General features: G+C 36.7%; 1 protein-coding gene across 2 annotated transcripts; it reads left to right on the top strand.

Annotated features, from left to right (window-relative positions):
• Positions 1–34,182: 34,182 nt before the first annotated feature.
• On the top strand, positions 34,183–140,699 carry NETO1 (neuropilin and tolloid like 1). 2 transcript variants are annotated; one of them, XM_058556616.1, is made up of 10 exons: positions 34,183–34,267; positions 36,359–36,412; positions 36,645–36,782; positions 42,652–42,900; positions 100,676–100,717; positions 100,835–100,962; positions 111,123–111,351; positions 133,332–133,445; positions 139,117–139,675; positions 140,639–140,699. In XM_058556616.1, the coding sequence occupies exons 1-10, from the start codon at positions 34,240–34,242 to the stop codon at positions 140,697–140,699; spliced, it is 1,602 nt and encodes a 533-aa protein (XP_058412599.1). In that variant the 5' UTR covers positions 34,183–34,239. The 2 variants fall into 2 exon arrangements, with proteins under 2 accessions (XP_058412599.1, XP_058412597.1); XM_058556614.1 differs by lacking the exon at positions 34,183–34,267 and adding an exon at positions 34,553–34,604.
• The last annotated feature ends 3,480 nt before the right edge of the window (positions 140,700–144,179 follow it).

The following is a 144,179-nucleotide window of genomic DNA, read 5'->3' as shown; positions in this document are numbered from 1 at the left end:
TTCTTGATTATTTCCACGTTAGTATCCACTGAAAAGGACTTGCAATGTAGACAGCTTTCAAGAACAGAAAAGTCTATAATAGGGTATGGTTATGTGGTGATGGTGGCAGGGAAGATTAGGAGAATGTGAGCATAATTCATTGTGAGAATAATCCATAAAATGATGAATGATTCTTTCTCCTAAGGGTTTTAGAGTAGAGTACTTTTTTTTTTTTTTTTTTTTTTTTGTGAGGACGATCAGCCCTGAGCTAACATCTGATGCCAATATTCCTCTTTTTGGCTGAGGAAGACTGGCCCAGGGCTAACGTCAGTGCCCATCTTCCTCTACTTCATATGGGACGCCGCCACCAGCATGACTTGACAAGCAGTGTGTCGATGCGCGCCCGGGATCTGAACCTGAAAACCCTGGGCCGCCAAAGCGGAGCGCACTCACTTAACCGCTATGGCGCCAGGCTGGCCCCTAGAGTGGAGTACTTTTGCACCTGAAACCTAGGAAAAATATCCACTGAATCTCACAGTCCGTGACATTATTACAGGTGATTGTCACAGTATAATTTGTCAATAGCCAGCACTCTCAGGATCATGTCTAGCACATGAACTCTTTAGGGACAAGGTGAGTCAATTATATTGTCAGATTATTTTGTCATTAGCATAAGTATCTACACGTATTCCAGTCCATTTTTATTTTATTTATTTATTTATTTTTATATTCTAAGACTTATTAATCAACACTTGTTTTTGCTTCTGAAAGCTAGGCGTTAAACATAAAACTTGATGAAAGAAAGACTGTCACAGAAGTCATATTTTTAGTTTGATTAATATTTGATTTGATCCCATTCGCTCTTCTGTTTGAACGCAGTTGTCACAGGGTCAAGCCCATCACAATAAGTTAAAATTTATTTTGGTTTTATGTTTCCAATATTACCTAAAATAAGTTTGACTCAATTTCTACTTTTTGGGATCAAATATTTCATCAGAAAGTATTATAAATCCAAATTCCATTTCAGACTTAAAACTATGTGATCTATGACAAATGCATTAATTCATCATATTAATAGTCTCTTAAATGACACAAGGTTATAATTGCTGATACAAGATAGTTAAGTGGCAAATTTCAGCAGAATATAAATGGTTACATCCAAAGACTGATAAAGGTTTAGAATATTTGAACATGTTCAATGAGTTTTACTGATTGCTTTGTTTGGGAGACTAATGCATAAAATAAACAAGTAAAGTCAGCTTCTGCCTTACAGTTAAGGTATGTCAAGAATTTTTACCACGTCACTACTGTGTGATTACTGTGTGACTACTGCATGTGATTGATCCCTCCTCTTCAAAGTTCAAGTCAGGAGAAAATAATTTCCCCTAAATAACTTATTATGATTCTCTTTCCCATAACTACATCATAAAGTATCTCCTTCTTTGCCCTGGTTACCAGAAAACTTAAATCCACTATATACATATAATTTTGCTAATGTATTATATGAATTATACAAAATTTTATGACGTTCATTTACATATTTGTGATACAGATTATTCACCTGTGTTTATATTTAATTGATTATTTTATATGCTATTTCTTGTCACATGTGTTCACTACAAATTATTTAATATATATATATTTTTAAGGCAAAAAGAATGTTTATTATAAATAAACTTTATAATCTGAAACTTCTGTCTGCCTGTTCTCCAAATAAAATTGGTGGGATCCGTGAATGCAAGCCCCATTGGCTATCAGAGCCAAATGATCCCGGGACCCATCCCTCCAGTGCAAAGGCTGTGGCCCAGATGTGTGTACCAGCTCCTTCTAGGAAGATACTGGCAACTTGCAAGGGCTAGAGGGAGATGATGAGGGAAATCTCCCACGGCTTCCCAGCTCGGCCCCTAGAAGTGTGCTCAACGACAAGCCTGACCGTCAGGCAGCAGCTTTAAAGTATACAGGTGGACCCCATTCAGGGAAAGACGGGGATGTGACTGTTTTTGCCAGATCCCCTTGTGCTGACTCTAGGTAGATAGCTGTGGAGAGTGCTCATGCTCAAGTTAACAACTTCTTCTTTATCTGCTAGAGTCTTATGGATCTCATGGATGCAAGACCCACTGGTTTTGAGAGCTAAATGTTTTGGGGACCTGTCCCTTGGGCAGAAGTCTTAAAAGTTGTGGTGGTAAATGTGGGGTCCAAACCCTTCACTCCTCAGGGAGAAGCTGGGTGTTGGGGTTTCCCAACCCATCGTATGTCGCTGTGCTAGGGGTGGAGTTGATGGCAAAAGTGTGTCTCAGCCTTTCCTGCCTGTTTCAATTTCATTTTTCCCTCAATTGCCTGACGTGTAGGAGCCACTAGGTTGGTTTCTGGATCTCTTTCAGAGGTAAGCACTCTGTGGGTAGCTGTACATTTGGTGGGTCCATGGTGGGAAGGGAGACCAGGAGCCTCTTACGTTTCCATCTTGGTCAGTCCCCTCTTAGTCGTTCTTTAAGTCAGAGACTAGCTCAGACTTGTTGTTCTCCATTACCTCTGCATATCCTAGGTTTTATTACTGAAGTTTTGTCTTATGGTGGACACATCTTTCTTAGATTGACGAGCTTTTTCATTTGAGAATAGTTACTACTCATTAAATTCCCTCCAGTTTCCTTATCAAAGAAGACCCTCTGTTGTCCTTATAAAAAAAAATAGGCACCGTTGATTTCTACATTGAACAGAGTTTGCTATAGCCTTTGGGAATGTCTCCTGATCGTATTGATTGTCCCTCTATACCGATCTCAGACCCTCTTTCAATTACTACAAACCTCACTTCTGGTCCACTCCCAGCTTTCCTATAACCTCTTGCTAAATCCAAATTCTCTGAATTTTCCTGCCTCTTCTCTGCAGTAGATCTAAATCTCAAGATGGCTAAGTCTTCAACTTCAAATATAATAAATATATGAACTGAATAATAGCAGATAGTAGGGTTTACTAGAGGGACAAGCATTCCATACGGTTGTTTCTTAATACGTGTGGGCATCAGCCAGACGGCTTCTGTCCTTGACTGTTTATTGTAATATTTTATCATTTACTTGCTAGGATGTAAAATGCCAGCTAAACAAATATATCAGCAGCACAAAGCTAGGAAGCTGTCATGAAGAATGGCAACAGCAGCGTTTACAATAGACTTTGAAAAAATGTAGTGAAATATCAAAGCAAGAAATACAAAATGCAATAGAGGAAAAGTGCAAAAGAGGAAAAATGCAATAGAGCAAAAGTGCAAAAGAGGAAAAAATAGAGAAAACTTTTTGTGTGCGTTATGTGTGTGTTTAGGGAAGAAGTATTTACAGGATTTAAGAAAGTGTACTCCGAAGTTAGATAGAACGGGGATCAAATCAATGAAATACCACTACTTCTTTTGTGACTTTGGTCAATTATATGTTTCCTAAAACTCAGTTTCCTCTTTCTTAAACGGAAATGTGGAAAGATTAAAGGGATAATACACATGAAGTGCTTAGCATGGTACATAACACTAGGTAAACATTGCAGAAATATTAGTAACTATCATCATCATCATTATTATTGTTTGGGAGAGACTAAAATTAAAAGCAGTTTGTTTGAAAAAAAAAAAGCCTAAGATTAATAGTTAATTACAAGCACAATATGAGCTATAATGTGATTCAGCCGCTAAAAAAGGTAAATCAATTTTATACCACATTAAGGTAAACAACCAGTGTTAGCTCATGGCCCAGTGTGTCTCAGATTTAAAGGTCCGCATGAATCACCTGGGAATCTTATTACAGCAGATGATTCCATAGGTTTGGGTGAAGAGAGAGTCTACATTTCCGGCTCCCAATTGATGCTGATGCTGCTGGATATGGACCTGAGCAAAGCTTTAGAACTAATCTGGAGTATTTTTCATGCTAGGCACCCAATTTGAGGAATACTGAGAAATTAAACATTATTCTAAAGGAAAGTGATGAAGAAGTTGAAAGATCAGAAACTGGTCTATATGACAGGAGAAATAATAGAAGGAATTGGGTATAATAGCATAGAAATTAACTTTCTTCAAGTTATATGAAAAGAATTACAAATAGTTTATTAAATCTTAAGAAAAATGGTGCTTTTTCCCTGTCTTTCACATTTTTGAGGAGTAGGAAACTTATAGGGACTTAAAAATACTAATTTGGGATACTTAGCAAGTGTCACGTGTTAAAGTGCCACAAATGATTATTATATGCTTGGTTTTGCTGATGTCATCTTGTTAAAAGTCTAAAATATTTAGACACATAGAAGTAGGTGAGACCAATATATGAACATCTACTTATCATATAATAAATAAAACATAAGCAAATACAAACCAATTTACAAAACAGCTACCATAATAGATAAACTGAATGTTCTAGAAAACCAAAGATACAAAATGTATTAAATCTTGTATCAGCACACTAAATTGAAAAGTCTATAAGATTCTAAGAGTCAGACACATAGCCAAATTCTTGGTCATACTGAATTCATTGTTCAGAATAATACGTCACACTTTATTGCTAAAACAACCTTAGTTATTTATATTATTATAATTTATTGTGGATATGCATCAATGGAATATGACTGTAACAGGAAGTAGCGGTTTATAAACAAATGACCATCTGATAACCCCTAGTTCTTTTAAATTATTCTAAATGGAATAACACCACACTACAGGATAGTTGGCTTATTCTGATGTTGCCTCATTTTCACATTGGTTTCTGCTTCTCTGCCAGAGTCACTATTAAATAGATTACAAGTGGCACTAATAATAGTACTTTCCTTTAGAGACCGCTTCATCAAACGTACAGAATGTATGGATTAATTTCAAAAAATTGGGACCGGCGTGTGTGTATACATATACACATGTATATATATATATATATATACACATTGAGTTAGATTTTCTTAAAATGTTTCTATATTACCAACATTATTCAGGTTTCAAATGTGGGCAGGTGGCAGGGAACAGTCAGAATCTTCACCGAGGATCAGCATTCTCTCTTTACAAAAACTGTGGCCAAAATAAAGCCACAGGAGGAAAGCTGAAGGGAAAAGCGTTTGAAGAGCTTGAAATGTGTAGGCATCATACAGAGAATGATACATTAGAAATAAAATATTTAGATCAATTATGTTAAAATTTGCATTTTAAATGAGATATTAAATTAAGTAGTGATGCTCTAGTTATCTAAGGAAACAATTCCAAAGTAGCCCCGCAAGTCCAAGAGCTCTGGCCATGATTGGGCGTCCACGTCCAGGCGCTGTTATCTACCAGCTCAGCTGCATCCTAGTTATTGTCGCTGCCTGAGACAAGGTGGTAGCACCATAAAAATGGTGGACACTGGGAAAGCAAAAATTGTAGATGTCCTCTGTAAAATGGAATCTTTCAATTCTGGATTGAGGATGTAAGAAAATATGGCATTTAAGGAGAATAACCACACGTGAAATATGACCTTCATAACTTCCTACAGACCAAAGGAGATTGGTATTCTGTTTTGTTTATTTTGTTTTCTAATTTGATACAAGGCTGTAGACACATTCGTATTCTCTTCTTGGCCTTCATAGCTCATTATTCTGGAGTCGAGTGAATCACTGCAGTTAGTCTCAGCTTTATTTAGTGGCTTGAAGCCTGGAATGATAGTTGTGTCAAAGAAACGGTGGCTGGAGAACTTCGAGGTGCATGTGGGTTTATTACAGAATACATCCTAGGACTCTACGCAGGTGGGAATGCACACTTTAAGGATATGTCAGCACTCCTCGAATCCAGATGGTGGTGGCATTAATGTAGGAGGACTAATAGCTAGTTTAAAAGAAGCACATAAAAAGGAAATATTGGAGCCCTCCAGGATCAGTGAAAAGTGAAAATAGAAAGTCTCTTGACCTACCTGTTCCAGAGCGTCTTTTGAAATATAAAGACAACCTAAGTAAGCTGTCATTTCAAACCAAGTAAGCCTTCATTTGCCCAAGTAAGCCTCTTGGGCAAATCTAGAGGGACCAGATAAATGAAGTGGGAGTGCCTAACAATGGAAATAATGTTAACTTTTCCCATTTTTCATATTTTAAAGGAAGAAATGAATAGTAGCAATTGTCTGATTGAAATTTACTGTATATTATTTGAAGAGAATAAGTCCAATAGCTTTAGGATTAATATAACTCACTTTTAAATAGTGCTGTTATATGCAGAGTGAAGTCCCTAAATATATCTTTAAAAAGTATCTATATATACAACTGCCTTTCTTATTTTGTTACAGTTTGAAATTATCACATTTTGAAATGATGTTCACTCTATTCTAAGAAATTAGTTTGTCTTTGGCTCTTCCTCAGTTAACTTTTGGATATGGACTTGAAGCAAGAAAGATGAATGCAAGGCCCCTAGGTGCCTAAATGCTTGGTCAAGGTCTTGAGAAAGGTCACAGTGCGTCTACACTTACAAATAGATGTCATGTTTCTGTCAATACACTTAGTTACCTTTTCCAGCATACAAAGCGGATAAACTTTCAGCTGCTATCTTTGATGAGCAATTGATCCTTCCCATGTAACCCTAACAGAAGAAATCTCCCAGTTCTTAATTTAGATGGGATTCTGTAGTCAGATTGCAGGATGAAGACACAATTTCTCCTTTTGTATAATATTTTAAAGTCCAATTTATTGAAATACAGTCTTCCCACCAGCTTTTTAAAGGTAGAGACAGAGTTTTTAGTAAGGTTTTTCAAAAGTAAAAAGTCTTGGTTTCAAATACACACCATTTTTGGAACGTGTGACATGAATGTGTGATTTTTGGTTAACTGTCGGCTCTCTTTGAATATTACAGAAGTGAGGATTACTTTTCTGCAATAGGAAATGCTGTATAGTCAAATTGTTTTATTTTTTAGTATAGTTGTTGTTATGTAGGTTAAACAACTGAACTTTCCCCCGCCTTTCAGAGATTTTCCAAAAATCACTTCTTAAATTTTATACCTAAATATCTAAATACAATTAGGAAGAAAAAATTATTAAAAGGGAAATGTCAAACACATAATAAGGAAGATGATAAAAATAAAATCTATTAAAGAAAGAGATTTAAAAAATTATGAGAAATTATTCGAAGAATCTTATTCTTTAACATTTAAATTTAAACAGTCTCATATTTCCCTTTCTCTTTTGTTTTATTTAAATGTCTATATAATGTTATCACGTTTGTAGTCATTTTTATGAATATATACACATTTTAACGGTTGTGAGAATTTATTTACCAAAAATCAAAGTGTTCTAAATGCAATGTGGTGTCCTGGATTGAATCCTGAAAGCAAAAATAAAAGGCATTAATGGAGGGAAAAACCTGAAATACAAATAAATTGTGGACTGAAGTTAACGGCAGTCGACCAGTATTGGTTTCTTAGTTGTGACAGATGTACGTTGGTGATGAAAGATGTTAACATGAGGGGATGCGGGGTGAGAGATATACTATGACTTTCTGTATTATCTTTGCCACTTTTCTGTAAATCTAAAGTCATTTCAAAATAACAATTTTATTTTACAAATCATAACACCTCAATCATATGTTTCTATACCTCTATAGTGGAAATTACAGTTACCTGTGTTGATATCCTGCCCTTGTTTTTTATACTTTGTGGGGGACAAAGTATTAATTACAATTAAAATCAGTTTGTAACATTTCCTCCAAAAAAAGTGGTAAAAGTTACAGTTTATTTTCTTGTCCCAGTAAATTGTACCATTCTGGTGATGGAAATGAAGATGAGTTTATTAATTATGATGAGTCATTTTCATACTCTCATTTGTTTAGCAAATTGTATTTTCTATTTAATGCGTTTCAGAATATTTTTGAATCCATAAGGCAGTGATCCATTACAAGCCAATAAGGGAAAAAATATGAAAATAAGACTATCTTGCGTCAGATTCTAGAGTTACTATCATCAATGTTGATACTTCACATCTATAAGAAGTGTCGCAAAGCGTTTCCTCAGATCAAATATTGCTACCACAGGACACTGTACATACTACTTCCCTCTCCCAGACAAACAAAAGATTAACGATATTTGTCACAGGTAATACACCCTATTTACCGGATGTTAAAGAGATAAATCCACTATGTAGATTCTGAATCGATAATAGCCGCCATACATTAAACTCACTGTCTGGCAGGAAATACATAAACATTTCAAGTTCAGTGACTCTACAGCCAAAACACTTACAGGACACATCTACTTTTACTGACAATATTGTCTAAATTCAAAGGATAACTGCCAGATATTTACTTAAGATCAGGACTAAGGGTAATCAGACATGAGCTGAAAGCTTGAGGACCTAGGATATTCATTATTATGAATGTTTAAATTGCCATCAGCCAACGAATAGTGATGTGACTAACAAACAGAGAAACAGGTTTGAGATGGGGAGAAAAATGAAATTCAATTCAACTTGAAATTTTCAGACAGTACAAAGCAGAGGAGATACAAAGACTATAGTCTCTGTCTTCATTGTTTAATGGAAAACAGGCCGATAAAAAATTATTATAATATGTATATTATACTACAGTGTAGCTGGGAAATGAATGAAGATGTGTCCATGGCACCAAGTGAGCTCAGTGAAGGTGAGCTTGAGAGAGGAGAGTCTGTGAAAGATTCTGCTGTGTGATTCACAACACCAAGTTATGGACACAACCTAAGTGCCCATTGACAGATGAAGGGATAATGTGGTATATAAATACAATGAAATATTATTTAGCCTTAAAAAAGAAAGCCATTCTGCTATTTGTGACATCATGGATGAACCTGGAGGACATTATGCTAAGTAAAATAAGCCAGATGCAGAAAGACAAATACTGTATGATCTCACTGATATATGGAACCTTAAAAAAAAAATCCAACTCATAGAAACAGAGAATAGAATGGTGGTCCCCCGGGGCTGGAGGGTGGGGGAAATGGGGAGATGTTGGTCAAAGGTTACAAAGTTTCAATTATTAGATGAATAAGTTCCGGGGATCTAATGTACAGCATGGTGACTATAGTTAATCATACTGTATTGTATACTTAAAATTTGATAAGAGGGTGGGTCTTAAGTGTTCTCACCACACATACCTGAAAAGAAAAGTAACTATGTGAGGTGATGGATATGTTAATTAGCTTGATTGTTATCAATCAACAGTTCAATATGCATTTCTTACTGAGTGATAAATCTTGGTAGCTTCTTTGGTTCCTTTAATACTTTCCTACACTTCTTTCATAATCCTCCTTTGATGAGTGTTATTTATCCTCTATGTTTATTAAGTAAATTAATTTAAAACAATAATATGCTTTTTTAAAATGACTTTCTCATGACCAAGGGAACTCTTGTAAGTGCATACTAGTGAATAGCAATCCATTAGTATTTATAATTGTTTTAATTAAAACAGCACTTTATTCTGAATCTCAGAAGTAATTTGTTGTATTGCTTCTCAATTTTATTAGCATCACATTTGGTCCATAGGAAAAGAATAGATAAAACTAAATGCTACTTATTTTAGATAACTTATGCAGAATATATTGAATAAATTGAATTGTAATTTTTATGTACAAGAGCATATTGTGCACTTAAATATAAAAGTCTGAACTGTCCGGATTTGTATACTTGAGTCTAGAATAAAGATGGCATAGAAAGTATGGGTAGAAAGATATCTGACATCACTTTAACATTGACAGTTTATTCTGACCGGGACTTGAAATCTCATGGATTCTCTATTGCAAGTCTGCTTCTCTGAAGTTAAGAGCATTTCATCTGTGAACAAGTATCTCCCATATTACAATGGATTTACAGAATTTACAGTTTCATGAACTCACATTAGAGCCAAATGAATGTTTTCTATTTTATCTTAAGGAAAATGTCAATTTCTCCTCTTTTGCAAGTCAATGTCATAAAAATTATATAAATATTTTGTGTTTCATTTTATTGACTTGGGTGAAATAAAGTCTATGGTAACTAAACATTCTGAATGTTTTCATTGACAATCTATTCTTTTAAATGTTCCATCCAATCATAACAATGTAGACATAAATAATTTAATTAGAAGCCTGTCATGTAGGCTATTTAAAGTCTTCTCAACAGACAGAATACACATATTTAGAACTAAACCTCTCTTAAAGGAAGCAGTTATTACATATACTTGATATATTTAAAAATAACTGTCAATTTCAATAATTTTTTCTTCCTGTCAAAATTTACATTATAATCTTCATGAGTGCATGTCAGTGTCCTATGTGCTACGTGATGTAATGCCATAAACCCAAGGAGATTATTCAATTTAATTATCAATGTTTATATAGCAGTGTTTTTGAAAAATGCTCAGAGAGTTGTAAAGTGGCTATTATGGTAGAGATAGATATAAGATAGATTCACTTCACATTCTGATAATGTTCGCTATTGTTTTCAAGACTGTACTGTTTCCATAGTTACAGCATGAAGCTCAAAACCCCTCTTTTCTTTGTAATATTCTAAAAGATAACTTTATAACATCTGATAGAGTATAACGTTCACAACATCTGATAGAGTATAACGTTCACTGAATATACTGTCATATAAATAAACTTTTTATTTCCCTGTCAGACCCCATTATATCAAATATGAAATTGTGAGCAGGAATTTTGGATATTGAATCTGAATAATAATACTTAATATTTTAGGGGTTCTTATCAAAACAAACTAAAAGAAGGGAAGAGAAATAAAATAAATTTTAGCCTCGTTGATTTTGTTATATTATTACAGTTACATATATTCATGGCACTCTAAGGCACCCATTTATTTGTTTATTCAAATCAGTGCTTGAAAACGGGAATACAATTTGTAGTTTCTTACGTCAGTTGAGACCTATTGTGACTTTGAAATGGAGAACATATGACGAAAGCTCTTTGCATGGTGACCTGTTCTTCTCCCCACACTCCTGTAAAATATCTCAAATCTTTGGGTAGAGATTAAATGTTTCCACTCTCCCCTCATCATCTGTTCTATTTATTGTGATTAAGTCACTTATCTTTTCAGTCCTTACTTTCTGCGTTGAGAACGCAAGGAGAACAGAGAAGAATGTTTGACCTATCCCTCGCAAAGATGCAAAAATGAGTAAGATAGGATGTTGCGAGAATGAATGAAACAGAATCTACAGAGAAAATTTTGAGCTTTTCGAAAGAATGATTCAAGCACATTGCAGGTTATCTGTTTATTTTAATTAATTCTTCAATTAGAGAGGCAAGTATAAAAAATAGCAAACAAACATAAAGAAACACCTTAGCTGAAATGCCAATTGCTAAGAATTTTTTATCTCGAATTTGTTGATTTCCATTTTGCATGTGCAGTTTCAGAACAAGAATACATTTGCAGCAATTAGATTTTGTTGAATAACTGAATCAGCCAACGCTTCAAAAAACATCTACTACCTATGGCTGCCTGAAATTGCCTCCCTGCTTTAGAGTCAATTGCTTAAATTACACCCATCATCTGTTGCACTGCAGAGTCCTATGAACAGATTCAACACGATTGTTCTTTAGTGAAAAAGAAATATGGTCTTTATTTACTACTTTCATTCTCTTGAGGTAAGGAGATTTTGCTCTCGATTTAAAACCAAATGCTATCATCAGTGTCCCTTGGAAATTCTACCTCATTAAAATGTTCTAGTCATAAAATCTGCCAAATAAAAACTTGGTTAAGTTTTGAATTAATGGCATTTAATTAGAATTATATAATATGAAGTAGATCTGTTTGTGTAGCTTATCCTAATCAAACAGGTTTTGATTTGATCAAAATAAAGAGAACATTAAAAAAGTAAGGGATATCAATAGGATAAAGTGCTCTTCTTTCCAAATTAAGTCTTCATCTGGCTGACACAACCAAGGGAAAAAGTCTCACATTCTTGCCTAGTCTGTTGTCAGGAATGCATTCCCAGGACTCCAGTTGGCTGCAGTCTGGTGCCTGTGGGGATGGCTCAGACCACAGGGAAGCTTTGCTTTCACACCCAACTTGAACCCAAGTTACCAAGGTGTTGTCATGGCATGAAAAGGGAAAAAGTAAAAAAAAAAAAAAAAATTAGCATATATGTCATATGATTTATGAATTTTTTCTTCAGTTGAAAAATACAAAAATAATCTCCACCAGCATTCAATCACAAGGTAACAAGACCCTACTCCAGTCTTTAAAAAGAAAGAGAAAACAAAAGTGTGGCATTTGGAAAATTACCTGATCAAGGTCTGTCACGTGTACTTCTCTTTGAGGTAATGGTAATTATTTTCAAGGGTGTTATGTGTGAACATCATGTTTCTTTCCATGCAAATCACATCTACAACAAAACATATGGAAATGGAACGTCCTGAAGTCAGCTTGGACATTCCACATTTATATCCATAGATTAACATTTATCAATTAGCATTAGAAAACTTTTCCCTCTTGTAACATCTTGAGCTTTAGGATAAAAAGATTTGTTTGTTGTTGTTCAAACTATAATGGGAAGAATAGAATCATGTATTTTAGATTTGGAGGCTTCAAGTCAGGGCTTCGTCTTACCGCAGGCAATCCTGTGAAGCAGGACATTGTACAGGAAAGGGAAACGCAGCTCAGCGAGGCTTGTGGTTTGACGTAGATGAAAGAGAGGGTAAGAAACGTAGACACCGGCAGCCTAAAGGAGTGAGGAGTGTTTGCTACTTTGACTTAACTGGTCAGACATTTTTTATTTGCTTGCTTTTACTTTATTTCTATTATTGATGCAATGGAATTAATATATTTAAGCCTTTCTATTAAGGTAATGCTAACTGCTATATCACAAAACCAGAGCAGAAGTTTAATCATTGCTCTTGTAGAGTCCAATTGATGACAGTTTTAAGTTGCCTTTTCTGGAAGCAGCTGAGACGCCGTGTGGTCTGAGGGATATTTATTAAGAATCAATAACTGTGGGTACCAGAGAGGAAATAGTCAGCAAGATCGGTTAGATGGAAAAGGCAAAGCACAGTGCAGATGCAAGCAAGCCTCAGCCAACCTCGTGGGACAGTCTGGAGCACAACCAGCCAGAGTTCTCCCGCAGAGGTCTGAAATGGCCTGGCCTTTATCACCTGGCTTTGATTTTATTGGATGCAGGCTACCCCAGGAGAGCTGCTGAGGCAAACCAAAGGAGCCGACATCTGGATATCATGTGCTGACAGCATCCTCTTTCCCGATGGAACAGAAAATAATATATTTGATAAGTCAATGGTCATGGTCACAAGGCATGTAACACGGCAGGTAATTGAGGCCGTGTCTGTCTGCCCTAGCGTTTGTGGTCACTATTGCAGTACTGTACTCACATCCTCCAGGACTCACCCTTTTTCTACAGGGGCCAGAATGATCAATAGTCATTAAACAGAAATATATTGGGGCCTTGAATCATTTAGATCAGGGTGCCAGAGTTTTTCTGTAAAGGATTAGATAGTAAATAATTTAGGCTTTGTGAACCACCTATGATCTCTGTGACATCTCCTTTGTTTGTTTTTAGGATCCTTAGAAAATATAAAAACCATTCCTAGCTTATGGGCCACACAATAACAGGTCCCAGTCTGGATTCAGCCCACAGGCTGTAGCTTTGCTGATCCCTGATTTAGATTCTTAGAGGTGGCTCTAATTTCTGTCATCCCTACCACCCCAAAGCAGTATTGTTTTGGTTCACTACCTTGGCTGAGGGTGGAGGGGCAGTTTCACAGGTGTCTGGGTCACCCTCCCACAGTGAAAGACATTTGTTACCTGGCTCTGTGTGCCCGCATTCTAACGGGGGCCGTGATTCTGCTTGGGATCTTCAGACACTAATGTCAGCGTGGACCCTGTGTCCAGCAGTCCTCCATATATTTTGATGTCTCTCTTTCTTCAGTTGGGTTGAATTGTGTATTCTCAGAATTGATATGTTGACATCCTAACCCCTGATACCTCGAACGTGACCTTATTTGGAAATCAGGTTATTGCAGATGTAATTAGGATGAGGTCATACTGGAAAGGGAGAGCCATAATCTGATGTGACTAGTGTCCTTATAAAATGGGAAGATTTGGACACAGACACATGCGCAGAATGAACGTCACGTCAAGGTGAAGGCAGAGGTTGGGGTGATGCCTCCACAAGCCCAGGAATGCCACAGATTGCCAGCAAGCCACCAGCAACTGGGGAGAGGCATGGAACCGATTTTCCCTCACAGCCCTCAGAAGGAACAAACCCCGCTGACACATTGATCTTAGACTTACGGCCTCCGGACTGCGTTTGTTTAAGCCACCCAGTCTGTGGTCCTTTGTAATAACAGCCCAGCAAACTAACACACCTGGTACACATTCACCCAAGGAAATGACTGTGGGGCCCTTGGCGGAAGGACGGGAGAATCATTGCCAAGTACACTGGCTGTGGTGGCCTTGTTGAGCCCTTCTTCCTGGGGACATGTCTTCCTCTTCAGTCAATGGATTCCAGTTCAGAAAACTGGCTTAGGGCCAGAAATAGAGCAAAAGATGTTGAGATTTTGGAGATGACTGCCTTCAGCGTCCAAGTCATATCCCCTTGATTTCTTCTGCTAGTATAAACTCAGCAGTCCCCCGATGGCTCCCATCTATGTTGTCCTGTGGGTTGCTGTGTTGTATTAACTAACCTGCAGTGGATCAGCCTTCTTTGCTGGGTGCCATTCCAACCCTTTATGATAATTGTGACCCTCTAACCACCTGGTCTCTATTGTTTTAGGGTCCTATTGTCCTCATTGCTATCAGTATGCCTAATTCTGGAAAGACCTCTTTACCATAAATCCTGTCTTAAAGAGGAGGGTCACCACTAAACATTTAGAGATGCTGGTGCTTCTGTCACCAGTTCATTCCTTATGATGACAGTTAATGGTGTATCGTTTGGGCTTCCATTTGCATGTCTTCCAGCTTTACACAGTGCATCCACTCCAGCATATTCGTTTACTTGAGCCTTTCCACCTCTTCTTCCAGCATTTGCTATGCAATTCTGGCATTTCAACTTCACTTAGTGCTGGAGATGCAAGGTACAAAGGAAGGCGGACATTCATAAGGGCTGATATCTATATACACAATTGTGGGCTCTCATATCCCATCTTCATGCACAGAATTTTGCATGCCTGGCCTCTGTCCCCCCTCCCACTCCCCAAGGCAGAAGATCTAAGATTTCATCCCTCAGGAAGTTACACTGTCTTATTAGAAGAGCAACCCATAGTCTGGAATTTGGTTCTCTCTCAGCATAATTACATCTAGCTTGCTTCCAATCATTCTAAAGCAAATCTGACAAGTCTTATAAATGTACCCAATTTTCCACCATCTTTAATCACATTATTCTTAAAAATATAAAACAAACTATGGACAAATGTACATGAGGAAACCTCCAACTTGAAGTGCACAAGGGTTCCTAGCAAGGTGAATGAAAACTAAACCAACTAAACAAACCAAGGTGCAATCTCATAAAATTTCAGATAATCAGGAATAATGAGAATATTCTGAATGCTTCCAGACATTAAAATGCAGTTAAATTACACGAGAAAGAGTTTTAGATTTTTTTTTTTTTTTACTTTTTATTTTCAGTACCAGACTGTAAATGCTTTCAAAATATAGAGGAAAAAATATTTTCAATCTAAAATTTTATGCCTCACAAAACTATCAATTAAGTGAAAGAAAAATTCCTTCCCCTGGCAAGTTTTTTTCAGGAAATTACATGAGAATGTGTTCCAGCTAAACAGAGAATTAAACCAAATGAGTGTTAGATCTGATGTATCAATTACGTCACTTTTAACTCTAAATAACTAAAAACTAATAAAAACTAGCATAAGCAAATAATAATAATATGAATAACATTGGAGTGAGTGTTCTTTACTCATTTGTGTAAAAGTTTAGAGTCATGGTTGATTTCAGTCTCAATGACATCCACAATTGATTCTTTTCATCTTTTAGGTCCCTCATCCACTTGTTGATGCGATGCTCTCTTCTTTTGACTGCTAGTGAATGCACAGGTCCAGACGCAATATCTTCTTAGCCTTATGTTCCTGAGAGAAGTGAGAGCTTCTTTCTCACAAAAAATAAACAATAGTAATAGTCCTGACTATTCTTCTCGGCTGAAACTGGTTACCCAAGCAAAACTGGAACAAGAGGCGTTAGCTAGAGTAAATAGTTTAAACTATTCAGAATCCACCTCTTGTTTTGAAGGTGGGGTCAATTCCAATGAAATCACATTATCTGAGAGTGGGATAAAGTGATTCCTCCAGAAGAAATCATGGATAGAGCCAGGGAGGAGAATAGCTGCTGAGAGAGCAACAGATGCCAAATATCCACTACACTTAAACAAGACAGAGTGGATCCCCTTGAAAAACAAATGGATGAATGAATATCTCAGGATTTATAATCTGAAGAGTAGCTGGGTCACTCTGAAACTGGAGGAGAGATTATTCAGGTTAGAGATCGTTCAGAGAAATAGGTCATTCCCCCAGAACACTTACTAGATCAGATTTTTTAAAATACAGTTTTATTATAGAGGGGATACCACAGTAAGAAAAAAACAGTGAAAAACAGAATTTCTAAGTGAAAGAAATATAGTCATGGTACACTATGTTGACATCACATGTCTGTGATATCAGTGAACACTATTGACATGATCATATTGCTGTCAACACTAAATATTCATTTTTTATTTAACTAAATATACTACAAATTTCACCAAAGGATGCAGCAGAGGAGGTAGTGTGTGGTGAAAGGCAGCTAAATCGTTAGCTCTCAGAAGAAGTAGATGTTGTCTAACTTTGAGAAATCAAGACACAGCAGTCTAAGTAACTTTAGAGATATGGCGTAACTACCCAAATAAAAACCTGAAGGATGAAAAGCCTATTGCTTTGGAGGGAAAGAGGCAAATAAGGAAATAAAGTGGTTGTTTTCCATTAAAACTCTCTCAGGATTATTTTATTTTTATCTGTGCTCATGTATTGTTTGGGTAAAATTAACTTTATTTTTTAAGCATAAACTCAAGGAGTCTCTGTTGGTCCAAGGTCAGCTCTAGAACCAGTCTTTCAATTAAGAAATGTCCAATGCTATGTCAAGTTTTTAATACTGAATAAATTTTTGTTTTTCCTTAGATTTGCTTTTCTGAACTAAATAAGGCCAAGAAATAATTTGGAAACAAAAATATCCATTTTCCTTCTTGCCTTCCACTGATGCTGAGTTCTTACAATTGGCTTGTATCGTCCAATGATAATACGAAAGTTTGTACAGTCCAAGTTTGGATAGCATGGGTCAACAACTGAACATGGAAAATGGGATGGATAGATAGAGGTCTGAGCCATCGTATCTATGCAGTCCATGCATGGCTTCTTCTATCATCTATGAAGCAAAATACTCAGTCCTATCATTCGCCTTCTCACTGGATATTAGAAATTGTCTTTAGGTAACAGTGACAGAGAAAGAAAACAATAGATCAAAATTAGTTTATTCGCTCCTGCTCATTTTTCTACACTGTAAATATGTCTTAAATGAACAAAATCAGAAACCTTGAATGAGAAAATAGGAAAGTATTATGTCACAACAAGGAGCATGCAGCTTGAGAGTGGATATAGAAGAAAGGAGAGAGGTGCGAAATGTCTTGCGGCTTGCTTCGATCCCACCTGTGTTTCTCATGAGCATATACATGTGATACCGCAAGACCATTTTAATCCTGACTGGTGGGTACCACCTCCCGCTCCTCCACCTGGCTCATTTCTCGAGGCACCTGGTTCCTCCCGCAGCAAGCCTCTGCAACACGTAAGTGGAGACAATGATTTTATTCAAAGCGATTTTTTGCTATTTGATGATTTTTGAATCTGATTGAGGAAAAAGAGGATGGGATAAAGGATGATGTGACTTCTGGCATTACTAGTTGCAAATCATGTATTTGATGCTTTGTTTTTCTAATATCCAATCCCTTTTTTCTGTACATGTCATGGGGTACTTCAAGACACCAATATTCCTGAAATGGGTTTTCATCATTAATGTTGAATTCCAATACAAATGTGATTTTAAAAGCTGTATAATCAGAATCTAAATTTAAATGTGTATTGGAAAAAAATTATTGTGTATTTTATTGAAAAGTAGAACTTGATTTAAACAATAATAGCATATATTATTCACTTACTAAAAATTCTGGAGGTAATTTCAACAGTTCAATGATTTCATCAACAAACAGTTTCTTTCAATCTTTACATATTGCCATCTTCATTCTACTGATTTAGCCTTAAGCTTTTTCCCTCATGCTCGAGGTGGCCCTGGAATCATCTCTTTTTATATCCCCAAGAAATATGTTTTTATAAAGATTTATATAAGAATGCTTATAATTGTTGTGAGTTTGCCTCTGGGCTGAAATCATAATAAAAAACAATGGATTATATCATCTTATGGCTTAATATTGGGTTTTCCTATAAAAGAAAGCAATTATTTATAAATAACCAACTAAGACATAGAGATGATGTTTTATTTTTTAAAGTAAGCAAACAATAGAATTTCTTTAATATTTATCTAAGGAATATTTTAGTTAATCCAATTTTCCAAAGTTAGGACTTACTCTTAGAATATTTCTAAATGGCAATTCTAGTAACTGATTATTTTAAGAGGTAAACATCATTTCTAAGTCTTATTTTTTATTATCATGTCAATACTCTGTTCATTCATTTAACCATTAATTCCTTCACACATTAGTGTAGTTTTTTATTTATTCAATGAGACAAAATATAACATAATGGAAAGGCAACATGGTCTAATGTTTAAATATATGGGTTGTGCAGCAAAACCGCTTATGTTGAATCCACTTCTTGTTATGTCATTCAATCTCACTGTGCCAAAGTTTTTCTATCTGGAAAAGGGTGATAAAATGCACACACCTCATAGGGTTATCATTTTTATATAAGTTAACATGTGTAAATTGCTTAGAAGAGTGCATGGCTCCTACTAATTACTAAATAATCATTAAACAGAAACAAGTAAATAGATACTATTGAAGGAAAAGATACACTGCTTTCGTAAGTGCCACATTTTGCTGTTTCTGTATGATTAAAAAGCACAAGCATCAAAGCAAAAATGGACACGTAGGACCACATCATGCTAAAAAGCCTCTGCAGAGCAAAGGAAACCATCAACAGAGTGAAAAGGCAACCTACAGGATAGGGGGAAGTATTTTCAAACCAGGCGTCTGATAAGAGATGAGCATCCAAAATATATAAAGAATTCCTACAACTTAATAACAAACAAATTATCCAATTTAAAAACGGGCAAAGGACTTGAATAGACATTTCTCTAAAGAAGACATACAAATGGCCAGTAGATACGTGAAAAGATGCTCGACATCACTAATCATCAGGGAAATGTAAATCAAAACCACAATGAGATATCACCTCACACCTGTTAGGATGGCTACTATCAAAAAACCCCCAGAAAATAACAAGTGTTGGTGAGGATGTAGAGAAATTGGAACCCTTATACTCTGTTGGTAGGAAAGTAAAATGGTACAGCCTCTATGGAAAACAGTATGAAGGTTCCTCAAAAAATTAAAAATTGAACTACCATATCATCCAGCTATCCCACTTCCAGGTATTTATTCAAAAGAACTGAAATCAAGATCTGGAAGAGATACTTGCACTCCCACCTTCGTTGCAGCGTTATTCGCAATAGCTAAGTGGTGGAAACAAACTAAATGTCCATCGATGGATGAATGGATAAAGACAATGTGGTTTATATGTACAATGGAATATTAGTTAGCCTTAAAAATAAGTAAATCCTGCCATGTATGACAATATAGATGAATCCTGAAGGCATTATGCTAAATGAAATAAACCAGTCAGAGAGGGATAAATACCACATACTTCCATTTATATGAGGTATCTACAGTAGTCAGTCTCATAGAAGAGAGAGTAGAATTGTGGTTGCCAGCGGCTGGGGGAGGGGGAAACAAGGAGTTGCTCTTCAGTGGGAATAAAGTTTTAGTCAGGCAAGACGAAATGTGTGAGAGATTTGCTCTACAACAATGTGCCTATACATAACAATACTGTACTGCACACTTAAAAGTTTGTTAAGAGGGTAGATTTCATGTTATGTGTTTTTTGCCACAATTTAAAAATATCAGTTCAATCAACTCAAAGCCCAAAAAACCGGGTTTGTTTTGGGTGCATATACCACAAAATTCAACAATCAGCTGACGAAATGTGGTTTCCATTTTCAATTTCTACTCCTGATACAAGATCTAAAGAGTTTAGGCTATGTACTTCTATACCTGCTGTCCAACCTGCCTGGAACAAGATTTCATCAGACGAAATTACTTTAAATCATGTTATATCCATTAGGACTCCTTTCCTGTGCAAATGACAATAAATCAATGCAAACTGACTTTTGCAAAACTGGACTTACTGACTCATAAAACTGAAAAACCCAGGAGTAGTGCTGTAGGCACAGTTTAATCCAGAAGCTCCAATTATTTGGAATAATTTGTTTCTGTTCTGCTTTTCTCTCTACTAGGTTTTTTTCTGAGGCTCCTTGTCATCCCAGGCTCCCTTCTTCCTCTCTGGCAGCTGTCCCACCCTGAAAGCATGCACGCTTCTTTCCTAGCACATCTGTATTATCCTATATATTATAATATAATACAGATACATACAGTATGTTAGTATAAAATTATAATTATAAAGTAGTCTGGTAGGTTCAATAGTACTCGACAGACCATTTAGCCATATTTGTAAAGCCCATCCATTTGGTTCCTATTATATGCAGATACCTGGACCAATGGACTCTATCTGAATATTTGACAGAAATAGTGTCATTATATCTCATTTGCTTGATTTGGTCACTTGTTCATCCTTGACCAGTCACTTTGGCCATAGAATTTAATGTGTTAGTTGGCTGACCCTAAATCACCCTGTAACCCTGAAGGCAGGAGTGGAGTGATATATTTTTGTATTGTTTAAGCAAAGTGCAAACTTGTTAGATTTTAATAATCTCTTTAAAAACTGTGTTCCATCTTACATTTCTTTTCTCCAAATTCTGCTTATAGTGATGGGCTTTAATTTTACATTCAGTATTCCAGAAGAGCAGATTTTCTTTTCAGGCACCTCTATCCATATGTACGTAGTTATGAATCCTGCGTTGCATGCCTAAAATAAAAGAGTATGAGACAAAGGTATACACTAAGAATAAATTATAGAAATCCTATTGCTAAGGGTAACAAGAACAATTGTTCCATCTTTAAAATAATATATAGATTTTCTAAGGAGAGGCAAATACTTCATTTCAAAAAGATGAATAGAATGGTACTTGAAAGTAAATTCTAGATAGATACAAATAAGGTATTACATTCCAACAGATGAATATTCATTTTCTCCTTTATCTATCATCTATGTATGTATATATGTATGTACGTATGTATGTATGTATGTATCTATCTATCTATCTATCGAATCCATTTTCATTTACTGAATGCTTTTTTCCTGTTTTGGGGATCAAAATTATAACTCTTTTATTCTTTTTTCAAAGTAATCTATACTAGTAGTATTATTGCCTAGTTAAGTTGGCCTTGGTTGTGCAAAACATATTCTCTGGGTGTGTAAGATGTCTTATTTTACTACAGCATATTGACTCTTCATGAATCAATCTGACCTTCTCTCACTCTCTTGCAGATCTACTCTTTGTTTATTCAATACAGAATTTTCTTGACTAGAAAACCAAAAACTCGAAGAGAAGATGCTTTTGTAAGAGCTTTGTTCTTCCCTGAAGGTCTTTGTCATTTGAAAAATAATTTGGGAGAAACTCCAAAAACAAAGCAAAACAAAAGATAAAAATCTGTTCACTAAGATGATTGTCATGACCACAATTTTGCACAATTAATATATTTGACATTAATTTGAAACTCCAAAAACAAAACAAAACAAAAGATAAAAATCTGTTCACTAAGATGATTGTCATGACCACGAATTTGCACAATTAATATATTTAGCATTAATTTGACTATCCCCCTGAATTCTCTGAAATCATCTCTAACGTGTTGTAGGCTTCCACAACTGTAACATCTATTACAAATATTTTTCTCATTCTTAGAGTTGAGAAAAATTTTCAGGTGCTGGCAATTGGATTGTAGGCTAGTATGCACTGACATGGTAAGGCCCAAGAGAATAATGCTGGACATGCAGCACCAAGGTTCAGTATATCTGGTTTTAATGCCAAGGTTCTACTAGCTTCATTAAATGAGATTTATAGCTTTTCCTCGCTCTCTCTCGTTTTTTTTAATTTTCTGGAACATCTTGTATAAAATGTGGATTATCACATCATTTGAGGTAAAACTTGTTATACAGTAAAATTTAGATGCAATATCATCTTGCCCAGGAATTCATTTATTTGTTATCTAATCCATTCATTCATACATTCATTCATTCATTTTGCGTGTCTGTGTTGCTGGGGTAAGGGATGATGAGCAGGATCAGCAATTCAATTTAATTACTGTTATTGATGTATTCAAATTTTTATATTTTCCTTCAGAAATGTTTACATTTTACATTTTTCTATAAATTTATCCATTTCATCCTGGTTTTCAAATTTGTTTATATGTAGCTGTTCATAATATTCTCTGCTTTGTTTTTATCTCTATTTTGTCTTCTTTTCATTATTTATTATGTTTGTAAGCCTCTTATTTCCTTTTTTGCTCTTCATCAATCTTGATCAATCTAATAGTTTTTGGAAGAACTAGAATTTGGTTTTAATAATCATCCTGATTCTTTTGTTCTATTTCATTGATTTCTAGCAGTTTCTTTATTTCTTTTTTTCTTTTCTTTCTTCAAGCTTACAATGTTGTTCTATATCTAGTTTTTTGTATTAAAAACTGAGTTTTCTTCTAAATATTGCTGTCTAGCAGCTCATAAATTTAGACATTTGTTGCTATACTTGCTATTAAGTTCTAGATTTTGAACTTTCTCTCATAATTTCATCTTTGATCTAAGAACCATATATTAAATACAAATAATTTTATTATTGTTGTAAATGTTATTATTGTTTTAGTTTACAGACATGTGTCATTAAGCTATACTATGGATATTAGTTTCTAATATTATTGTTTTGTGATATTAGGTCTATATGCTTATTCCCTGAATTTACCAGGTTTGTTTTTTGCACAGGATTTATTTATTTATTTATTTATTTATTTATTTATTGGTGAGGAAGATTAGCCCTGAGGTAACATCTGTTTCCAATCTTCCTCTTTTTGCTTGAGGAAGATTGTCCCTGAACTAACATCTGTGCCTGTCTTCCTCTACTTTATATGTGGGATGCCACCACAGCATGGCTTGATGAGTGGTGTGTGGCCCCGCACCTGGGAACCAAACCCAAGAACCCCGGACCACCAAAGCAGAACACGTGAACTTAACCATTACGCCACCAGGCCGACCCCAGGATGTATTTATTTTTAATAAATGTTTAATAAGAATTTAAAATGTGTTTATTTTTGTAAAATTTAAATTTCCACATGTATCAACTAAATTGACCTTATATTCATATGTTCTCAATCTTTACTAATATTAAATATGTTTAATCAGTCAGTTTCTGAGAGGATTGTGTTAAAAATCTTTCACTATAATTATTATTTAATATAATTCTCTCCGTATTTTTTCGTTCGTCCTTTTTCTAAAAAATGTTAATCTGAGGTTAAATTTTAGCTGCCTATAGGTTCGGGAATGTTGTATCAACTTGCCATATCCTTTTCTTTTTATAAGTATATAACAGCATTTTTTCTCATCATTTTATTTTGCTTTGATTCTATTTGCTTAATATTAAAATTGTCATCTCAGTATACGTAGTTGACTGGGATATCTTTTGCCAGTCGTTTATTCTACATCTGTAAATATGTTGATGGATTTCACTTAGTTGATATCGTTTGACATCTAATCAGAAACACTCTTTTCACTAATATTTAACCCATGTATGTTTATCATAGTAAATTAAATTTTAAAATATATGTACTATAATAAATTATTTTCTTTTGCTTTCTTGCTTTATTTATTTATTTATCTGTCTGTTTTTACCTGTATCTTCCATTGGATGGGTTGAATATTTCTAGTTGGCATGAACATTTACGTTGTCTTATTCATATGGTGATTACTTCTAACTTATTTATGTACAGTTATGTTTACATTCCCTACCAGTGTCTAGTGATAGTCAATATCTATATTTTTTTATCCAAACAAAACAAGAAACTTAGAACACACTTACCTCTCTCTGTTCTTTCCATTCTGCCCCATACACATATATCAATTGCTCATTTAAAGAATAATAACTTTTCCTAAGACTTGACTCACCTTTACTTCCATATTGCAATACATCCTCCTGAAGTCATTATTCTTCTTGTTATAATACATCATCTAAACATTCTTTAAAATTGGGTATGCTTGGGGCCAGCCTGGTGGCGTAGTGGTTAAATGCACATGCTCTGCTGCGGCAGCCCAGAGTTCGCAGGTTTGGATCCCGGGTGCACACTGACGTACCAATGCACGGCTTGTCAAGCCATGCTGTAGCGGAGTCCCATACAAAGTAGAGGAAGATGGGCATGGATGTTAGCCCAGGTCCAATCTTCCTCAGCAAAAAAGAGGAGGATTGGCATTGGATGTTAGCTCAGGGCTGATCTTCCTCACACACACAAAAAATAAATAAAATAGAATTGGGTGTACTAAAAATAGCTTTCTTTTCACTCTTGAATTTAAGTAATAGTTTACACGTTTGACTTTTAGTTTCAAAATATTTTTCTTTAAAACTGATAATTTAGCTCTATTGACTTTTTTGTGCCCAGAGTTACTTTTCAGAAAACTATCAATATAATTCTTCATTTCTGAGGTGATCTGTATTTGTCTCTGTTGATCTGTGTTTGTTATTGTTTCCTTTTTTCATAATCTTGTAGAATTTTCTCTCGAATTTTGTTAAATTTCATTGTGTTATTATTTTATTAAATGTTTATTAAATGATTTTATTAAATGTTATAATTGTGATTCTAGTTGTTTGTTTTTTCTCCAAAATACTCTGTTCAGTATTCACACGTGTTTTTGGTTTGAGGTCGTATAACATTCTTTAATTATGTTATTGTTAACTTGAAATAGTTCTTCCTATTTTTTGTTATTATTTTACCCTTCTTTCATTCTGAGATGTGTGCATAACCTTATATATCTATCCTCCATATCTACTAATATTTTTCCTGATGGTTTCTGGGAAAGTACTTCAACTTTGATCATTTCAAACAACTCATTTTTTTTAACATTTCAACAATGATCATCGTTATACCCAATATTTCTAATGTATTCTCCTTCTGCGTCAGTTATCTATTAGTATAAAATAAACCAACTCAAAACTTAGTGGCTTAAAACAATAATCAATTTATTTGCTCATGATTTTGTGGGTAAGCGATTTGTACTGGGTTCAGTTGGGTGGTTTTTCTCCTGGTCTTACCCGAGGTCATTCATTCAACAGTAGTTCATTTGGTGGCTCAACTCATGGTGGATGGTCTAAGATTATCTCACATGGATGCCTTGAAGATGGTGATGGCAGTTGGGTGGGGGGTTTGTTGTTCTAAGAGCCTCCACTGCGATGGCTCATTTATGCTCCAGGTGGTATCTTCCTCTAAAAGGCTGTCAGATTTCTCCAACAATGATGGAAGACTTATCAGCAAGAATTCGACTCCCAATTGTGCCAAGTCCCTGTTTGCATCACATTTGCTAACGTCTCATTGGCCAAAGTAAGTCACCAGATTTAAGTGGTAGGGAAATAAACTCCAACACCTTTACGGGAGGAGAATTGATGTCATTGTGTAAAGGAGTATGCAGAGAGGGAGGAAGAAATTGTTGTAGCCGTGTATGAGAACAATCCACTGCACTTTTATAACTTTGTAAAGTTTTCAACAACCTCTCCTTATGGTGAGTATTTTTTCTCATGCTCGTACAAGTATTATGTATGATCTTCCTTTCAGAGTGCTTGCACAATAACTGTTAAATCATTCATTAGTCCCTTAGGACTAGCAGCTGTCTTGATATGATGCTCATGCAAAGAAGGAGCAAAAAATCAAGTCCTAGCTTGTTCTTCTCCACCTGAGTTTAGGGGATGGGAGTTTGGAGTGTGTTTCAGGATAGACAGACTCTAACATTTTCATCTTGAGTTAGCCAGTCCCTATACCTTGCCCCCACCTCAGAATACCCCTGTCCCAATACTACACTTATTCCTTGTCATCCAACTTTGTGATTGCCCAAACCAAGGATTGGAGCTGGAGTAAACTGATGGATGACTGGTAACTCTGCACTATTTCAATAGCTCCCCACAACAGCCACACCCCTGGTCTCCCTTGATATTGCACTCAGCCTCACACTCATCGTGATGCTTTCCAGCCCAGCGGTAGCAATGGAGCAGGTATGGCAGATATATATTTCAAAGATGGCCTCCATAATATCTCCAATCCCACATGCTCTTCTGCAGTGTGACCATGTCACTCCCCTATCAAGAGGTAGATTCCATTTCTTTCTCCCCCGGAATCTGAGTGGGCCTTGTGACCACTTTGATCAGTAGAATATGAGAGAAATGATAACGTGCCAGTTGAGTGTACACTTTCACTGGCCTTGCAGCTTCCCTTCCCTATTACTTGTAAGTTAGAAACCCCAGTAGGAAGTGCAGATACTCTGTGAGCACCACACTGTGGGAAGCCCAAACCATAGGAAAAACACTGGAGGATGAGACACCATTGTGAAAGAGCGGGGGAGTGAGAGACAGAACACCAAGAGCACCAAGGCATCAGGCTTATGAGTAAGGAAGTTATCCTGGAAGTTGATTCTCAGTTCTGGCCCCATCAGCTGATACCACATGGAGAAGTAACAGGCCACCACCATTCCACACTTTTCTCAAGGGTTTGTTTTAAGACAAAGTCTTGGAGCAGTGTGTCACATAGCAATATGTAACTAGAACAGAAATAGTACCTGGAAGTGAGAAGGTACTGCTGTAAGAAAAAAATAAAACAAGTGGCATTGGCTTTGGGACAGAGTAGAAGTTGGAGGCCTTAAGAAAATTGAGGACACTGTTACCGGGAGCTGAAAAGACAATGCAGAAATTGTTATCAGAGGCATGAAAGAAGTTGACGTGTCATACAGTGGTGGCAAGTTTAACAAAACTATCACATGAATTAATGTAGAAAATATATCTAATGATGTGATGGATTTGGCTAAGGAGATTTACAGAGAAAATGCCAACAGGTTTCTTTTAGCTGTGTTTGATAACATATAACTAGAGAGAAAACAGCTAAAGATGAAATTGTTCATCTTTCAAGGAGAATTTAGAGAAAACATAAAGAAGCCAGAACTTGCTAAGTTTAAAAAATAAAACTTTTTGTCATTTTGAGCCTTTCCATATGGCAAAATATTCTCAAAGTTAAGAAATGGCCTCAAAATAAAAGTCAAATCTGGGTCAAGGCCAGTGGCACAGGGTTTCAGGGTAAGTGCAAATCCAAGTTGCAGCTATAAGAACCTTGATTAAAAATTCAGCTAGAAGAAAAGGCCTCAAGAACATTATGTGTACTTTGTAGATCCTCTCGAATAGACAGTAGGGCAGCCAATGGTCTTGAAGGCATTGTTCCACAGCTCCTAATTCTTAGCCCAAGACAGAGAGGGAAATCTCTCAAAGAGACTTTTTTAATGTAATTTTTATCTGATGGAGGACACCTCAATAAGATCTATAGGAAATCCACAAAGTTTATAATACAAGTGTATTGGAAGAAGCATCCAGAGCAATGCAAGGGAGAGTTATGACATTATTACATAGCTCTCCCTCTGCAAACCCCCACTCATAGCCCCTAGCCTTCTCTGTCTCTGCTACAAGCTTCAGTTTTCTCAACCCAGGACATGGCTATCTTCTATTTCCTGAAGAGTTTCTCACATTATTTATTGAGCTTGACTATGATATATGCCAATATTTTTCAGCTTAGATATCTATCAGTATTGTCATATTAAGCCATAAATACATATGGCTTGATGATATAGCTATACTATAGCTATTGATATAGATATAGATATAGATATAGATATAGATATAGATATAGATATAGATATAGACACAGGTCCATATATAGACATAGGTATAGGTATAGATATTATCCAGGTACCTAGATTTTCATGAAATTGCTTCCATCTGCAAGACACAAAAATAGGTAGTTCTGACCATTGTGTTAATAAAAAATAACAATATTTATTTATACATGCCTATCACTGTGCTCAGTGCTTTATATGTCAATCAACTTAATTATTAAATAACTCTATGTGTTATTATTCCTGTTTTACAGATGAAAGCACATAGGTTAAGAAAGTTTAAGTAATTTTTATATATTTACTAATTGAGACCTGGTATTCTAACAAGATATTCCTGATTCCAATGTTCTTAACTTCTACACATAACATTTGAACCTTGTAAAAATCTAATTAAGGAATTGTCATTTCTTCTTTTCCCCTTGATTTTTAAAAATTATCGTAACCATAACTGCTTGGCAAAAATCTGCTGATTTTTTGTTCCTTTCTGAAATCATATTTTTTGCAACTTGGTCTGCCCAGAACTAGGGGGCAGAGCTCTTCTATATTTTTCTTCTTGTCTTGCAAAAGTGGAAACATTTGTGACATTTCCTTATACGTATTGAGTATAAGTGAGAATGGACAGTCACAGAAAGAAAAATAGATAAAGGACTTTGCTATTATATATATAAAAAAGCAATATTTTCATTCAACATTTATTTCAATGCACCAAAGTTTGTTTCTCTCTTCAGAGTTATTTCATGAGTCAAATATAAGTCCTGTCCTACCTTAACATTCAGGGTTATTTTCAACAAGCAGATCTTGGCTTTTATTATTTTCCAAATCATCCACATAGGACCCAATAAATCATAATAATATTATGATTGGTCCTAAATAGGCAAAGCAAGTAAATTTGAGTGAGGCTATTAATTTATATAATTAAGCATAAAAAATTTATATCTAACACACAAGTAACCCTCATATATCTGAGTTAGCAATTTTAAGTAAAGTTTCATTTCTATTCATTATGGATGGTTTGACATAGAATATGTAGATTTATTCATCAGCTTAATTTATATTTTCCAAATATGATTAAATCTCTTTTCCAACTAGGGATGGAAACTTGTTTTCTCTCCAAAATAACAGTGAGGGATGTTGTGACATGATGCTTGGTACAAAGGCAGCTCCTTTACAGAGAAACACAGATGTCAATCTCAGAATATTTCTTTATAAATGTTCTTTTAGTTTATGCTGGATTACAGATTGCTAACATTAATTAGGTTGGTGATTATAAAAAAAATCTTGATGTTATTTTTATAAGCCACTGTTAATTAAATATTAATCAGAAGGAAAATAAGCTTTTTCTTAAATTTTAGCATATATTGGTGGATCATGCTATTATTTTTATTCCTCTCTCATTTCCCTAAACAGAGATAATAATACGTTGTTCTTGAAGCACAGCTGTCATTTAACATGAAACGACATGGACGATGACTGTATAGCTGTAAGTAATGATCAAAATCAATTGAGTAATGTAGCGCTATGATCATTCTTTCCCACAAAAGGCTAATATTCTTGTGATATTTAACAATATGATATATATGTACTTCTAAGAAAATCATGTTTTATTTCTCTTGTCATGTTCATAAAATATCCTGTCTGGTTTAAATGTAGGAATTTTGAAGATTTTAACTGTCTTCTATCTTACGAAGATTTTCTACTCCGTCATGATACAGCCGCAGATAGTTGAAGGAAAACAGCTTCACCAATATTGCTTAAAACCAGTTTCACGTTAGAGTATTACAGATATTTTCAAAAGTATTTCAATATTTTGCAGCAAATTATTTATTAACAAATGTTGTTAATAAACGATACTATGACTTGTATATTGTTGAGTTAATAAAATGGAAAAAACAACCTTACATCTCATAACTTTGGAAAAAGGTTTAAATATATTTAGAAATTTTAGAGAAACTAATGTAATATAGAATGTGTCAGAAGCACTATTTTATTTTGGTTATTTTTTGTAACATCATCTCTTTTAGCCATAGAAAAAAGACCTTGAAGAAGATGCCAATCCTGCAACAGAATTAATGAAATGGCCCCTAGTGGACTTGGAGCTCTATTATTTTCTGTAGAGAACTATGTGTATGTAGACAAATACTACATGCTTTTGAATCAGAAGAGCAAATGCCCTACACCAATTCTTTTTAGGGTTTTGGAAATCCTTGTTACCATTCATTGTTATGAGGTGCAAACTTAAAGGAAACCAGGGAGTCTTTCACTGGGTTCAAGAAGCATTAATTCTGCCTTATCTTCTATAAGTAACTGTCTCTATTTCAATGCTACCCTTGGAGAACTGTGACAAAGTGCCCTTTTCTCCGACAGCACATTTAACTTACCAAAGCTATCAGTTTATAAGCTCTCCCTTTCAAAATAATCTTGAAATTTGACCACATGTGCGTAACCTTCCCTTGGAGAAGCTGTACTTTTCAGGTATGTTGGTTTTTCTCAAGAAAGGAAATTTTGTGGGTCCCCATTAGGGAGAGAGCATTACTCAGCAAGTGGTAGTTCTGAACTCAAAAGTGAGAAGGCAGTTTGCCAAACAAGCAGGATGTGGTAGATGGTTAAAAGCATTTGTGCATGTGTGTGAAGGAAAATGAATGAAATCTTCAAGGAAAAGTTGCAGCCACAGCCTGGGAGCATTCAGGGAGCAGAGCAAAAGCCTCAGCATCTGTCTGTCCAGTCCGTTGGTGAGTGAACAGAGTACCTGAGAGTGCCTCTGTCATGGACTGGGCCCAGGACATGCACACTCACTCCCTCAGCACTGAGCTTTGTGCAGAAGTGCAACCCCTCAGCCCCAGGCACTGGTCAGAGGAGCACCGGGATTCAAAGACCAGAGAGGCCACTATTTATGATAATTCGATTTCATACACAGACATACTAGCCACTAGGTTATGGGAGGAATGCAGACACAGACAAAAGATTTGACTCCCACTCCCCCCTTCTACTTTTTATTCTTTTCCCTGAGATTTCCTTCCTGAATTTCCTGGATCGCCCCTCCTGATGTAAGGACCACTTTAAGAAAATTTCAGTGGCCACTTCCTTGGCCGAATTACAAAATCTGTGTTCTGGAAAACCCACCTGGGCAAAGAGGAGGAAAATGTTAGACATACTTGAGTGGATGGATTTAGCAAAGACCAAATTTCCACTCTTCTATCTTCAAATTGCAGTCATTTTCCTTAAGGTAATTTTTAACGTTGTCACTGCTTCCTCGAAGGATTTTATCATTTTCGTAAAGAAGTGGTATTTTTCGGGATGTAAAAAATAATTACCATCCAATCTTAACGATTTCAACATTCCACTACCAATTTGCGTCCCTGGCCATTTTTCGAGGGCCCTCCCTCCCCCATTGGTGGTCCGCATTCTTTGTCAGCTACTAACTGCTCTAACCATCTACTATCCACACTTGGGTTGCTTTTGCTTCCTAGCAGTTGGGGAATTTCTTCCTCAACTCCACTCCCATCCACTTCCCCCACCACCCAACCTCCGCGCTGGCACAAGAAGCGCACGTAGGTCACACGACTCCCGCGGGACCTTCTGCCTCTTCTCCCGCTGGACTCTTTTACAAGTACACATTCGGGCAGATACACACCGGTTTTCCGAGACGCTCCTCCGGCTCTGCGTCGGTCCGCTCGCCCCTTGCTGTTTTCTCGAGCTTGTAGCTCCTCTCGCTGGCGCCGAGTTCTGGTGGAGCTGGCGCTCTGCAGGCACGCAGTCTCTCTCCCCCTTTTTCTCTCTCCCTCTCTCTCTGCCTCTCCCTCTCGCTCTCCACTCCCTCCTGCCCCATCTACACAGCTTTCATTAAATGAATGAAAACACACACACACACTCCTATACTGCACCGTCGAGGTCTCGCAGCTGCCTGGAATCAAGGAACCAAAAGCTTCGTGGAAGGAGTCTTGGAGTTTGCGTCTGAGGCTCTGGAATCCCCTCCGGTCTTGGGGGTCATCTCAGTATCCCTCATCTCAGATTATTGTCAGGAGACCTTCACTCCCAGCCGCTTTCCTGGGGGAAGTGAGGGCAGGACAGCGGTGAGCGTCCACCCCCACCGCAAGCGCACCCACGTGGGCGGCCCAGAGCCGCAGCAGCAGGTGCCGGGAGGTGGAGGCAGGGCCGGGAGCCCGGCGGCAGCAGCCAAGCCTCAAGTGCCCTTCTGTCCCCTCTCACGGCCCTTTCCTCCTTCCTCGGCCATTTGAGGTGACCCTAGTCTTAGCATCACAGCGTCTCTCCGCTTCTATCGCCCTTAGTTCCTCCTACCCCCCTCTCCTCACCGCCATCATCTCCAACCATAGCCCCCATCCGGGCTGTGCAGCGGGAGGCGCGGGGTCTGCGGCTGAGCGCCCCAAGATCCGTGACCACCAAGACGGTGGCTAGGGCTCGACGGCCTCTGCGTGGCCCCGAGGTTCGGCTGGCAGCTGGTGGGCGCGGGCAGAGTCCGCAGCGGCCGCGGAGGACTGGCCGGAGGCCGTAGGGGCGGAGTGCTGCAGCAGAGTCCGGAGCAGGACTCCCCCCACCCTGGCGCGCTCCTGCCCAACGCGGGCCGCCCCGCGTTTACTGTGCTTTCGTATTCATTTATTCGCATTTTACCAGCTGGGGCTTTTCCGGGGCTGTCTCCCAGCAACTGTTTTTTCCCCCTGAGTTCAACGCGCTGCGCGCGCGCGCGCGGCTGTCCACATTGAGGTGGGGTAGGAGGTGATCTCTGTTTGCCTTGAGGGTTTTAAATATCTTGGGGAGGATGAAGGAAAATTGCAAGACGCCGGTGTCTTTGCAGGACCAGTTCGGTGGGCGAGCTCCGCATCAGGCTAGGGGATAAACCACGAAACTTTTCCTGCTGCCTTTACCTTCGGCGCGCGCCTGCCTCCTCTCCCAGCCTGCGACCGGAGTGAATGGCAAAGCCTTAGCCCCCGAGAAGAGAGAGAACCCGCTTCCTCTAGATAGATGGAATATAAGGGATGGGAGACAGATCGACCGCAATTTCTAACCCTTAAAAAGTGAAAAATTAAAGCCCAAAGGGGATTTTCACAGGATGGTCCCTCCCCCTTGCACGCCTTTTATCCGGCTCGAAGATCCAGCTCCGGATTTGCCTGCTCCCGTCTGGCCCCTCTGCCCGGGCTGGCCAAGTGACGGATCCCAGCCTGGTCCTCACGCCCTCCCCCTTTCCTCCCCCCCAGGATCCGAGCGGGTGTGATGTCCTTGCTGCTGCCGCCGCCGCCCCATTCCGCCGCGCACCAGCTCCGGGGGCGCCGGCCGCGCGGAGCAGCCCAATTTCACCCCGGCTCCGGGCTTCCTGGAGGGTCGCGCAGCGCAGAGCTGTGACTCAGGCACCCACTTGGTAACTCTGCCATCTTCCTGCTACTTCCCCTCCCTCCCTTCCCCACCCCCCTTTGCCACCCCCGTTCCCCTCCACCACCCTCAAGCCCTCCTCCCAGACGCCCACCCACCCGCTCCTCTTTCGGCAAGATCGCAGAGGTGGCGCGGAGCCCGGCGAGCCGATGACGGACCCTTTCCTCCTGTCTTCAATGCCTCAGCGGAAGATCCCCAAGGGCTGGAGAGAGGAGGGCTGCTGCTGGACGTCCTCCCGGGGAGGCTGCTCCGACCTGCTGCTCGTGGTGTACGAAACTGGGGACTGAGCGAGCCCCCGCCGCCGCCGCCGCCGCCGCCGCCCGCTCCGTCGCTGCCGTCGGTCTGGACTGGCCCTCGCCTCGCCTCGCCGCTCCCGCCGCCCGGCCCCGGCCCCGGCCCCGGCCCCGGCTCGGGGCACCCCGGGGCTCGCCCCGCGCCCGCCGCCGCCCGCGCGCCGACTGCCCGCGCGTCCTCCTGACAGCTGCGGCGGCGGCGGTGATGCAAAGGAGGAGGGTGCTGCCGCCGGCGGTGCTGATGGTGGCGATCGGCGCCCGGGTGTGATGCGAGCGTCATGGTGGGGATGCTGGCTTCGCGGCGGTGAGAGCCAGCGAGAGCGAGCCAGGGGCGGAGGACGCACGAATTCGGATCTTGCTGCTGTGTGGGCTCGGAGCTCTTGCTTTCCTCTCTCTCTTCCCCCCCTTCATTTTGTTCTTGGTTTGCATATTTAAAATCTCTCGACTCCATTCTCTCCCCCACCACTGGAAGTCTTCCCGTCTCTAAATGGAATTAGTGGAGATCGGAGCCTCTGGTGTAACGAACAGACATGATCTATGGACGCAGTTTGTTTCACAGTGAGTACCTTTCCCGCCGCTCCGGTCCGCTCCGGGTCCCCTCCCTCCCTCCCTCTCCTCTCTCGTGGCTGAACGCTCAGGGAAAAGCCTCGCCACCGCGCTCCAGCCGGACCCCGCAGTCCCCGCGAGTCTGGGGCAGATGTAAACTTTCTGTATTGCAGCATAATAGAACCGGGCGTGGGGGCGGCGCAGTCAGTCGTCGCTGGAGCTCAGAACCTGCCAAGGAAAACAGTGTTGCCGCACGCAGCAACATCCCGGGGGCTGAGAATAGCGGGTAGTTCAGGGATGGGCACGTGCGGACGAGGCTGGGGAGTGGGCCCGAGGGAGGACGCAGATAGCAAGAGGGAGAGAGCGGGGCTGAGAGTTTGTGGGATGAGAAGGAATATTTCTCTTTCAGGGGCTTCTGGAGCTCAGCGGGCCCGTATTCCCACTCCCGTCGGTAATTTAGGGTAAACCTGAACGCAGCGCTTGAGGGGAGAGCAGGTGCCAACCTCAACTCTTCTGGCCAGTAGACCTCTAGTGTCGCTTTATGAGTGTGTGCAGTTGAGGAGGCAAGGAATTGGAGGAAAATAGCATCAGAAGTCATCGAGCAGAAGGCAATAGAAGAAAATGTGTGTGTGTGTGTGGGGGGGGTGATTTCACGTTATAAGGCAAGGATTAGAGGTTAATCCTGTGCCACGCAGTTGAAAGACCGGCTTTGCTGATGTGTTAATCATAGTACATGTTCCACAATGTGATTCCACCAAAACAAGAAAAGCAGAGTAAAGAAAATACCAAAGGTACATCCTCGTATTGGTGGCTATATACCTCTGTATATGTATGTATGTGTGTGTGTGTGTGTGTGTGTGTGTAAAATTATAGCAAGTTCAAATAAGATTCTTTTTTCAATTTCAACAGATAACAATAACTAATATTTTAATCTAAAAGCAGATGACCAGATTAGTGTACAAAGTAACATAATTGATATAATTTCTCAAATACTAATAACACAGCCCACATACTTTTTTTGGATTTATAAGCTCTAGTAGTGAGCTTTAGTTTAGGAAATCATTGTGAATTATACCCTCCCTTTCCCAAATTCATTTTAAGTGGAAATATGATTATACACCTAATAGAACTTAGAGCCTTTAGGTAACTGGGCAACAAAATAAATTACAAAAATTAAGTAGAGGAGGAAAAATCGGAAATTAGGAAGACTAGATTGCTTTAATACTTTTCTGGTTTTAGGTTTTGTAAAAATGTTGAGTAAATCAAGAATATGACAATAAAACAGAAGTTCAGGTTACAATAGTCTTTGCAGATTTAGTCTTGTTACAGATCAGAGTCTCTTTTTGATACTGAAAAGTTGACTGAATAAAATGCTCATAGAAATTACCTTTCTCAAAATAATAATGTATTTTTGAATAATACTAAATATTAAATCAAGGTTAAGATTCAAAGAGATTAATTTCATAGCTTAGAAAATGCTGAAGACAGGGATTACTTGGCAGTTCTGTACATTTTTATAAGAAACTTTTTATAATGCTGCTTAATGCCTCCAATCCACGTTAATCTGTTTTTCTTCTATGCCCCTCCCCCACAGGCCATAGGATTTGCCTAAGTATGTATTTTCTAAAATACAACAACATTGGCAATGTGTTAGGATCAATCTTGGAGTCCTTTCTCATTGTTTGCTTTTCTTTTTCATCCTTTTAAGTGCTGTCACTCTTTCTTTAGAGATGCTAGCAAAGCTATTCATGAATGGCAGTTTAGAAACAGTGTGGGTCCTGTAATCCTGCTGTAATGTGACATTAGTACATCACAATATTGCCTCTTAGTTGAAGTGTGCATTTGCCATAGGAGTTTGGGTCTCATCCATTTTTAACTTACATTACTTCCTGAAGGATTCCTAAGTTTTCCTGATTTGTACGTTTTGAATCAGTTTCCGCAAGTTCTGAGTCAACTCGGAAAAGTTACCAATAATAAAATTAATCTGATTTGATATCATTTTGTCTTTAAATTATGTTATAGAATTTAAATTTTTGTTATAGAATTTGATCATTTCAGTGTATGCTAATATTATCTCTTTCTAATTTTTCTTTTCTGTTTCAGTTGTAGCAAGTTTAATCATCCTCCATTTGTCTGGGGCAACCAAGAAAGGAACAGGTGTGTTTCTTTGGAAAAATGCAAGTGGAAGACTTCTAATTATTTGCATTTTCTTATTGTTCCCATATTCTTAATATTCCAGAATATCTGAACATTTTATAGTGTGTATAATTGATTGGTTTTGACTAAGATGACATTTAGAAATTAATTTACTAATGGATATTATAAGAATGTCCTTTATTTTTAGTTTTATAGAAAATTGGATAATGGCTCTTTTTAAAATTTTTTGCAGAAAAGCAAACCACCTCAGAAACACAGAAATCAGTGCAGTGTGGAACTTGGACAAAACATGCAGACGGAGGTATCTTTACCTCTCCCAACTATCCCAGCAAGTACCCCCCTGACCGAGAGTGCATCTACATCATAGAAGGTAAGGGCAGAGTGTGCCAAAGCTGGAGAGAATTTGAAGCCAGACCTGGCCCTCTCTGTGTTTTGGTTGGACAATAGACATACAGATATTACAAAAATTAGTTTTGGAGACCATGTACATAAACATCTCTGAGTGAAGCAAACGGCAGTGAAATCTGGAATCAAGCTAATTATTGAAATTATTAGTAATAGGTTATGAACAAGTAAATTGTGGGAAATAAAAACAAATCAACAACTTAGCTTATTTTGCAATTGATTTGATTGATTTGGAATTCTAAAGTAAGAGTTGGATGCATAGTTGGCATAATATTACCTCATGTGCAACAATTTTATAACCTAATATTTTATTAGTTTAAAAATTATTAGAATAACCTATACATTTGTTATTTTTCCTTTAATAATATGAAGTGCAAATAACATATTAATGTCAGAAATAAATCTATAATCATGCTTTCTGAACATCAGTCTGAATGTCATTTGCCTTAGTTTGTGCTAGTGAGTGACAGTATCATACTTTAATGCCAAAGTCAGGATTCCACACTACGGTGCCTCTTTTCATCATTTTCTCCCAGATCTAAGGATAAATAGTGCTGAAAAAGAGATTCATTTTTCTTTGAACATTTCCTATTTCTATTTCCCTTGTAGACACTGATCGATGAAGCACAATTTTTGAAAACATCAATATTTCATCTAATGATAGAAGATTTCAGTATAAGTGTTAGTGCCTAATAGCCGAAAACTTGCACCGCCCCCCCAACACACACACGCGGACTGAGCTACCTTAAGGAAAAAGATATATATGCTCAGTATTGACTCGTAAGTGAGGGACATATTTGTTTGATAGATCTTTCAAAGAAAAAGGCCTTCTGTTTAATTGATTTAAGAATTTCTATTTAGAAGTGATTCTTTTTCTTTTTGTAATTTTTGGGCCATGGATCTTGCTTCTCTCCTTGTTGTGCTTGAAGTTGAACTTTTAGCAAATATACACCACACTACAAGAAGAAGGAGAAAGCATGAGCTTTAATAATAAAAAGATAAAGCTGAGAAAACTGAGCGCTGGCAGTTTTACTTCCTCTTATGTTTGATAGAAAAGGAAATTGAAATATGGAAATTCTGGGTTAAACTTAGATTTTCTTTTTATCCAGTTAATTTCCATGTCTATTGTATATATATTAGGAACTTTCAAAGAACTTAACATGTAGTAAAACATTTAATCGTAGGAAGTAGGTATTTTTTGTTGTCTCCATTTTACAGATAAGGAAACTGAGGCACAGGAGGTTAAATATCTTGCTTAAATTCACATAACATAATTTGTGTTTTGAAGCAACAGTATATAAAAATCCAAATTATTAGAAAGAATAAAGTCAAATAGTTCTCTCATTGAAAGAATTAATTCAGAAGCAAATCTCAACATGTTATTGTGTTTTCATTTTTATTATTATTTATAATTAAAAAACATTGCTAACATTTTATTTTAATATCATTCATATATTTGCATTCATTTGTGGTTGAGTCAATGACAAAACTTAAAGTTGGGAAATAAATAGAACCTCCTTTTACTATTAATGATACTTCTATACCCTTTTTGAAATACTTGATACTGACTATTTTGTTCCTTCGTGTACTTATTTAACAATTATCTATTGAGCAACTACTAAGAAACAACCCCTCTTCTAGATACAGTTTACAGAGTATTGAACAAAACAGACATGGTACTTGCCTTATGGAACTTACAATACGGTCTGAGAATGATGCGCCTTTCAGTAAACGGTCTAAAGGGGCCCCAGGATTAGCACAGTGTTTGGCATAGGGAGAAGGAAGAGAAGGCTGTAAGAGGAAGAGATGCTTACATTCAGTTTTGAAGAACATCAAGGAGATGATCATTCTGTATATAGAATAGCATGTGCAATGGGTCTAGATATGGTGTGGTCAGGACCCACATGTAGCATCAAAGGGCTTCTGCATAGAGTGAGGAGCGAACAAGTGAGGAGGCTGAAGAGGCAGGCAGTCTCAGATAAAGGAGAACCTGGTATTCCATCGGTTCCACCCACGTAAGTTTGGACTTTACGTTATAGACAATGGAGTGCCATTGAAATAATTTAATTAGAGAAATAATAAAGTGAGATTTTGATGAAGTACCTGAAGGAAAAGAATGTAAGCTGAAACTATTGCGAAAGACCAAGTCAACCACAGTAAAAGCCTGAACGACAGAAGAGACATTGGTGATGGAGTCAAAGGAAGAAAGGAGAGGTATTTAGGAAACTGAATCACAAGTGACTGGATGTAGGAATGAGAGAACAGGGAATCCCAGGACTATTGTAAAGTTTTTGGTTTGGTGACTTGTTAGACGAAATGACCCTGCCAGATAAAGAATATAGATGGAGAAAGAGGGTTTAAAGGAAAAATAATGTGTTCAATTTTGTATTTATGAAGATGTCTCATAAAGAGATTGGATATATGGATCTTTAGCTCAGTAGAGAGTTCTGGGCTGAAAATGTATATTTATAGGTCATAAATACAGAGATTGTTGTTGAGGCTGTTGGAATGAATAAAATTATCCAGAGAGAGTGTTTGAGCACTGTTTCTCAACTCTTTCAAAAAATACGGATTCCTGGGTCTGCTCCCAGGAATTTTGATTTAATTGGTCTTAGATAGAGCTACAGACATCATTATACTATAATAGCTCTCCAGTGGATGCCAGCGGCACCCAGAGAACTGGTCTAGAAAGAAAGGAAAGAAGGTGTAGATTAGAATTCTGGAAAATAACATGTCAGGGATGGGCAGAGGAAGGCGAAAGGTAAGAGGAACTGCGAAGGAAAAGCCAGAGAGATGGACTGGAGGACCAGGTAAAAGATGTCACAGCAGCTAAAGTGGACAAACTTTCAGGGAGTAGGCAAAATATCAGTTTTTACAGCAAAGAAAAATAAAGTAAAAGCAAATGCATCTATTGCATGAGGCAATTAAGACTCTTAGTAACTTCAGGATATGTGCTGTCATTGGCATTGTGGGAGTGGGAGCCAGCTCTCAGTGGATGGAAGACTGCATGGGGGATGTTGACGGTCCACAATGAAAAGGCAATTTTCCCTTTCTTTCTTTCTTTTCTTCTTTTAATGGGGTAAATTGTCATGTTGAATTCTGAAAAGAGTAGCCTGTTCTGTAGATAAAGATAAGGTTAAAGTGCAAGAGAAGGAGGGATAAATAATTGATCAGGTTTCTTGAGCTAAGCTAGGTTGTGATAAATACAGGTGGAGTCTTAGTCACAGCAAGGAGGATCCCTTTTATGGATTTCAGGTGGTCTTAAAACTCTCTCAGATAGGAAGCGATGTTCTGCATACATGTGCAGATTCAGGTGGACGTGCTCATAGTTCTCAACTATGTCCAAAGGAGCCTCAAAGAGGGTACAAACTCTAGAAAAGGAAGCTCTGTTTTAGATCAACGATGGCTTATAGAAAATGTTAAAGTGGAAGGCAGCTGTGAATTGAGAGATTTGAAGGGAAACAAAATGTGAGTTTAGGGAGCTGGACCTAGATAGCTTCAAACGGTTGTCATGTACCATAATCACTCATTTTTAAATCCACAACAAGAACTATATGACATACTTATTTTTTAAAAGTTATTTTATTACCTTCTAAAATGTAACTTATGTAATTTCATGTATTGAGTGTGTGTAGTTAATTTCAACTTGCTGGACCAAAGGAAAATGAATTGTCCACGTATAATGTGGTCCATCAAGAGCCAAAAGATAGTACGTTTCCTGAAGGAACGTTGAGATGTTTGTTCATCCATGCTGGACAGAACTTAAGTGACAATGCAAAATGAAGGTATGAATAAATGAATTCACGTTATATGGCCATATATTTCCTGATAGGGAAAATAGAGAGATACGTGTTGATATACAGAGTTTTATATAAATTAGCACAGCGTTGTTCTTCTTGCTTTACCATCCCCTAGCCATATATTGTTTACTTCTAAAAGAAATATCCGCCATTCTGAAATAGTTTGTTTCCTCATAAAACATCATACTGGCTTATCAAAGAGGAGATAGACATATTCTATAGGATAATGACACATATAAATGGTACTTTAATGCTAATATACAAATAGTCCCAATTCTCAAGCATTTGCCTTTTTGTTTTAGGACTAATACTTTAGGAGTAAAAACATAGTTTTCCAGGCAAGTTTTTAGGGTATTTTCCAATTTTCAGATTTTAAAAATTCATTGAAACTGCCTCAAATCTATCTTTATGGTACATGCTATATTTGTTAACCTTCTTGATATACATAAGTCGTAGATAAAACCATTTGTGATTTTGCTTGCGAGAGTTACAAATGTATCTTTTCAATATCCAGAGTCAGAAACATTTTAGAGACTAAAAATAATCCTTAAAATAGTCTTTTAACATGCATTGATCTTTAACCAATTGATCTTCAAGTTTATCTTGGAGATCTCAGGATTATATTTTATTCTATAAGTCTCTAATTTCCAAGTCATCATGTATCTCAATTCTATATAAATTTTTGACATCCATGCTTACAAGACCTTGGTTTTAAAGCCATCAAGGGTGATGGTGTGGTGTGGATAGCAGTCATTCAGAATGATTGCTGATCACATGGGGAGCTGGCCCTGCTGTGCCAGGTCTTAACTTTCAAGTCTCTGGAGGGAGTTAGTCCCTAAAGAGGGCCAAGTGGCTGGGAAGCAGTCAAAGGACCTAAGGCAATGGCTGTCTACTAGCTAGGATAAATGTGTGTGATGTTTCAACAGCTGTTATGGCTATTCTGGGCTATCCTGGCTCAATATCAGCCTGGAATGCCAGAACTGTGAACTGTTTTGGACACATGACAAAGGAAGAATGGAAGGGGACTAACCAGTGCATCCAAGTGGAAGTTTACAGACCTGCTAGCCCTATAAGGCTCTTCCATGGTTCTTTAGAGAGCTATAAAAACATTTATGAAGATAAGCTCATTCACAATTCACCCAACAAAGATTTTTTGAGAAATCCTCAATGACAAGTACTGTGCTGAGTCCTAAAAAAGAAGGTGAATAGATTTTGTCTTTAGAGAGTAGATTTAGAGAGGATTCGCCTACGTAAACAAGAGTTAACAAATGGGAGGTAGATAGATACTCAAGAAAGTGGGAAAAGACATGAAAACCTGAAGGAGCTTGTATTGTAGAAACAGGATATGTCTGAAGTGGCCTGAGCTTGGGCTGCGTGCAAGGTGAGAAGACCCTGAAGGTGAGGATTGTAGGATACCCTTAAGGATCCTATATGTAAAGTATGTTGATCATTTTCCTGTAGCTGATGGTTGCTGAATGAGTTTAAACCTGAGAGTAACATGATAAGATTTATGTTTTACTCTTAAAGAAAAATTACTCTTAATACCCTTGTATATGCACCTGGATCTAATCAAGGCATCTGCTTGGGACTATTTGAACGGTTGTATAACTCTATGCTGAACAATTCTCAAGTGGTTTCTGACCTTAAAACTGGGTACTCCAGGAAATACGGGAGAAGTGACAGAAAGATGCCTCTCTACTTTCTAAACCTGAGTTAACAGCATTTCACAAAAAATACTGTGATTTGTTAGTTCTGTGCTAGACATCGAAATGGTATTTTATATCAGAGTAAATGGTATTTTATATCAGAGTAATACTTTGTGCAACATCGTCAATTTTAAGGATCATCCTTTAGACATTCTTATGGAAATAATGACCCTTAGAATGCTAAGCATAGTATACTTGCTTTGCGTTTCCAGGCATGTCATACTCAAAGTTTGATAGAAGGTATGCAGATAAATTCTGAAGTAGAATTAGAGAAATCAAACTAAAGATTTTAAAAAGGTCTTCTAGACATAATTTTTGTTTTTTTCAGCTGCGCCAAGACAGTGCATTGAACTTTACTTTGATGAAAAGTACTCTATTGAACCGTCTTGGGAGTGCAAATTTGATCATATTGAAGTTCGAGATGGACCTTTTGGATTTTCTCCAATAATTGGACGTTTTTGTGGACAACAAAATCCACCTGTAATAAAATCCAGTGGAAGATTTCTATGGATTAAATTTTTTGCTGATGGAGAGCTGGAATCCATGGGATTTTCGGCTCGATACAATTTCACACCTGGTAAGTAGGGGCTTGTTTTTTCCCTATATCTTTTTATTCCTTAGTTTTCTATCTTCACAGTACAAGAACTTTTGTAAGACAACTTTATAATTTTTCAAAGAGTTTTTCAGTTCTTTTTAAAACCAAATCCGCAATGCTGTCTCTTTTAATTTCATAAATTCTGAAACGAAAATAAATTTTCCTTAAAATTTAGCTTACACTAGAGGTAAAGTATAGTGACTCAGGGGTCTACATGATCATCACCAACACAGTTAATTAAATGGACTTCCATTAGGCTGAAATGTGTAATTTGAGAGGTAGTCTGTAATAAAGAAACTAATTATACATTGAATCCCAATAAACTTGAAAAGGCAATTGTAGTATTGTAAAATGTATCCATCAAAATGATCTTTGGTGGGGCCGGCCCGGTGGCGCAAGCGGTTAAGTGCGCGCGCTCCGCTGCGGCGGCCCGGGGTTCACTGGTTCGGATCCCGGGCGCGCACCGACGCACTGCTTGGTGAGCCATGCTGTGGCGGCGTCCCATATAAAGTGGAGGAAGATGGGCACCGATGTTAGCCCAGGGCCGTCTTCCTCAGCGGAAAAAAAAAAAAAAAAAAAAGAGGAAGATTGGCGGATGTTAGCTCAGGGCTGATCTCCTCACAAAAAAAAAAAAAAAAAAAAAAAAATGATCTTTGGTGAACTTGAATAAAAACTTTGTTTGTTCTGAAAATTATAATTTTTAAAGCAAATGGATCTTAGTATAAAGCAGTATAATTCCTTTTCAGAAATGCAAATTCCTAAGAGTTCTGATGAAAGAAAGACTGAGACCCATAGCAGCCAAATACTCATTTGCAAGGTCTGGCAGACATTTCTGTAATTATATAATTATGCATTTTATGTCAATTTTCTTTTTAACCTGCTAATATTAAAAAGGGTCTGTGATGTTGACTGGCTGACTTCATAATGAGTTATCATTTATTACAATAAAAATTGGTTATCATATTTTTAAACTGCAAGAACATCAGGATGAGGTGAAGTCATTTTTTAAAAGGAAAAATGACTCAAATTACATAAAGCACATCATTTATATATAATTATGTATTTTTTCAGTTTGTACATTATGTTTTACTTATATTATAACAGGCAACAGACGAAATGGGAATATATGTAAAATTTGTTGAAATTTCTATTCCTTGTTGCAGAGGTAACATTACAGCCAGGCTATGAGGCTTAGTTCAAGCACCAAAATTAAAAAAAAATAATAATATAAGATTAATGATGTGTTTTATTATGATATTATGGTTTATGTTAAATAAGTCAGATATTAACTATTTTACGTTAAACATTAGGGATATTTTCATAGTATCACTAAGTGATTGTGGTTTTGATTATGCTTTGCTAATACTGAATTGTTCACAGAAATTATAGGTATTTCACATGTGGCGATCAAACTAATCTGATGTGTCCAAAAATGTGCAAACATTGAGATTACTTTATCTGTCAGTTAGTGCTAGAATTGAAAATAGAAATACATGTATTTTTTCTTAACTGGTAATTTTGAGTCTAACCGGGATAATAGCCTATGGTATGGTCTAAGCTTTTGTAAGTTGTATTTTCATCCTGGAATTGGTGATCATGGGAATAATATCTAGGATTTAAAACTGTAGTTTCATAAAGAATGTAGGGTCAACTAACGTACTTTATCAACATACACAATGCGGTGCATATTTCCAGCTCTACTTGAGATAACGGAAATGGTGGAGCTCAGTCTGCAATCCTAGGTTTTAAAAAGCCGCTTTGTTCCCTGCACTTTGTTCTTCGCTCCTTGTTTTGTTAGAGCCGCCTTACTTCATCTATAGAGGAAGATTTTATTACAAGGAACATCTGAATCAGAAGGGAACACAAGGAGATGATTCCATTATATTAAGATGAGTTAAGGGGGGACTGAGGCTTCTGTTTTCACTCAGATAAACTAGAGGAAAGTGGACAGGGAAACCTACACTGGTCATTGGAGGGAAAAGTAGGACCATGAAAAGGAGATTTGTAAAACTTCCATGACTGCAGAAGCTGAGGTTCTATGGCCCAAGGCCATGGCCTGAGTGGCACAACAATCTACAACTCATTCCATAAAGAGGCAATATTGAGGAAGCCAATTAGTTAATGAAATAGGAAGGGGGCAGGGATTAGTGATAATTCAGACACCATTTACGGAATAGGGAGTCAAGCAGGCTTCAGTTTAATTGGGGCTTAATTTTTATTTGGTTGTATGCTTCAGGTGGTGATTTGGGGAAATTGAGGAGGTGGAGTTCCTCAAGTCAACGTAATGATTTAAGTTATAAAGCATTGCTGAATCACCAGGGCCCCTGAGTGGACCACACATTGGAGGGGAAGGTCTGCTCGTTGGGTCACCTCAAGACTGGACTCCAGCACAGCTGTGAGGAACACTGGTTTTGGAACCAGATCTGGCTTCCAGTCCTGGCTTTCTTATTTCTTGCTTGCTGTAAACTGTAGACGTGATCCTTAGTGTTCTGTGCCTCGATATTTTTATTTGTAAGTGAGGGATAATATTGACCACCTCACAGGATTATTTGGAGATTTATTGATTGCCAACCAATGGATATTTATGAATTTTTTCCCTTTCGTAAGATCAGAACTATTGATAGCTATTATTTTTATTAAAGTGATCATGTGTTCTTTAAAAGTAAAGGAGGCTTGGTATAGTTTATTGGGAGAACAAGTGTCCCATATTTTTAAAAATATAACCACTTTTTCCCTGATTATTTTGGTGGATGTGCAAAGCTAATAGCTATATGATGTCACTTTTCCTTGTTAGGTTTGTTTAAATGGGCCTAGGCCTCCATGTTGGGATTATAGTTATTTCTGATGGCAATGATAAAATATGTCAGAGCAGAACCAGCAGTGGGAAGGCCAGGCGGTCTTTATTATTATTGTGAATTTACCACAATCTGGAATCTGGATTTTAATTTACAGTCTCAGAAACTTGATGTCAGCACACTGAGAATGTATCCACTCTTAGGAATGAATCACATTAATCAAGCTAAAAACACTGAGTATAAATATATATATTTATACACATATGTATACATATAAACACATATATTTTCAATAAGAATTCTTAGAATCACACAGCTCAGTTTTTCTTGTAAGCAAACATATGTGAGTATCCAGGTTATAATCAGAAAATTGTGTAGTGAGTGTGGAATCCAAATACTGAAGCTTAATTATATAACATGTATGTTTCATAGCGTCTGGCTAAGATACTTGATGATTCACCTCCACAGCATGGATCGTTTTTTTCTAGTGCTGCTCGAGTTCTCAAACTGCCATGGGTCAGTTCCCCTGTCCAGTCTTCAACTTCCACTCTGCCTGATTGGCACACTAAGTTGTGTCAGCTCTTATCTCAAAACTTGTTTCTATTTCTTAATATCTGAGTCTCTTTGACTTTCTTTTCTACCCAACATCAAAAAATAGCCTTTTAATCCCTGGCTTCTGTTCCTAGTAGCTGTGCTTCTGGACTGGTGTAGATGGGAATTAGCCAACTGGAGGTCATATGTGGCTACGGGGAGTGGGAAGGCAGAGCCAGAGAAGATGCCATGGAAACATTCTTAAAGGGTTTTTTCCTGTATCTCCTGACACATTTTTATGATTCCTCACTTTTTATTTCCTGGATTATGGTTATTTTGGGATACTGTGTCATTACGCATGCTCACCATGCAGGGATGAATCACCTAGGAGTGTAGTCTAGCAGGGATAAGGAGGATTGCTGACTTAAGCAGTAGTCCAAGAGAAGTCAGCTGGTCCAACCTTAGGTCTGCAGAAATGAAGGACAAGGATGAGGCTTGAAAAAGGTCTGAGGGACCCAGAGTCCTGGTGGGGGGCTCCTGGATGAGCCTGAAGGAAAACCTCTCTTCTTCTTGTGTAAGTGGAGTTGCCTTGTGAGGTCTCCTCGACAATACACTCTTCTGCTTCTGAGAAGAGAGATGAGTTCAGAATCACTGAAAATGTTAAAAGTTACATGATGGGAAATTTGATAATCCACAGATAATTTAAAAAGAAAATATACAAAACACATAAAAGTGCTCATTGTAATAGAGCAATATTATTTTCTCATCTTAATAAGACAATGTTTTTCTTGAAAAAAAAAGATCTAAACCAAGTGTATTGTAGAAAAATGAATAACAAGAAAATATTTTATAATAAAAGCATTTTAATAATGCTGGGATAATATTCACCTAACTCATTAACAATGGTTACTCTAGGCAGGGATGGGGAAGGGGAAAGGAATGAGGAGGAATTGAGGGGCAAGATGGAGATATAGCGAAAATTGATCAACATTATCAATAACGCTTTAACTTTTGAAGAGGACACTATATTTTTCGTACTACTTGTGTAAATAAAATTTTTTAAGATAAAGAAATCAAAAAAGAGAAAATATCATAGTTGTTAATTTTTAAATGAAGTTTTAGAAGAGAGACTACCTTTTCTCCATAATCCACAATTTTTTTACTCACACTAAGAATGTCTTTTGAGTAGAAAATAACTCTCCCTTACAGCCAGCTGCCTCCACGCCTCAATTTTCTTTGCCACTTGAAAATATAAACTAAGGAGAAAATATGTAACAGTAGCTTCTGTATCCCCAGTCCAGTGGCATTACCAGGGACTTTATTCAATATTAAGAAAGAATGCTCTACTCTTGGAGAAAGTAACTCTTTCAGTCTCTTTAGGAACAAATATCTTTTGTTAGCCTTGTACTTTCCTTCCTAATGGACAGATTTTCTGCTATTCACAGACATAGAATATGATATTTATGGAATCTTCCTCTTTTGATGATATTTTTTCTGAACTAGGTTTATGAAATGAAGTTACACACACCTTATTGGAGAAATTTAACTTAAGGATTATATCTCCAAGTACCAAATAGGTGAGGTCAAGTTAGGTATTGGCATGGACGTGAGTGGAGTTGTTAAATATGCTGAAATTAAATGCTTTGTACTTAAATAGCACCTTTCATCTAAGGAACTCAGAGTGTTTTAGGAACATTCTGCCCAATTCCTAGCTTCCTCTCAAACTGCATGCTGATTGACTTCAAAGGCAGTGGAAAGGATACACTGCGGTGCATTGACTTAAATTGAGTGTTTTTAAAAGATTTCTATGCATATTAAATGAAATATATTATCTAGGTAAAATATTGTCATGTACTCGATGTTATTTTAGTTATCCAGCATAATGATTTTCCTCTTTTTATCTGAAATGTGAATGTACATGTGAGTATTAACCATGTTAAAAGTTCCTAAATTTTCTGGTCTAGATATCGGAGTTATGAGATATGCTCTGCTAAGAAAGAAAAAAAAAATTGCATACATCTATCTATCTATATCATTTTTTCAACAACTAACATTTAATTTGAATTTTGCACTAAAAGATGAAAGAATAAAAGGTTTTAAAGGCTAAGCTTAAAAGAAGGACTTTATTTGGTTACTTTGTTTTTCACATAGAAATAAAAGATTGAGTAAATTTAGGTCAGATAGTATTGTGTTGTCTTTCTATTATATTTTCACTGTAGACCCAAAATATTCTAATTTCAGCCCCAGCAAGGATGTCAGATGGAAAATGTATGGAACAAAATCACATTTTTTCTTGAGGCATATTTTTCAAGAAATGGAATTAAAAACTTGAGAGACACAGCAAGGTGCCTGTTAGGTACCAAAGATACTCACATGAGGGCAATTTCATCTCTTCCTTACTGTCATCCACCCAGCCTGTGACTTAGTTGATCTGATCTGTATAATAGAAGGCTCCGGGGAAGGGATGAGGAATAAACAGAGAGAGACAAAATGCTGTTTGGTCTAGGTGGGTGTTCAGGAGAGAAGTTGAGAGTGGGAGAGAAAATTTCCAGGATTAGCTCCCATCTGTGCAGAGAATACTGAAAGCAATAGCAAAGGAGAAAGAAGATTTTTAAGAAGTTTCCTGTACAGAGAGAAAGTCTTCCTCATCTTTTTTTCTAGACATGTAAAGAAAAGTGTTGAGGTATGTTTATATTTATTTAGTGGTTAATTGCTGGACTGCATGTTTTTGAATATGGTCCATCTAGGACTGGACCATGTGGAGTCTCAGGTATATTTCCATTGCACATGAGTATTTTCTTTAGATCTGAAAGATATCTTGGAGTTCATCTCATTCAACCTTTTCATTTTAAAGATAAAGAAACCAAAAGTCCAGAGAAAATTTGTTGCTCAGGTTCATGAACTCCGTAGAAGTTCATCCACTGCTCATCAGTAGTATAACCATTGTGCTGATACACCTTCTACAAAGGGTAGAGATTATGACTTTAATTACATCACATATTATAAGCACTTTTAGTACAGTTATAGTTAGAAATTTAATTATGGGATAATACTATATCATCCACATTTCACCATTAACTGGTGTATGAATTTAAAAATTCACCTTCTCCATGTGTCTGAAATGTCTTTCAATTCACAATGACCAAAGGGGCAATGATTTGTCTCCCCTCCCTCTGCCTATTATAAAAGTCCACCTTTTCAATCCATCTGAGCCTGAAGTGTATGATTCATTTCCTGTTCTCCTCAAATATCTGCTATTACTGACATGGTCAGTTGTGTGTATAATGCTCTCGTGACTTGAAACCTGTGGTTCATGTGCTAAATACTCAAGGGAAAACTTTAATTTCTTGTGATGCCAGTTGCTTCCAGTCACCAACACCATCCCTCTCTCCCGGGCTAGCATGTACAGTTGTGCACATTAAGAACACTCAATTGAGGGAGAGAGAGGGGCTGATCCCCTTCACATTCAGATGCCTTGGAGCAGAGTCATATACAGAAATATGTACTGTTTACTAATTTGCACAAAGGTGTCTTATGGACTAGCTGAGGCCATGCCTCAATCAATCATAACATCACCTCTGCGCCCAATCACACAGTAATCCCAACATCAAAGGATCAGCATCCACCCTTCGCTTAAATTGTCCTAAAGAGACATTGTATCATTTGAGCAAGAGGAAGATTCAAAAAAACAAAACAAAAGAAAGAAATAATGCATATGCTCTATCTCCATTTTGCATTCTCATGTTTTTTCTGAGTGTCTATAGTTACTAGGCTTCTTGGTAAAAATCTCCTACAAAACTCTAACATTTAACTTATCATTGCATATTCAAAAGGTATGCTTTTAAAATTATAAACATCCTATATATTTTTCCTAAGAAAATATTACTATCTATCCTTTTCATTTTTTTAAACCTTTCCTTTCATAACAATTTGCAGATATTTTGAGGCTTATTGTAATTTTATTTATGTGCAAAAGAAATCAAGGCATTATCAGGAAAATAACTCACAGTGTTATTTTCTTGACTAAAAATGTTTCCCTATTTTAGAATTTGTATGCCATTATAGCAATTTAAGTATAGCTCATGTAACTATTCTCAAAGTGAATGCACAGAATAACTTAATTTCCACCAAACTGTTTACATTTTGTAAACTGCTGTTTACATTTCTTTAGCAAATATTTATTGACCCACTATGCTAACACTGAGGAAATACAGTATTAGACCTTATCTTCTCTACAATGTGTTCGGAGCCTATAAGAAGTGAAGAATCATGTGTAGCAGACAGAGTAATGCTTCCTCCCCAAAAAAGATGTTTATATCCTAATGCCTGGAATCTGTGACTATATTAGGTTACATGGCATGGGAAATTACAATAATAGATTGGATTAAGGATGCTAATAAGTTTACTTTAATACAGGGAGATTAACTTGGATTATCTGGGAGGGCCCAATGTAATCCGGAAAGTCCATCAGTGTGGAAAAAGGAGGCAGAAAAGTCAGTGTCAGTGTGATGTGATGTAAGAAAGACTCCAATGGCCATTTCTAGCTTTGAGGCTAGAAGAAGGGCCCATGAGCCAAGGAATGTGGGAAACCTCTGGAAACCGGAAAAGGTGAGGAATGGATTCTCCCCTAGAGCCTCCAGAAAAGAACACAGCCCTGCCATCACCTTGATTTTAACCCAATGAGACCCATTTTAGATTTCTGACCTCCAGAACTGTAAGATAGTAAAGTTTTGTGTTTTTTCTTTTTATTTTTTGTGCGGAAGATCAGCCCTGTGCTAACATCTGCCAATCCTCTTCTTTTTTTGCTGAGGAAGACTGGCCCTGGGCTAACATCCGTGCCCATCTTCCTCCACTTTATATGGGACACCGCCACAGCATGGCTTGCCAAGCGGTGCATCGGTGCGTGCCTGGGATCCGAACTGGCGAGCCCCAGGCCGCCGCAGCGGAGCGCGTGCGCTTAACCGCTTGTGCCACTGGGCCGGCCCCTAAAGTTGTGTTTTTTAAACCACTAAGTTTGTAGTAATTGGTTACAGCAGCGATAGAAAACAAATATAGATTTTGGTGCCTGAAAGTGGAATGCTGCTGTAAAAACATCGAAAAAATGTGGAAATGGTTTTGGAATGGGGCAGTGGGAAAAAGCTTGAAGAACTTTGAGAAACATGATAGAAAAAGCCTATATTGCCTTAAACAGACTGTGAGTAGATATATGGATGTTAACAACTTTGCCAGTGAGGACTCATAGGGAAGTGAGGAGCATGGTACAGAAAACATAGGCCTTAAAGAATACCTAAGTTGTCATAAACAAGTTATTGGTAGAAATATGTACGTTCAAGTTGCTTAATTTGAGGGCTCAGAAGAAGATGAGGAATATGTATCTGGAAACTGGATGAAAGAGAATCCTTTTTATATTGAGTCAGAAAGCTTAGCAGAATTGTGTCCTAGAGTTATGTGGAAAGCAGCATTTGTAAGTAATGAACTTGGATATTTAATTGAGGAGATTTCCACGCAAAGTGTTGAAAGTTCAGCCTGATTTCTTCTTGGTGCTTATAGCAAAACACAAGAGGGAAGTGACAGACTGAGGGAAGAACTTTTAAATCAAATAGAACCGAGGCTTGGACCGGCCCCGTGGCTTAGTGGTTAAGTGCGTGCGCTCGGCTGCTGGGGGCCCGGGGTTCGGATCCCGGGTGCGCACTGACGCACCTCTTCTGCAGCCATGCTAAGGCCGTGTCCCACATACAGCAACTAGAAAGATGTGCAGCTGTGACATACAACTATCTGCTGGGGCTTTGGGGGAAAAAATAAATAAATAAAATTAAAAATAGAACCAAGGCTTAATGACTTGCTAGACTGCAAAAGATTCTAAAATTAAGAGATTCACTGTCTATTGAAATTTAGGGGATTTGGGGATGATGGGATTGGAAAAGCATGCTCTAGAGAAAAATATGAAGGTATCACTGGATAACCTTTTGTTAATCCCTTAGAAAGATAAAAAGATCAGAGTATTCAGTCTCACAAAAGCTCCTTTAAAATGATTAGATGTGTGACTCATAAATCTCTTCAATCACCTCAGCAGAAGCCAAAAATAGGGATGGGATTATCTAGAAAATATCTTTGAAAGCTCTTGGCTAGTAGAGTGAATCCTGTGACATGCACTGGAAACACATAAGATTGTTGACAATGGTATATCAGCAGAAATGTTGCTATTTTGAACTGAAAAAGACAGAGAGAGGATGAAATGAAAGAAAATGGTCAGACCACCCAAACATCTACAAGCAAGAAACATGCTGATAAGACTACTCAGCTGCAGGCATATTCTATCTTTCATAAAAAAGGAAGGCTGATTCAGAGGGCACAACCTTAAACCCAGAGGGTGGGGCCTTAAGCCCAGAAAGTGGAGCTAGAATCAGAGAATTATTCCCAGGCCTTGAAACCAAGTGGAATTTTTCAGCTAGATTTCAAAGTTGCTTAAGACTGGTGGATTTCTTTTTTTCTTCTATTTTCTCTCTTTTTGAGAAGAAATCTCTATAAATATTATCCTATGCCTGCCCCACCATTGTTTTTTTGGAGCAGATGAGATGCTTCTTGAGTTAACCAGGTTTACAGATGGACAGAACTTGTGCCTGAGAATGGATTATACCTAGTACCTCATCTCTACCTGATTTAGATGATGTAGATGCTGAGATATGGGACTGTTGAGCTGATGGGATTTGGACTTTGAGTTGATGCTGTAATGGGTTGAGACTTTTGGGCATCTTGGGATGGGGTGAATGTATTTTGCATGTGGGATGGACTCGAATATTGGTGGGCCACAGGTTGGACCCGCGTAGGAAAAATAATGACCCATAAAGATGTCTATGTCTGAAAATCTGGGACCTGTGACTATGTAGTTTTACATGGCAAAGGGAAATTAAGGTTGTGGATAGAATTAAGATTGCTAATCAGCTGATCCAAAGATAGGGAGATTATCCTGGATGATCTGGATGGGCCCAGTGTCATCAGAATTGTCCTTCAAGGTGGAACAGAGAAGTGCAAGGGTCAGTGTTAGAATGATTTAATGTGAGAAAGACTCAGATGGCCATTGCTGTCTTTGAAGATGAAAGGTGCCCATGGGCCAAGAAACATGGGCAGCCTCTAGAATCTGGAAAAGGCAAGGAATGGATTCTTTCCTAGAGCCTCCAGAAAAGGAACACAGCCCTACTAACACCTTGATTTTAACTCAGTGAGACCCATTTCAGATACGACATCCAGAACTGTAAGATAATAAATTTGTGTTGTTTTAAGACACTAAATTTGTGATAGTTTGTTAGAGGAGCAAAAGGAAACTAATATGGAATGTAAGTAATTTTTACAATATGTGTTAGAATTTGGGAAGTGATATAGAATGAAAACAAATCATGTAAGAATTCACCAATGGGACAGAAAGTGCAATCGATTCAAATTATTAAAACACTTTTGTTGTAATGCAAAATACCCAGTTATGTGTCTTTATACACATAAATTGATACCCTATTTCTATATGGATGGATGTATATGTCTATATATATCATTGGATTTCATGTGAATGCTATCTTTATGTATAAATATGGCTGAAACCCCAACAAAATAACAACTTGCAATCTTTTCCAAAGATGTGCACGGGATGGTGGTATTTTTATTTGTGGCAATAATAGCTATTTGTAGAACCTGGCACTCTTTAAGCCTCTGCCTCTTCATGGCATATCTGCCTGATGCTTTGCTTCAAAAGAGCTATGCTGTCTGTTCTGCTTGCTCAGTTGGCTAGCTTCCCACCATTCCACAGCTATGCTGACTTGCTTGAAATTCTGCTTCAGTACATCCTTATGGCATTTTCCCTTTCTAACTACTTTCAGCCACCTCACTTCAACTAGACTACCACAAGACTTAGAGTGATTATAATATAGTGGGACTATTCACAATCAATAGGGCATGTACTCACAAAAGAACTAAATTTGACTTTTTTAAGCAGGAGGACATATTCGTCATAAATATGTCACTTTTATTCTGTTCTCTATTGATCATAGCCCAAATCAGAATACTCTACTATTCCCCGGGAACTTTTCTTCTAAAATCTGCACTTCAAAGCCCCAAGTAGTTTCTCTAAGTTATTCAGAGAGAAATGTGATACAGAAATAAGTACTACCTTAAAACTCTCGTGCTTGCTGGTGTAGTCTGAACACGTATTTCCCTTAGCAGATTTGGCGGGCAAACGAAGTAGAATTTTTGTAGCATGGTCAGTGGCTGTGTTGATGAACCAGGAAAGCAGAGATGAGAGTTGTCATGGCAATGATAGGTAAATTCTGAAATAGAGGGTTTCCACGGGCATTAAAATGAATCAGCCTTGCAGAGATCTGCTGTCGTAGATAATTGGTTAACTGATGAGAAAATTATTCCTAGCATTTTTGCATGTGCATGTTACTTTCTTTTGATAATCATCTTCAAATAATATTTGCATCTCAATTTGAAATTAGAAGAAAATTATTATTTGACAAATAACACAACTGTGTGTATTTTCTCTTGACAACTGTTGTACCTTTTACATCATTTCCATTCCATTCTGTCCATTCCCTTTGTTATCCTCTGGAGTTCTTGCTCTGCTTTCTGCCTGACTCCCATTCCTTCTCAGCTCCTTTCACTCACCTGAGCAAGGCTGCATATCACTCTCCTTGACAACTCCTAGGCAGTGTATCTCCCACTACCTTCTATTTGCTGTTTCTGTAGACTGCTGAATCTCTAGGCTCTACATCGCGTCTCTGCACTCTGCCAGCCCCATTTATTTTTGATCTGCTCTCACATTTTCTAGAAAAAAAAATCCAGATACCATTTACATCTGAGCTATTTATGAGCCCTTATATATAGGAGAAATGTAGCAATTATATAAATAAATAGGATATTTATTTTCCTGTTCAAAATACCAGTGTTGACATTTATGTTCATTGTGCTACTCTTTTCACTATCTAGCTTGAATTGGATGCAGTTTTTTCTTCTAAGAACAACTTACATGTTCTATTCTAGGTCATAAAGTCATCCACAGTAAAGTTCAACTTTCTGTTAAGGTAAATGGTTATAAGAATGTGGTTTAGCATTTTTTTCTCATTATCTGTGAATGTAATATTCTTTTATGCCTATGAGGCACCTATGTTCTAGAAAAGTTCCTCAATGGTTTCAAGTTATTTTCGATGTAACTTATATTTACTTGTTAGGGAAAAAAATACTAGTCATTTGAGGCCATAATTTACAATACACATTCAACTAAAAAGATTTTAAGTCTTTTCTTCAAAATATACTGGAGGATGCCCAGTTCCTTTATGAGGATATTGGCAATATGCCAAATCATCGTGATGATCCACTTGTATAAGTCTTTAGTTTTTCATCTGTGCATAAACCCATTTTTCTCATCGTTTCATAGTTTTTATGTAGTACATGAAGTTTCAAATAATATACAGTTTCATATAATATATGTAATTTCATATTATATATATGTGTGTGTATATATATGTATCATAGTTTCATGAAACGTGGTCAAACATGGGCCATATTGCCAGATTGTCTAAGTTCAAATCCTGGCTTGGAAACTTTCTTGTTATGTGACTTTTGGCGATAGCAATTTAGTTCATCTCTTAGAACTTCAGTTTCCTCAAGAGACCAGCACTTGATACACTATCATTATTGATTTTGCTACCAATTGATACAGTCAAAATATTGACATTAGTTCACATGGGACATGATATTCCCTGAGATCACATCTAAACCTCTGATTTGTTATTTCATAAACTCATTCAACAACAATAAAAGATTGTTGACCCATAATTGGTCCAGACTCTACACTACATGCTGAGATATAAAAATGATTGAGTTGCAGAATCTACTCTTGAGGAGCTTATGATGTATTTGAGGAAATGAATGTTTATACCCAATTTGAGTGCCGTGGGAAGTGCACAAAGTCCTGACGCCTAGAGGATGAGTGTCACCTGATGTGACAAGAGACCTGTATCTCAGTGGCACTTCCCAATACAGCCCTCACTGCCTCCTCAGGGTGGAGTAGGTGTCCTCCTGTGCTCACTCAGCCATTGCTCCATCATGCCCTTGTGAAGTGCGTGACAAAAAAATATTCTTTCTCTTCATCTACACGAAACTTCTTAAAAGGAAGGAACTTTGGTTTACATCTTTAAATTTCCAGTGCCTCATCAGTATCTAGCATTAGCTGGTGCTTACTGAAATTTATTGGAATGAATATCTAGCTGAGTTAATGAATAAAAAAATGAATGAATGAATGAATGGACTTACATACTCAAAGAAGATAGAATGAGTGAGACACTAGGTATGAAAAAATTGGTAAAATGTGTAGCAGGTAGTCAAGACCATTTGGGAAGTAGGTGTGTGACTCAGAAAAGAGAGGAGTTGAGATAAGACTGAAATAGTAATCTGGTTCAGACAATGAATGGCTCTGTAAGCCATGTAAGTGATACAAACATGATTTCAGGAGAAGTGGGAACTATACTAATATTTGAAATTTAATTGCAAGATTTGAGACCTCTATTGCAGGCATGTGATTTATCAGAATGTGGAGGTTGGAATGAGTAGAGAGAGGATAGAAGCACAGAAAACAAAAATGAAATAATTCAAATAATGCAAGTAAGAAATTGTGAGAACCAAGATTAGTGTAGTACATGTGGCAATACAACCAAAGAACAAATTTGGAATCAATAAAACTTAGTGACCCACCAGGTATGCATTTTGACAAAGAGAAGTAGAAATGACTGAGGTTACTATCCTTAATGTATCTGCTATGGCTTTTGCCATAACTTATGTTGGAGAATAAAAGAATAGAAGATGTTATGTCTGCCTTTAAAGATTTTGAAAGAGAGGTACTAATATAATATCTTTGTGAGCATCTTGCATAGGCTGTTAGCAGTTTACAGCTGAAGCACAGAAGAGCAGCCAGGGAAGGTGAAGAAGTGAGCTAATTAGAGAACTAAGCACAAAACTCCGACCAATTATGACATTCACATATTAAAATAGAACCTTGTATGCGTTTGAACCAATACTCTTGTCTAAGTAAATTAGAATACAAAATTGTGTATTTTGTAATTTTGCATTTCACTCAGACTTGGCCTCTTCCTTATAGATATTTTATCAGGTTATCAATTGGCACAGGTTTTCTTTGGGTCTGGGTAGACTTTAGCAATACAATTTATTTTTTGAAGTAAGGGGAGAGTATTTCTTCTCTACCATGCCTGGAGCCTTTCCATGAGTGGGGACTTTTTCCTGAAGTATGGAGAGAACTACTTCCATGAGACTGGTTACAAAACTGAGCTTCCCTGGGATATTTCTGAAAGTCACAAGGGTAGACATGAGCTATAGTGCATATTAAAGGACTGAGTTATTTAATAATGTTTTGTTTAATCATGTTTAGCTTTTCTTCCTGTACAACTTTGCCATGCTTTCTTTTAGGAATGGCCTCATTTATCTATACCTACTTGGAAAATACAATATCTCTATTATTAGGATGATATCAGATGTCCTTCAAGATCTGAAGAAGTACATTTAGTCCAGCTTAAAAAGGGGAAGAGAGAAAGGAAAAGAATTACTATTTTCTGTTCATTAAGTTATTTCCTTATCATTCAGACAATATTTACTACTATATCTGTTGCTTGATTCTCTCTATTAGGATTTAAGGGGAAAATATTTTGTAAAATATTCTGATATGTACCTGACACATATACATATTCTCATACCTATTTATAGGTATGTAGGTCTACATACATGCATACAAAAAATAACTTTATTTCTTATAAAAAGTATTTGGATTTATTAGACAAAACACTTCCCTCCTAAATTTCTCCATGAAATTGTCCAGCACAATAATATGTGGTAAATGCAATCATTCAAAAATTAATTCAAATGAAATAATGGCATAATTAGACAGTGATTCTTGCTTTTTATAATCTCATTATAAGATATTCATCTTAATAAAAATAATGAATTATTGAGTTCTTATTATATGCCAGCATTGTTCTAAGCACTTTATTTATTTTATTTTTTAAAGATTTTATTTATTTATTTTTTTCCCCCAAAGCCCCAGCAGATAGTTGTATGTCATAGCTGCACATCCCTCTAGTTGCTGTATGTGGGACGCGGCCTCAGCATGGCCGGAGAGGTGGTGCGTCAGTGCACGCCCGGGATCCGAACCCGGGCCGCCAGCAGCGGAGCACGTGCACTTAACCGCTAAGCCACTGGGCCGGCCCTCTAAGCACTTTACACTCATCTCGTTTGAATTTTATAGCCCACCTGTGAGGTATATCATTGTCATTCTTGCTTTGGATTTAAACAAAAAGAGAGACTTAAAATGTGTAAACGCTGTGCTCAAGGACATCTCCCTAGCAAAGCTGAGATTTGAACCCAGGAAGTATGTATATTTAGGTATTATGCCCCGCCTGTCAACAAGTAAATATCTATTTGCTTCAGGGCTCTAACTTGTCAAAACCATTGATTTTTTTTCACCTTTTGTGCTTTTATTGTTGAGCTTTCGGATGTTTTCAGTAATCCTAGAATTTATCTTTACTTTATACCCTAACATCTTTCATACAATAGCAACATTTGTCCCTATATCATAATGAAGTAAAGTTTTTCACCTGGATTTTTAAAATCTTAATTATAATATCATTAGTTTCATTGTTATCATCGTCACCATATTAGTCATCAATATTAGTAATCAATATTAATAATAATAATATCACTGCTTATAATTTATATATTATGAATCAATTTTAAACCCATAAAAATAATATTCATACTTGTCAAGTACATTATAATCTATATTTGCCATAGAAAGTGATTAATTCACTCAATCCACATGCTTCCAAGTAGTAAAAAAAACGTGAATAACACTTTTAAATGCTGAAATAATAATGGACTTCAGGGGCTGGCCCGGTGGCATAGCAGTTAAGTTCACACACCCTGCTTTGGGGGCCCAGGCTCCGCCGGTTCAGATCCTGGGCACAGACCTACACACCACTCATCAAGTCATGCTGAGGCAGCATCCCACATAGAGCAACTAGAAGGATGTACAACTATGACATACAACTATCTACTGGGGCTTTGGGGAGAAAAGAAGGAAAAAAGGAGGAAGATTGGCAACAGATGTTAGCGTAGGGCCAATCTTCCTCAAAAAAAAAAATAGACTTCAGCTGCAGTAATTTTGAATATCCTCCCCCCACCCCCAAACATAGGCAATACTTTACATTCCTGTGGGCCTGTTTTTTTGTGTTGGTGAGGAAGATTAGCCCTGAGCTAGCAGCTAGCACCTGTTGCCAATCCTCCTCTTTTTGATGAGGAAGATTAGGCCTGGACTAACATTCTTGCCCATCTTCTTCTACTTTATATGTGGGACGCTGTCACAGCATGACTTGACAAATAGTACATCAGTTGATGCCCAGGATCCGAACCTGTGAATACCGGGCCGCCAAAGCAGAGAGTGCGAACTTCACTGCTATGCCACTTGGCCGGCCCCTCCTGTAGACTTTTTAAAAAATTAATTTTGAAATAATTTCAAACTGAGAGAAAAGTTGCAAGTACAGTGAAAATATCTTCCCTCCCTTCTCAGAACCTTTTCTGTATACAGTTTTATTTGTTTTAAGTGGAAAAATGGCATCAATCAGCTATACCTTTTCATTAAATTTGAGAAGGAGCTCCATGTCTTTTCTCTTCATTGCGCTTTTTCAGCCAAAGTGGTACATTCTCTGGCTTTAGTTGGTGGTGACAGGTGAGCGTGCCATGTGATGCAGTAAAAAGAACACAGCTTTAGAGCCACCCAGGCTGAAGCTAAGACTTTAGATTTGGGGGCCTGGTGACACAGTGGCTAAAAGAACACAGATTTGGGAAGTAAGGTGAGCTTGTTTTCAAGCTTGTTATCCAGCCGCCGTAATGAAAACAAAACAATTAGCCTTTTTGAGCTCAAGATTTCTTATGTTCCAAGTACTTGTTATAATAACTGTTTGATCCAATTTTGCGAGGATTAAATTGTGTAACTGTTTGATAGGATCCTTTGCAGCGTCCTCTCTCCCTTTGGGCCTGTTTATAGACTGTTCTCAGAAACCATTTCATCCTGCCATACCAAAACCATAATACATTAGCCAAGTCATCGATCCACAATGCAGTTTTTGCTAAAGGTTTCTGAAGGAGCTGGGTTAGGTAATCATTTCAAATATCAAAAAACAAATTTCCAAAAATTGTTAAAAATCTGCTAAATTTTATTTAAATATCTGCTTTCCACACAAATATTCTTTTCCTCTCCCATACTTCAAACTCTTCTCAGTCTTTCCTTAAGCCTGGCTTCAGCCTCAGCCTCCCAAACACCTCTTCTCCATTCCCTTGACGACCAAAACACCAGCTAGAACTGTCGCCGAAACAGAAACCTGCCAATGGTTCAGCAACAAACTGTCGTTCCCCAAATTTATGCTGCTGATAGGTGTTAGGAAGGGGCTCCATCCTTTGGAAAATACTTAGTACAGTGCCTGGGACTACAGGCACTTTATAAAAGGGAGCTAACAGCCTTATACCCAACTATTGTGTTAGTCACCTTTCGTGTGCTCTACTTACTGTCCTCCAAGCTTTCCAGTACTGTCCCGTTGTGATCATATCTTGTGTCAATCATTCTACCTTGAATCCCTAAAACAAACACTGACCTCACCAGGACATTTACCTTCCTTTAAACTGAAATTAGTCACAATCTTATTTCTGTATTATTGGTTACATCTCAGAGCATGATTTCTAAGAAGCTGTTTCTTTTTATCCTTTTTTTTATTCTTTACCTCTGAAGTTGCTGTTGGAGCAAATTCAAATTTCTTATTGGGTTATATAATGCATATTTGTGGAAAATTTCTCTGGGCCGCTAACTGACTTTCCGAGATCTTTATAAATCATCCTCAATAATTATTCTCCTATTGATTTTATCATTGGAAGATTGAGCCTTGAAATATGAAATACTTGACTGGCACTCCAAAATTTGTTTGTTGGAGTGTTTGTTTGTCTTTAATTAGCACTCTGATAATATGTGTGATGGCTTCTAAGTCCAGGTCAAATAACTACTCACATATGGCAATTGAGTGTTGCTAGACCAAGAAGGCTTACTTCAGAGAGATTCTGGCTTCCAGAGAGAATAAAAGGCAAACTAGGTCTAGGCAAAAAATGGAGAAGGGGAATTGTGTTTAGCCCATTAATATTTCCATTTTTGCACTTTCCCACTTCATCTATCATGTTTCCTTCCCCTCCTCCACCTTCAGTACTCACCTTAGAATCCTATCTGGTGTCCTTTTCATGCAGATATTTATTCTGAGCTAGTATGCTGGCTGAAGAATAGCCCTATAAACAAATCCCTATTGATAAGGAATTTTCCCTGATGAGGAATTTGATTGACCCCAGCCAGGGCAATCTGCGTTTTGAATGATGACTTGTTTATAAAGACTAAAAAACCTCCTGGTCTCAACGGAATGAAGCATGGAGGTTATACTTCTAGGCAAAGGGACAAACTGTGGAGAGAGAGAAACGACTTCTGACTCTGAAAGCATTGCAAAGTCCCTTACTCATAGACTCTGCCTTCATTAACCCCACATTCATTGAGCACCTGCTATGTATTAGGCAATGAAAATAATAGATACAAAGGCTGTGTTTGTCCCCCAGGAGTAGGAGACAGACAAATATTATCATGGTAAATACAAAGGGCTATGGCTGAATTAAAAACAAAAACCACTCAATAATAACCTTTCTTAAATATGCTTGAATATTGGAGCCACAGGAAAAATTGGTCTTTTCCCCCTTTTCTATTTCTTTAATGTGGATAATCTCTCTCTATTTATATTTATCTATACCTTAAGGAGAATCTGTCCTTTATTGGTGACAAGAAATAAAAGAAGTGGGCAAGTTAAAGCATTTGAGGTGGACATTATCGCACTTTCAAGGCACTTACATAACACCGTGGTCCCACGGGCCCTGGATTAAGAATGGGCCCTGTGACCTTGGGCAACTCCTTCACCCATGTAAGCCTCCATTTGCTCATTTTTAAAAGGACTGGGTAGACCTTGATATCATCCAAGACATTGGAGTTTGACATTCTAAAATTGTAAAATCATTCACTATTCCATTAAAACTGTCTTTAGAAACATTGATCCCTGGATTTTTCAAAACAAAATTGTATTGTTTTCCCTGTTCCTCTGTGTTATAGATGAATAATTTGAACTTTGGAGCGTGTCTTAGTCTGTTTGGGCTGCTATAACAAAATACCTCAGACTGAAGGGGAAGGAGAAGGGCAGGTCTCTGGGGTCTTTTTTATAAGGGCACTAATCCATTCATGAGGACTCCTCCCTCATGACCTAATCACCTCCCAAAGCCCCACCTCCTGATACTATCACTTTGGGATTTCAATTTGTGAATTTTTGGGGGACACAAATGTTCAGTCTACGGCAGAGCAAAGCGCCTGTTCACACTGATATGAATAATGACTGGAGGAGCTAATAATCACACCCACTCTTTCTACCTCTGAATGCTACATTGTTTCTTTTTATTCAAATTAGGAGACAACAGATTCAGTTCTTTGCTTCATATTTTCAGCAACTTCTCCTTGCTATTCAGTTCTTGACAACAGATCTGCGATAAGAAAATATTGATCATTTATTTTATATACTTTCTTTTGACATTATAATAACCGAAATTTAACCTTGTTAAAGGTCATGTGGTTGTCAGTGCTTTGTGGAACAGTAGAAAAATAATAATAGGCAAAATCTACTTTATGCGTTATTTCCTTAAACCTCCACAACCACCTGAAAAACTTGAGCATTCCTATGAATATAATGGGATGTAATCTTTCCTGTTGACTGGAAATTTTAGTCAAAACCTTACAGTTGAGAAAAATAGGTTAAAAAATAATCCTAAATTCTAAAGACAGCTTTTAGATATATCCATGTGAAACTTAAGTGACCAAGCTTGTGCTTCAGAGTTCACCCTCAACTTCCCAACAGCCTTTATTAAGTAGAAAACTGCAAATTCATAAAATGTTAAAATAGGAGAATTTTTATCCTGGTTAAAGATTCTCTAAGAAAATCAGTTTTAGAAATTGTGGATTCCCGTAAGAAGTGGAGCGAGGAATATCTCCCACCCAGATGAACCGGAGCAGTGCTGTGAGAGAGTTCTTGGGGCATCTGTGGCCTGGAGTTTATAAGCATATGTTAGCAAAAGGAATGGTGCCTACTTCTCACTCGAAGAATTTCACAGCCTCGAGTCTGGATGGAGCAGTCTGTGACGGCAGTAGAAGTATGAGGGGAGAAGTAGGTCAAGCCTGCGCTTCCATATATTGGTGTAGCAAGAATGTATAACTTTCCTGTGGGCCAAGTGCTCACTCCCCAGCCAGGTGGACTATCACGGAGATAAAACCTAGTGGTGTCCTAAGAATTGTCTCAAGACGTCAGTCAAAGAGAATGTGTCAGGGAAGAAGAGTCCAAACTGCTCACATAACTGTGACCTCTTTGTGAGAACCATTATTTAAATGCCTGCCACTCATAATGATTCATCAGCAATCAAGAGATAACTACAAATATCATCAGCTAAACATACAAACTTTTGCTTCTTTCTCTTTAACTTCTTCCTCAACCAGGTAGTTGGAAAAGATGAGAGGGATAAGGGAACTAGGAAGTAGAAAGAGAGACATGTCTTCCCTTTCCCTCTGCAGAGAGGGAGATGGGGGAGGGAGAATGTTTTGATGATGGGCAACTATTGGATTTCAAACAGCTGACATACCTGAAAGTGAGTCTTAATGGTCATAATAAGAAGTTTCTTAGAAATTGAAATCCTATAGGATCCTCTCAAGCTCTCCTTCAAGGACAAGGGAAGGAAATTCTACATCAGTCAGGATTGTAGTTGGAAATAAGGTAAGATTTTTCCTCTTTGCACTCCGTAGAGATAAGCCTAGTACATTGGTTGTAAAAAACTGTTTTCTTGTATTGGAAAGAAGAAAATAGAAGCTTAGAGAAGTTAAAAAACTTACCCAAGGTTTGCAAATTACAGCAGAACAATTAAAACCCTGTGCAGTCTGACCCTAAACACTTGTTCTTATGTCCCATACAGTACTTCCTATGAAGATTAAAATGATGAATTAAATTTAATCATGGATATCTTCACAGTAAGGAAGAACAATACTTTGACTCAATTTTTACTTTACTGACTAATGCAATGATTGTTCTTTCTTAAACCCCAGCCACTTGTATTCTCTCATTTATCTTACTGTACTTTCTCTGGAGATCCAATTCTGTATTCAGAGCTACTTACTAGGAATCCCCAAGATGTACTCTAGACATTATGTTTATGATGTCCAAACTTGAACTCATTAACTCCATATACCCAGATGAATACCACCTACTGAAAATTTCCCCCAGCCTCTTTTCCTCTGTTTTGTTTGTTATTGATCAACAGCACCATGGGTCATCCAGAAATTCAAGTCCAAATCATATGAAACATACTTGATTTTCTCTTTCTTACTCACAAGTCCTCAAGAATCTACATCCTAAAACTTCTGTGCTTTTTCTCTTCTCCATTCCTGCTCATATAATATTTGTTCTGGCCCTTGGTGTGTCTCATCTGGCCAAATATAATAGCCTATCTTGTTTCATTCAGATACATTTTCCCCATTTATCTAACTCATTACCGCCAGAGTTATATGGAACAAAAATCGGATTGTATCCATCCCTCGATTAAAACCATTCAGTAGCTTAGTATATCATTTCTTATCATGGCAATCAAGGGTCTTAATGATATGATCCCTGTATATGTCTAGTATTCTTCCACTACTCTCCTTTTGACAAGTCTTCCATTCATAAAAAACTATTTGCAATTACAATTTTCTGTGCTTTTCCATATGTTTCTCCTGCCTAGAAAGTCTTTCTCAACTCATCCATTTCTTTATGCATTTGTTAATCAAGTTGAGTATTGTACACTTACTCTGAGTAAAGTTCTACTGTACTGGGCACTGGGAATCCAGTGATAATCCAGACAAATATGGACCTTAGTCTTAAAAACCTTAAATATCTAGTTACAGATATTAAATAACATATTTTAAATGTTTAATTAGTTACAACAAGTGGGATAAAGGAGAAGAAGAGAATGTTGTAAAAAGTATATGTCAAGGGGACCTGACCTAGTTTATGAGATAGGATAAGACTTTCCTTAGTAAGAGACTTTGAGTTTAGGCTGATAGATCAGTGAAAGTCAACCAGGCAGAAGAATGGTGGATCGTGGGCTGGCAGAGAAAAAAGAAGCATTCTGGACAATGGAAAGAGCCTGTGCCAAAGTTCAAAGGTGAAAAGCAGCATGACACATTCAGGAACTAAAAGAAGGCAGGTATGACTAGAGCAGGGACACTGCTCAAACGAAGTAGCAGAAGATGAGGAAGATGAGGGAGACAGAACCAAACTATGCATAGCTTTGTATGACAAAATAACAATTTTAATTTAAATCTTAAGAAAGTAGGTAAGTGTTGAAAGATTGGAAATATGAGAATGCCATAATTTTATCTGTAATTTACAAAGATTATTCTGGCTCCCTGGTCTTCTTGATAAACTCTTATTTATTTATTTATTTTATTTATATTGAGATATAACATTATGTAAGTTTAAGGTGTGCATGTTGATTTGATACACTTGTATATTGAGAAATGATTACCATCGTAGTTAGCTAACACTTCCATCACCTCACCTAATTACCATTTCCTTTCTGTGATGTAGACATTGATGAATCATTTCTAAATACTGCCCCCAGGTCATTTCTTTCCTTTTACACCTTCCCTTTTCCTGTCTCAAGGCAGAGAAGAATCCTCTCTTCTAAGTGCTAACACTGTAATGTGTGGTATATATATATATATATGTATATATCCCTCTTTTGTTGCTCTTTCACATTGTATTGTAATTATCTGTTTACACGGTTTTTTTCTCTCACTAAACTGTGAGATTCATAAGGAAGTAACTGTGAGTCATATTTGTGTTCCAAACGATAACCATAGTGTCAACATATGGAAGAATAGACTTCAAGTATTACCACCTTCTCGCCCATTTATTTCTCAACCCACTGATATTTTTAGAGGCGTGTCCCATTTCCTCCTCAAGTTCAAGAATATCAATATTTCCTTTCCAGAAAATTATTTTCCTTCTGTATTCATATTTGGGGTAATAGAGGTACCAATGCCTAGTTCCCTAAGCAGTAAACTATGCGTTTATCCGTCATTTTTCCCCATCATTTAACCCCACATCCTTCAGAAATGCTTCCTAGTTATTTCTTGGATCTCTCTTACCTTTTTATCTCAGCACTAATTTCAGTGCCCTCCCAGTTTCTCACCTGAGTTACTAGAATGGGTTTTTAACTTGTGTTCCTACTTCAGAGTTGCCCCTCCCGTGTTACCCAAACATCTACTAGAGTGGACATCCTAAAATTTACACCTGATCATGAAGCTGGTTTACTTAAACTCCTTTATTGGCTGCTCTTTGCCTCCAGAATAAGATCTGAACTCTTTAGCAGCACATACAGAGAGTTTTGTGATCTTCCTCCTTCTCCAGCCTCATCTCTAGGTGCTCCCCCAGAATTTGGATCTAAAGCATCTTGAACCACACTCAAAGCACTCAGTGCACCACAGTTTGTGCCACTGAAAATGGCCACTGAAGCACAGTTTGTTTCATCTAGAAAGTTCTCCCACTTAGCAAATTCCAATTCCAAGCTTAAAACTCAGATGAAAATACCCTCCTCTGTGAAGTTATTCTTGTTCTTAACTCTGCTCTGGCCTTCAAGATCTTTCTATTACAAATAATGTCAGTAGTAAGTCCAACCCCGGCACCGGCTGGCACATATTGTGAGTTCTTCAGCCCAGACATTATGCCTTATTTTTTGATCACCAGTGCCTGGGAATTATCATACATTGAACATATTTTTACCCAAACAATGTGTCAGTCAAAACTGAAGGTAGTAATTTATTTTTCCAGTCAATGAGAAAGTTGGAAATGATTTAAGGATCAAAAATAAATATATACATTAATAAACAAATTAAAAAAAATGAACTTTCTCTAGCTCCAACCTCATTATAATCTAAACAATAATGTTATGCAATTGACAACTACATTTTTTTCAGTACTTTTTTATTACTCACAAAGAAATTAATGTTCAGAATAGTTGATTAACTTTTTAAAATATCATATAACTTAAAAATCGAATTGGGGCTTGGGCTTAAATATTTTTCTGCGTTTTATTTTCTAGCATAGACTGTATTTATATGGAACTATTTATATTAAATACTAAAGATCTGGCATAAAGTTACACCTATTCACATCCTTCTAGTTGGTGTTCTAAAGACTTTGCTACATCAGAATATAACCTATGGTTCAGAAGAAAGTATCTCACCTCAGAGAGGTTAGTTAAAATCCTGCTACATCAATTTGTAGCCACATGGCCTTTGATGATCTTCAGATCTCTCACCTGTAAAGTGGGAACAAGAGTATTTAGCTTATGGGGTTACTGTGACAATTTAAAATATATATCATGCCAAGTTTTTGGTACATTATATGGCATATGTTGCTTAATAACCATTTATTGCAATCATCGTTCTTCTCTAGATTCCAAGTAAACACCTAAATCCTTAGTGAACATCTGAGGAAGAAGCATGGTTAGATCTTTCTCCAGGGCAGGAAAAACATTTCTCGTGGGCACTTTTAGTCATCAGCTAAATGCAAGCTGCAAAGTCCCTGTTGCGATTGATTATTCAATTAAATGATTATTTTGTTTTATGTTTTCCCTCTTTTGATTTTGTTTATTAAAGTTTACTTGGAGGTTGTCATAACCATCAAAGAGAATCAGGAGAGGGGAAGAGAAGGCTTCGTTTTCTCTGAAAAGCTCTTTCCCACTCTTTGCTACATTTTTGTCAGATTCCTCACCATCAATTTCAGAAGTGCAGCTCTCCCTGCATTTCACCCTGTTCAAAGAAAATGTTCTACTCCTTTCATAAAATGTTTCTTCCTCAAATCTTCCTACCTTGGTGACTTTTCTTCAAATTTCTGTAGCATTGCCCCCAGAGAAAATACCCACAGATTTGCCAGTAGTTATTATCTAGTGCTGTATGTTATTCTGTACAGTGTCACTCTGATGTCTTAAATATCCCTGGGTAGGTTTTCCTTCCCTTGATCTGAGGCTGTGTCTTACACAGGGCCTACCATGGGTTTTTGGAATCAACATAGTGATTATAGGTTGATGATCAGAGAAAATAAAGCAGAATAAATACTTCTAAAATCTTTAAATTAGTAGTAATTATTTCCATCAAACAATATTCAAACTATCTAAGAGCATTTGTAACTTTTGCTCTTTTTATTTAAGTTTCAAGTTACCAGCATTATAAATCACACGTGAAAAAATAGAATAAAATAGTATCATTTGCTAATTGTAATCATTTCCTAATAGTAAAAATATAGCAATATTAAGAACAGCTTTTTATTACACTACTATATAAGTAAAAATATACATATAAACACCAAAACTATAAGGTTTTAAATAGAAAACTGAATTAATAAACAATACTTTAGCCTGTCCATTACTAACAGCCTGTATGAGCGAGAGCAGCCAGCAGAATATACTAGGCTAGTCTAGTCACATGTTGATCTCTTGGGTGACACCAAGAAGCCAGAAGATGTTGTGTAACGGGACTTACAAGCATCAACTGCCAGATGTTACCTAGGAGCTCAAGAGACAGTTATAAGATCTTGTTATTGCAGTGCATGGGTTAATAAAAGCCTAAAGAAAACTACGTGGGTATTTCTTAATCCTTTTGCAGTATAACTTAGAAGTGGCTCTTCCAGAAGAATAAACTTAAGTAAATAAAATCTAAAGTGTTTATATTGCCCAGAAAGAAATTTTATCTTTATGAGAATGATACGAATTACTCTAATTTCAGACCTGAGACTTACCAACTATTGGAAACAATAACGTTTTTCCTAAAAATATTTTGAGTCATGCTAAAATTTATAGGGTATTGTGAAATAAGTTTTAAAATAAATTTTAGGGACTACATTTTATTTTCTAAAAATTACAAAACATTTTACATTGCATCAAAATTTAGGAATAAACACATTGCAGAGCTCACAGGAATTTTGAAGATATAACTTAGTTCATCTATCAGTTATTCATTTATTCATGTGCTAGGCACTGGAGATAAATAAATAAAACTCAGACTCTGCCCATATCCTACTAGGGAGATAGGGGGTACCATGTGATATATGTCATAACAAGGGCAACATATTGTTTTAAGGAAGGAAGGGGCCCTGAGCTCACACGAGGCTAGGCAATAGAGAAACACCATCAACAGGTAAAACCAAACCTGATCTGGAAGCACTTAGAAGAGTGGGCTAGGAGGAAGGTAGGAACAGGCCTTCTCAGCTCTATGAGCACAATGCCCAAAGACAGAAATGTTACTATTGCTTTTCCACCAAAGAAATTGCAAGTGATTTGGCTTGGTTGAAATAAAGGCTGTGCACAAAGACATCATCAGTGATGAGTTTGGAAAAGTTACCTGAGATGAAAGTCAGTATTTGCTATGCTAACACATTTGAGTTTAGTCTTGAAACAATGGAAACCAACGAAAGATTTTATGTGTGAATATGATCATAGTTTTTAACAGAAACACCACTGGATCACAAGAGAGTAAAGTGGAAGAGGGTGGAATTGTTAACGAATCAGGAAGCTGTAAAAGATAGCCAGGTGAATTAATACTAGTACTACTGGTAGGACTGGAGATGAACAGGAAGATAGAGCTTCAAGAGTTATGGAGATGTTAACATTTACAGCCTATGTGAGGAGAAAAGACAGTGAGTTACGTTGGTATATCTTCAGTCTGAGGTACCTTTGAAATATAGAAGTGACGTAACCCGGTGTCTTTTATTATCTGACACACCAGACTGTAATTCTATGAAAAAATAGATCATTTTTAATTCATTGTTATAGCTTCATTTCTTGAATAGAATTTTAAATTATAGGAGAGATCTGGCCAGTGGAATCAAATATGTTAGTCATTGGCATGGAGGTGGTAGCAGAAATCATGGGTGTGGATGGCATTGCTCAGCAAAGAAATATTAAGAAAGATAAAGACAGAACATATGAGTAGGTGTACTGGTGAGGGAATAGACAGGCTGCTGTTTGAGGAGCCTAAAATAAATCCTCAAATGGGTGGCCAGTGAGTGTCAGGGCAAAGCGAGTTTCAAGTGGTGGAGTGGGGGTCCTGGAAACCAAAGGAAAGAGACCTATTCAAGTCACATAGTTTGTGATGTATAAAATAGAATACAATTACCAATCAGATTATGTGATTAGAAGAAGTAATTTATATTCCTATCAAATACAATTTTCCTGCAGTAGTTAAGGTAGAATTCAGACTAGACGGCGGAGAACTAAGCAGTGAATAAAACTGAGCAACTCCAGCCTGTAAGTGCAAAATAATCTTTCAGGACCTTATCAGTGAAAGGAATAATATTATGGGTCAATGAAGAAAGAGTAGATGGTGGAATTCGAGGGGCAATGCAGAGTCAAGAGAGGATTTTTAAAGTTCATCTTTCCTCACTTCTTTATGCAAGATTTGGTTTCACTAGGAATTAGCCTTAAGACAGGTTTCCTTATGCCTTGCTGGTGAAATCCACCTCCTCTCTGCCCTCTCTACCCTCCAAATGAAGTCTGCTCCTGAAAAATTTTGGCAACCTTATTTAATTATATCTGCTCATTGCAAGCCAACCCTCAGCCCCTAGGACCTTTGTTATTTTTGTCATTTTTCTACTTCTTGCTTGGGATCCTTGTTTAGATGCCCCAGTCCCTTCCAGTCCCAATAAAGTTGATACATCAATGGTTTTCTTTTTTTTTTTAATTTTTTTGTTTATTGTGGTAACTGGTTTATAATGTTGTATAAATTTCAGGTGTACATAATTATACTTCTATTTCTGCATGGATTACATCATGTTCTCATGTTCACCACCTAAATACTAATTACAATCCATCACCACACACATGTGCCTAATTATCCCCTTCGCCCTCCTCTCTCCCCTCTTCCCCTCTGGTAACCACCAATCCAATCTCTGTCCCTATATGTTTGTTTGTTTTTGTTGTTATCTACTATGTAATGAGTGAGATCGTACGGTATTTGACCTTCTCCCTCTGATTTATTTCACTTTGCATAATACCCTCAATGTCCATCCATGTTGTCACAAATGGAATGGTTTTCTGAAGACATATGTGATGCTACCGATGTTGCTGAAGTTCACACCTAACTGCCAACCCCAGATTCTTGTGTTTGAATACTGTCCAGGGTGCTGAATATGTGGATGCAGACGCCACAGCTTTTGCCAATTCCGGAAGCATGGTTTGCACCCTCAAGCCCCCGCCAATATAGCACCACTGTTGCTATCTCATGTGGGGGCTGCTTCCTTACCATGCTGCTGCTTCCTCAGTTCTGTGGGTGACTTATACACACCATACGATGGCATGATAGAACAACAGAACTTTTAGTACTTTCTCTCTGATTTCAGCCACCTATATAGATCTGGGGACTGGATTGAGGCAATCTCAGAGATGTACACTATGGTCTCTTCTCAATCACCCTTCTCCTTTATTTGTACAACTGGCATCTCCCTTTTCTTGGAGTGGGGTTTATGTTTTTCCCTGCGGATACACTCCAAATATATTCAGAAGTGTCTTAACCTGCCTGGGTCAAGCCTAGGGCAATGCAGTTTAGCCTAAATCTGCAACAAGGCAATGCTCATCCCTACATACGGGCATGTTGCCTTTAGAGCCACACTAATAAGATAGAACAGTACAGCAAGAGCAGCGCTATCTTACGCTCCTTACTAAAGAGCGCCAGTGTGTAGACTGCCTCAGTCTGAGAGATGCTGGCCAAACCTTGTTCTGTTCCCTAGGGTTCCTATTCTGCCCTTATTATTCCAATTACTTTCCAGTCTACTTTTTGGCAAAGGAACAAATAATTGGCTTGTATTCTAAAAAGTAAACATATGCTAGAGTAAAACAAAGTAGATCTATTTTAACAGCTAAAGTAGAAGCTGGATGTTAAAATATACTTTTAAATTTCACAGGTTTGAATCATATCAACTGTGTTAGGAATGTGCTAGGACTGTGAAAATACACAATAATGATAATAATAATAAATGATATCCTAATAAGATTTAATAACTGGTTGGAGTGTCTTGGATATTTTTGGCCCTTTACTCTTCTACACAAAAAAATTGAGAATCAGCGTGCTACGTTCCATTAAAGAGAATCACTGTTGGGATTTTGGTTGGTCTGAAGATCGAATTGATGAGGAGAGCTAGCATTTTTAATATGCTGAGTCTTATGTTTCATGAACAGGATGCGTGGTATGACTCTCCTCCTATTTAGGTCTTATCTAATGTCTTCCTCTACCATTCAGTTCTAAGTCTTTTAAAATTTCTTCTTTGATCCATTCTTTTCTTACAATAATTATGGTTTTCAATTTCTAAATGAAATTGATTTATTTTTATTAATTTATAATTTAAGAGGTATTGAGATCAGAAAATGTGGAGTGTTCCTCATTACCATTTCATTTGTTTACTAATCTTTTCTGCATTTAAGATTGTTCTCGAATCATTTTTTTTGGAACTACATCCTCAAAATTTTCTTTAGAATAGATCTCTTGGGATAAAATCCCTCAGCGTTTACTTACTCCAAATGTTTTCATTTTCCCTTCATCCTTGAGAGATCCTTTAGCTGACTGACAATTCTAGGTTGACAGTATTTCTCCCAGCTCTTAGTAGACATCGACTGTCTGTTGGCTGGTGTTTTTGCCATTGAACTGTCTGCAATCATTCTAACTGTCATTTCCTTTCATTCACGTGGCCTTTCTCTCTGCCTCTTCAAGGTTTTATCTTCATCTTCTGTGGTTAGCAATTACATTGTTGTGTCTAGGCATGGATTTCCTTTTATGTTTTTTATGGAAGATATTACATCTTCCAGATAAGTGGCTTCATATTTTCATCAGTCCTGAAAAATTTGTAGCTATTATTTCTTTAAATATTGTCAATTTTCAATCCTGTTCTTTAACAAATTTGTATATGGAAATTCCATTTTAAATCTTTGTTTTTTAGAATTTCTTATTGTATACTTATTTTTGCAAATGCCTCTTTTCAAAACATCGCACATATGTCTAGAGAAAGTATATTCTATATTTGATGATTCCAAACTCCAGGATCTGTTGTGTGTGGATTCTGCTGGGTCTCATGTGGAGTGCTTTCCCTTCTCCTTTTTGTGAGCTCTTCATTTGCTCTTTTAATCTGTTGCCATTTGTGATCTAATTTGGGGAAGCTTTCCTCCAAAGATGGCTTGTTCTGCTTCTGTTTCGTTTGTGCCTATAGCAGAGGACAACACCTGACCAGTACCCCTTCAGCACCCCTCAAAGTATTGGTGCAGAAAAGATTCCGGGACTGAGCTTCCCTACGTGTTCTCTTCCAAAGTTCAGAACCCCCACAGAAGGGTTGATCTGGGAATCATGCATCACAGAAACTCTCCCTCCCAGCATGCCAGACTCTCAGACCATCTTGTGTTTGCACTCTGCTCCCCAAATTCCCTTCTCCTCTGAGCCCGTCTGCTTTCCCTGGATTCCAGGTGTTTCTCTCCAGCTACTGCAGGACACTCCAGCCCAGGCTCCACCAGCACAGCGGGGACTCAGCTCAGGGTTATGGGATTGTTTTGGCCTGAGAGTCATCTTGTGGCTAGTGAGACCAGCAAGGCCTCCATCACTGTGACTGTCAAGGGACTATTGTTGGGGAATCGTGTGGACATGTGCATGTGTGTGCACATCTGTGTGTGTGTGCATATGTGTGCTTGTGTGTGGTGCTCCTCAGAACTCCAGTCAATTCATGTGACAAGAAACGGAAGTCCTCTGAGTCATTTTCAAATAACTGTTTTACTCTGAATATATTAAATATCAAGAAAAAATATAGGCAATACTTATAAAATTCTGCAAACCCACTACTGAACCTTTACAAATATTGGAACATTATGTTAAAAAGATAATTTACAAGTTTGAGAACAACCACCAGATATCTAGAACTAGAGACTATAGTTTCCAAGCCACCAAAGAATTAGAAGGGAATACAGAAATCTTATAAATCAAATGGAAGGCAGGAAAAAAGAAATGTGAAGAAAAAGCAAGGTGAAGAAAACACAAAATGTGATGGTAAAAATAAACCCAGATATGTTACTAATCAATATAAATATAAACAGAGTAAATTCATCAATTAGAAAACTGTGAGAAGTGGATTAGATTAAGGAAAAATATCTAGCAACATAATACTTATAAGAAACACACCCCAAATTAAAATATACATACACATATCCAGGAAGATTGAAAAATAAGGAATATACAAAGATAGAGAGGCATTAACTAAAAGAAAACTATCTATTCTGATCTCTTTTCCTGTCTGTAATGGTTGGCTTATGAGTCCATGGCTGGAGATTTCTTTCTTTATTAGAACTCCCACAGGAACATTTGACAACTTCTCTTGTTCTATTATTCTAAAATCAAGATGTAGTTTTATATTTAATCCCAAGTCTCTTTTATGGTAATTTAAGTTTCTTTTCCAGTCTCAAGAAATGAAATAAATATTTGAGAACTATTCACATATACTGATGTCCTCCGTAGTTAATGAGCATTTCCCAGAACATTTTCTGTTGTTCAAAAGGGACAGCTAATTCATCTGACCCAAGTGTATAGAGCCACATAATTATAAATTCAATTTGAGATCATAATTCTAAGATTGAGGTTCACAAAAATTTATGAGAAGAGAAACATATTAATAGCAGAATGCCATGGAAATATAATTAGAAATAAAGTTACCTTCAGCCAAGTCCCAGAACATGATTTGAGTGCGTTAGTTCTTTAAGAATTATTTCATGAGCTCCCACTAAACGTTAGGAATTCTGGGAGTGATATTTACTGAGATTAAAACAAACCAAAACAACTCTACCTTCTCTCAGAGTGCATATCTAATCCATCAGGAGTCTTGGATGAGTAAGCATTATTACTGTAGAACAAAACGCTATAATACACACATAAAATCACATAATAAAGTCAAGCCCTTGTTTCCAACCGAATATTTTCCACATAACAGCCAGATTGATGTTTTAAAAATATACTCAGACAAAGTCACTCCTCCACACAACCATCCACCAGTTCTTCTTTTCAATCAGAGTCCTTCCATTGCCAAGCTTCTCTTCGGTAAACAGCCAGATGGTAAATATTTGGGGGCCACACCATCTCCGTGGCATTTACTTAGCTCTGCCGTTGCGGCAGGAAAGCACCCTCAGACAGGGCATAAATGAGTGGACATGGATGTGTTCCAATAAAACTTATTAGTGGATAATAAATTTTTTTGAATATCTTTTTTTTTGGAAGGGAGGGAACTTGGAGAATTTATTGCTACTGCTGCCGTCATTGTTCTTGTTTTTCTAGAAATGTGATTATATACACAAATTTAATAATTTATAAAAAAGCTTACAGAACAGAGTTTGCTACCAGTTGTCTTCAGCTTTTATTCCTACGACAATTTACGCTATTTTGATAACAGTAGCACAATTATCGTCTATTTTACAGTTGCAAGGTGCACGAAGCTCAGGGATAGAACAATGTCACTGTTTCATAACTAAAATTATTTTCTTGACTCTGGGCTCGTGGTTTTGCTTGGAAGTAGACAACTTAGTCTTATCCAGTGAATTTTCTTTTTTTTTTTAAAGTCATATTCAAGATTCAACTCAGTTCTTTTGATGCCCCCTTTGCAAACGGGTCCTTCTCTCTGCTCCACTTCCCCAAGTCCTGCAAGGTGATGCAAGGGGGGCAGTGTCCCTGACCCCATTTTCTTTGTCATCTGTGTCACGACATTGCGGATGTTGTCCTTGCAGTCTGACCCGGGGCGTGGGTTGTGCCCAGTGCCCACTCTCCCACATGGCGCATTGGACAGTCTGTAGCTTCCTGGCATCCTGAGCCCATGGGAGTCAGGCTCCCTTGCCAGGTCCACCTCCCCGCCTAGTGACCAGCTAGCCCTCTGGTGCCACCTCTCCCTGCCCGCTCCAGCCTCCCGACACTGGAGCCCCAGTCAAGCTCCCAGATGACTTCTGCCGTCCCTTCTGTCCGTGGGTCACACACAAACACCCCTCTGACTATGAGGACAAGTCAAGGATGAGTACAAGACCTCTGCTGCTCTCTTCTCACAGAATCTTCCCTCACTGGGTCTAGTCCCAGCAACTCTGGGAACAGGGGTGACTGCGGAATGCCCCTCAGCCCTCAGAACTCAGCCCCTTCACTCAGAGCAGGGAGTGAAGTGTTACCTGCTCTGCTCCTCAATGCCACCTCCCACTGTCCTGGGGACAATTTAGAAGACTAACAGGAAGCCAGCAGGGGAGGTCCAGCATGTCATGAGCAGTGAATGTGAGCGACTTGTCTTATTAATGCTTCACGCCTTTTCCATTACAACTCCTTCATATTAAATCTTAGGACACTTTAACAATGTAACAGTTAGGAAGATGGGCTCTAGGATAAGATTACCTGGATTCAAATTCCAGCTTTGCCACTTGTTCGCTCGATGACCTTCACCAATTGTCTCAGTCACTGAAAATCTTACTTTCTTCACCTTTAAAAATTGGGATGATAACAACCCTAGGAGATAGGTATTGCTTTGAGGACTAACGAGATCATCAAGGTTAAAGTTTCTCCACGGGGCCTGCCATGTCATAGGGACTCACTAAATATTGTATGATTCTTCTGGGATGATTCCCACACTTTTATTTGTTTATATAAGAGGAGGACTTAAAGGACAAAGAAGGCTCAGCTCCAGGAGACAAAAAATAGGAGGCTAAGGAAGTGACAACATGTAGTGTATCAGCCAGAGCCAACTGTTTTAGGGTTGGGAAGCTAAAGGGGATTTAGAGCTGTTTCCAAAGCAAGAGATGGGCAGGAGAGAGATGCAGGGGCAGATCACGAATGGGCTTTGTGCCATCTGTATTAGTCAGAGTTCTCCAGAGAAACAAAATCAATTATATGTACATATATATGAGATTTATTGTAAGGAATTGGCTCACATGATTATGGAGGCTGAGAAGTCCAAAGATCTACAGTCAGCAAGCTGGAGATCCAGGAGAGCTGATGGTTTATTTCCAGTCTGTATCCAAAGGCCTGAGAACCAGGACAGTCAATTGTGTAGCTACAGTCTGAAAGTGGGCGGGTTCAAGACCCAAGAAGAGCCAATTTTTCAAGTCAAATCCAAAGGCAGGAAAAGACTGATGTCTCAGCTCAGACGGACGGGCAGGAGGACTTCCTCCTTACTCTAGTTCCCTTTTTGTGCTATTCAGAGATTAATCTCATCAAGAAACACCCTCACAGACACACTCAGAACAATGTTGGCCAAGTGTCTGGGCACCCCATGGCCCAGTCAAGTTCACACATAAAATTAACCATCACGCCATCCTACATGTTTTCAAAGCTGCAGGGAGATCAGATGTCTGATGAACAAACAGCAGTACTAGTAGGAGAGGGAATGGCCAGGGGTAGAGGGACAGAGTTCTATTGTGTAGTTCGATAAAGGTGGCAAAGGAGAAGGCAGGCTGCATCTTCTGTAATTGATTTTGCTTTCAAATCTGTATGGGTTCCAACATGTTAATCTCCTTGTTTAATCTCTCCACATTTAGGTACACTGTAATGAGTTGAAACTTTAGAAATAGGCACTTATAAAATTTAATAATACATTGATTGTTGATATTTCCCGAAACATGAAAAGCAAAAATCATCTATCATTCTCTCATTGTCTATATATAAGTTTAAGGAGCCTTAATGAATTATCCATGTGTCAAAAGACCTCTCTAAATTTTTTTAGAGTAGCTCATAAATTTGAGTTTTTCCACTTATGTAGCTTTAATGTAAAACACATTACTCACTTCTTTCTAATACAAAAGCAAAGTCAGAAACCTTCAAATCTTTCTGTTGCCAGAAGTGCCACCCACATGTTTGAGTTTTTATTGCATGTATCTCTCACCAACAAAATAAACTTTGAAATTGTGTTTCTGGAGAATAGTTTCATTAGATAGAATGAGCTAAGAGAAACTAGGACTTGATGTAATATTTAAATTTAATAGTAAAATTATATGAAATTAAAGTCTTTTTCATATCAACTATAATTCAAAATTAATTTTATGTAATTAAAAAAGTACATTTTTTTACTTTCAGTATATTTCATTAAGAAATTTCTCTACATTTAACGTTACTTTTTATGATTAATATTTTATTTTTGCTGTATGTCTCACTATGTGTAAATTTTTATGACAATAAGAAATTTCAATGTTTAAGGAAAGGAATTTTAAGCATGCAAATTAAGGAGTTAAATTGCAGTTATATTAAGAGTTTTAATGTTTTAAATATTTCAAGTTAGTTTTCTTTAAATCCAGATTTTGTTGCATATTTTAATGTTGGCATTCTTAAGATTAATTAAAGGCTTTATTATGAGGACAAAACTTAGGAATATTATGAAAATATTTTATTTTCAAATAAATCCTATAGTGAAGTCAAATATTTTTGAAATCATGGCATTACTTTATTGTAAAGGGTTAAACAGTTCTCAGAATTTCAGCAATTATACAGCTCTTTAGAGGCTCATCATTTTCGGCAAGTGATATCAAATATATAAATAAAATAAAGATTGCTGTATGTATATATATATATATATCATTGGAATGATCTGTGTCACCGTTTTCATCTCTTATCCCTGCTACACGGACATGACTGCCACATGACTGCTGTGGCCTTATGTCCAAGCTCTCCAGAATAATTGTCAAGGTAGAAAGTTGAGAAACAAAGAAAAGGAGAAAGTCAGAAGAAGGAAGATGAGAAGGAGGGATGGAGAAAAGGGAGCAATGATTTAGATTCACCATAGATTTAAGGTCAATGGCAGATAAAAAAATAAATAAAAGAAAGAAAAGACAACTCTATGGAGTTTATGCAAAAACATTTTCATCTAAATCAGTGGAAAAATAGAATTAATTATAGAGGTATGTGTATGTTTTAGGAATAGAATATATATATACATCCATAACTACACTTCCATTTTTATATTTTTAGCTAATTTTTAATTTTCTGTGTTGTTACTATTGGAAAACTCTACATATAATAAAATTGCCATAACTATCAAGGGAGTTTCAAAGGAATATATTTCTTGTTTGCTTTATTTGACCAACAGATAAACAAGAAAATCTTTTTATAAAGTTAAAATTAGCATACTATTTTATGGTATAAATTTTTCCCAAAGAAATATTGTAGTATAAACAATACTATTTTAATATAATTTTGTTTATCATTAAGTCAACCATAACATCTCAATGAGCAATGATCCTCTAGGATAAAAAATGTCACATGTTTAATTTTAAAATATGAAAATACTAGGCCGAATAAAATCTTGTTTTCTAAAGAATAGGCTTAAAATGGAAATGAATATTTTGTTCTGAAAATGAAACTGTATTTTTATTTTGAGGAAGGAGTACATGAGAAGCTTCTACAATCTTTCCACCAGGCTTTTGTGGCCTAAATATCTGAACATTCCATGGCAAAATATCCCAGACTGCTCTTTGTGCCTTAATAGTGTTTCTTAAATATGGAAAAGCATACTGCCAGAGGGAGAATCCATTGTACATGATATTGTCAATATTTTCCTTAATATCCTGAAATTGTAAGAGGCAAGTCCATGAGTGAATTTTATATTTCCCCTTGAAAATTTTATTGACTTTAGGAGTCTTCTAAAAGTGAATAGATGGCATGGTCAAATTCATTTTATGTAGTTTTTCCTGCTAATTTCCAAACAATTACTACTAAATATGTAGGAATCCTTTTAGTTTTGTTTTTCATCATTGTATGGTATTTTTTGGTTAATAACAACTACTAAAAATCAAGAAGTATAAGAGCTGGATTTTCATACTGTATGTCAACCAAAGACTGATGTTAAGAAAAAAAAAATGATTGATAGCTCAGTGTGCAAGATAACTGTAGTCATCTCAAGGCTCAGCTGGATGAAGATGCACTAGCTCACTCACATGGCTTTACAGTGGCTCAGTCCTCACTGGCCATTGGTCTGAGACCGGCTGTTGGATTCTTGCCGTGTGGATTTCTCTATTGGGTAGTTCACAGTATGAGAACTGACTTTCCTTAGAGCAAATGAAAAAGAGAGAGAGGGAGACAGGAAGAGACAGAGAAAGAGAGAATAAGATGGAAGTCACCATCTCTGTAAGATATCTTAGAAGTAACATTCCATCACTATTGCTGGAAGTGAGTCACAATTTGTTAGAAGTGAGTCACTAGGTCTAGCTCACACTCCAGTGGAAGCAATTACACAAGGGCACCAACACTGGAAAGTGAGGAACATTGAGGGCCTTCTTAAAGGCTACTTATTACACGGTATTTCATTCTCTGTATATAGGTTTGTGAATATCAACAATCTTTTGTTATTTGTATCAATATTTGTTGGGTAAAAAAAAAAAACTACCTAAAATTTAGTGGATTAAAACAATAACAATACATATTTCTCATGTTTTTGTTGGTTCACTGGTTGATTCTGCTTCATGTGATGATGAGCGCTGAGATTGTCCAATGCCCTCACCTCCATGGTAGGCAGCTGGAGATGGCCACAAGCCAGGAATTCAGCAGGGGCCATTGGCTAGGGAGACCTGGTTCTCTTCCACATGGCTTCTCCCCGTAGACAACTGAATTTCCTCTTGGTATGTTTGCTGGGCTCTCTATGAGGGAGCATACCAAGAATGAGTGTTCCAAAAGGAAGGAAGCAGACACGGCCAGATGCCTTAATGTCTGCCTCAGAAACCCAACATGACACTCCTTTCCATCGGTTAAAGCAGTTGTGGGACCAACTCAGGTAGAGATTCAACCTCTACCTCTTGATGGGGAACTATCATCCCCCTAAAGGGAGAGGAGGACATGCTACTGGAGAGCATCCTTGAAGACTGGCTACCTCAGAGTGCCCTTGGTATATGGATGGTATAACAATCCATATACCTCTCACAAGCTACAGGTGCTCACCCCCTTCCAAGATGCTTGAAAGTGTCATCCCATTATGTCACAGCTTGAAGTCCAGTATCCTGTCATCTATATTGGGTCCATGCGCAGATGGGACTGCATGGCAGCACCCCATTGGGGCAACTTTTCGAGTGTGTGTCCCTGGATGGCAAGACCTGTGAACTACAAGGGCAAGTTATCTGCCCTTACCCACCCAACGTGTGACCGCAAGACAGGGATAGGATAACCATAATGCTCACATCCATTAGAAAGAGGAAAAATAGGAGGCTCATTGTAATGACCATCAATGGTCATTCTAAAATCCAGTCTGAAATAAGTTGCCATTTCCTGTGACTGGCAGCAGGGAATTTTCCTTTTTCGAGCCCTTTCTGCTGCCCGGAGTGGTTGTCCACTGCTGCTGGGTCTGCCATCTGGATTCTAGGCTCTGCTCTTGAGTCATCCCTCCTTCCCCCTCAAAATGGCACATGTTTTTGGATAAGTAGCTTTCTCAGCCTTCTTCCTGACTGTAGGGAGTTGGCACCTCAGGGGATTCTTTTCACTTTAAATTATCGCTGTGTCTTTGAATCAAACCTGGTATAAGAGTCATCAAAACTTTGTGGTTTATTGTGTAGCACAACATGATCTACTACATTAGGCGTGTTCCAGTATGCTTTGGGACAATGCCCCTAAGATTCTTCGAGCCTATTGTTGACCTGAGAACTTATCTGAGGTGCATCTTTACGTCTTTCTACAGCTTTAACCAAGAGTCTTACAGTTGGTCTGACCTTCCCCCAAAAGCCAGAGTTCACTGTCAACACTCTGGATTTGATTTTTGCCCCCAGATTTTATTCTACTTTTACAATAATTTTCAGGCTAGAGAAGTAGGAAATAAACCAAAAAATAAAAAAATAAAAACTCCTGAGTTGGAAGTTTCCCCTTGATTCTGACTAAAAATTCTTCTTAGGTTGAGCTCTATCTGTACCTTACCATAGCACCCAAGAGCAACCGGTACTTTCAACATTTTGCCTGAAAGTCACAGTAAAATCCCCAAGTTCATTGAGTGTATATCCTATCTTCTATGTTACCCAAGCAATGTGTTGCCTGACTTTCCACCACTAAATAACACACCTACCTGTGCTATATCCAGTAAGATTTTCCTGACTGTTCTCCCAGCCACCGTCGACAGTTTTCTCAACAGTCTTCTGGCTTCCAATCCCTATCCAGTCCAAAAGCAGAGAATTAAATTCTTTTTAAATAGAGTCGTAGCAGTGTCCACTACCACCAGCAGTGGATGAAGCTTTCTCATTGTCCCACACCCCCACAGAACTCAATGTTATCAATTTCAGATTTTTGTCCCAGTCTCTTGGCTGTGTAATGAGATCACATTGTTTTAATTTGACTTTTGTTGATTATATATAAGATTAAATAGCCTGTATGATGTTTCCTGGACACTTGGATTTCTTCTTGTGTGAATTACCTGTTCTGGACTTCTGCCCATTTTACATTGCATTGTCTCTCACACAGCGTCAGTCTGTAGATATTCTGGATGTTAGTGATTTGAAAGTTATGTGTGTTGATAATATCTTTTTGCAGAGTGTGACTCAGGTTAGCACTTTCAGCATGCTGAATACATCATCCCAATGTCTTCTGGATTCCATTGAACTCAAGTATCAATCTAATTCACTCTTTTAAGGAAATTGCTTTTCTTTCCCTCTGGATGTTTTAAATATTTTTCTTCTCTCAACAGTTTTGAAAACTCTGAATCATGATCTCTTGAAAAATTGCATGCCCTCCATTTTCTTATCGCTTTCTGGAAATCTGGTATGATTAGCATCTCTCACTGTGTCCTATCTTTTAATTTCTCTTATGTTTTCTCACTCTTTTTCTCTCTGTGCTACACAGTGGAGAATTTCTTTTGATATCTTTCAATGTATTAATTCTAATCTCCTGTTAAATCTGTCCATTGGGTTTTTAATTTCAGTTATTGTGATTTTCATTTCTAAATCTATTTGGTTATTTTTCAAAAATATTGGGTTCTTTTTGATAGTTAGCTATTCCCTGCAGGTATTTTCAATCTTGTTTCTCATTTCTTTAGATATGATATATATAGTTATTTCACAATATATGTATTGTAGTTCCATTATCCGGAGTCTTTGAAGGTCTATTTATGCTATCTTTGCACACTTTCTCACTCAGGTCTTGTGTTCATGTTGTTAACTTTTTACTATAAAAAGCTCATTTTCTTTGGAAAATTATTTGTGAATATTGTTTGGTACCTATAATTAGCTATATTCCTACAGAAAGCAGCTGTATTTGCTTCAGTCTGGGTGACCTACCCATCCATTTCCCTTGTAAATTAAATGCATGATTTAAAGTATTTGGATAATTCAAGTAATTTGTATTTGGGCTGCATTTCTACCAGAATAACAAGTTTTTGTTAAAACTTCTCGTGCATATTTTTATCCCTCACTCTGATCAGCTGCAAGGCATATTCCTTTTCTCTGCTCTATTTCCCCCCTCTGGGGGTGGGGTGGGAGTTAGAATGAGCTGGGCATCCTTCCGTTCATCTGACATAAATGGTGGTGTATTGGCCAGTTCTAGCTTACGGAGCGTGGGTCCCTCATCAGCTTGCCAACCTTGGATGGGCCCTAGACTTTGTCTTCTGCCACATAACTTGTGAGGTCCTAAAAACGATTATTATAAAAATACTACATAAACAACTTGTCCAAGTTTTTAGTTCATTGCCTTAAGATAAATCCTCAGAAATTGAATTGGTGGAACAAAGGTTATACACATTTTTACATCTTTGTTGCCAGTTGCTTTGCAGAGAGTAAATATCAATTGATACTTCCACCAAATTGTTACTTCTCCCACCTTATGTAATAGTCCATTTCCCTATCTCTTATCGTTGTATTCATTTTTTCAATTGCTAATTTAAGATACAAAAAATGGTAATGAATTACATTATTGATTTTGTTGAATAGATTCCACATGAGGATATGCAATATTCTAGGTTTTTATCAATTTATACCACCTTTCAGTATAAAAGGTGGTATAATAAAATAATAAGCAATAATAAATGCTTATTATTCTATTGCATTTGTTTATTGGTAACACATATAATGCTAATGCTTTATGTATTAAAAAAGGTAACTCTTTACTTTCCATGTATATTATAATTTTCCTCTTTTTTGCCTCAAAATGTCAGTTAGAAAGTTGAACTACTTGAATTTCTGTTTTGATTTTCCCATTGAAAAAAGTAGCTCTCCCTCCAAATGTCTTCATTAGGGGGGGAGACAGCTTTTTCTTACTTTAGCTTATGTCTTCAGATAAGATGTTATTTTTGGAAGTTACAAATTCTAGGAAGCGCTTGGAAACTGAAGTTCCTAATATGTTTTTCCTCACATCTGGAAACACAGGCACATAGACACACATACACAAACACACATGGCAAATGAACATGACAATGGCAAGACAAAATTAAGATTTTTAATTTCAAAGGATATGCAGTGGTAATATGTGGAGGAAAAGTAGTGTAGGGTAGATTGTCTGGGTGTTGAATTCAACACATTTGAATATACGAAATCAACTTTTATATACATTACAGTGTTTTCTTTGGGTGGAAGATTTGAATTGGAAGATACTTATATTCAGTTGGGGGTGATGATATATCTAGTCCAGTTTCCTGTTTCCTTTCACAGGAACCTCAAACACCTTTTTTATGGAATGGAGAATAAGGTGGATTATAAACTAACAGGATAGATTTGCCTATGAATCTAATATGAGTATATTTTCACGGTTTTTTCTACACACTTCTTGAATTTCTTGTTATTAAACAATGGTAATTTCACCAGCTATATCCCCGCCGCATATTTTTCCTGGGACAGTGCTCCAGTTCTTGTATCCTGATAATTGTCAAACAAGAACGTATGTATCATCTTTGTGTTATTCATTTTGCCATTAACTTTGACAGGGCATCTCCTCATCCTCATCACTTTTCTCAAACTCGATTATCCTTTTTGGTATATCTACATAAAGAAACCTTCCCACATTTAATTCTTTTTCTTTTTGTACTTTCTTTGAATTTTTTTCCTAGTTCCTTTGACTTGTTCCTGTGGTGTGGTAACCAAATTGCAAGCAGTGGCTTAGCTGTGGGTGTGAACACCAGAGGAGGGTGTCTTGCTCAGGGGCGTTCCTGGTGATACATGGTATTGTGGACTGCGAATTCCAGGGCTTCTCAGCATGATCAGTCTCTGCTTAATTCACATCCCCTGGTGTTGTTCCCCTTGGGTGACAGCCGTGCATTGAGTGGATCCCTAGACCTAGCTCTGCCCACTCTCACTTCATTCTCCTCACCTGCTGGGCCACCTCTACATTCAAGTTTTCCTGTGGCTAAGGCCACACAGGTTATACCAACAGGGGGATTAATTAGAGCAGTAGCCGTTTTCTTCAGATTAACTCATTGTGGACAATTTGACCTGAAGGTGTACACTACACTGCTAATTTCAGGGAAAATTTTATATTCATGCTCCCTCAGTTTGTTTCATATGGAATAATTTGAATTCATTTTATATTCATTTCTGTCATCTTTATCAAATCTAAATTTCTCTTTAGTAAATGCCAAGAAAATGCTTATTTATTATATTTGATATTATTAATAGCAGAATTTGTTTTATTTTTATATAACAAATTAAGGCCTGTAATACTAGATACTTTCTTTTGTATTTAAATTTAATTTTATAATAAATTAATAGGGCTAGAAAAATTATAGTCCAAATTTTATTATATATATACATATATGTAGATAAAATATGCATATGTATATACATATATATGTATACATATATGTAGATAAAATATGTATATGTATATACATATATATATATATATATACCTTCATATTCATTCTGTCCATCTTTTAAAAAGCAGTAGAGATTAAATCAATTCAATGAACTTTTCAGCCTATCTTTAAATGTGCGAGGATTTTATAAAATAATGTTCTTAAAATTTTGAGAACCTTAAGAAAAGAGATGTTATTTGGAGGACTTACTGTTACTTAGAATTCAGAATAAATTGCTAAGTTATATTCTACTTCTCAAGCACAGCATAATTTCTGAAGTCTATATGTGCATAAATCTTGATCATATGTGGGTGATATGGAGAACTTGGGCTTGGGAGTCATTTTGACTGAAATGGATTCTCCTTTATGCTCTATGACTTTGGTAACTCAGTTGATCTTGCTAATTCTCAGATTCCTTGTGTGCAAATGGGGACTGAAGTAGGCTTATTCCCAAGGATGTTGTCAAGTTTATACGTAATTATTTCATGCATTTTGGCATTATCTAGCATGCACACACACACACAAATACACACACAATACGTATGTTAGCTAATTTATCACCTGTATAAATATATTTTCCATTTTATAAACATTATTGGGCCTTGTTCTAAATTCTTTTCTACAACTATTAATTCATTTAGTTCCAAAACAATTCTGTGAGAGAAGTGTACTCATTAGTCCCGTTTCAAGATGAAGAAATGTTGCCATGGAAGTGTCAGGGGCTTGCCCAGTGTGTCGCAGGCTGCAGCTGGAAGACCTGGAGTCAAACGTCAGCCCTGGAAGCCTGTCTGGGGAGTATACTTTTTTTTTTTTTTTTGGTGAGGAGATCAGCCCTGTGCTAACATCTGCCAATCCTCCTCGTTTTTTTTTTTTTTTTGCTGAGGAAGACCGGCCCTGGGCTAACATCTGTGCCCATCTTCCTCCACTTTATATGGGACGCCGCCACAGCATGGCTTGCCAAGCAGTGCATCCTTGCGTGCCCGGGATCCGAACTGGCGAACCCTGGGCCACCGCAGCGGAGCACGCGCACTTAACAGCTTGCGCCACTGGGCTGGCCCCAGGAGTATACTTTTTTATCTAATTTTTTTCAATTTTTTTATTGTAGTAAAATACACATAACATAAAATTTACCATATTAACCATTTTTAAATACATGGTATGAAATACATTCATAATGTTGTGCAACCATCACCACCATCCATCTCTATAGCGCTTTTCATGTTGTAAAATTGGGATTCTATACCCATTAAACCATAACTCCCCATTTCTATTTTCCCCCAGCCCCTGGTAACCACCATTCTACTCTCTGTCTCTATGATTTTGATCACTTTAAGTATCTCATATAAGTGGAGTCATACAGTATTTGTCATTTTGTGACTGGCTTATTTCACTTAGTCCTCAAGCTTCATCCATGTTATAGCCTATTGAAGAATTTCCTTCCTTTATAAGGCTGAATAATATTCCACTATAGGTATTACCACATTTTGCTTATCCATTCGTTTGTTGATGGACACTTGGGTTGCTTCCATGTTTTAGCTGTTGTGAGTAGTGTTGTTATAAACAGGAGTGTGCAAATCTCTTCAAGACCCTGCTTTCAGTTCTTTTGGATATAAACCTAGAAGTGGAATTGCTGGATCATATGTTAATTCTATTGTTAGTTGTTTGAGGAACTGTCATACTGTTTTCCATAGTGGCTGTACCATTTTACATTCCCACCAACAATGCACAAGGGTTCCAATTTCTTCATATCCTCAACGCCATTTGTTATCTTCTCTTTTCTGGATAGTAGCCACCCTATTGGGTATGAGGTAGTATTTCAATGTAGTTTTGATTTGCATTTCTCTAATGGTCAGTGATATTAAGCATCTTTTCATGTGCTTATTGGCCATTTGTATATCTTCTTTGGAGAAGTGTGTATTTGAGTCTTTTGTTCATTTTTGAATTGTGTACTTTGGTTTATTGTTGTTCTCTATATATTCTGGATAGTAATCCCTTATCAGATATATGATTTGTAAATATTTTCTCCCATTCTGTAAGTTTCTTTACTCTGTTGATATTATCTTTTAATGCATAAATTTTTTTGTTTCATTGAATTCAATTTGTCTATTTTTTCTTTTGTCACCTGTGCCTTTAGTGTCATATCCAAGAAGTCATTGCCAAAGCCAATGTCGTGAAGTTTTTGACCTATGTTTCCTTCCAAGAGTTTTATAGTTTTAAGTCTTACACTTAGGTATTTGATCCATTTTGTATATGATGTTAGGTAAGGATTCAAGTTCATTATTTTACTTGGGGATATACAGTTTGCCCAGCACCATTTGTTGAAAAGACTGTCCTTTCGCCGTCGAAAGTCTTGACACTCTTGTCAAAAATCACTTGACCGTATATGTGAGGGTATATTTCTGCCTTTTATGTCAATTTAGCTCAAAAATTATACGTAGAGCGCTGGAGGAATGAGAGACTAAGGCAAAGACACTGTTAGGATTCTGATGCCCCGATGTGACGAAGGCTGGGACTAAGAAGACCAGGGGAGACTGGAAAGGGAGTTGGTAGTGAGAGATTTTATAACTGAATATATTACATTTAAATTTTTTAGTTGAATATAATATGTTTCAAATAATTGAAATCCCTTGGTATCTTTCTGATGAAAGGAAAGTATGAAGGAGTCAGATTAATTTTGTCTTTAAAGTTTTCAGCACAGCGAATCTGGAGAAGGCTAATGACTGACAAAAACGAAAAATCTGGGCCGGCCCCATGCCTTTAGCAGTTAAGTGCGTGTGCTCCGCTACTGGCGGCCCAGGTTTGAATCTCGGGCACGCACCGATGCACCACTTCTCCCGCCATGCTGAGGCCGCGTTCCACATACAGCAACTAGAAGGATGTGCAACTATGACATACAACTATCTACTTGGGCTTTAGGGAAAAAAAAAAACGAGGAGGATTGGTAATAGATGTTAGCTCAGAGCCGGTCTTCCTCAGCAAAAAGAGGAGGATTAGCACGGATGTTAGCTCAGGGCTGATCTTCCTCACACACACACAAAAAAGTCTAAGCGGATAAAATTGCTGGGATCCCATCGATCATACTCTCTGACTAAACAAGAGAGACCTAATTCTCTCCTTTCAACCTAAAAATTATGATATTGATTTATGTTGCGTTAGGCTATTACTTTGGGGAAACCTCAGATTATTTTCACACCTCTTAATGAAATAGATTTGGGTGGTCTTCTACTTGCATGAAAGAAAAATGAGCAAAGGGAGTCCAGATTTAGCAAGTGTCTCAATAAATGGCTGGATCTTAAATTGCAGTCCGAGGGCAAGTGAACCATTTCAAGGTTATTATAATGCAATACCATTTTCAGAATTACACAAATATTTTTAAATTGCAATGGAAAGAAATGTCATTATAGTGCTATTAAAAATTCTAAGACTTACATTTCAATGAACACTTCAAGTTGTATTTGACAGGCTGGGAATGTATATGAGTCTTACAATCCTTAGGAGATGATAGATTCGGGGGCCAGTGGACCCTGACAGTCCAGCTCTGTGTGGAGCCCCAGCATCTATAATTCTCCCCGGGACCCCAAGGTGGAGGTTACGCTTTTGAGATATAATTATTTCTCAGAGGCAGAGGGGTTTAAGGAGTTCTAGTCTAACTCTCCTAACATGTGGGTCAAAAATAGGTACGTGAATCTGATCACTTGTATTCTTAAGTGGAAAATTCATCAAAAACACTGGTTGCGGACACCCATTCAAACCTTCTGAACACTGCAATATTGGAGAAATGAGTACTGGGGGATGAAAAGAAATGTGACAAATGGAGATGGAAGGATTCCGATTTTTTTTATAATTAATTCCCCTATACTTAAAATGAGCCAAGGTTACTTGCTAGTAGAGAATACAAACAAGTGAGGATCTTTGCAGTTCTCAGATAGTTGTAAACATCTAGGAGAAGACCTCTGAAATTGCCAGTGGTAACAATAGACACAATGCTTTTTGTGTGTGTGTGTGTGAGGAAGATTGGCCCTGAGTTAACATCCGTGCCCAACTTCCTCTACTTTATATGGGACGCCGCCACAGCATGGCTCTACAAGCAGTGCGTTGGTGCACGCCCGGGATGCGAATGGGCGAACCCCTGGCCGCTGCAGTGGACCTCGAGCACTTAACTGCTTGCACCACCGGGCCGGCCTCCATGATGCTTTTTTAAATGGCTTCATACATATTTAGATTATCTCAATTTTACCATTATCTAAAATTTGGGTATAATTTTTTGAGCTAAATCCACATAAAAGGGCTTTTGTATCTAGTATATGTTTTTATATAGTAAGGGAAAATTGGATATCTGGACATTTACCAGGTATCTAGCATTATTTGGATATTTTTAAATATGCAGTAATAACTATGTTATGAACTTTCTGCAGGAATTTTCCAGCGAATCTCAAACATTTGAGGAAGTTAGATGAACTCCTCATTAACCCCAAAGTTAAATGCCGTCTAGTGGAAATAAGAGCAGTATGCAGAATAGACAGTGAGGCTGCAACAGTGATATTTGACTTGTAAATAATGGTTTTAGAGAAACAGTAATATTTTAGGCATATTTTTAAGATAATATCGTAGGTATTTTTTTATCCGTTTATCACCCAGGAGCTAAAATTATGAATTGTGCAAGGATGGGATACTTTATATTTACATAGCACTTATCCTATCCATTATGTAGTTGATGTTGACAAGGTCTCTGCTTTGTACAAAGCCCGTTGATAATTTTATCCTAATAATTTAAAAAAGATGCAATTGATGCCTTAGAAGGTAGAGTTCTGTTAATAATTGTTTTTACATAATGCAGATCCAGCAGCATTAAATCTTTCTGGTGAATTCTTCTTTACAAAATTAATATTTGACCTACTTCTTGATTATATATTTTGGTTTTGCTTTTAAGACTGTTTTATTTAACATAATATCGTAAGTTTTCTTTCTTTTTCATGACTTGACTGGCATATCATTTTGTGTTCTTTTAATCTCAGTCTTTCCACATCTCTGCGCAATGCACCTGGCTTTTATAAAAAAGCGTGTGGCTGGATTTTGCGGATTTGAAGAGCAGAGGGTGGCTAAAACGCAAAGATTCTTACCTTGGGGAAAGGAGATGAGAGTTGGGACTTAAAAGTAAGGACACACTGACTTTAAAGACAGAATATGGTAACTTCAGCTCTTTGTCCAGATTGGCAGAAATTAATCCTATTCAGATCATTCCATGGACTTCTCCCGGATTTATCCAGAGGTGCCTCGTGCATGCTCCCATCCAATCTGTTGGCAGGGCAGCACTTGGCATTTTGCATTTGCTCTTCCTTTCCAGTCCCATGGTGGCTCCTCTTGCCCATGCGCACTGCTACTGCCTGGCATGAAGACTCTAGCGTCCTTGCCAAGGGCACCAACAGAGGATGCTCCCAGAGTTTCCAATTAGAGGCAGTTCCAGCTCTATTTAGAAGGGGCTAAGGCTCGTCAAATTCACTGGAAGCACAAAAGATCTTGTCTTGAAGCGACATTTGCACAGCTTGTACAGCTTTATTGTGTCCATGGTATATTTATTTAGCTGTGACTTATACGGCTTCCTCACGATACTTGCACTTATATTTTTAAATAAAATTGAGAAAACATAACTTTTTCTTATAAAATGTTTTACTTTTTCATTTCAATGGTGTAATTTGTTTAGAATAGAGTGACATAAGTGGGATGAAAGAGGCTAATGTGAGGATGATGCCGCCCACCACCCCACACACACATGCATGCACACACATAACTTTGGTTGCCAGCCCCACATTCAATTCTTGGCACGTCGGAGCCAGGAGCATTCCACTCCTCTGTAGCCATTGGCCACACTTGCTAGCCCTAGTCCCAAAGCAATGACATTAATTGTTCCCCAACTCTCACATTGCTCTCAAGAAAAGTCATTTCTTGCTCTCACCCTTCTGGCATGAAACCTCAGATCCAGTCCCACACTACCTGCCATACACTCACTAACAGCATCGGAACCACAATTGTACCAGCAAGAAATGCCCTATTAAACCAGTTCTAGTGAAAAAGATGGCTCAGAAGATGGACTTGTTTCTTTTAGTTTCATATGATTTAGGTGGTACTTCCTGCATGACAGAAGGAGGAAGTTCCGAGAGAAGGGCGGGGGCAGGGGTGGTTTGCTAATAATCAATCAAGAACTTCCTGGTTTCCCCTGGGCAGAAAAAAAATATGTTCTATAATAGCTAATTCAAATATGCAAACACCAAACACTAGTTTTACACAATGTAGTTTTTTTTTTATTGTCTTTATCATTCCTTTGGTCTTCTGATCATTTCTTCTTCCCTCCTTCCCTCAAATTTTTTCTTTATCCTGTAAAGTAAATGCATATTTTCCCCATAAAACAATACTATTGTCTTGTGACTATATATCAAAAACAAACATTGTAAAAACCTATTTAATGTGAACACGAGCAAAATCCAGCTTCTGTTAATTCATTTTTTTTTTTTTTGTGAAGTAGATTAGCCCTGACCTAACATCTTTTGCCAAACTGTCTCTGTTTTGCTGAGGAAGATTGGCCCTGGGCTAACATCCGTGTCCATCTTCCTCTACTTTATATGAGAGATGCCTTCCACAACATGGCTTGATAAACAGTGCGTAGGTCTGCACCTGGGATCCAAACCTGTGAACTCCCTGGGCCGCCGATGTGGAGTGCATGAACTTAACCACTACACCACTGGGCCGGCCCCTGTGCATTCATGTTTTTAAGAAAGAGTTACGATTTCTCAGTTTATTTAAAACTATGAATATAAGCATTATAAGGAACCTTCATATATTTTAGCTAAATAAATAAAATAAGGCAACAAAACATCTGTATAAGCCATGCAAATATCAATAATATTTTAAAGTGCTTGCAAACTTCTTTACTGAAATTCTTGTGAGTTTTATTTGTAAAATTCATGTATGAGTAAATTTTATGTTAAACTAGAAAAAAGAAGTCATGATATGTAAGCTCTGTGCTGACATTAAGACCCATAGGAAGGCAAACTTGATGTGAAGCTTAACTGCCAACTCCATACTTAGAGATAACAGTAAACCTTAAAAAGAGGTTTAAAATATTGTGCTATGAATTTTATACTGGAGCAATGTTGCTTCTAGACAAGAGTGAAATAAGTCAAATTATGAAAATAATATGATGATGCAAGCTATTTTAGTGCTGTGCTGTGAAGATTTTTTTGCAAATGATTTCTAAAACAGCCTCTTAAATTCAGTTAACTGATTGCAAAAACTACAAACGCAGTGGTTTCCAACCTTGAGTAGAAAGCAAGACATCAACACTGTGCTGGGCTGCAGCAGGTAACAAAGGAAGGGACTAGGAAAGTGGCCTTGAGTGGGTAGTTAGTTTTAATGCAAGAGATTTAAAAAAGATATGCCCACAGACATTACAGGGCTTTCAAAAGTAAGTAGAGATGAAAAGTGGAGACTATATGGATCTCATGAAATAATTCAGGATGCGTGAGATTGTGGAAATTTGAGGAAAATTTGATTAACTTTCTCTAAGACTAGCTTGTCAGGTAGTTGAGCTGTGCATTGCAAGCATATCAAAGTATCAGAGTTGATTTCTGTAATCAAAAGGTTTTGTAGATACAGTTACGTGGCCAGGTCAAGCAATTACATTTTCCCATAAACTACTGTTCTAGGAGTATCTCTGCATTCTGTGGTATAATGGCATACTTGAGCCGTAAAAGCCTAAACCAACAACATCCTCATTTCAGATAAGGAAAATAAGGGTCAGAAATATTTAGTGATTTGTTCTAAGGTACAGAGATAGCTATCAAGCTATCTAGGTTTTAGGTCAAAGCAAGTTGCATTTTTCTAAAGTTGTTTAATCCCTATTTTGTTCATTTATAAAATGAAGATGCCTCTGATTTGATTCAGTCGTAGTCTAATCAAATAAACAATAATTTACTGCAAGCCCGTCTACAGTATGGCTAGCACTGTGGAATTTCTTTGGAGTATGAAATAAACGCATTACACACTCTTGAGTTGATAAATTGTAACTTAGAGTGTTATTGGGATAGCATTTACCCATGATACAAAGATGGGGTTGGTTAGGGCAGAAATTCTAAAATATTTTGGTCTCAAAACCCCATCCTCCCTCAAAAAATACTGAAGACTTCAAAGTGCTTTGGCTTCTATAGCAATATCATTCAATATTTATCATATTAGACATTTAAACTGATAAAATTTTAAATGGCTATTTATTAATTCATACAAAAATTACAGTAATAAACCAATTATATATTACATAAAAAGCATATTTTAAAAACATTGATTAGTATCTATATGTATTAATATATATTAAAATAATAATTAGGAGAATTACATTGCTTCACAAATCTATGTAATGTCTGTCTTATTAGAAGATAACTAGATTCTCACATCTGCTTCTGCACTGATCTGTTGCAATGTGTTCTTATGGTTGAAGCATATGAAGAAAATTCAGCCTTACAGAGTTGGAAAAGGGAAGAGTATTTTCATAGCCTTTTCAGATAAATACTACCCCAAACCTCAATAAGTGGTAGTTTCTTAAAGGTTAGTTGCAATGGGGAATGTGAAACTATATCAGTGATTTTTTCATATGCTGTTACATTAACAATTATCAATGTATTTTGCTCATCATTTGGCTCTTTTACCCATACATGATTGTTTAACATCATACTTTACTATTTGGCTGTAATTGGATCACTGTTATGCAGATCTTCCAAATGTTGACACATTTCATCTTTCAGTATCAAAAATCATATTTGTTCATATCATCAACAATTCACACTTAAAAATTCTGTAAGTATTGAGAAGCTATGAAATACACAGTGATGGATATATTTTCCTTTGCTTGAAGCTTTAATTTTATCATTGGCAGCAAATATTGTCAGTTGTTTTCCTTAAAGTCAACAGATTCACTATGTTCATCCTACAGAAAAGACATGTACTCAAAATTTTAGATTTTAAAAAAATTGGTGCTTCATCAAGCACATCATCAACATTATTTTAGTGCTTCATCAAGGAGATTTTTAAGTAAAATGGTTTTTTACCCCACAAATGCATGGGGATGAATTATACAATGAATACTAATGGCTAAGGTTTGGTGCCCTTGTCTTGATTCATGCTAAGGCACAAGCAGTTTTAGTCACTATTGCTTTGGCACCATCAATGCAACTGTCAATAGAGATGTTCCAGTATAAGTCGTATGATTCAAAAATTATCCAACAGTTTGAATATTTCAGTACAACTTGAGTTTGTTCCCAAGTATTTACATAAAAGAGGATCTCCAACGATTGGTCCATGCTGACACTAGACGAATTCAAGCAAACCAAGCAAGCTCCACCACGTCTGTACATCTGTTTATTTGTCAGACAAAAGTAAAGTTCTGTAGACATGTCTTCTTGTTTAAAGCTAAAATTTTCAATCAGCAAGTTACTGTCTGGTTGGAAAGCAGCAGTGTCTCGATTTTTTACTGACTTTCCATCCAGTAGACAGTCAGCAACGGCAGCTGTGCATTGCTTTATTACTTTCTCTGCTCTGTGTGTGCTTCTCCAGCCAATGCAGTACAATAACTTACTTTGTAAGTTGTTTGTGACTTCATTTTTAGTTTGAAAAGTGTAACAAACAATTTTCAGTTTTTAAAGAGCTAATTATATCTACATTTAAAATATTCAATGCTTTTTAAACAATTATTTGTTTCAAAATAATGTAGGAATCAAACTGTCACAATAAAATTACTAGAACATATTGTTCTGCCTAAATCACTATAAGGCAAATTATTAACGTCTATAAAGCTGAAGGAAAGATAGCTTTTGTCATATTTTAATTTCTTATGCACAGCTTTCCCATTTTATTGGGAGTGGATTTATCCTTTTTGTAAGTAAGATGCCCCTTTGAAATATCAGTTTTATCCTTTTCTCCAACTTCGGACATATACAGTGTAATTGTGGTGGAGAAAGTGTGTCTTTTAGTCTCCTTCGTCTCTGACAAATGTCCTCCTTCACAGTAAGAAAAATATATTATAAATATATATTTTTTTATTTCAGGAGAAATATTAAATTTCATAATACTTATACTTTTAGATAAAACTTTAAAAATTAGTAAGGTTTTAAAATTTAAAAAAAAATACAGAAAATGTACTTAATTCTAGTTGTGCTTCCACGGAAGCTCAAGACAAAATTCGAGATTTCAAAATAAGAATGTATTAGACAAAAATGGGGTTGCAAGGATTATAGCAGGGAAAATTGAAGATATCCAGGAGGTAACCAGTAAAATCATTGAGAATAAACTAGGTTAATCCCGAACATGAAGATCATTTATACCCTAAGACTACTACCTTAGAATATTCTTGAAAACACAAGCAAACCCTGTGTTTACCATAATAGTGATGATGTTATCAAATGCCAAGTAGGATCTGGAAAACTGTGCCGTACATTCTTGAGAAAATGAGGAAACAAAAAGACAACATTTTCATGGTATTATGAAAGCCGTTAGAGCTTTGGATCTCATGAAAGGATCTCGTGGACCTGAGGGGCCCCTGGCCATACCTTGAACCTTGAACATCTCTGGGTGAGGGGAATAATAGTCGTAATAACATAAAAAATCCTAGAACCTCAGTAGTTTCACATAATTGAAGTTTATTTCTTGCTCCTGGAGTCTACTCGGAATCAAGGCAGAGGCTGTGCCACACGTGCTCATTTAGGAATTGAAGCTAATAGAGTTCTGCGTCTTCAGTGTATGGCTTCTGAGGTTGAACACAGAAGAGAGACGATGGAGTGGAGAATTTTTTCAAGAAGTTTTTATTAGCCCAGCCCTCAAGTAAAGTTCAACCATTTTGTCCACATTTCATTTGGTAGAACTCAGTTCCGCTGCTACCCACAATTGCAGGGGTAACTGGGAAACACAGTCAGCTGTCTGCCCAGCAAGAAAAATATCTGGGTTTGGCAAACAGGAGGCAACCCTAATATAGCAGCCAGTTTGATATATTTACTGTGAAAGCCTCTGGTTTGGAAAGGCGTAGGTATAATCAACACATCAACAACATAAGAAAATCAGCTTGGTGTAAAGTAAGCACATTTTTTTATATACAGAGAAATATGTTAAATTCGGTAACGTTTATTGTGCACCTACTATGTCCAAGCAGTGTTCTAGCTCCCGGATAGAGAGAGGAGCAATAGACATGAAGTCTCTTAGAGATTGTGCTGCATTATAGTCTAGGGGGAGTATGGGCAATAAAAGAATAAACAAATAGCAAAATAATGGTGAATTGTGATTAAAAAAACCATGAAAGAAGAAAAGAAAGTGGGAGACGATGTTATGATGGAGAGGGTCATCCAGGAAGGCCTTTCTGAGAAGACAATATTTGTGCCAAGAACTGAAGAATGAGAAAGATCCAGCTATGCAAAGACCTAGGAGGCAGACATGGCAGACAGAGAAAAGAGTAAGTTCAAAGTGCAGAGGATGGGAACAGCCTCGAGCATTGGAGAAACAGAAACGGTCAGTGTGTTCTGAGAGGAGAGGTGGTCAGGGCTGAAAACACGCAGGGCATTATAGTGCATTAAAAGTCATAGTTTTTTGTTTGTTTGTTTTGTTTTGTTTTTTAATTTTTTGCTTATTGCAGTAACATTGGTTTATAACATTGTAAAAATTTCAGGTGTACATCATTGTACTTCTATTTCTGCATAGATTACATCATGTTCACCACCAAAATACTAATTACAACCCATCACCATACACATGTACCGGAAAAAAAAAAAGTCATAGTTTTATTCTAAGGGCAGTGGAAAGCCAGGAGAGTGTCATGGTTTGATTTATATTTTTAAAAGTTTCTTCAGGTTGCTTAGTGGAGAATAGATTTGGGGAGATCTAGAGTAGAAGACGATTTGCTAAGTCCAAGTTCATTGTGCTTCTGCTAATAATTTATGTTTATTTATGTATATGTACTATGTATGTATTTATGTATAATTTATGTATCATGCCCCGAACAACCTGGGGCACTAAATCCATCTTAATATTCTTAAATTCAATGAAGGTTGTTTTTAAAAATTATTGTGTTGTGTCGTTTATTTTTTGTTTGTTTCTTGAGGTCATATGGGCCATCCATAATTGTGATTGTGATATTACTGGTGGCTAATTCAAATGGAATTGCAAAAACGATTTTTCCTAGTTTTTTTTTTTTTGTTTAAACCATCAATGCTCTCACCATTAATACAAAGACAAAAATAAATTTTCAATTCCCAGAACTGGCGTTTCTCTCAACTTTGTCTGGCATGAGTTATAAAAATGACAAATGTTGGCCTTCAAACTAGAAAATAGAATACCAACTACATTTCCACAAGAGTCACAGGAACAGTCATGCGAGGCTGAAACATTCTAATCAAAAAGGAGATAGTGAGTAGTAATAATGACTATTATTAAGCATTATGCAAAGTAGTAAAAATGATATAATGAATAATAAGGAATCCTGATAACTGAGGTGGGCAAGCTTGATGTAAAAATAAGGAAAAATATGGATGGGTCTCTTCAATATCAATAAAACTGCTTAATGATGGCAACAAATCCGAGTAATTCTATACGAAACGTAGTTCTTTTCTTGTACACAGTAGGTATTAAATATACATTTCTTGAAAGAATAACCAAATATCTATTGATTTAGAGGAAGGGAAAAAAACCCTACTCGGGGGTATCCTGATCCAAATTGGCTATGTTGTCCTTGTTTGTGCCTCTTTCCTAGAAAGTGCCTACAGGTACTTGGTCCTTGCTTTTTTCCCAAAAAGGTAAAATAATTGTTTTCAAAACAATTATGCAAAGGAATGTATATCTTGATTCAAAATGCGTCACCACATTCTAGTCGTGCCCTATAACAAAGTGACTCTACACAGCTGATGGAACTGAACAGTGGCATGGCTCATCCAGACCTTTCGGTTTCAACAGATCAGTGAGCACTACTGTTTAACAAAATTTAAAAATAAAAAAAGCTGCAATGAAGATAAGTGCACTAGTCTAGTCAGCCTGTAGTTGTGGGCTTGGTGCATCCGAGCACACAGACACACGAAGCAGCACGCTTGGATACACGCGGACATAGATGCATACACAGTCTTAACGTCCAGAACTAATTCCCTCCAGAAAAAGCGCTACCCTTCCCATTGTTGAGCAGTGTCTCACAAAATATTTCTAACTTTATAAGATTGTTAATTTATAGCTAATACTATAGTAGTAGAAAGAAATTAAATTTCACAATCATCTTTTAAATCTGATACCATGCCTCTCCAAGATAAATCATGGCCTTTGATGCCTTCACCCATAAATAAAAGAAAATCCAATTCATGTAACTGACTATGAAGACGTGTATTATTTCTAAAAGCAAAAAGCCAAGAGAAGTGCAACTCCGACTAGGTTAATACACTGCCCCAGTGATATACGCAAGGACTTCTCAGTTCATGTTTGTATCCTGCTCGTCATAAAAGTTCCATTTTCTCACATTAGCACCTGTCAACATCATGAGCTGGCCCCTACACACGACCCTGTGGGGTCCAGTATAAACATGACCACAACAGGAGCCAAGAAAACTGTATAAGCCTTGTCTTTATTGATTATTAGGAAAAACTTTCTCAGAAGCCCTCCAACAGACTCCCCTTTATATGTCACTGGCTGCACACCTAGCTCAAGTCAATTCCAGGAAATGGAAATAAGTTCACCATTTTTAGTTTATAACGGTTAGGAAACATTTGAAGCTCACTATAAATTGAGTTTCCCCCAAAGTACATACGTGAAGGGAGAAGGACAGATACCTGGACCTGGGGTAGACTGAGAGGGAGAGAGTGGGCGTTGAGTGGACACAGTAGAAAACTGAAGAATGCTTTGAAAGCTAGCATGGCATGAAAAGTTAGGAAAGAAGATTTGATGAAAACAGGATAGTGCTGTCTGCCAGGGGAGAGGAGCGCTAGATTTTAGGTGTTAACCTAATGTTTCCAATATTTCCATAGAAAACTGCATTTTGACAATTTAAAGAATCTTTGAAATAAGACAATAATTGTATCTAGAATAGATAGAAGTTTACCCAAACCTTGAATTACCTATGGACACATTTTACAAAAACATCTATTTTCTGATTATAGATTTAGAGATAATGAGTAAGATTTTTATTTGATGATTAGATGAAGGAATGCATTGGAAGGTTTTATAAATGGCTTCTTTTGTATTGATAAGAACCTTGTAGTAATAATAATATGTTTTGTAAATTAACTTTTCATTATTAACATTATCACAGTTTTTATTTAACTACTTATTTTCCCCTAATGCGTTTTTTTTAGGCAGATTCCTGAATAATTTAGTGGTATATTACTCAATATCATTTTAAGTAATAAATGCAGAATAAGACTAATTGTCTTTTTCTCAATTTTTAAGATCCTGACTTTAAGGACCTTGGAGTTTTGAAACCATTACCAGGTTGGTAAAATAGATATTTAATAATGTTCAGAGGACTCTGTTTTCTGCTGTGAAATATACTTTTGGTTTATTATTCAAGCTCCATTTTTGTATGTTTGTTGGCATTTTGTTATCTAGCCTGTGAGTTTGAGATGGGCGGTCCTGAAGGAATTGTGGAGTCTATACAAATCATGAAGGAAGGCAAAGCTTCTGCTAGCGAGGCCGTTGATTGCAAGTGGTACATCCGGGCACCTCCACGATCCAAGGTCAGTCTTAAGGTGAAACAGATTTGACGATCGACTTGCGAAGTGTCTAAAGCATGCATTGGTTTGAACATAGTGGACATGCTTCGTACATTTCAGAGTGCAATCATAAGCTATCATTTTATTTTGGTTTTGAAATGTAACTTGTTTTCCCCTGTGAGAGGGTGCTGAAGAGATCATTCGATGGCTAACCTGGACAAGAGACTCTAAGGTAACAACTCCTCTGAAAAACAGATTGAAATGTTATATGTAAGCTATGGTTCTAAGTATAATTACACTTATGCCCTGTTGTCAGTATCTGCAGTATGTTTGCTTTTTAACCTAAAATCATATCTATAGATGAAATTGTCCAGGGCTTACAAAATCATGTATCTCTGGAATATAAAGTAAACCTGTGACAAGGCTGGGGGACACTGGTGAACAGGACTTAGGAGAGCCAGTGCCCATGCAAAGGGGCCAGCCAGTACTTAACTGCCTATCAAGCTCCTTTTGATTGATGATGTGAGAAAATGTGGGTTCAGCTTTACCAGTTTCTCCATTTTTTTTATAATGTTCCAAAAAAATCTAGATTTTATGTTAATCCCTTGGTTTTTACATGCCAGCAATAAATTTTAAAAATTGAAAATATTTTATTTATTAAACTAAATACATTATGAGCCAGATTCGGACTCAGGCCAGTATTTTAGAAACACTTCTTTAGAACAACCGTATTCATCCTTTTATGGCTATGTCTTAAGAAATACTGGGGATGAGTAATTTTGTGCCAGTAGCTGTCATAGGTGTAGCTTATCCCTCTCCCTTTATGGTCACCCCTCAGTTATAGAGTATAGTTACAACCAAGCATTACTGGTTTATTAGATTTGTAGTTGACTGTTTATTGAGGTTGAAACAGTTTGTCATTTAATTAATTGATTTAGTGACTCTATAAAGTCTCAAGCATCCTGTTGGAGAAATGAAAAAGCATGCCAGCCCCTGTCCTCACATTTCCAGTTTAATTCTTTTTTTTTTTTTCTGGGGAAAATCAGCCCTGAGCTAATATCCATGCCAAGCCTCCTCTTTTTGCTGAGGAAGACCGGCCCTGAACTAACATCTATTGCCAATCCTCCTCCTTTTTTTAAAATTTTTTCTTCCCCTTTTTCTCCCCAAAGCCCCAGTAGATAGTTGTCTGTCATAGTTGCACATCCTTCTAGTTGCTGTATGTGGGACGCAGCCTCAGCATGGCCTGACAAGCGGTGAGTTGGTGCACGCCTGGGATCCGAACCCCGGCCGTCAGTAGTGGAGCGCGCGCACTTAACTGCTAAACTATGGGGCCGGCCCCTCCAGTTTAATTCTTAGACAAATGAGTAACAAAATAATCCAAGGAATAAGACAAGAGCATTGAGGTGTTTATAAGGTGTAGCAGAGTGAGGGAGAACACCACATGGACACAAGGTAAGCCAGAAGGAGAATCAAATAGCATCCAGGGTGTCGACTGCATCTTAATGAGAAATAGTCTTGTATCAGGTAGTCAAGGTGGACCGGGCTCTTCAGAGAGAGCCAGTAGCATCTACAAGGTCACGGAATCATAAGAGACCATGCCTTTTCAGGAATTAAAGTAATGGCATGTGACGAAATAAGATCATGAGTGTGGAAGTTGACGGTGAGTCATTAATCCAAAGGCCTCTGTAGGTCCCCGCTTAAGAGCCTGGATTCACCCACAAAGCATTAGTGATACATGTGTCCATGCACATGATCAATAGCCAATCTATGGATTAGAAAGGTAAGGTGACTCTTATCTGAGCCAAGCTGGGGACTAGCCTGTAAGTGCGATCTCCCCCAGGGAAGAAAGCACTCTGGAGAAGCACGGCTTACAGCATGGTTATGCACCACTTCAGAACAAATACCACACGTGGCAGGGATATAACTTATTTTTCTCAAAGTCATAAGGAGACGTTTTGCTGCAGGTTAGCACATACACAGCAGGTCAGCGTGACTTTGGTTTTCTGGGAAGAAAAGCTTATCTTCAAAGGAGTACTGGTATTGGCGTCAGAGGAAGGGAGACATTCATCCCTATCTTTAAGGGGTGCGTTCTTTGCCTTGGGAAAACGTTTGAAGCAGAGTTATAATGCGTGTTTGGTGGGCCGTAAGTCAGGCTGTTCTGGGAAACAACAAGTTTTAGGCCGAATCAGGTTTAAACCAGAGTGGTTTCCCCCTATACCTCAAAATGTGAAAACTTATTATTATTATTTTCATCACATGGCAGAGTGTGAGGCAGGAATGTGACATGATCAGATCTGCATTCTGGAAAAATAGCTTTTCCCTGTTATATAGGGACAGAAGTGTTAACACTGCAAGCAGAAGACTCATAGGAAGCTAATCCCAGTGATTGAGGCCAGGCCATGATGGTAGACAGATGAAGGAATTATTCAAGATAGATACAGTAGAATTTGGCGGCTGAATATTCAGGATGAGGGAAAAATCAGAGTCACGAGGAAGTTGGTATTTCAAGAAATATTTTTGTCTTTCTTCACTCGATTTTCCCGTGAATATGTCTCTGGGGTTTGCATATAATTTGGAAGTGTAGCACACTTTCCCCAAACTTCCTTACTGAGATTCAGAGACCGTGGTCCAGGTTGCAGCTTTGCCACTTGCAAGTCTCTTTACATCTGAACAAATCTTTGAAAAAATCAATTGCATTATGAAGAAAGATACAGTGATTCCTCCTTCAAAAAAAAAAAAAAATCAAAGGCATAAAACCCAACCCACTACATAGATTATAAGGGAGCTAGATTACAGTTTATTATGCCCTCTTACATAACCTGTGGGTTCACAGGCAAGTGCTATTCATTTTCCTTAAACTCTATGAATGAAAGATTTTTCTGGATGTTTTTTTCAACAGGAAGCATTTGAGCGCCGCCTCACTGTCGTAACCAGCATCTTTGTCCCTGAGGTCTTAAAGACAGAGCTTTTATGGGAGTATAAACACACACCATTTTTTTCCAGCTCGTAAATAGGCTGTCTTTTGTGCAATGCCAGACCAACAAGCCCGAGTGTACCTGTCTGTTACAGAATTTGGCATTCTGTGACCCAAAGGGGAAGTTGCCCGCAGAGCTGGACAAAGATGGTTCTATTGTGACAGGCTTTCTCTGTTAAATTAAAGGTTAGAGGATAGGAAGTGGCTTTGAATAACTGTGAAGAAAACCAAGAACTGGCGATGCTGCCTATGTGGGCTTTCTATTTTTATGGAGTTCCTAGAAGCTTATGAGAATAGACTATCAAAGCACAGGTTAAACCTGAAATGGCTCATGGTGAATATTTGAATGATAACTAGTAATTGAAACATATTGCACAATGAAATTGCTAAATAGCTTACTTGGGTTCTATTAAAATTTATATCAAGTATATATGTCTTCTTAGCCTTTTGGGAAATATAAAACATAATATTTGATCTCTCCTTTGTTTGAGAATAGTAATACAGATAATCACCTTTAATTAGAAAGTGATTAATCCAGATTCCTTAGAATTTGGAACACCAAAGCCAGAAAGAATATTAAAAGTTTGTTACTGATTAGTTCATTTAACAGGTGGATAAGCGGAGTCAGATAATGAATTTCTATATGGATTGACAATGAGATGTAGAAATATGCCTCTGTAAGCAACTATTTGGTATTTATACAGATTCTAGAGCAAGGATGGTAGAAGAGTATTATGGTGTTCAGTTCTGGATCTGGTCCAGAAAAGAATGTTGGGTGATCAAATCATGGTACCTATTTGAATGTTAATTCCATGCAGGCTGGGGCTTATTTATCTCTAGATACCCAGTGCCAAGCAAAATGTCTGTCATTCACTTAAAACTCATGGAAAAAATAAACTGATATGTACCTAGAAAAATGGACCTGGTAGCAATCTTCAAACATTTGAAGGACTGTCATATGACAGAGGAATAAGAGGATAAGGCTTAATCTGCGTGGTTTTAAGTCCTGCGATTTATTTGAATCCTGGAAACTAGAGAAATACAGTTTCGGTTCAATATAGAGAAGGTTTTTGTTTTTGTTTTAAAAATGGAGCTGCCCAAAGATCAAATGAGATTCCACAGGAGGAATCCAACTAAAGTTTGGCAGGGATTTTGTATAATAATTAAAAAATCAAGTCATTTTTGGCATAGATAATATTAAATTCCCTTTAAGACAAAAACTCGATAACTCTATGATAAATGACTTGCCCAGATATTTGGCCAGTTAGTAACAGAGCTGAGAGGCAAGATCATCTCCTGAGTCCCAGTCCAGTGTAATGTTATAGAACCACACTATTTGGGGATATTGTCAAATTTGTTAAGACAGGAAAAAAGATACTTACAAAAGTACAAATGAAGATAATTAATTTAATGATTAAGGTCTTGGGAGAATAAAACTCTAGCTTTTAGTAATTACCCATCATTTAAAATTTCAAATTAATTTTTAATATTTTGTCAATTCAAAAATGTTTTGAATAAAATTAAGGTAAAATAAACATAAAAACTTGACAAATATAATGTCAATATTTTGTAGTGAAGTTGTGTTAAAGTTATATGATGAAGTTAATTGTTGTAGGCAGAATCTCCAGACGACACCAAGATTCCCAGCCCAATGGGCCTGTGACTATGAAAAAAATATCACGCACCCAATTATGCTAAATTGCCTGGCAAAAGGGGTTTTGCTGATGCAGTTAAGGTTACCAATCAGTCGACTTTTAGTTAACTAAAAGGGAGTTTATCCAGATAAGCCTAATCTAATCACACGAGCTCTTTAAAAAGCAGAGTTTTCTCTGGCTGTGTGCAAAAGTGGAAGTCAGAGAGTCAGAGGAACTAAGAACGTTTTCCAGGAGATAAAAGTGATCCCTGGTGAATGGTCATCAAGAAGACAGGGACCTCGGTCCTAGAACTGCAAGGAACTGGGTTTTCAGCCTCATTCGACCTTAGCAGAGAACATGGCCAGTCCACAACTGCTTCTAACCTACAGAACTCAGAGATAATAAATGGGTGCTGGTTAAAGCTGCTCAATTTGTGGGAATTTATTATGGAGCAAGGAGAAAACCAATGAACAGACGAAGGGTAGAAACCATAATTGATTATAACAACAAGTTTTAGGGTTCTAAAGATTGAGTCTGCCCTCACTATCTCCAAAAGTGAGAAGAAAATTGGGTAAACAAAAAGAAAATTTTAACTGGTTAGGTAACTACCAATGAAAATGTATGGTTCAACTTTTTTTTTAATGAAATATGTTTCTCAACAATCTCCAGATGTTGGAGGGTTACTCAGATGGACTTTAAATATTTTGATACTTTCTATGCATAACAGGAAATCATTTTATATTGTTATATCAGGATTTGTGATAGAATGTGTTTTTTCAACATTACAGAAAAGAGTATGATATTCTGGTTTTCTCCTCCAAATAAAAGGGATACTGCTCCAAATTCATGGGTTAGCCTACCTGAAATTATAAGGCCTGGCATGTCCGGTCACAAATAAAACAGCAGCCCAGAAGTCCTGGACTATACACTTTTTAGAATATGGCTTTATTTATCAAAGTGTAAAGTAGTTTGAAACCATGGGCAGTTTTTCTCAGGCTGTGGTGTGTTTGATTTTCATTTACCATGGAGAAAACTGTTCTGGTAAGTCCTCAATTAGTGCCCCAAACAATGTCTGTTATCTGCCTATCATTGTGTCATAAGGGGAGGAATGGTTGGTATTGAATGTTTGTTTGTGAATATATTACCTAGTAAATTGTTAGCTAGAATTACTTGCTTTAAGTATACAAAAGGGATTCTGCTCTCCATATTAGTGTGATTTGGAAGATAGCTATTACTAGAAATTGCTTATATGTTCTGAAGCTTCCCATGTCCTGCTCAATAAATCATTGTGTCAGCTCAAACTTTGTGATCCATTAGAAAGAAGAATGCATCAAAATGATTCACTGAAAAGAGATTGTAATCTGACTATTTTACTGGAGTTATATATTATTCTGTTTATCATTTTCCCTTTTCTTCAGCGGAGAGACTGAAGAGCTTTCTGCAGTTTTCTACCTCAAATAAAAACCCTGTCATGTGACTCTCTTCCCCTCGGTGATATTATGGCGCAAGCTTTAAGCTGACCAGATAGTATCATTTAAATAATCATATCAGAGGGCTTTTATAGGGTCACATATATATATGATGTATACTAGAGCTAGTTCGGGAAGCTTGATCACTTTTCTGGCTAATGGCATTTGAGTTTGGCAGTAACAGCTCTGCACCCAGTAAAACTAATACCCACTGGAATATTTTATTTCTTTTCTTGAAGGATTTAAAAAAAAAAAAGACGTTAAAAAAATAATTGAATGCTTCAGAAGCGAATATCTAAAATCTAGTGACTGTAATTGTTCACTTCCTCTATAAATAGTGTTCTGTCTAATAAGAACAGCTTTTAAATTTAGAAGGTAGTTAGACTTCAGTCATTGCACTTCATGTAAGAATGCAAATCCATCACCTCACATGGAAAATACGGATATTCTCTAGAACTGTCAAATGAAAACACATGCGCCAAATATGAAAATGACCTTTCTAACTATAGCAATACTCTTCTATAAAATAATCATATTTTTTAAGAAAATTTAAGACAATTGTTTATTTCAGAGGGACACATTTATTTCCTTTGAATCTCATTTGTATCTCGATACTCAATGTGTTTCTTAGCTGCTTTAGGAGAATGGAAATGGTTTTGCTTTGCTTGCTTATTTATTTATTTTGTTGTAGTTTGTTTTCTTTAAGATTATAACTTTCTTTCTGGAATATAAGTCTGAGAGACTTTTCTTTTTTTTAAACTTCATATGAGGCTGCATAGCGTGGTAATAAGGAGCAAAAAGTGTCAGGCAGATCTGAGTTCAATACCAACCAATCATTTCAGGGCCTATGTCACTTTGGGAAAATTTGGTTTTTCTAAACCTCAGTTTTTCATCTTAAAATGCTTATTACAAGTGTCTATTGTTGAGAGATTTGAGTGAAATAATGTAACCGAGCAGAAAGGGGCTCGTTCTGCTCACCGCAATCCAGTGTCAATCAATTGGAAACAAGCTGGTAGTGGAGAAAGGAAAGTTTATATGATTAGCAAGCATATTCGGAAGCTGGCAGACTAGTGTACTAAAGAACCATCTTAAAATCATACAGAATCTTGAGGCAGTTACATAGGGGAAATGGGCAGGGAAGAGGGGGTTTTAGGGATGTCAACGATCTGGTTGATGGACTTCAAGCCACCTCATTATCTCTTTCTTCTGTCATTTGTAATGAGTGCCAACACAGATTTTCTTTCTGGAGGTCGTCATGTTCCTGGGGAACTCAGAGAACAAGGTTATCGTCTTATCACAGCTGGGAGATATATATAAGCAAGAGTTGTAGAACTAGCGGATCATATATTTTGCAAAAGCGAAAGGTGCTTAATCATCTAGGCTACGTGCAGGCCAGAAGGCATTCATGGAGACTAGTGAGTCAGGGTCACAGTCACAATATTGCTGCCTTTCCCTAAGATGGCTTCCCTCATGCTAACCTAAGATCTAGCTGTTACAATAATGCAATAGCACAATGCCTTAAGGTATTGCCAATACGAAACAAATAACAGATCAGCACTTTCAGTTGTTTTCTACATGCAGCGTAAGAAAGAAATTTGAAATAATTCTTCAGACAGGTTAGGCCACTGAAACACTTCAACCTGAAAACATCAGGCTATCAAATATCTTTCTTGAAGTAGTCAAACGGTTAAGGAATTATTTTTCTTTCTTGTGTGCATAGTGTTTGGTTTTTATAACTTTGTAAGAACACTGGAGGGAGGGGTTACTTTACATGACACTCAAAACGAACCTTTCCACTTACCCCAACCAGTGTTTTCTCCTATTGGTAACTTTATATATTTACAATTGAAATTGCATATTCTTTTGAGGGCTAATAAAATATGTTAGATTTAGTGTATAGTATTTGAGAATATACTTCTTTATTTGATTTTTGCTGCATTTAACAAGTTTATTACCTTATAGGAGCACTTAGATTTTATACATATTTGTATGTTTATAGTGTTTTCAATTTGTTTACTTTTAGTCAGGATGGGGCGATGTGGTGTGGTGTAAAGAGCCTTAAAACAAGACGTAGGGATTTTGATCCGATTTAAGGTTCCCACATTCACTTGCTTACTATCCTTCAGCAGGCTGTTTTGTCTCCTTTGCACCAGCTTCCTGGTAAAGGTCATCTGAAAGACCCAATCTCTTTACAAATCCATGTGAAAAGTGGAAAATCAAACTAGTTAGTAAAAACTTGAAAGGTTTAATATTTTCAGACATGCCTTCTAAAGTGGTCATTTTTGGAATTTTCTGGATAATTTTCAGGAATGTAACATTTGTTTGGAAGAGTAGATCACAGATGGACTATGTGAGTAATATTTGAAATTTCGATAGAATAAAATAAAGCAATAACTTGGGAATAAAGAAAATGTAGGCTTTCCTAGTGTGTTGTTGTATAAGGCTGTAGTGATGGCAGTTAATATCAAGTCAGCATCAAAGTATTTGGAAATTTTAGGATAGCTTCTGTCAACTGAGGAAAAATCCACTACAATTCAAACAGCAGATTCTTATTTAGGCAATTAAAATTGCAATTCGGGAGACACAGATTCAGGTAGAAACCCAAAATGTGCCCCAAGGAAGACAAAGGAGAGAGGGTTTATAAAGGCAAAAAGAGATAAATTACACAGGTTGTTCTGCAAGATTTGTGATTGGTGCTGGCAACAATTCTTACTTCTTGGCTATATGTGACTGCTTGCTAAGGCCATCTCTAAGGTAAAAGTTCTTTTCTGTGGGAGGAAGCATATTTCTTGAAAGAAGGTCAAGGTGACAGCAGTGAAGCACAGTTCAAAGTTACATTCCCTCTGGGTAGAGGCGTGCAAAGAACCACTTCCTTAATGGTCTCCTGGCTCCTTTTTAGAAGCCTTGACATATGTTACTCCATTTTGTTATCTCTGTCCACACTTCCAACTGAAATGTTACGAGTTGCCTACATATGAAAACCTCCTCACCAATAAAGCATGATAAAACTCAAACACTTAACGTTGTTTCTCAATTTTGTGCGTTTCCCCCCATTTCTCTGTTTTTGTTCTTCTTCCTCAAACTTACATGAGGATTTCCTGACTTGGGACTTCACATTTTATTTTAAGTTCCTTATAAGTCTGCAACATACTATCTTGTGCTTTTATGTCATAGTTTAGATTTATATTATAAATACTTTCTTTTGTGAATTATTGCATATAACTTCCCAAAACTGACATTTTATTATTTGCTTGAAATACTATTTGTTTGAATTATTTGCTTGTGACTTTTTAATGCACATGGGAACAAAGTCAAATAGCGTCTGTTGATCATAATACAGTATGTCTGAAGCAGTGTCAGATTGTGGAAGGATTACAGACTAGGGAGTTAGAGGGGCCTCCTTTCTCATTTCCAACTTATACTATCTGACTCTGTGTTTCCTTATCTCAATATGACAATAAAACTTTATGGAGCTGTTGGGAGTATTTAAAAATAACCTATAAAGTAAGTTGCACAGTACTTTTTACTCATTAAATGTTAATTTAATGTCATTAATTAAATCATTAATGTGGACTTAGCTAAATGGCTTGACTGTGTGTTACAGTGAGAATGATGATGGATTAGCTCTGTTGTTTTCTTTTTTTTCTAATATACTCTACCTCAAAAATGAAGTAGTATAGTTATTTACTAATTTATTTCCAAAATGTATGGAAATAAATAATTTCTATTAACGCCAAAGGAAAATAGAGATGATTCAAAAGATAGTCTTTGATTTCACTTTATTTTACTTAAACAAACTAATGAAAACTAATAACTGATTCCAAATAAGTTATGAGAAGAAATAAGGATCATTTGGGTAAAAATGGTCAGCTGTGGGAAATGGTATATTTAAGTAAAGAAAGGGTAATAATACTTGAAAAAAAATATTAAGCACAATTTGATTTTAGTCATGCGTCTTCTTATTATCCACAGGGGAAAAACAATAAGACTGATTGCAATCAGGACTGTCTTGTGAGACTGAGAAAGAGAAAGGACGTTCTGGGACTTACAGAACTCTTTCATATTTTGATTCAGGGAAATTATTGTATCTTTGTGGTTGTTTTACAGATTTACTTACGATTCTTGGACTATGAGATGCAGAATTCAAATGAATGCAAAAGGAATTTTGTGGCTGTGTATGACGGCAGCAGCTCCGTGGAGGATCTGAAAGCTAAGTTCTGTAGCACCGTGGCTAATGATGTCATGCTCCGCACAGGGCTTGGGGTAATACGCCTGTGGGCAGATGAGGGCAGTAGGAACAGCCGATTTCAGATGCTCTTCACATCGTTTCAAGAACGTAAGATTCTCTGCATTTGACTGTTTGTCCTTCAAATGTGTCATATGATACAAGTCTCCTAAGCTGTTCATGGTATTTTCTTTATGCAGTTTCAGCACAGCAGTGTGTGCCTTAATAAGTGGTTAAAATCACTGAGAGGCTCTGTCCTTCATTTTGATCCATTGACAGGAAGGAGCTACATATTACATTTTGATTAACAATTTCAGCATCTGCATCGTAGCCTTGCTAAAGACAGTTCACATCCTTCAACTGGAAATGATGACTTTTGTTTGTCTTTGGTTTAGTTCGTATGAAGCATATGGAATTGACACAGCAGCTTGTGATGAAATTTGAGTTTAAATCTTGAAAACCTACATAAAAATATTTGAGTTCTCTTTAGTAAGCTTCTGTTGCAGTCCCATTGATTTCAAATTAAAGCAGGCAAAGAGAAAATTGCTTGGGAAGAGAGTAAATAGAAAAAGCTTCAGAAAATATTTAAAATGGCGCAATGGGTGATACTCAGGATTATGTGCAAAGCACAGCAATTTTACAAAATTATATTCTCACAAATAATGAGTCATATTAATAGATATATTTCTGGAGTGTTCTTCAGAAACCTTAAATAATTCATGTTTAATAAATTTATACAAATGAAAAATAATCCTGAAAAATTCAGCTTTAAGGAATCAGCACCTTGTAATTTGAAACTATGCATTTTTTAAATAGAAAAGACAATAAAATATTTTGGAAATTTCAAGGATTTCTCAATGATAGGCATAGTAGCCAATATTTTTTCAGTTCATAAATGTTAAATATATTAGGCAATTCTTTTACATATATAGCAAGTAGATAGTTTTGTCTTTAAATTCCTCTCTAATTATGCAGTTGGAGAATTCTAGGGCACAGAAGAACTGAACATCACTCAATCTTTCTAGATCTTGATACCATCATAGAGTGTGTTAAATATCTCTCCCAACATTATCTCAGATTTAAACAGCGTGTTACTATCTACGTCCTCATTACAGTAGTTGATCAAAGTGTTAGAGGCGGTACATCTTTTTTTCAGCAAGGTATTTGGCCAAAAAAAGATTCTTGTCATTTTCTTGACTAGAATATGAAGAAATTCAGGCTGTAAGATAGCAAATTTGGTGTTTTCACTGCTGATTGCTCTACCGTTTCCAGTAGATGGTGCCTTTGGCGAGGAGTTAGAGTGTACTTTATTAAATATTCTTGTCAGTCTCAATAATATATTGAGAACGTTTATCTAATTTAAAAGACACAAATATGGAAGGGCTAGCTAATATGGGCTAACACAGGGTTACTAGGAGTCAGAATTGACTTGACAGCACTAACAACAAGCTAATATGTTAGATGATATAATCAAGTTTTAAAAAATATCACAAAAATCTGCAATTTTTATCAAAGCTACACCGTAAAATGTAGTAGGTATAAATTAAAATACATATTCTTATGTTTCAAATATCAAGTAAATGACAATAGTATAGAGGAATCTTGACTCCTAGGACTTCCTCAGGTTTTATTTCATTCAAACTCAATATGAGCCAATACTTTTTGTATAATTTACGAAAAATATCTTATGCAATATTAGCTTATATTAAGAAAAGTGCAATAAACAGCTCAAAGAGGGTAGTCTCTTTGACTAAGAGACTGCACTAGTCAGTGGGAAGCTGCACTAGTCAAAATGCAAATTGCATAGCCTGTTCTTTTCTGCATATTGTTAATGGGGAGGAGAGGAATCAATTACAAGAGGCTGACCAGGATGCAGAAGCATCCAGAATTGTGAGAAAAGGCCAGAGGAGAAGGAATACTAATATTAGAGATTTTTTTTTCTTCAAAATATGATCACTACCTTAGACTATGTGCGGTAATAGGGATTAGTGTCTGAAAGGTAAGATGATGTTTGTTAAATTAATTGTAGGGAAACATTTAAATGCAATTTAGGAAAAAATGTCTAGTTCATAGGAGCTGTGATATTCCAAAATTGAATAGATTCCCATCGAGGATATAGACTCTGGATAGAGGGGTGATTTGGTTCAAAAATGGATTATCATCTGGCTTGAATGGCACAGGGAAAATGTCTACATTAGGTAGGGGAAAGGACTGGCTAAGGTCCGTTTCAACTCTAAGATTGATTCAGTTCTATGAGTCTTTAAAATTCTACTTATACAAGAAATGGTGAATTATAGCATATTGTGCATATATGATTAGAAATATTTCTATTTGGGCTAAAAGATAGAGCCTCCATGCGTGTAATTAAATGATCTCCAGAAGTCACTCAAGGGGGTGGACTTTTCAATGACTAATCTAGAGGAAGAAATGGGACCTTCTTCCTCCATAGGAAGAAATCACCCCACCCTTTACGTTCCTATACAGTGGATGGGTTATCACTCTCATTTGAATGATGAGTATTACAATGGCATTCTCTGTGAATCTCTCATAAATTTACAATAAGCTTTGATTGAAACAAATTTATCCTCTGTGTGATGGTGCCTATGCAGTTTTGTTCTGATGTTTTTTCTGCATTGGCCATCATTGTGCAGAAGTCTACCATTATATGCCTAAGATCAAAGTCATCCTGTGATGAAGTATGTGGGTGTAGACCAAGGTTTTTTTTTGTATTGAAATCAAGATATTACAGATATGAGATGAAAATTTCAAAATAAGAAGTAGACCTCAATCAATGCTATTACTCAGAAATGGGTGGTTCTAATCTTTACTCCGTACATACCCACACACATAGATTACAAATGTGAAATCAATGACTAGCTTTGTCTTACTCAAATAATAAGAAACCACCTTAATATTTTTCTTGGTTCCTACATTTATAAGATAGTATCTCCAGTGTAGTGTTGAGAAACACTTAGAGCGTATTCGACGATATTCTAATATCTGTCAAAATCTATGTTTAGGACCATGGAAGTTTTTTAGGGGTTAGAGGAGAGCTTAGAGGCAATCTATTTTGATCGCAAATATTTTGTGAATTCAAACAGAAAAAGATAAGATCCAGAAAAGTTAACTGGCTTTTTCTGTACCCCTTCAACCCCATGCTTAATGATTTGTTACCAGCACTGTGGCAAGAATGTAAGGTTTGATTCCTAACCTCATAAAGTCTCTTGTGGATAACTTTGCCACTTTTGAGTTAGGGACAGAGCTCCTATTTTCTAATGATGGTGACGATGATGATGATGATAAAAATAAGTAGCCTTTATGCATCACTTATATAGGTCAGCATTGTTTTATGTGCTTTACAAACTAAATTCCAATTCTTCTGTCCTATCTACTTCATCTTCTGTCTACATATCGTGCTTACACGCTATAATCATATAGTATGCCACTTCCACATGACTACAAATATTAGACTAAAATAAAGTTATTATGAGGGTCTTCTGGAAGATACTAATCTTGGAACTAATGGTGCAAATAGGAATATATTTTCAAATCATCATATTTTTACGTTTCTATCTGAATAAGTTACAGAAAAGGGAAAGAATGAGGCATGGAAATTCTTATTACAAAAGTCACCAGACTTTTAGGTTTCATATGCACGTTAGAAGCATTTTATAAAGTCTGAATTAAATGCCAACATTTGCAACAACAAAATATATTCTATAATACTGATTTTAGAAGAATATAAGATCACTGAATAGAAGTATTTACCTTCAACTGAGACTTGAGAAATGCGTCTTGCCTAGATCGCTCCCATAAATATCATACTTCTGCCTCTACTGTCTTGCTAACTCTTCACCTCAGCTTTGTCTGAGCTCTGCTGAAGATTGCTGCCCTGATTAATGATATTATACTGCCGTTGGCTGCTGCTAAAAAATGTTTTCTTCAGACGAATAGTATCCAGACTACGTCCTATACAGTAATTTTGAAACCTGGGGACAAGAGAGAAAAATCAGTATTATTACCAAATGGGCACTGTCTTATTTAATTAGGTTATAGTCTTTTTAATACCCTAAATGGCACTTTGCACTTGGATTACTCAAAACACTCAGTTTACTCTTAAACAATTTATCCAATGAAGTCACACATACGGGTGCCCCAAAAAAGACCTCAAAAATTAAGTATTAATTTTGGCTTATATTCTTTAAGAAACCAACATTTAACATTTAAATGTATCCTAAGACTAATGGTAGGATTTATTAACCATTGCAATTAATTTGCTTTCTTAGATCCAAAATCAACAAATATTAGGGAAAACAAGATTAGAAACATACTTGTTGATAAAGAAGAATGAATCCAATTTGAGATGAATAAGTGATACACTGAATAATTCCTACATTGATTATAGAAACTGTGCTATATTTTATTTTAGTTACTCAATTTGAGTGCCTATAATAATATAGTTTTACATATTTGCATCATTTTTTATAGTCACTGATCTTGTTCTAAAGAATCATCGAAATTTGTAAAAATTTTGATTATAGTTAGTATAATTTAAATTTTGAGTATACTTTATATATTATACATGAAAATTCACAATCAATTATGATAGAACTGTATATTTAAGTATGGAATATACATAATGGAAATATTAGTGAAATGTGCCTGTTCACATTGAGTTACCTGCCAAATTCTCTGAGCAAATCTTTTTCTGGGCTACATGAATTTGAAGTAACTAGAATGGATAAATAACGTGAATAATATCTAGTTATGATTTCTGAAGTTCCATCTTAGCTACTCTTCTGCTCTCATTTAGAGTTTTGCACTTAATATCCAATTAATGAGCAGCATACTTCTGTTAAAAACAGACATGCAAGTAAAGAGAGATGAAAAGCAAATTGTCCACTTTAAGGTTGTGGGGAAATTGTTTACAATAATTTGCTAAAATGAGATAATGTATTTAGTTTCATACTAATTTGTAACAAAAGCTTATTGAGTCAAACTAAAGATTTATTTACAATAAAGAAATATACATACAATAACATTTAAGTTCAAAGAGGAATTGACTTAAAGGTTTCTGTGGAATTCTGAGATAAATCAAAAGATTCCCACCTCTTGTTGTAGAAGCCTCTTATAACCCCCTCCCCTTGAGATAAGCGGAACCTCTGAATAGCTTGCGATATCATTCAGTGATTAACTGACATTCTACAGCAAAAGTTATTTTGCAGATATAAATAAGGCCCTTAATCAATTGACTTTGAGTTTACCAAAAGAGAGATTATCTTGGGTGGACCTGACCTAACCAGTGAGCTCTCTAAAATAAAGTGAAACATGAGTCAGAGAGACTGCTGCCTGGAGGAAGAAAGTGAACAGGTAGATTGTGAACTGCCTGCCTGTTAGAGGGGTGGACTCTGGGAGCTCAGAGCATCCGTGGCTGACAGCCGGCTAGAAAGTGGGACCTTAGTCACACAACTGTAAGGAACTGAATTCTGCCAACAGCTTAAATAAGCTAGGAGGAGCACCCTGAGAACCAGATGGAAACCACAGCCCCAGCCAACACCTTGATGGTACCTCATTAGATAGTAGCAGAGGATCCAGTGCTCGGGCTGCTGGAATTATGTGATAATAAATGGCTATTGTTTTAAGATACTAAATTTTTGGTGATCTGTTACACAGCAATAGAAAATGACTGCGGATTTTGGTTTTGAAACAAACACCTGAAATGTGAAAGCAGCTTTGGGATCAGGCAGGGGTCATAGGTGGGTTGAATTTTGAGGAGCATGATGTACATGCTCCTCAAAAAGCCTAAATTTCCTCAGACTGATGGTTGGTAGAAATCTGGACTTGGAGGACTACTGGTGAGGGCTCAGCTAGAAGTGAGGAATGTGTTATTAGAAACTGGAGGAAGGGAGATCCTTGTCTTGCAGTGGCAGAAAGCTTAGTGAAATTGTGTCCTGCAGAGATGTGACAAGCAGGCTTGTAAGTGACGAGCATTGGCTATACAGCTCAGTAAATTACTGAGAGAAGTGTTGAAGGTGTAGCCTTGTTTCTCTGGCTCCTTATGGTAACATGCAAGAGGGAGGAAATAGTTAAAGGAAGAACTATTAAACCAAAAGGAATCAGAACCAGATGATTTTGAAAGTTCCTGGCCTCTCCAGGTGACAAAGATGTTAGACGTCAGAAATGATTGCTGAAAGTGTGGCAGAGAGAAAAGGCTGAATGTGTGACTGTACAACCTTTGCTAAACCATCAGAAAAATCAAAAGATCACAGTCTCTCTGATTAAAAGCCCCTTTCAAGAAGTTACAGTGTCCCTCACAGACCCTCTAAGTCAAACTAGGGGGTCTCCAGGAGAATTAAGAGCAATGACCTTCAGCCATCTCAGCAGGAGCCAAGAAGAGAGAAAAGACTATCTTGAAGAGATTTATGGGTGTGGCATTTGTCTAAGAGAGCAAAACCCAGTGAATTTCAAGCCAGGCCCAAAAAGTTCTTGAGAAAATCATTTCTGCAGAAACATCGTCAGCTTGGACTGAAAGGGACAGAGAGAACCACATGAGGAGAAGTTATTGGCACCCCAAAACTCCAATGACATGAAGCAAACTGATAAAACTACTCAGCTGCAAACATACGTTATCTTCCATGAGACAGGAAAGATGACTCATCAGAACCAAGAGCTGTGGAGGGCAAAGTCCATAGCTACAGAGGATTATTCCTAGAACCGGAAACATAATCAAGAAAAATCCAACATTTACCCTGTTGGATTTCAAAACTGTTATGGACCAGTGACTCCTGTTTACTCACTATTCTCCCATTTTTAACCAGAATCTTTGTAACTATTATCCTTTGCTTGTCCCACTGTTGTGCCTTGGGAATGTTGGGGTAGGTAGCTTGTCTCTTTGATTTCGTGGATCTACACATGGATCTACAAGTTCAGATCCCTTCAAGGACTCACCTAGGAGCTTCATCTGCACCACATTTAGATGGTTAGAGTTTGAACTTTGAGTCAATGCTATAATGGGATACTCTTGGGAGCTTTGGGAAAGGGTGAATGTATTTTGCATCTACAAGGGAAGTAAAGCATTGGGGGCCAGCAGGTAGACTATGGTAGGCATAATTTTGTGATGACCCCAATATTTTCACCCTCTGGTATACAAGTCTTTTATATATTTCTCCCCTTGAGTGTAGGAAGAATCTGTGAATATCTATCATGCCATGTTCATGTTACATTATATGGCAAAAGGGATTTTGAATAAGTAGTTAAGGATCCCTAATCAATTGACTTTGAATTAATCAAAAGCAAAACTATCCTGGTTAGTCTGACTATATACAGAAAATATTGATAATGATCTTTATGCCCTTTTAAAAGAAGGTCTAAAGGTCAGGGGTGGAAGAAGTCAGAGACAGTCTAAGCTGTAGCAAATACTCCTGCTGGCCTTAAAGGAACACATTGCCATGTTATAGAAAGGGCCATGTGGCAGAGAATGGGGGGTGGCCATTAGGGCTGAGAATGTCCCCCTGTTGACGGCCAGCAAGAAAGCAAGAACCTCAGTCCTATAATCCCAAGGTTCTGACTCCTTCTAACAACCTGAATGAGCTCATAAGAGCTCTAGATGAGAACCCAATCCAGCTGCCACCTTGATTTTAACCTGGTGAGACCCTAAGGAGAGAACTCACCTGACCCAGACTTCTGACCTACATAACTCTGAGATAATAAATGGATGTTGTTTTAAGCCAGTAAGTTTGCAATCATTTGTTCCTCAGCAGTAGAAAACTAAAACATATTTGTGTGGTAATGATGTGTGATTTTTAATGCAATAGATAATACAAATGTCAGTCTACATATGTTACTTAATATACTACTTAAATGTATTAATTAATATATTGTTTATTAATGTACAAATTACTATTCCTAAATTTGATAGTTTAGGAGATGTGGCAAGATATAATTGTAGGCAATATAAGGAAAATAATCACTCCAAACATCAGCTTGACCCTAAAAGTTGAGTAACTACTAATGTTTTATTAACTACTAATGTTATAATTAATGCCAGTCATCAACAAGTTTTCTTTTTGATACTTATTGGTATTCCTCCATTCATTCTTCTGTTCCTTCAGTGAAAATGTAAGCAGCCAGGCACTGATGGCACAAAGATGAGTAAGATGGTTGCTCCTCTTAAGGTGCTACCACACTCATTCAAATTAAATTCAAGAGTGTGACTCATATCAGAAGATGTTCATTTATAGCTGGTACTCTGTTCCACACTCCCACCACAAACTTCCTCATATACGTTAGTAAATTATCCACTGAAATGCTGTATTCTAAGAAGCTAGTTCTCTTGCAGAGTTTTTTTTTCCCCTCTAGCATTTGTGTATATTAGTAGGATCTTCGCCCTTCCGCTACAGTGATTATTATTTCATGGGTCAGTCTGGTAATATTTTCTTGTCTGGAACGTGGTTTGGCCTGCCACCTGCCTCTTGTGTACCCAATTTGCATTCTGTCTTGGCTAGTGCAAATTCCTAATTTTGTAATATACAAGTAAACTTGTCATATCTATCTTCTCAATACACTAAACTTGATGGATACCAAAGGGAAAAAAGTATATAAATTGTGATTTGATGATTAATGTAAAAGTGCACGTAATTCAGTAACACTGAGAATATACACCAAAAAGTGTTGATAATAATCAACTCACAACAATAATATTTAGTTTTCCCTCTAGAAAAAGCAAGGCCGAACACATATACAATTTTGGGGTAAATGCTAAGAGGGAAAGGCATTGTATTCACTATGAATTTCGTCAAGGAAAGAAAATTCTATGTGCTAGAGGAAGAAATGTTACTAATTACAACATAGACTAACATGTAAATTGATATATTACTGATATAGAGCTCCATGGCTCACCATTATGAGTTAGTGTATTTTAAAAAGACTATTTTATTAACAAAGGAAATATTTACCTATGTGCATCATACAGCAGCATAAATACCAGATGGCATAGGTTTCAATATCAACAATACATAAAATATGCTGGGTAAATTGCTGAATATGTGTCATATTTTAGCACATCTGTCTAAAGTAGACATAAAACACAGTATGGATAAGAGAAAACATCACTATATACAAACATACAAAACTTAAGATATGTATTAATAGAAAAAATTAAAATAAAAAGGGAAAAGCTGAACTGGAGAACAGTTGACAACATAAAGGACAGGCAGTGGTTAAATATTCTTATCCTGTGAAGAATAAGAATTGTGTAAGTCAATAAGTTGTATAAACATACCAATAGAAAATGGGGCAAATACAGTGAAAAATTAATTCACAGAGGAGCATAAGTGGCCTGTTGGTATAGGAAGCAAACACCTATACATATTAGTAAACAGAGAGATGGAAATTCCAGTAGGAGTGAGACGTCATTGTAGTCTATCAAATTGTTAAAAAACATAGCAATAATGTAATTCTTAGTTTTGGAGATGGTGTGGTGAAATGAAAACGTATGTATGCTGGTAGGAAAGTAAAAGTTTTCTGAAGGGCAAATTAGCACTATATATAAAAATTCTAAAACAGGTAAAAAAGCAAAAATACGGTCTCACTTGTTGATCTAAAAATTTAACCTAAGAGTATATACTAATGATGAGTATGTGTAGACTCATTTAAAAGATGGAAATTGCTTAAATGGTTTTTAAATGGTTCTTGGAACGTGCATATATTCTTTTAACTATTAAGATGACATGTTAGACTGATACTTCCTGACGTTGAACTATGTGAAAAAATAACATTCTAAAATCAAGTAGTAAACAAAACACATGTACATTACAAATATACTCTTGTAAACATCTGTGAAAAATAGTTAATATACAGTATCTATTATATATGTAATACATATGTGTAGAAGGCAATTCCATTAAGGTAGTAATAGTGATTACTTTCAGGTGATGAGGTTTTTTGATTATCAGTATTTTATGATTTTTCTACAATGAAAAGTTATGGTTTTGGTAAACATTTTTTTAAATTCAATAAATATAACTTTGATATGATTTTCTGAAGGGATTTATTAAATCTAAAGAAACAAGAATATATACATTATTTTCTACATTGGGAAAAATAAGATTAATCTACAATTTCAGAAAATAATAACTGATCAACAGAGTTTTTTTGGGGGGTGGGCGTGATAATTATGCCAACAGCTGAGGATGCCACATCGCTATCTAATGACCTGTACTTTTAGGATAAATAACCACTACAGTCTACACTAAAATTTGTCCACTATTTACCTGCAGGACACACTCGACTGGTGCCTTATTTGCTGCATGGCAAATGCTGATGGCTAAACCCACGTTTCTGCAGTGTCCTTAGGATGTTAGAGTTAGCGTCAGCCTTTTCTCTCCCAAGTGGTATGAGTAAATCTTTGAGTTCGCTCTAATATTGTAAGTGATGGCAATAATTAGAAAATGTTGCTTTGGCACATTTCACAGCTAATTGTGACACACGAGCTGTGAGTGTCCTAGTTGAAAACTTTTGCTCTTGCACATCAGAGTTCTCATTCTTTACTTTTCCCATTTCCCACCTTTCCTGCCTCCCATTGCTGTATTGTGCAGCCACAGCTACGACTACAGAGGCTGGGAGATCAAGGTTCTGATTACCCTGAGAAATCAACTACTAGTTATTGCGGCCACAACAAATTTAGTGCTTAAAACAACACAAATATATTATCAGAAATAGTTTCCCTGGGCTGAAACCGTGGTGTCAACAAGGCTGCTGTCTCTTGGGAGTCTTTAGGGAAGGACGTTCCCTCCCCTGCCAAGTTTCTAGAGCTGTACTCCTTGTGTTCTGTGGCTCGTTAGCTCCTTCTCCTTCTTCAATGCCAGCAAGGAGACACCTCATCTCTCTCTACTTCGTTGTTGTATCATATTCTGTCCCTCGGCCCTCCTGCCTCCCTCTTACAAGCACCCCTGTGATTACATTGGCCCCATCTGGATAATCCAGAATAATCCCCCCACCTTGAAACCCTTAATTTAATCACATCTGCAAAGTCCCTTTTGCCATATAAAGTAACGTGCACACATTCTGGGAACTACAACGTGGACATCTTTAGGAGCCATTATTCACTTACCACAATAGGTTTGATACTTCTCTTTTGTTTTTGCTTGTTTGTTTTTATTAATCTGATAACTTCTTCATCTGAAATTATGAAAAAATAACGTAGTTGACTTGAAGACCAAAAGTACACAATGCGAGCTAGTAATGGCGTATCTAAACACATGTCCAGTTCATAACCTACTATTGACTAAATATTCTTCTATATAAAGAAATTATTAAAAAATCAAATATTTTTATTACTATAGAAAAAAAACACAAAAAGGGAATGCAACATAAAGATATGAATATATAATTTTCGGCAAGTATATCTGTGTTTAGAATTTTGAAATTAACGTTAAACATTTTCAGAAATGAAATTACAAGTCAGTCATTTGAAAAAAATTGTTTTGTTGTTGAAAAACCTGAAATTGGAAGAGAAAATGTGTAAGAGTACCCGCGTGGTGCCAGTCAATTAATTCTGCCACTTTCTTACCTGTAACACCTTGACTTTAAAAGCCTCAATTCCTTTTCCAGAAAATGGAGGAAACATTACAGGGCAGCTGTAAGTTTTAAATGCATGTGTCTGGAACAGAGCAAACGGTGAATAGATGGTGGCTACTACTCTGTCTATTAATGGGATAAAAACATACGGAAACTTTTACAGTCAATTGTTTCTTACTTTCATGTATAATGAGGCTTTTGAGCAAAGGACAATGACATAAAATTGTCTAATCCACCAGGGACTCCCTCTTCCCTCTCTCCTTGTTTTTAAGCATTTGGTTGAGTCCAGTTGTACCATAAAGAAAACAACTGTCAGAAATATCTTAACGTGGAAGTTGATGGACATTTGTTACTGACTTGATCATTTAACTCAAATAATTGAAAAAAATTTAAGCATGTACGTATATAGTTTAGTGGAGTGATGGATTTAAAATTAATTTCCTCAAGTAATTTTTTAAACTAAAACAATTGTCTTAATTTAAATAATTTAGACTTGTATGTGCATTTGTTGAATTACTTAGAAAATTTTGTAGAATTTTCATTGAATGTTCTAGATCAATATTGTCTTCAAAGTGTGGGTCTGCCGGGGATCATGTGGAGAAGAGTAAAGGCAGCAAATTCGTTGTAATTTTTGATAGGATCCTTGGGGATAATATATATTGACCTCTTTGATTTTGGCTTTATAGCTACTGTAGTTTATGTCTATCACTAAAAATAGACAGTATATGTTTGTTGCATGAAGGCAGAAAATTATTATTCTGAATAGTTAGCCTTTGAACTAGCTGAATCACAAGCTTGAGGTTATGGTGTTCAATTTATTCTCCACTCTAATCTTTATTTACTGCAATTTCCCCTTTTGGGAGTTGGCATGTTCGACAATGAAACTAAATATAGTAACTTGAACACAACAGAGTGTCTAAACTAACCAACTGTTGCAGATATGTGTGCATCAGTCATGAAAACAAACGCTGGGCCACGTATCCAAGTCCTAATAATAATCAGAGTGCAGACCCCAAAGAAACATAACAGCCTCCTTATTGTAATTGTAGTCATGGCTAATTGCATACAATGCATAAATCATTGTATAGCTGACCCAAGGCAGACATAATCATAGTATAAAAATTGGTGATAATTTCCTGGAATCAAATAGATGCATAAATCATGATGTGGTTCATGCCCTACTTGCAGAAAGAAATAGTCTACCATGGAATATAATTTTCTCATGAAAATGTTTCTCTTTTCTTAATATGATGTCTTTTGGAACAGTAGGAATATGCAATTCTAGCAGAAAGATTAGGGGAGGATCTAATAAATGTGAGTGGGATTAAATTGAAATTTGTGCACAGAATTTCTTGTATTAAAAAATATTAAAATATGTCTTACTCAATAATACTGGATATTTTGGTCGATAACTAAGTCACATTGGAACATAGAGTTTTCAAAGCAGATATTGATCTTTTAAAAAATATATGAAGATGATAAAGGAGATGGAGAGAAGAGACAAAAATCTATTTCTGGCCTCAAATCTGGTCAGCATCTTTCAAATAAAATGTCATCTTCTCTAATTATGTAGCCAAAGGGCCATTTTAAGTTTGAAGTGTGGTGGCAGGGGAACATTTTCCATTTATTTTGGGAAAAACAAAACAAAACATTTGTTTTGGGGGCAATGCTGATGGCCAAATATATTTAATTTTTTTACATTTTCTTTTTCTGTAATTAGAACACCATGATTAAAAACGATCCTTAGCAGCAAAAGCTATCCATTTTTTGAATCTAGTTTTTGAAGTCTTTGAAACCTTCCTGAGATGCTTACTCACAATTGAGATCTCTGATGTTGTAGACATTTTCTTCCATCAAATTCATTGAGAAAAGTTTAGCTATTCCTCAGAAATTAAAATCATTGTCAGAATTTAATGAGAAGATGTCATGTCATATTCGTTTTACTGCTTAAAGAATTTTTGTTCTGGTATCCAGTCAGTGGACAAGCACTTATTAAGCACCTACAAAATGGCATGTGTTGTTCTAAGCCCCAGCGATAGAGTCGTGGACAGAGTAACTCCCTTCTCTCACATTCTTATAACAGGAGGTGAACAATGTACAGGCGAGTTAATTAAAGAGGATGAACTCATCTTAATAAGTGCTGTGGGAAAAAAAAACAACATGGGGTAGCGTGGTGGAGGATTCGGATATGAGTGCCCTGGGGTTGTGGTGGGTGATACGAGAGTTCAGGAGGAAGTTAGGTAAAGATTTTGGGCAAGCAGAAAGGGTATTTAGGAATTGGGGATTTAATCTAACTTTATCAGGAAGGTTTTGGAGTGTTTTAAACAGGAGTGAAACACGTTCTGATTTACACACAAAAATGACCATGGTTCCTCTGGCCGCTGTGCCCATGGATCCCTGTAGGAGACCAGTTGGTGAAAGGCGGCTTTGGCTCAGCTGTACCAATGGAGACGTTACCAGGAGCTCAGAGTGGAAACAGAACTGACACAACTGAAGGCCAGTTTGGTCTGGGTGTCGGGAGAAAGGAGTCAAGAATGATCCTGAGCCTTTAGCCTGAACAGCTGAGAGGATGGGGATAGCTGTGCCTCATATTAATGTCAGGAATGCGTGTGTGGGTGCGGGGGCAGCATTGTGGTGAGGAAGGAGTGGTTAAGAGGAGGAGGGTGATCTTCTGTGAGCCCATCCAGCCGTTTGGGGCGGTAATTAGAATTTCACGTGGAGATGTTATGGAGAAATTCGAATATGTGGTGTAGATCTGGATTTCAGACAGGAATCAGAGCTGGAAGCGTGAGACCACAAGAAACCAGTGTCAGAGACTCTGAATCTGATCGAGATCCCCCAGGAAAAGGCTGTGGACAGAGAAGAGAAGGGACCTCCAATGGCCCCAGGAGCCTGACTACACGGTCTGAGAAGGCAGGGGGAGAATTGTTTTTGTCACCTGAATTGATCAAAATTGTTATTGAATAAAAGTATCTGAGTTTTCAAGTATGCTAGATTTTGCTATTGAGTATGAATTGAATACCTAAATATATAATGTAGATATTTATCACATTTGCATATTTATAATGAATTTAAGCTTTATTTCCATCTCTCAGGCAAAGAAAGTGATAGACTCTAGAGCATCCTGAGTGTCAGAAAGTTTTAGTAAATCAATGTCCTCGAGGCTGATAAAAGTTGAATTCGGGAAATGAAGCAGGGACATGTAAGTGTCCTCCGAGCGATCCATTTTCTCATCCCGCCGCTGGTCCACACATTTCTGCGACCATTTCCATTCCAATTTAAGATCCAATTTAAGACTGGGAAAGAAACGGAGAATAATAAAGAGCAGAGGCTGAAGACCCAAAGGAGTGAGTGTGTGTGAGTGTGCACGTGTGTGTGTATGTGTAAGGCTGTGCCGACGCAGGCCAGCACACAGCAGGTGAGCTTTTGACAAACTAAAATTAAAAGGGAAAAATTTGGGGGAAGCAAGGGGAATGTGTGTAGAGAGAACGAGATTTGCGTCGGGAGCTGGGAGACTTGAGGGGAAAGATCCGACCTTAAACTCCAAGCAGTTACTTAGATACTATAATGATTTTTAAAGGAAAATAGGATCAAGCATCACTTCTATTTCCAAATTTTCTTGGTGATGTTCTTTGACTTTGAATTAATCTACCAATAATAGTTTTATTAACCATAAAGTACAGGTATTTGAAATATCAATATTTCAGAGAAAAGTCTGCCAGTTTTTATTTCTAGTTTGTTTTACTATTTCCTAAGTAGTATTTAGAGGATTTCTGGATTTAAAAAGAAGGGGCGGGGGATAACCCTAATAGTTAGAATGAGATCGTTAATGACTTTAGCATTAAAATAGCAATTATAAATTAAAAACCTTTTAATTACTGAATCGGAACGATATTTATAAACATGTGACACAGTAATTAATAATGGTGGTACATCTATGATTAGAATTTTAACATTACAACATATGTGTTTTATGATTCTTTATTAAAATTTTAAATGAAACTTCCTTTATGTTGAGTGTTATGGCTGCCATTCTTTTTCTTGTCCTCCCTTACCTCATTCAAATATGCTCAAAATCTTTTGATTATCTCCTGATAACGTTTTTATTTCTTAAGAACCAGCAGTACAGAGGTATAAACGTTGTTGGTCTCAGATGCATTTATGATTTAAGCATCATGACGAATTGAACTGCTGTTTCATGGCAGTATGGTGCAAGCCCGCCACCTAGTGGTAAATATATGTATATACGTAGGTATATGTCCACATATGTATATATGCATACTTTTATTTGTATATGTATATATGGAAAATTTCTCAGTAAAAGCTAAATATAACTTTTGAATATCCTAGAAATATCCATTGTTAACATTTTGGCTTAGTATTTCTAGTAAAATTTTCCATACGTATGTTTATGTGTGAGGCTTTATAATTTAAAATAATTTGTATCCTCATTTTTCATCCAATTTTATGCCTTAATAATTTCCCATACTATTATATATTCCTTTAAGAACTAACAATTCTATATCTATAATGATTTTTGAACACTGGTGCAACACTTCCCAAGTTTTTGTTTTTTATTTTGTTTTGTCTAAGTGGCAAACAAATAAAAGTGGAGACATTTAGATTAAACAAAGTTAAACAGGGGTCGGCCTGGTGGTGGAGTGGTTAAGTTCTTGTGTTCCGCCTTGGGGGCCTGGGGTTTGCGGGTTCAGATCCCACGCCACTTATTGAGTCATGATGTGGCAGGTGTCCCACATATGTAATAGAGGAAGACGGGCATGGATGTTAGCCCAGGGCCAATCTTCCTCGTCAAAAAAAAAAAAAAAGAAGAAGAAAGAAAGAAAAAAGTTAAACAGGCTTCTTGGGTGTGTGACTTCTCTGAACAAGGCCCTGAAAATTACCAAAAGGGTGACATATAGGAGCACACGGTATTTCTCAGTCTCAGTCCACAGTACACTTCTTCCTTGCCAGAGCAAAATGTTACTTTAAATTTTGTGTTTCCAAAGAATTTATTATGAAATATTTGGAAAAGTGTTCACTTAAGGTATTTTCAATTGGAATTTTAAAATTGGACTTCAAGTACCTGTAGATAACCTCAAAATCTGCATGTGCGTATTCTGCTTCTCTGTTCTGAAAATTTTTTACTACAGTTGTAGGACCATGTTGTCGGTTTGGTTCAAGGCTCAATTTTATAAGGTCACTAAAAACTTCAGAAAAACATTCCTGGACTTTATATTGGAGCCTAAATACCAAGACCTATTCTCTTCTACACGCTGCTTGTCTCGGCTTTCCAAGAGGGAACCTGAATACCGCTTTTTACAAGTTGGTGTTAGAAAATGCATGTTATCTTGATGGTCTTGTGATCCTGTGAACAAAGGAATATCACAACTATCTTATACATCTAAACCCTGCTCCTATAAAGTAGTACAAACTCATGTTAAAATCTGCATTTGCCATTGAAGTTAACATGCATGAATTCTGTTTTCTGTTTCTTTTTTAGAATTGAACTTGAATGATATTTTACAGTGGGAGTGGATATAGCAAAGGAATATACTCCCCAAGATATTAAAATAACTTAGGACATCTTAGTTTCAGGAAAGTTCTGGACATATCTTAAAAAGGTGTGTTTCTTGTGTACTTGGCTATACAAAATGGAGACTGGTTATAGACTACGTTTTTTCTTTTTACACATAAATAGTCAGCAACGTAGAATCAAAGAGCTTGGAGCTACAGGTCTCCGGTGCATTATTGATTTTGTCTTCACATTAAATATATTACTAAATTCATATAATTACTTTCAGCAGAGAAAGAGGATAAAAACCTTGATTTCCACAAGTTGTAAAATTAATTATTTGTATTGCGTGTCATTGTGTTACTTTATGTAAAATCAGAATTAATTTAAAACCACTTCTTGAATCCTAGAAGGGATTTGTCAGTTTAGCCCTTGGGATTGAATTTTTGTGAAATGAATGATTGGTGTTCTAGCATATTGGCTTGGAGAAATGTATGCTAGGAAAATTATTAAAGTAAATATTCCCCCAGACATTTTTGATAAAAAAAGATGTTTCATTACACATTACTATTATCTAATTTCTTACAAGTGGGTATAAACTGGGCTGTTATAGAGGTGGTACATACAGGCGTGGTGAATGCACTGGTATATCATACTGGCCAGCGTCTGTCGGTTCTGATTGGTGGGTTCCCATGAGTTGCTGCTTACTAAGTATTACCCCTAGATATAATAGTTAATAGATCTGTGTATTGAAACCCATTTAATTGTATTATTTTTATTATAATAGTGTACTATCTAAAGCCTAACTATGCTTTTTTTGTTCCATGAGAAAGTAAACACTTCTACGTATAACTCATCTCTTTAGACAGCATTTATTGCACACTGTTATATACGAAGTCTCTGCTCTGTTCTTTCAAATTTGCCTTCTCATTTAGCGTTAACAAGAGACCTGTGAATGACAATCCTCACTTTACAAATTAGGAAATTTAATAGCAAGTCACTTAACTTTTATATCCTATATATCCTAAACATTGTAACTTTTTTTGTAATTGTAGTAGTTCAAAAACAGTTAACATTTATTTATCATATACCATATGACAATATCTGTGTTATGGTTTTTTAAAGTTTATCACATTTAATTCTCACGACAACTTTATGTGGTAGTTAAGATTATCCCCAGTATATAGGTATAAACTGAAACCGGAAAAATTTGAGTAAAACTTGCTCAAGGTCACACAATTTAGAAGTGGTGGCTGTAGGTTTCAACCTCTGACATTTGACTCTGCAGCCCCTGTGCACTACTCTCCTTCTAGAACAATCTACAATCACAGCTGTAATGCTTGCATCCACACAGCTGGCACTATCCTACAGTCTTTGTATGGTTAAATCATTTAGGTAAGTACTGTCTTTATCTCCATTTTACACATGTGGTAACTGAGTAAGCGTTCATGGAACATGCGATCTGTGCTTCAGGATTATCACTCCTCATAGCCCGAGATGCAGCTCTGCCCTCTCTGGTGCTGCCAGGACTCTGCATTCCCAGGACAAACTGTCTGGAGAAGCACTGTCTAAGCTTCACTGTCATGCCCAGTCTCTTACACAGCCAAAAAAGAACGCTTTGCACAAACGCATATGTACTAGCGCATGAGGGAGGAGGGGACAGTGGGGAAGACTGATACTGCAGTGTTATAATCTCCATCTTGTGTATTACCTGAATGATTTAAATCAAGAGCAAGTCTGTGCTTACACATATGGCATTCTTTTGGCTGACTAAAGTATTTCACTATCTTCAATTTTTGTTCTTTTCCTTAAAAGAAACACTTAGCATTAGATCTGGATAATAAAATAGTGATTTTTGATGAACCCTTCCAAGGAAGTGAGGTTGCAATAGCTGTGGTCATCATGTCTAAATATACTTTAAAGTAGTTCAGAGACAAAGAGCAGCGGCAAGTACGTAGTTCCTTCTATGTACTTTGTTTTTAACATCAATGTGAAGCTATATTTGCTCTTCTGAAAACAACAGAAGACCTAGTTTCAGAAACAGGTAGATTCTGCTGCTCATGGAAACTGCCCACATGAGGTGCTCTGAACTTTGCGTATTGCTTCCTTAGCTGCCACTTTATTATAAGTAAACCTTAACTTTGAGTTTCTTCTAGATAACTTTGGGAAATAAGGGGGCTGCTTTTTGAGAGGCAATGGGTTTTGACAAGGCATATGAATTTCTAAGTAGAATAAGTCCTCTACAAATTGGTAGAATATGTGCTTTCTCAGCAATATTGAGAGCCAAAAAACTGCTGCTGAAGTTTAGTTTCTGGGAATATCACAATATATGCTGTATTTGAAGACCATGACATTGAAGGTTCATTCTCCATCAATAAACACACCTGTGAAGTCTTCCATTCTCCAGGATACTCAGGTATGCAGCCTGGGCAGAGTTAAACTTTTGCTCAGTAATATTAATCAATTAAAAAATCTGTTGAATATTTCCTACAAGCCTGGAAATGTTAAAATATTAAAGACATACACTATCAAGAAAATTCAGAATCCAATATATTTTATTTTTAGCGTCTATGCAACAAAATGTATTTTTATTCAAGGAGTATAAGTTGTTATACATTTGTTTCTTAGTCGTTGCAAGATTTGCTTGTTTGTTTCTGTTTTGTCTGTTGTTTGCCTAGCAATTCTATAAATATTAGCAAAAATAAGGGAGAAGAGATACAGAATCGTACCTGGAATAATTAAAAAAAAAAGGGCGAGGAGGATGATTTCAGTTAACTGGAATATTTGCAGGATTATTTGGTATCAAGAGATATCTGTCGGGAATGTGATTTATTGACAGTCCTGGATTATCTGGTACATTCCCACCCAAACTGCCAATGTTTAATGATAACTGATACTGGCACATTGATTGATAGTTTATAAGACATTTTCATGAATACTAAGCAGCAAATTCAGAAACAGAATCACATTTGGAGAATTTGGAATTCAAATCTCTGTGCTCTTAGCAATATAACTATTGTACTTCACTCAATTGCGGAGTGCAATATTATTTTTACTTATGTATTTAATTGTTTTTAACTAACCTATCCTATTTAATAGTAATTATAATAATTTTTCCAACTTATTCTGGAAGATCGACAAATACTTATGCTCTTTTAAAGGTATTATTTACTTAATGGATAACTGTACTTTCAAAACCACTAAAATTTATTAGGTATTAAGTGTTTTTTAAATTTTTTAATAAAGCATTTTGCAGCCATTCTAATCTGTTTGCAGAAAACTCTTTTTTGTTCTGTGTACACATTTTGACAACATTCATTATCTGCTTAACAGACCATATCAGTTCTGCAAAAGCCATTATGGTTGACGACAGAAATTCAAATTTAGTTCCTTACTAAAAAGCGGATTTTTGCAATTATATATCGGATCATTAAATTTTACATTATAAAAGGTTTATACGACGCTTAACAAATCACTAGCCCAATAAAATGTTAAGCATGATACTTTTCAAAATGACTACTGTATATTTTCTACTCTTTAATACTTTTTTTTCCAAAATGACTGTTACATCTTTTTTACTCTTTAATCAGGGACCTAAAGTCAAACCAGATGAAAGGAAGAAGAAACTGTTCTTCTGGGGAGGTGGGCAGAGGGAAAGGGCGTGGAGAGCCAGAAAGACTCACTTTGCTTGACTTAGCTGTATCTTTGCCATACTTTGATTTTCAAGACCTGAGTGTTTTGGGTCTTTTTGGAAGATTCCCCTAGAATCATTACAATAGACTAAGTTGCCTTATGCAAAGCATTTTGCTGACAATTTTGATTAATAGTGCAACTACATTTAAAGAAGGTAACTTTCTAAAATGTCTGCAATATATAGTTTCGAAGGTGAAAAATTCATTATACCATGACTGCAGTGTTTTGATAATATCGATCATTAATAAATCTTTACTGATTGATTAACCACTGTAAATTATGTGTTTTTTATCTAATATGTCTTTCTAGAATGGCTGTCCTTAAAAAAGTCATGGAACTATTATTGAACAAAATAAACACTAAAATTACATTTTATGAGATATGTGGGATGATTACAAAGGTAAAAACAAAGACTGGCTTTAAAGCACTGTCTAGAAACTATAATCCCTAATGCATATTACTCTAAAGACTGATTATTTTAAATATCCTATTAATCTGATGATGAAAGAAATCTTTTTCTTAATATTAAAATCATATCTAACATCGTACTTTGCTATTTTTAACTCTTCACTATTTCTCATATTTGTATAGCAAAATTGTATACCTTCTTGGAGTTCTTCTTTTACCTTCCAGCACCCTAAATGGAATCATAATCTGGAGATCATGGACCGTTGTACCTAAAGTTACTAGAACATGTGAAATACATGCCAAGTAGGCTAATTTCATCATCACAAATAAGTTAAATAACATATACTTTTCTTAGGTTGTTCAGGATTAATTTCCCCCTGTTCTGAATCTCTGTGACATTCTTTGTTTTTTTTATATGCTTAAATAATGTTATAGGGTTTCATTTAATATATATCTTCCTCATTAGTATTTTATAAGCATATACTTTTCAAAATTATTTCAGTATTTCAATTAAGTATTTTTGCACAGTACAACTAAATTTACACATACAGAATTTCAGTGTGAAGCATACTGTTACGCATATGGTAGGCACTTAAGTTTTGCTAAATGAATGAACCAAGCAAGCAAAAAACGACTCTTATGGATAATATACTTCATTTTTATGATGGAACTACTCCCACCCCCTAGCTGAGCACATTTAGAGGAATGCTGGCTCTATTAGTAACACAAGAAATAATTACCACCATGGCAACACTTCCGAGAATGGAATGTGGGATCATTTACCTCAGTTTGATGGCAAATTGTCACTCTCATCTTTTTGTTTTTAGATTTGTAATATGAGAGATTTAATACTGAACATGAGTTATAACATTTTCTCTTTGTCTTTTTCTTCTTGTTTTAGCTCCCTGTGAAGGCAATACATTCTTCTGCCACAGTAACATGTGTATTAACAATACACTGGTCTGCAATGGACTTCAGAACTGTGTGTATCCTTGGGATGAAAATCATTGTAAAGGTAATGATGAGTCCTTGAAATTTGCAAAATCCCTCTGCCTGTGGAGTGGGAATAAGTTTATTCCAATGTTTATATGTATCAGACAGTCTTAAAAATAGACTGTAGAGTGGCTTTTATGAACTTCTTGTGTGTGTCATCATAGATTGTAAGCCTTTTTCTTTGCTTTTGCTCCGCTGTTTCCTCAGTATTAATGCACAGTGGACTATCATTAACATTTGAATGCTCGTTAAAGACATTTTCTAGGAGATGGGGTGGGCAAAAGGGTTAAAGGAGTGCATATGTATGGTGACGGATGGAAACTAGACTATTGGATGGTGAACAAGATGCAGTCTATACAGAATCCAAAATATAATGATGTACATCTGAAATTTACAGAATGTTATAAACCAATGTGATCTCAATAAAATCATAAAATAAATAAATAAACTAGTCTTATGTCTTAAAAAAATAAACCGTCTGCCATGAGGAAAAAAAAAAAAAGATATCTCCTTATTCGAGCCTGCAGAGCCATGGAAAGTGAATTGGGGCTTTCAGTGCAGTGCATTGTTTCCCATCAGACGTGGTACCCCTTAATCTGTGGCTGCACCTCTCACTTATTGCAGTTTGTTTTCATTGGACATTGTGCACGTACTCTAGAGATAAGTGTATTGGAGGAACAGTTGTGCTTTCATGTACCTCCAGCCACTTAACTCAACTTCAATTTTGCTACCAAAATGCTTTCCTTCCTTTCCAGTGAAAATAGCTTCCAACACCACCAGTCCCTTCTGTAGCCTGTACACAAAGATCTGTTTAAATAGACAGCAATCCTTGGTTTGGTTTTTAATGTGGCGTGTTTTAGTTAAGTTGAAAGTGTCAGATAAACTTTTTTGTTCAGATTCAATATCAGCCAATATGCAAAGGAAAAGGAACAGGTAAGTAACTCTTCCATACTTGAAGTCCAATATTATCCATCACAATGTCTTCTGTGGGCAGAAGACGAGAGGCATTGCCACAGTAGCCCTGGTTCATAAGGTCAGGAAGAAAGGCAGATCCTGTGTCAAGTATTTTGATGGTGGGATGTGGGCAATGATTAGTTTGTGTCCAAGGAACCACTTTGGAATGGATGGAAATCAAATATTTTGTGAAGAATCTTAATACAGCACTGTTAATGATTAGTACTCACAAGCATCTTTGTTTACTAATGTGGATTTGTTCCTACATATATAAGGAATATTTGACATGAGACAGTAATCAAGAAAACCTGAATGGAGGTCCATTATGAACTCCCATGTTCACCTTTTCCAGATGGCAAAACTGCTATTCTGATTTCTAATTCAGTCTTGTGATAGGAGAACATACTTTTCATGATGATTTCAATCATGTTTAATTTATTGGAGTTAGTTTTATGGCCTAGCGTATGTATGGCTAGGCATGGTGTATCCTAAAGAAATGTGCCCTTGAAAAAAATTGCATTTTGCTGTTGTTAGGTGGATTGTTATAGAAGTAGTTTTATAACATTGTTCAAATCTTCTGTTTCTATTTTTTATTTTCTACCATGTTTTATCCATTACTAAAAGTGTCTATTGAATTATCCAATTATTATGGCTGAGTTGTCTGATTCTTTCTTCAATTCTATAAGCTTTTGTTAGGTCCACACGTGTTTAAAAATATTATATCTTTCTGATGGATTGATGCTTTTATTGATTGTTATAAAACTATCTTCCTATTTTTAGTAACTTTTTTTTGCCTTAAAGTATACTTTGTCTGATGTTAACCTGTCCACTCTAGCTTTCTTATGATTGTGGTTTGCATTCTCAATCTTTTTTCCATCCTTTTGCTTTCAGTCTATCCGTATCTTTGAACATAAAATCTGTCTTCTGTAGATAGCATATAGCTGGCTCTTATTTTTTGATCCATTCTGAAAATCGCTGCCTTTTCATTGGATTCTTTAACCCATTCATATTTAATTCTGGTATTGATAGAGTTGAGTTTACATCTGCCATTTTACTTTCTGTTTCCCACATGTCTCGTGTATTTTTTGTTCATTTTTTCTTCCTTTATTGGTCTCTTCTTCAATAAGTGAATATATTCTAGTGTAACATTTTAACTCCTTCAGTGATTTTTTTTGGTGTACTTTTTGAGTTTTTTTCTTAGTAGTTGCTTTATGGCTAGAGCCTAACTTCTCAAAATATATTTCAGATTTACACTAATTTAATTCCAGTGAGATATAGAAATATTATTCCTATATAGCTCTAGTCTCTCTTCCTTTTTACCTATTACTTTATAGGTATTATTATCTCCTAGATAAGTATTATTATATCATGCATATTATGTCCATGTATGTAAAAAATCCAAGAATATATTGCTATAGTTATTACTTTAGATAAATTTATGTCTTTCGAAGTTGAGAGAAGAAAGGAGAGAAAGTATATATTAATATAGTTCATTATATAATCCTTATTATTTACCATTTCTGATTCTTTTCACTTGTTTTTGTGGATTCACATTATCATCTGATGTCATTTCCTTACTCCTGTACAGTTTTCCTCCCACCTCATTTGTACTGTTAATACCAAATATATTACATTTCTATAAGCTATAGGCGCAACAAAATTTTATACATATAATATTGCTTTTTAAAAAAGTTAAGGGAAGAATGCATAAGAAACATGCAACTATACTGTCTTTTGTAATTATTTACATAATTGCCTTTATTGGCAACATTTGTTTTCATGCTTAATTTATTGTAATTTTAATTTTTTCACATGGATTTGAATTACTGTCTGGAGTTACTTGCTTTCAATCCCCTAAATTTTTTTCAATATTTATTTTAAGGCAGGTCTTTCAGTATTAAATTATGTTTATTTTTGTTTATTGGAAATGTCTTTATTCCATTCTCATTTTTTAAAGTTAGTTGTGCTGGATATTAGGTTTTTGATTGATAGTTTCTGTTCCATCTTTTTCTGCAGCATTTTGAATATGTCATCCTCTGCCTTCTGGTTTCCATAATTTCTGATGGTAAATCAGCTGTTAATCTGATTGGAGTTCCTGTCTATGTGGTTATTTTTCTCTTACTTCTTTCAAGATTTTCTCTTTGTCTTCCAGCATTTTTAATATTATATGTCAGAGTGTGGATCTCTGCATTTATCTTACTTGGAGTTTGTTTAAATTCTTGGATGTGAATTTCTTCATCAAATTTGGGAAGTTTTTAGCATTTATTATTATTTTTTAAACATTTTCCTGTTACTTTCTCACTGTCCTCCCCTTCTTATATTCCCGTTACATCATGTTGGTGCATTTGATATCAGGTTTGCCTCAGTTTTCTGAGGATCGTCGCCCTTTTCAGATTGCATAATTTTCATTTATCTTGTTTCCAGTTTGCTGATGCTTTCTTCTTCCAGCTGAAATGTACTCACTCTAGTGAAATCTTCATTTCAGTGATTGTACTATTTAACTCTATATTTTCTTCTTTATAATTTCTATTTTTTTACTGATATTCTCTGGTGAGGCATTATCCTCATATTTGTCTTTAATTCTTTAATCATACTTTCCTTTGCTGTTGCCACTCCCTCTCCTGTGTGCCCATTCACCTGCTGACAGGGTCTGGCACTTACCTACACTCACACCTGTTCCTGTGCCTTGAGAAGCCTGGGCTTCCTGAGCATCTGCATTCCTTTATTCCACTCCCATCTGGAGCTGGTGCTATGGCAATTCCAGGCTGGGGGGAAACATACTTGGAAACTTATAAATAGGTTTCTTGAACTTATTTATAATAGCTGCTTCGAAATCTTTGTCTCCTAAGTCTGATATCTGGCCCTCTCAAAGGCACTTTCTTTTCCTCCTTTTTTTTTTCTGTATATGAATTGTATTTTCCTGTTTCTTTAAATTCCTTGTAATATTTTGCTGAAAACCGGATGTATTAGATAATATATTGTAACAACTCTGGATACCGATTCCTCCCTCCCCAGGGCTTATTGTTTTCTTGTTTACTTGTTTATAAGTATAGACTTTGCTGGCCTATTTCAGTGAGTCTGTCCCTGATGTTGCTCCATGAAGACCATGGCTTTGGGCATGCTTACTGTCACCCTCAGGAGACCACTGTTTAGTGAAACTCTTTCCCTGTCTCTTTCCCTGTTCTCTCTGTTTAGCTGTCTGGCTCCGTTGGTATCACACCCAGCTGTTAGTCTCCACTAATTGCCAGATGATTGCTCTATTCTTTTTGACAATGCCCAGGAGCATAAATTGTTCTATAGTCTGATCCAATTAGATTCAATTTCTTTGCAGGGGTAGTTTTTGAGTCCAGCCTTTTGGCTTGTTGCAAACAAGGAATGCTCTTCTTAGCTGTTACTTTCCCGGTTTATTATGTTAAAATTCTAGCTGTTCTAAGGTTTGGCTTGTTGCTACTAAAAAGCTAACAGCCTCCTCTTAATTGCTTACCAGAAACTTTCCCTTGTTTTTGAGATTTCCTTAGGCTTGAACTTCTCCACGCTCTGTTCCAAATAAAGTAATTTCCTTTAGGGAAAGCTATAGTGCTCTCTGTTTTTGTGGCCTGCCTCTCTTCCTGGGCAAAACTTCTGCATTACTGCTTTGGATAAAGAGAGTGTGGTCAAAGTGACCCACTTACTCTCTTAGAGTAACACTCCTGCTTTATGAATAGGGCACTGGGTGAAGCTGGTAACATCCGGTTTTCTCAGCTTGCCTTTCCAGGCAGTTCCACTCTATGAGTGAGCTGGGGCAAGTGTGATTGTGGCCAAGCATTCTCAGCCTGCTGCACCTGGTGTAGATCTTCTCTCATACCAGTGGGGGTTGGGAGGAGGAAGGGAGCCCCTGACATCTGAGTCATTCCTGCCTGGAATAGAGCATCTGCAGTATGGATCTGAGGGGGGCATTGAGAAATGCTGGTGGCTTGCTCCCCTGGGGAGATACTGTAGCTCTAGACTGGGAGCTGTAGGAGGGGGAAGCCTGTGTTATCTGAAACCTCCCTAAGTAGAGTTTCCATCATGATGAACTGGGGTTCTGGGAGCTAAAAGGCCACAGACTCTCACTGTTCTTAAAGAAATTTAGTAGATTTTCTTGTACCTCTATTTACTGTATGCCATTAGGACAATTTCCAGAAACTTTAAATGATTGGGCTTTTATTTTTCAATACTTTTTACCAGTTATGGTTGTTTCTTTGGGGAAAAGGCCCACAGAAGCCCTCAGACCACCGTTCCAGAAGCCTCTCATGAAGTTTAATTATCTTTTGGTATCAGAATATTGCTGTTACTTTGATTTCAGTTATCCACATCAAGAATAAAATCAGAACAATATAAGTATATTCATTTCCCCAATAGTGGAGTTTAGAGGTTTTCTTACACCTATGAGAAGATAAAGAATTTAATGGTTTTAACATTACCAGTTCCTTCCCAAATGTCATGCTAAAGATCTTATAAGACCTTCTGCAAACATATTTATGTTTGAAATAGGGATGCTGGGTGACGGGAGGGCTGTTTCTAAGGCTAGAAGATAAAGCCTTTGTGAAAAGTGAAACTTTTTATTTTTAAAGATTTGTTTATTTGACTTTAAGCCTATAAAAACTCTATACTCAGCCTATTTCATTTTAAAGTTCTCAATATATGCTTTGACTACCATATTAATGCGTGGTGGGTTGTTTCTTGTTTTGTTTGTTGTTTTCACTCTCCTCAACCTGTAGAAAAGAGGAAAGCCAGCCTGCTGGACCAGCTGACCAACACCAGTGGGACTGTCATTGGAGTGACTTCCTGCATTGTGATCATCCTTATTATCATTTCTGTCATTGTGCAGATCAAACAGCCTCGTAAAAAATATGTCCAAAGGAAATCGGACTTTGACCAGACAGTTTTCCAGGAGGTGTTTGAACCTCCTCACTATGAGTTATGCACTCTCAGAGGGACAGGAGCTACCGCTGACTTTGCAGACGTGGCAGATGATTTTGAAAACTACCATAAACTGCGGAGGTCCTCTTCCAAATGCGTTCACGACCATCACTGTGGATCACAGCTGTCCAGTGCAAAAGGCAGCCGCAGCAACCTCAGCACAAGAGATGCTTCTGTCTTGACAGAGATGCCCCCACAGCCCGTCAAACCCCTCATCCCGCCCATGAACAGAAGAAACATCCTCGTCATGAAACACAACTACTCGCAAGATACTGCAGATGCCTGTGACATTGACGAGATTGAGGAGGTGCCGACCACAAGTCACAGGCTGTCCCGACATGATAAAGCCGTTCAGCGGTCAGTATCAATAGATTTTTTGATGACGACTATAACCTGAGGACTGAAATGCTCCCAGAATATTGTGTTCCATTTTGTCTTCATATTTCAGTTTCTCTTTTTATTAATGATTTAAACCATAGTGTCTCAACTTTTTCCTTTCCAGTGCTATCCATACTTTTCCTAAATCCCATATATGTACGTATGTGTATTTGTGTGAGCACACACAAACCAAAGACATTTCATTTATTTCTATACATATACAGTATTTACTTCTACAAAAATTATGGTTTTAATTTATATTAAAAATTTATATTTCTCATTTGCTTCCACATGGTCATGAATGTTGCTCCAATCAATATTTATATTTTACAATATGAAATGATTTTTGGAAATAATCGCCTTACCAAGATGGTTAACCCATCTTGTTGAATAATTTTAATGTAAAAATAACATATTTTGCAATATAATGTATTATATTTTTGGTATGAAAGTGAAAAACTTTTTTTCCATATATCATGTAATACTTACATTACAAATTGCATATGATAGCATAGTATGCTGAAATACTAAACATTTATATTTAAATATAGCAAAGATTAATAGAAACATTTTCCTTTTAATATAAAGACACTATTATCTGTATTGTATTAATTAGCCCTAAAATTAGTAAAAGCTTTGAGGAAAGAAAATTTAAATTTAGAAAAATTTTATTTTAAATCCCCCAATCTAATCTACTTATATTTTGTTTTGCATGTTTACTAGCATTTAGTTGGTTTCATAAGTGTACATACTTTCTCAGTTCATTCTATGTCCTCAAAACCTAAAGTATTTTAAGTCAATTTAATATTTTTGCATGCTGATGGAAAAAATCTATTTCCACAGTTTATGAATTTTTAAGAATGCTTTTAAGTAAATATTGGTATGCATATTTATTTTTGTGCAAATATTACTTTGTTGAATGAAATAGCCATAACATTCCAGGTTCTGCCTCATTGGGTCTCTAAGCAAACATGAATCTGAATACAACACAACTAGGGTCTAAAAAGGAAATTCAAGGTAAGCAAATGCCCTCAGTTCCTTCTCTCCCTTTGTTGTATTCTGTTGTTTTGTTTTGTTGCAATTGTCTTGTAGTTTTTTAGAGAATCTGCTATTTAATCACTATTTCTTGAGCTATGTGTTTCATAACATTTTATAATTAGAAACATAATGGATTCAATGCTGATGGAGAGATGCTTTTTAGTAAATATATCTTTAAAATAAATGTTAATATTCTTACCATCAAGCATTGTACTACAATGTCATTAAAAATGATGTCCAATTAATAAGTTAAATTTTACGTGTTTTAAGGTAAAGATACAAAAATTAATGAAGTCTTCAAAGAAATACCAGAAGAAACCCAAGGTTTTCATAATAAAAAAAATAGAATATTGTCTCAATATAACTGAGGTCAATATATAAAACTGGGAATAATTTTATTGCTTTAATTTGGCAATATCTTACCCAAAACTCATACACTAAGTATTTGGTGGTACCTTTAGAATTTGTACACTCTTACTTTTTGCATGACTATGTAACTTATTTCATCAAAATTAAATGCAGTATGTTATGTCAAATTTTATTATATAAAATTTGAATGCTTGATAATGTAAAATGTTCCATAAATAACAGTTGTCTATGTGTACATCTATTTTGTCATCGAATATCATAATGGCTTTACTTTTACGACTTGATAAGTCTATATATAGATTAGACTAATTTGGCTCCAATTGAATTTGCTTGACAGTTAATCTCTTCAAAACTCTTCAAGCCTATCAACTATTCTTAAATTAGGTGAATGCATTTCCATGCTCTATATTACCTTGATAAATTGGTGTGTTTGTATGCATTTTTCATTGGGAGAAAATGTTTTAACTGTGTTTTATTTTCAGAGAAGAACTATTTATACAAACATGGGGACTGTGAAAAGAAAATTCTATAGTGAATTGTGAAAAGTGGACATATTACTAAATTCATTCCACTGCCTTTATCCAAACTTAAGAATTACAGACATTTGTTATTCCTTCGGCAAGACATCCCCGCTGCACAATGATATGTTCATTTCGTAATTTGGTTGCTGGCCACCAAGTGCTCCTTAGTTTTTAAATACATTTTGAGATTTACTGGAAACTTGAAGAAGAAATTAGTTCCTGATTAAGACTCTCCCAACTTTACTTTTACTGTCAGTTTCACTTTGTTTCTATGTTGTTTTATGTCTTTGTTAGATAATTGTACATTGTGTGATATGTGAAAAAACACAATTTTGGATGAACTTTGTGTTACATGTACATTGTTTTTGTTATATAGACTGATTGAGAATAGTGCGTTCCTGAGTGATTTTGAACACGCTACAGCGAAAAGTGAAAATATGGACCATGGAGACACCAGCTAGAGGTTTTATGGACTATAAACATCTGTTGCTGTATTATGATTAAATGCAGCCAAAAGTAAAGAGTAAAATTACTAGATTGCAATAAGAAAAATCTTTTTTTTTTGGTCTTTCCTGTATACCCCCAATTTCCTTTTTGTTTTATATCAAAGGAAGATACCGAGTTTCAGAAATAGTTTTTGAAATCAGGTATTTTACCATTCATACCCTTCAGTAGAAATGTTTTTTGATTAAGCACTTAGCAATAGGATTGAATTGACAGTTTGAGAAATTACCCTGCATGTCAGTATTGGATATTTGAGTTGGGAAAATATCCTTTTTATTAGACACATTGTAAAAAGCATGCATTCTTGAATACTGCTGTAACTCTTCCATTTCTTTGTGTCATATGCTTGCTACTTGTAACTTTTTATATAAAGAGATATAAAAATGTATAATAATTTCCTAACTCGAGTTACGAGAAATGTTTTCTTCTATTAGAGTGATAAAAAATTGACTTACATAAATACACACTTTATATCAACTGTTTCCACATCTTAGGCTACAGGATGTCCTTTAGTATTGAGGCTTACTTCTCCAAAATTTGATTTCTAAAATTTTATTGAATATGTTCTCCTTTTAGAATATAAAGTCTTTTTTAAATGCTTTAAAAAAATCAGGCCCATTTATGACCCAAATTACACCATTCTGAGTTGTTCTTATACTCAGGCACACATATAATACCTGAAAGCTTACTATTTATGATGTGTTTAATATAAATAAAGTAAAATCATATAATATGTTTAATTGCTGTTGAATTATGTATACATTCTATAAAGTTTTATTTAGTGAGTGAGTGCTTTTAAAATGTTGAATGTGTATTCTTATAAAATAATTTTAAAAACCAGAATTACTATAAATCTGCTTATCAACATTTCCAAAACTGCTGAATTCTGTGAAATTCTGTCCTTCAAATAGCAAAGCAGTCTAGTCTATCATAATTCAAACCTTGTAACTCAAGCAGGCTTCACAAACCCAACAGATGAATTACTCGCATACATGGCTGTTAGGAATTCAATGTCAAATACGTTACAAAAACAAATAAATGAGAAATAAAATAAAATGGTGTGATAAAAAAATTAAAGAATTACCATAGAAATTCTGAATAATCTCTATTTAAAAAATGTCAGTCTACAGAAAGAATCACTTTCATGAATTTGATAAACTGATGAATAGAAAAAATATATCAAACATGATAAAAAAGATTATTTTTATGCTATATATTTTATACACATTGCTTACGTTAAAATTTAGCCTTTTTTATTTGACTTGACTGATTTATTTATTACCATGCCTACTTTTATGCCCTTTAATTCAAAGTTAATGCATCCAGAGATTTTTTTGAAGTGATTAGCCAGGTTTTACATTACTGTCTCTATTTAGAAATCTTCATAGGACCCCTTACACTTTGAATGAATAATCTCAAAAAGGTATGATATACATGTCAAGACTTTTGATTTATGACAGCAAAAACAACCAGGAAAATAAATTAGGTGAACTGCTTACCCTTCACTTGTCTTGTAGCTGTCCACAGCCTTCTGTCTCCTCTAGTTTTTCCTAAATATATAGAGTGCTTCTGATCTGCTGGTTTACTGCTTAAAAGATATTTGCACCAAAAATGCACTAATAGAGACTTAAAAAAAAATCCAACTACACTAAGTATAATGATAAAGATGTATTGCTTATATGTATTTAATATACAACAGCTCCATGGGTAAACAAACATATTTGAAATAAAAATAGGCCTCCTCAGTGGTAATATCAAAAATGTTTAACAATGGGCATTGACTCATCATCAAAGAAGACAGTGCTGAGGCTGGGGCAGGGACCTGGTGGCATCCTACTGCCCTGGCAATAACTCTAGATGCTGTGTCCTGGGAGTGTGGGGCTCCACTATGCCTGCGAGTCCCCTGGGGGAGGCTCATTAACAGCCAGTATTGAAATCTATCAATATATTAAAAACTGCTATTTACTGGCTACATCAGACCATATCACCTCAATATCAACATTTGGTTTACATTCAAATGGGGAGACACATGTAGGTAGGGAATGAGATGT

The sequence above is a fragment of the Diceros bicornis genome, chromosome 16, assembly GCF_020826845.1.
Source record: "Diceros bicornis minor isolate mBicDic1 chromosome 16, mDicBic1.mat.cur, whole genome shotgun sequence".
NCBI classification, from domain to species: Eukaryota; Metazoa; Chordata; class Mammalia; order Perissodactyla; family Rhinocerotidae; genus Diceros; species Diceros bicornis.
The sequence above is the reverse complement of the archived record's forward strand: the minus strand, read 5'-3'. Positions and strand labels throughout refer to the sequence as shown.

Excerpts from the sequence above, each read along its gene's own strand:
- NETO1 (XM_058556614.1), top strand. The coding sequence starts at position 34,553 with ATGGGCACGTGCGGACGAGGCTGGGGAGTGGGCCCGAGGGAGGACGCA. Across the intron at positions 34,605-36,358 it reads CCCGAGGGAGGACGCAGATA|TTGTAGCAAGTTTAATCATC; the intron begins GCAAGAGGGAGA and ends TTTCTGTTTCAG. Across the intron at positions 100,718-100,834 it reads AGTTTTGAAACCATTACCAG|CCTGTGAGTTTGAGATGGGC; the intron begins GTTGGTAAAATA and ends TTTGTTATCTAG.